We start from the raw sequence: 144,179 nt of genomic DNA, 5'->3' as shown, positions 1-144,179 counted from the left end.
GGCATGATCTCATGGTCCGTGAGTTCGAGCCCCGAATCCGGCTCTGTGCTGAGAGCTCAGTGCCTGGAGCCTGCTTTGGACTCTCTCTCTCTCTCTCTCTCTCTCTCTCTCTCTCTCTGCCCCTCCCCTGCTCACGCTCTGTCTCTCTGTCTCTGTCTCTGTGGCTGCTGGAGTCCACGCAGGAGCAAGCCGGGGTGCCTTCAGTGGCGGTGACAGCTGTGGGGCACCTGCAGCGCTCGCGGTGGCCGTCGGGTTCCTGGGCGGGACCCGCGGCGGCGAAAGGTGCAGGGAGCGTGACAAGGCTGTGAGGGCTGTCGGGCCTTCCGCAGGGGAGGCTGGCCCTGCAGAGAAGGCCACTGGCCGCCTGGCACCTGCTGCGGGGCCGGGGCCGACGCCCCCCTTCTTTGTCCACCCGCAGGCGTGTCAGCTAGGCCGGCGTCCCCAGCCGTCTGTGGTCGGGGGAAACCCAAGCGGATCCTTCCAGCAGCGTCCTGTGAGGCTGGGGAGGTGGTCCCTCACCCCGATCTCCAGTTCCCTGGAGAGAAGAACTTGCCCGGGGAGGAGCTCCGTCTGGGGGCCGAGCTGTGCTGCCTGAGGCAGGGGACGATGCAGGGGACACAAGAAAACTTCTTCGTGCCCTTTATCTGTGGTTATTCTCTTTTTGTTCTTTTTGGCTCCACTGTGTGCTGTAGCTTCCTAGGTGGACTCCAGAACTCTCCCTGCGTTGTTTGGTCCATGGAGAGCTGCCCAATTGGTATTTTTTCCAGCGGAAAATGCCATTTTGCTGACATCACTCCTGTGCCCCTGTCTTCCGGTGGTCTTAGTTCTTTCTCCACTTAAGGGACACCTACTTACGACCGTCGCACTGAATCTCATTTCTTTGTCTGCCATACTTAGGGTACATCTCTTTTTATTTCCGTTACTTGGTACTGTTCCCATAACATTTGGGAGAGGGTCCTCAAGCGTTATTTTGCCGGCATAGATTTTTTCTCCAGCTTGATCCTTCCCTTCTGGGGCTTCTGAAGGACGTTCGGATGGCACCGGAAAGAACTAAGCTTTTTCCAGTACCTAAGACTTCTAATAAGCTCATCCTTTAGAAAGTTTTGACATTTCTTCGAGTGGAAGAGGACAGGCTCCAAGCAAATAGATCTAGTAATTTCTGTGACACTATTATAGTTTCCCTAAAAATATATCCACTGGTAGTGAAGTGAATGTTTCTATTAACACTGAATGAAAATACCGTTTGCTTATGGAGGGGAGTGTTGTATAGCAAGATAATTTTACATATATGTTTATTCTATAATAGCCAAACATTCCTTTCAAATGCTTAAAAAAAAAAAAAAGCAATTTGCTACTCTTTCTCAAAATGTGGGCTCCACAACACGGATCAGATTACCATTTGTGCTTCTTAAAAATGCATATTCCTGGGTCCCACCCTGTGTCTACTTATTCTGGTTTTCTGAGAGTGACATCCAGGAATCGATCTGCATTCTATTATTTTATTTTCACTTTTTTTTGTAGTTTCAAATCTTTATTGAAATTCCAGTGAGTAACATTAGTGTGATCTATCTGCTTTTTACTTTTTGTAAGTTTATTTATTTTGAGACACAGAGAGAGAGCAAGCAAGTGAGGGAAGGGCAGGGAGAGAAGGAGAAAGACCATCACAGCAGGTTCTGCACCATCAGCACAGAGCCCCACTCGGGACTCGAACCCACGAACTGTGACATCATGACCTGAGCAGAAATCGAGAGTTGCACGCTTAACCAACTGAACCACCCAAGTGCTTCATCTGCATTTTAAATAAGCTTTGAAATTGATTTCAATGCACAATAAAACATTACAACCCCTCTAGAACCTCTAACTCTAGATCTCCGCTCCCATAGCCTCTTTCTCCGCACAACTCGAGACGTTTGATGCCCCATCTGCGTTTGGTTCTATCTCTGACCCTGGGACCAATCTGGTTCTTAGTTGTGGGGAATTGAAAGAGCTCTCGTTCCATATTCAGGTGACAAAGTATCAGGACACCTTGTTCTGACCTTGAATAATTATGTAAGCAACTCCATGAGAGAGGCTTTATTCTGTGGCTTGGTAGAAAGCTTGCTCACTACCGCCGCAGACCATAAAATCTCAGTGGTGTATTCATTTAAAATCAACCACCTTTTTGGGAGACGGAGGAAAACAAAATTGGGGGGATGTAATTATGCATTTGTTGCCAGGCACAAGGTAAAATCAGAAAGGCAAGAAGGAGTACGAGCAAGAGATTGACCTTTCCTCTTCCCGGGAGAAGACAAGGACATACAATCAGGATATTGGACTGAGATGCTCCTCACAAGTCAGCAGTGCTCTGGAAACCCAGGGAAACAGAGGCCTCAATTATGCCACCATCAGTTCGTGCATAGTCCCCAAAGTGCAATTTACCAATGAAGGAATGGAAGGAGAATGCCTATGATGATTCCTGATCTGTAGTGACATTATCACCCAGAAAACTCTAGCCTCACTACTCATCATAGGGTCTCCAAACCAGCAGGATGGACATCACTCGAAAGCTTGTTAGAAATGCAGAACCTGTTCCAGACTTCCTGAATTTAAATTTTAGCAAGATCCCCAAAGGATTTAAATGTTTTTTAAATTTGAGGAGCACAGTTCTAGAAAACTGCCTCTCTAGAAAAGCCAGGGTTTCCAAAATGTATTCCATAGTCTGGCATACGGTCTTTAAGGCAGAAGATTAAGGTTTTACAGCTTTACTACCCACCCAGAAGTCTCTCCACCTGGGCTGTGAGACAGATTATGAGGCGGTCTCACTGCAGGCCTGTATTGCAGTGTTGAAAAAGGAATTGGGATGGACTCAAGTCCAGGTTCTGCCATTTATTGGCTTTGTGATGTTCGGAGGGCCGTTTCAACTCTACGATTCTCAGTTGCTTCACCGACAGAATAGGACTTACCGAACGTCCAGTGAGAAAACATACATGTTAGTGCATTATAACTTCTTAGATAAAATTTTTGTATTATGTGGATGGTTCTCAAAGCTGTTTTCCTGATCTGAACTCTTTTCTCAAGATCAAATCCTAAATTTATACTACAATGGTAAACTTAATGGGAGTCAATTTAGAGGACGAAGGAAAACCCATCAAGCTGTCAAAACAAGGTGGGAATTGAGAACCAGGTTCAGATTAACATGCTGGAATCAGAACTGGAGAAAGGGGACAGGAACACGGGAGTTCAGAGTCATATTTCCATAGAAGAGTAAACAAAAGTTGTTCAATCGAAATTAAGAACAGCAAAGCGAATCACACTCAAAAGTGACCTGCACACCATCACAGTGTTCAGTAGTTGATGTATAAAAGAGTATCACTCCCACAGCTGATAGATTTCAACAAGATTGAATCAGAGATGCAAATCATTAAATATGTGTTTGGGAAGCCATAAATGTCTTACTACACTTAATGAGAGATCTCTTCCCTAAGCTTAGTTAACTATAAGCCTGGTTAACAGGTTAATCTAAGAGTTACAAATGTTGCCGAAGCATAAAAATCACCTGCCGAGCGTTGAAAACCACAGAGGCATTTATCATTTCAACAAAGAAAAATGGGCACGGGAGGGCAGGATCCACAAAAGAGCGATCGATAGAGAGACAGAGGCAGAGGAGAGGGAGAGAGGCTTTCTTGAGAACAGGTGCCAGACTGACCAATATTTGAGTGAAAAACATTAATATTTAAAGAGGAAATGCAAGGATGATGTTAGGTTCTGTAGATGGAAAGATAATTTCCAACAATCTGCATGCAAGCATAACTGAATAAGAAGTCAAAGTTGACTCAAGTAATTTCCCACTGGAACATAATGAATGTGATAGCAAGCAATTTTAAAAAGCTGTACTCGATACTCTTGGCATCTACAGGATGTACGGAAACTGACAATCACGACAGTGAATTTCAGGCACTAGGGCAAAGTATACAATTAACTAAATAAAAATGAGAAATGGCAAACTATAAAATGCGATGTTTCCCTCCACAGATATCAATTTATTTGAAATGTGACTACACACGTATTTAATTTTTTTTTGGCCAAATAGTCAAGCAATCAGTCCCATGCTATCGCATGATTTCAAGTATTGGCACCAGAAACTTCCATCATTTTTTTAACAATAAAAACCGAATTCATGTGAAGACCATGCGTTAACCTCCTGTCTCTCCTTTCTTTTGAATCAGCAGAAGTTCCAAGGAGCAGAAATTTGTGGAGAGGAGCCAAGATGGGCACATGTGGTCAGCTGGTTAAAGAGAATTTTAAAATGACATTTATATGTTTGTTGTCATGCACTTTCAGGAGTAGGGAATTGCGATTGTTTTATGACAGTGTAAACCATTTCTGACATATGTATGTGAGCGGGCTATCGGGAAGTAGAAAGTGTTGAAAATCTGAACTCATATTCTCCAATTGAATCTTGATAGTCACCTCAAGTCATTGCTGCTCTCAGGCTAACATCAGAACCCATAAAAGGTAGAATCAGCTCACTCAGCCTCTTCCTAGAGGAAACTGGAGAACCTTCAGAATAAATAAATGACTACAACTCTAGAATAATAATCTATCCACTGAATACAGAGTCATTCAGACCTGGGTTTCACAAAGCTAGCAAAGTAGCTAGCGTTATTCAGTTCCAGGGGGTCCTCTCCTCCATATAACTTATCCATAACAGCATGAACTAAAGTGTGATCTCAAGGGTATAACACGACACGACATAAACGGGTATAAAAGATTTCAGGATAAATAATAAAGCCAAGGATAAGAGGCACGAACACAGTGTACCAGACGCCATCTAAATCTTCTTATATAAGCCCACTCCAGGTCAGTTAAGTCACTCCTGGTTAGTTCCAGACCACATCAGACTCTCTTCTGAATCCTCACAACTAATTCATGATCACGGCCTCCCCAAATCCCAAGAACAAGTCCCGGTTTTGAGATTCGTGAAGATTGAACCCCTTTGGCTTAATCATGCAAAGACAGAATCCTCAGAGGTCACCATGATCCTGGATTCAGCAAGGCATCTGACAAAGCCCATCATGAGCTCTCTGAGGGCAAGATGAAAACGTATGAATTAAGAGCTAGAAGAATTCGGTAAATCAGTACCTGTATGAACAAGTGTCCTTAACATATGCCATTTAATCGCAGGTATCAATCTAGAGAAAGGTCTATGGTGCTATGATGCAAAGTTCTGTTGGGAAACTTTTCTTATTCAATTTTTTTTTCTTATTCAACGAAAATGTGGAAGACATAGTTAACAAATCTGGATGATTTGAAAATAGAAAAATATTGACTACTAGAATACTAAAAAAAAGAACGGAACGGAACAATGAGCTAAATTTCATATGATGAAATCTATGAGTCAAATGCCATGGGGCCTAGATATATTAGATGTGCTGAGCCTTGGTACTTGGAATCAAAAATCTCAACTTCATAACTGAAGAATGAAGGAGAAATTAAGTAGTAGCAACATCTATTGAAAACAATTCTATGAATGTAACAATAACCTATTTGAGAAAGAGACAGAAAGACAGAAAAACAGAGAGAGACTAATGGGGTGCATGGGTGGCTCAGTTAAGCATCTGACTTTGGCTCATGTCATGATGTCACAGTTCGTGGGTTCGAGCCCTGCATCAGGCTCTGTGCTGATAGCTCAGAGCCTGGAGCTAGCTTGCTTCAGATTCTGTGTCTCCCTCTTTCTCTGCCCCTCCCCCACTCATTCATTTTCTCTCTCTCTCTCTCTCTCTCAAATAAACAAACATTTAAAAAAAGAAAGACTACCACAGAATGTTATACAAAGCACGCAGGAATCCTGCCCTTTTGCAGCTTTCACTCATGGGAAAACTGTGCAGAGATCAGATTAGAGGATGTGGGGCATTATCAAGGTCGCTGTATGAGCAGGACAGGGCCCAGTACTATCCTGCTCCAAGTAACTAAAACGCTTACCCGTGGTACCCTCAGGGAAAACTTTAACCACTCAACCACCATGCACCTAACTCCAGAGCCTGCTTCCTGTCTGCCCCTAGTGCTTCAAATGCTTTTACTCGAGAAGCACACCTTCCTTTTGGTTTAGGTTGAATCCTTCATTAAGCCTGGGCGATAGCATTGGGCAGCTGGAGCGCACGACCCTCTGCAGAGCTCCAGCCTCGGGAGAGAGCACCGGCTGCTGGGGTGATAGCAGAGAAGTCGGCCCCCCTAAACATGCACTCAGCTCCGATGTGGAGCCCTGGATTCTCCTGCATCTTCTACCTCAATCTCCAGGACATATGTTCTGGGTCAAAAACCCGGGATTCTGCAACAGAGATAAAAATAGCTGGTGGCATTGAGGAGCTGACTCTGGACTAGACAACCTTCGAGAGGCCCTTTTAAAATGGAAATTCTGTCGCTTTTTCGCATTGATCGTCACGAAGCAAAAGATCACGTGAAAAGAATCATTGCTTTTGGGTGAGACAGATTTGTATTTGAGTCCTATTGCTACCTTTTACTAGCTGTGTGAGTGTGGACAGGTTATTTAACTTCTCTGAGCCTTAGTTTCCTCAAATTAAAAAAAAACGGGGAAAGGTGTTAGAAAGTAATAAAAATAAGTACCTCTATACTTTGCTACAACACATTACAGAGTGTCACAACTTCATGCTTACTACAAATTACACATGAACGTGCATAGATTTTTCCTTCAAACGAAACAAGTTCACACCAGAAATCAGATGATTAAACCCCTCTACCTGTATCTTTAACTATACTGCCTATGCTTCAGATTGTATGTCTCACTGTGCTACTGTCTCCCCAAGATCGTGTAGTTCCAAGGTGACTTTTCAGAAGCAGAATTGAAAGCCAGTATCCTGTTAAGTAACATTGTGCCTATCAAAAACTCTTCTGTTGCTAATCCCTATGGTGCTCTATCCTTCCCAGTTTCTCTGTGAAAATGCTGTTTTATGTTGTTGGTATGGCTTGATAACACCTGTATTTATCTGTTTGCATAGAACGTTATAATCCCGGGGTGCGTATGTACGTGCGTATGTGTGCAAATACACACATTTTCAGGTTACTTAATAAACCCTTCAGAGCGAGTTGAACCAGATAGCCCAGCACACTAATATAGCATATTGTATCTCCAAAAATAAGGTCTGAATCCCATTTAGTTTGACAGGAAAGCATTTTGTCTGTAAGTCTTCTGGCCAATCTTTCGTTTGCTCAGAGAGGTCAGGACGATGGAATGCGTCTATCTCTTCTCTATCTTATCACACTCGCCTTCTAACTCGGAGCTCACAAGTCAAACATTGTGTTAATGCCTCCCACCTTCTCCCCTATAGCGAGGTGCTTCCTGGAGCAAATTAAATCCAGGTGACATTAGCGTCCTTGCTGGTTCTTGAGGTAATATGTTTCAGAGTTCTTTGGCAACTTAGAAATAACCAGGATTAAAAACTTCGGCGGCCACCTTCTTTCAAGGAAGTGCTTTTAGGCATTAGACATTCCTCAAACACGACTGCAAAATTCCATCTACAGTTGACATTTAAGCAAAATTTGTTTCTTGATGGCTTTGCGATGATGTTTTATGCTTCAAAGATGAGGAGCTTGACATAAGTATTTTTTCCATCATTATCTATTCATCGAGAAAGCTGGCATTGCCTTGGATGAGCTATTGCACCTCATATTAGGATACACGGATAGCAGCACACCTGCATAAGACATCCAGAATAGCACCATCAACACAAATGGAAGGAGCGTCAGCAATGCAAATTTATGGAGATCTGTGAACCGAGGGCGGATTCATACAAAGCAATCCTAACGTGGTTCCGATGCAGGTAGGTTTCAAAGAAAACATTAGGGTCTCTGCTTCTACCACAGCCATCCAGGACACACGCTGATGCAGACAGCTGTATTTTATGACATATAATTGTTTCATACTCATCAGAGGTGGTTACAGTGTTTACCACAGCAGCCAAATGGGCAGAGAGGATACAAACTAGAGGCATCAAAGGAGAGGCAGTTCGGAAGTTGAGGGCTCTCCTGAAGGCAGAAAGAAGGTTCTGTCTGGTACGCTACAGTCCTGGTTACAAGACGTAGAATGAGTTACAGTAGCATAAAAACCCAATCAGGGGGCAGATGTACCCCAATTCACAGAAGATCGAGCGCATGAGGTGGCTTAGATGCTCGCCGATGAATGAGGAGCGTGAGGAGGTGAGAGTGGGCTGGTAATTCTGAGTCATTAACCCGCCTTTCTATGGCTGATTGTTGACAGCATTCAATTAAAATCATGTAAGCAATACGTTATAAACCTTCATAAATTATTACACGGATATGTTTAGCAGCTATTACTTTTGATCACTAGTGTTCTTTGTATTTTCTATACTGTTAATGGTTTTGTCTATTTCTGTCAATTACTGACAGACGGAGGTAAAAGTGCCCAGTTATAATTGTGATTATCTGTTGGCATGTATAGTTCTATCATTTCTTTAATGCTTATTTACTTATTTTGAGAGACCGAGAGAGCAGGGGAGGGGCAGAGAGAGAGGGAGAGAGAGGATCCCAAGCAGGCTCTGCACCGATAGTGGGGCTTGATCTCACCAACTGTGAGATCATGACCTGAGCCGAAATCAAGAGCCCCAGACGCTTAACTGACTGAGCCACCTGGGTGTCCCATATCAACTTTTGGTTTATGAAGTTGGGTGCTCTGGTATTAAGTGTATGCATATTCAGGGATTTTTTGACTTCTTGATAAACTTCCCATTTTATCATTATGGTCTGTGTCTCTTCACCTCTTATAATACTCAGTTTTGAAGTTTAATTTGTCTAATACTAATGTCAACTCTCCAGTTTTCTTACTCTTACCGTAAACATAGTGTGTCGTTTCCTTTCCTTTTACTTACAACCTATTTGTGTCTTGAAAGTCTCCTGTGTTTCCTATAAACAATTCCCATTTTGGTTTTGATTCTTTTTATCTAACCTGATGGTCTCTATCTAATTGATGTGTTTATTTCTATTTAATGCAATTATTGAAACGCCCGGGTTTCACTGTGATTATACTGTATGTTTCCACTCGCCTCTTATCTTTTTATGTTCTTTAATTGCTCCCTTCTTCTCATCTTTTGGTCAAATTGCTTATTTTTGAATCTTCCGTTTTGTTGTCTATACTGGCTTCTTCGATATACTTCCTTTAATGATTTTTTTAATGGGTGTATCGGGGCTAATGATATGGTACCTTATCAAAAGCTAATGAATACCGTAAAATCACACTTCTCACCTTACACACCGCCTTTCATATTTCCTACTTCTCATTTTTTTTTTGGTTTAATAACAGATATTTCATATTTCCCTCTTTCAAACTTTCCACTCAACGCTGCCAAGTACTCATAGAGCACTCGTGCGCAGACTTTAGGGGCCTCCCTTGGGATATCTCCCTCTTTTCTTGTTTCCTGACCTGCAGAATGAACTACAGTTGCCAAAGTCTGATCCTGTATCCTCAGCCGAGCGGGACTCTCACGCTTTCTTACACTCCAGTTCACTGTCCTGTGTTTCAACAACTGTCTCAGTCGAGGGGCTGAGATGTGGTTGTGGAGCTCAGTTATGTTTTTGTTTTTGAGAGGGGGGGTGGTTCAAGTGAGCAAGGGGCAGAGGGAGAGAGAGAGAGAGAGAGAGAGAGAGAGAGAGAGAGAGAGAGAGAGAGAGAGAGAGAGAGAGAGAAGCGGGGCTCGAGCTCAGGAATGGCGAGATCATGACCTGAGCCCAAGTAAGATGCTTGACGACTGAGCCACCCAGGCGCCCCTGTTTTTCATCGCCTACAGTTCTAGTTCTCTAGCTGTCAGTGTGTGGAAAACGTTTAACTTTTTTTATTTTTTATCAAAAAAAAATGTTAACGTTTATTTTTGACAGAGAATGACAGAGTGCGAGTGGGGGGAGGGGCAGAGAGAGGGAGACACAGAATCTGAAGCAGGCTCCAGGCTCTGAGCTGTCAGCACAGAGCCAGGCGGGGGACTCGACCTCACGAACCGGGAGATCATGACCTGAGCCGAAGTTTGATGCTTAACCGACTCAGCCACCCAGGTGCCCCGGAAAACATTTCTTCATATAATCTGTCCCGTTTTTGGGGGGGAGGGTTGGTTTTGATTTCGTTATTGTCGTTGTTTGCACCACAGCCAAAAACAGAAGTCTATTTCAGCCAAAGGGTTTTGGAGACCTTTTCTTTTAGAAACTTCCTTTGTCTACCCCTTTTCTGCCAGAGACGTGACAAAAATAGAAGACTCTGAAATTCAGTAGCAGGGGAAAAATAGAATTTTGCTTTTCAGCCAGTAGTATTTACTATTTGTTGGGGGGAAAAAAGTAAAATATACTTAGGTGACTTCATAGCTAAGAAATCTTGATGTTTTCCTCATGTCTGATGTTCAGATTTTCCTATACTTTTTCTGGCTAGGAGTTGTAAAAATTGAGATCTCTTCCAGGTAATCTCTAGAATCAAGCAAAAATAACTTCCATAATTGTCCTCAGAGAGATAATATAAAGAACACGTTTTATGTTGCTACTAAGCTCTCCTATTCATATTAGAGATGTATTCATTTCTGGGCTTAAAGACACTGTTAAAAATGAAACTGTTCTCACCTTCTATCAAACCATAAAGTTCCTTAGTGCACATCTCCACTAGGTAGTTATGCAAGTCGACCATATAATACTACCGTAGAAACCAACTAGAAATTCAGATGCTGATCAGTATAGCTTAACTTCTAAAAAGCACACAAAGAGTGAGAAAAGGCTTGTTAACTTCCTGTCTTCCTTTGCCAAATACTGAATTTCAATAACAACAGTTGAAGCTGATCTTACAATATGCAAAATTAGAAAGAATCAGAGCATCAACTTCAGATGTAGCATTAAGAATAGTATTCTGGGGGCGCCTGGGCGGCTCAGTGGGTTAAGCATCTGGCTCTTGATTTCAGCTCACGTTGCGATCTCGCAATCTGTGGGATCGAGCCCCGCATCAGGCTCCCCGCTGACAGCATGGAGCCTGCTTGGGATTCTCTTTCTCTCTGTCCCTTCCTTGCTCATGCTCTGTCTCACTCGCAAAATAAATAAACTTTAAAAAAAAAATAGTCTTTTGTGTCATAATTGAGTTTTACAAACACCGATTTGACCAGAAACGATCACCTCTTCATTATTACATTAGAAAAAGCTTTGCCTGTGTCCCACCATGCTGGTCTCAGCCCAGTGGTTATTTATGCTGGCATTTGACCATGTTTTCATAGCACATAGCATAGTCGTGTTCCCTGTATTGCAATACATTAAATTAGAAACATGCTGTGCGTTCTGAATGGTATTTCAGAGCATGATACAGCCAAATTATATGAAGAGAAGTGGCGATATAAAACTTGGACAATTTCCCCTGACAATTGGGAAATGATTGCATTTTGGTAACAGTTTCTATGCCGGTATATCTCTGCACGGACGTGATTTGGTGCTCTGCTTACTTTGCATTTGGTTATGTTATTTGCATTCATTTTATTCTTTAATCACAGCTACCATCTTGGAATGTATGTACCATTCCGTGCTCATATTATATGTGAGGAAGCTGAGGCTTCCACAAGTTCATATGACTTAACAAAATTCACACAAGTTAGAAGAGATATAAAACCAAAACCCCACACTGTCTGACTCCAAGTACCACACCTCTAATAATTTTATTATACCGTCTCACTTATTTTTGTAGTAGGATTTAGTCTTTTGTGTAAGATTTTCACACATTTTGCCTTCTATTCCCTTTTTAATTGTTTTAATGTTTATTTATTTTTGAGAGAGAGAGAGAGCACGTGTATGCTCACACGAGGGGGCAGGGGAGGGGCAGAAAGAAAGGGAGACAGAGGATCTGAAGCGGGCTCTGCACTGACAGCAGAGAGCCTGATGCGGGACGTGAACTCACAAACCAGGAGATCGTGACCCGAGCGGAAGGTGGGCACTTACCGAACGGAGCCGCCCAGGCACCCCTCTCCTTTTGATTTTTACATCCGATCTCTGAGGCTTGCAGCAGAGCCAAAAGATCAACCCACGTTTATCAAATGACAGGCCACATCCTCCTTCCAGTAATTCACATCATCTCCTTAACATAAACCAGTCCAGGCCTCTCACTCTTACCCGTAAACTTCCGTCACAGTTCATCCGAACCTATTTGCCCTAGAGCGAATCGAGTGAATTGAGCTCCCAGAGTTCAGGCTTAAGGGGGTGCACTCTCTTCACATTATGTTCAGACAGACTTTGAACTTAAATACAGAATTGTTGAAACCCACAATGAATTGTAGAGCCAATGCTAAGACATTTTGCCCTCATCCATCAAGTGTTTGATTCATTCCCGCATTCTTTCAGAGAGACTTTTATTCTGCGTATACCTTCTAATCACCCACTCTGTCCCTAATGTTCTGGTAAATACTAGAGCAAAGCTGGTCTAGTTGCAAAGACCAAGAAGAAAGCAGAAAGATGCAATCTGAGATCTAATAAAAGTATATACAACCAGCATCAGGAGTTTAAAGGAAGCGGTAATTAAATCTGCTGGCAGATAAGAATGTAAAGAATCAAAGACGGCTTCACAAAAGAGGTAATATTTGAAATCAACTTAACTTGAAGGGCATACTTTACAGGTAAAGAAAATAGATTTATCAAAGACTTAAAGATGTAAAAATCCGCAGTACATTGGAGGCAGGGAGAAAAATTAGCAGACTATTTCAGGTATCCAAATGGGAGACAATGAAAGCTGAAACGGTCAGCGTGTTAGTAAAAGAAATCAGCAGTAATCACGCTACCCTGAATGAGGGAAACAAGGAGGATTCCAGGGGGGTCGGCAGTTTTCTACTTTTGGTGAGTCGGCGGGTTTGATTCTATTCCATGAGGTGATAAATGCCAGCCCTGGCTTGTGACCCATTAGGGAAATTAAGGTACCCCTGCTAGAATTGGAGGAAGTACAACAAACGAGCCGTTTTTGTCTTCCTGGGTTGACCAGAGGATGTGAGTGCTGTTTCCATGAAAGGTACTGTTTCATCCCGGGTAGAAGGGTTAAGATGTTCTATGTAGCTAGATATGTGGGAATGAACGTCAAAGGGCAAAAATACTGAGTCAATCCCAGGCCTCTTTTACTTCATATCCGTCCCTTTCCATTTCCCTGCTCCATTCTGTATGGCAACGTGGAGGGGCATGACCTCTGCGGTTTGCTTCCGGGTCTCCGTTGATGGGTGACTTTCAGGTGGGCTCAGCCAGTTCGAGGCACTGACAGAAAATTGAAGGGCAAGAAGAGGGGGAAAACCAGAGTATTTGTTCCCCTTGCTTTGCTTCAAACAGCATCTTAAGTAGGAATTGCCTCCACTCTGTGGCTTTAGTGCCCTCTGTAATTCTCCTTTTAGCCAGGTAACTTCATCTCCTGGGCTTTGGGGACCCTGCCTCTTCCCTTTGTTCTCCGGCTGAGGGCTGTTGAGGTTTCTGATGTTGTTAACCTTGGGTGCCCTCACTGTCCCCTTTGACTTCTCATTTCTTCTGTGACCCACGTAAACAATTCCTCGCCTTCAAGTGTCTGTTTGGAATATTCATGTGTTTTCTGTTTTTCTGGGTTAGAAGCATACAAATGTGGCCAATGCTACAAAGCGATTAGAGAGAAAAATAATCGAGAAGAAATCAAGGAGTTTTACAATTAGGTCCTGGGTGACCTGTGGGAAAGCAGTTTGAGGGAAAAGCCAGATTTCTTTGAGATGAGAATTTGATAGGTGAGGAACTAAAGGTAGTAAATACAAGCAGCTCTTCCAAGAAGTTTCACGGGAAAGAAAGAGTTGTTGTAGGGGCGCCTGGGTGGCTCAGTCGTTTAAGGGTTTTGACTCTTGATTTCAGCTCAGATCATGATCTCGCAGCTCACGAGATGGAGCCCTGCGTCGGGCTCTGTGCTGACAGCTCAGAGCCTGCTTGGGATTCTCCCTCCCTCTCTGCCCCCCCACCCCCAGAATAAATAAATAAATAAACATTAAAAAAAAAAAAAAGAGTCTAGTAAACTGACTGGTGGGCAGACTCACAGGACTGTTTTACATTGTGTTATGTTTTACATTATTTAGAAAGTCAATTAAATATCTGGAACATTACATTGCTCATTCGGGATTGCTTGGCTGTTTCTGTTACTAATGTCCTTCATAATAAGGATGTAATACTCTGTAGCGATGGGATAATGTTTGTGTGTTCCATTTCCTAAGGAAAGTATTAATATATAAATTTTTAATTTTAATGTTTATTTATTTTTGAGAGAGGGACAGACAGAGCACAAGGAAGGGAGGAGTGGAGAGAGAGGGAGACAGAAGCCAAAGCAGGCTCCAGGCTCCGAGCTGTCAGCACAGAGCCTGACGCGGGGCTCGAACCCACAAACCTTGAGATCATGAGCTGAGCCCTAGTTGGACGCTTAACTAAGCCACCCAGGCACCCCTATATTTGAGAATATCTTAAGGGGCACAACCCAGATGCCTTACCACATGAAGAAGAGTTAAGGTCACCGAATGAAGTTTAGACTGAGAGAGGATATGAAATGATGTCATTTCATAAACGAAGGTTTGTTACGTGGCCAAAGTGAAGGGAATTAACATGGGATGAGTACCTACTAGACACTAGATACTTTGCTAAGCATTTTAATTCTCACAGAAACCCCCTTTTTAAAAAAATGTTTTATCACAGAAACTCCTTGAGGTAATTGCTATCTCCACTTTACAGATGGGAAAATTGAAAGCTCGGGGTGATTAAGAAATAGATCAACTATCTCACAGCCGTTAAGGGGACAGGATATAAACTCAGAAGAACACATATTCCTTCTATTGTAGCATACGACGGATTAATGAGATGAGTTACACTTACAGGGAATGAATTGAGCCGGTATCAGACAGAAACTCAGGACCCCTCTTATTCAGCTAAATCCTTTCTTTTTTTTTTTTTCTTTTTTTTTTTTAAGTTTATTTATTTTTGAGACAGAGAGAGACAGAGCATGAACAGGGGAGGGGCAGAGAGAGAGGGAGACACAGAATCGGAAGCAGGCTCCAGTCTCTGAGCCATCAGCCCAGAGCCTGACGCGGGGCTCGAACTCACGGACCGCGAGATCGTGACCTGAGCCGAAGTCGGACGCTTAACCGACTGAGCCACCCAGGCGCCCTGCTAAATCCTTTCTTAATCCAACTGCTGTCAAAAATTGTCTCAGAAAACAATTGTGCCAAACCTCATTGCACCCCCAAGAGGAAGAAACTCGCAGCAAGAGAAGTAAAGATCATGGTTAGAAATTAAAGTGGAGGGGTGCCTGGGTGGCTCAGTTGGTTAAGCATCTGCCTCTTGATTTTGGCTCAGGTCATGAGCTCACAGTTGGTCTTGGGATCGAGCTCTGTGCTGGGCGTGGAGTTTAAGATTCTCTCTCTCTTGCTCTCTGTCTCTCTCTGCCCATCCCTGGCTTGTGCTTTCTCTCTTTCAAAAAAATAAAAAAGAAATTAAACTGGACTAGGACTAGAGGTTTTTTGTATCCCTGTCTTTCTCAATTGCTTTGCATTTCTCCCCCATCACTGCTCCACTCTACTCCAATAAAGCCCGAGGCAAGAAGAATGGTCACACTGCTGTTTCCCCTGAGCAAAATGAGTCTTCATGACTCAATCTCATCCAGCCACCTCCCAAAGTCTACCTGTACCCCCTCTGTCAGGTCCACACGCCCACTCTGCACCGCTCCTTCCCCCTCCACTATATTACCAATGCCTGCATATCAAAGCTAACCGGTCTTATGTCATGCCACTTTAGGGTTAGGCTTTCTGATATCTGAATTTATAACTCACTAGTTATATCAGCCAAATTATACTCCTTTTCCTTCTAAGTCAATAAGTGAATTGCAATGAAGGTTTTCCGTAGAAAATATCTAAGCCTACGGTGCCTTGCATACAGTGAGCTCTCAGGAAATAAATATGGAATTGACATTAATGGATCAAATGCTTGGAATCCCAGGCACACCATCAGGATGCAGGGTCAGATGAGCCCTGGGCTGGCATCCTATTTCAATGTTTAACGATACTCCCTGTCAGAAAATTCTTCCTAGTATTTTGCCTAAATCCCTCATGATGCAATTTACACTCCATTCTCCTTGTTCTGTCCTAAGAGAAGATTGAGACCAGCTGGTGAGCATTCTCTGTGTAATAGCTCTTTATACACTTAAAGGCCATTATTAAATCCCTTCTTGGGCTTCTGTTTTCCAAGCTGAACAATCCTGTTCCATTAACCTTTTTTCGTAGCCCTTATTTTCCAATGATTAAATCATCTTGGTAACAGTCCTCTGAACCCTCTCCCTGTTCGACCAACCTTTTCATCCATGGAGCTCCACAGTGGATACATTTTTACAAAGGATCAAGAAAATTCTGAATGTCAGAACAAAATTGTCTCAAAGTCTTGGGTCATACAGATACTTGTCATTCGGGGATTTCCCCATAGTTAGCTATTCATGGGCAACCCTGAACAATTTGCTACTTTACTGAGTCAATAATTCAAAATCACTGGCCCTGCAAAGCTTCTTGTCTATAGGATCCCAGGCAGTGAATGACTCTATCTGGCCCCAAAGCATCCACAGCTCAGCTAGGCTAGACTGTTCTTCACCTATTTCTGTATATGCAGTCATTCTGGTGCACTGTCAAAAAAGAATGTTGGCAGAAAATTTCCATAAAAAATGTATGCTATACTAATAAGATTCATGTACAACAACAACAAAGGCAACAGTATCCTATCATTCTCCTATTACCTCTTTCGCCTCATATCTTATAATCTAAATTTCTTCTTCCCTTGCTTCACTGTGGCCACCCTGATCTTCTTGCAGTTATTAAAACCTGCTAGAGGGAGAGCCTGGTGGCTCAGACATTTGAGCCTCTGACTTCGGCTCAGGTCATGATCTCACGCTTTGTGAGTTCGAGCCCCACACGGGGTTCTCTGCTGTCAGCACAGATCTGGCTTTGGATCCTCTGTCCCCGTCTCTCTCTGCCCCTCCTCCGCTCATGCTCCTTCTCTCTCAAAAATAAACATTAAAAAAAATATGCTACACACACCTCGGCCATAGAGCTTTTGCCCCTTCTCCCTCTACCTGGAACACACTTTTCCCAGTTATCCACCATAGTTCACTCCCTCATCTCACTTAAGTGTTCATTCAAATGACACCTGTTCTGTCCACACTCCCTACCACCTTGTAACAATATTCCATAAACCATTTTTCATGTTTGTTGTCCTTTTCCCCTGGACTAGAATCGAAGCTCTGCTATTATGCCACCAGTGTCTGGAAAGGAATCTAGAACTTCTTACATTTTTTTTTGAATAAATGAACAAATATTTGCCAGCTGCTGACTCATGGCTACACACACGCACGCACACGCATTTTTTTTTAACCCAGGAGGTGATGTGAATTATCAGAGTATAAATTTAATTGTAAAATATGCATTTCATGTTTATGGCCTAAAACATTGTGCTAAGACCTGTCTTCTGGGAATCTGGGTCTACAGAAAACAAATCTACAATGGCAGGTGACAGGCTTGAGGATTGCTTAAGAGACACTCAATTTTCTGAAGTTGATGCTACAAAGGATAAATTTATCTATCAAACATTGGCCTTTGATATGCCTGGCAGAAAGATAATACTCAACTTGATGACCTATCCACAAGATTCTACACATGATGCTGTATTGTTTTCTCTATAAATAGGAACAATTTCCACCTCTAACAGTATATCAGCGTATTATTTTCAATGCAACTTAACTCTTCGTGGATCTTAGCTTTCTTTTTATTTGTTGTAGCTCATTTGATAAGTGAAAACAAAACTCTGTGGTCATTTTCATCTCCCTTTGTTCTTTGATTTGCAAGGATGGCGTTTCTCTATATTTGTTCATTATTTGTATTTTCTCCTATGTGCAATTCTAAGAGACTTACCATACTACTACACCTTGGGATCTCTTGCCTAGTGTAAACAAGGCCTGAGGACAAGTCTTTTAAATCCCTGTGTATCCTAAGAAACCTGGTCTAATAATCAGAGGTCAGCAGTACAGACGTGTCAACCTCAAAATCACCAAGTCACGGCTCTTTTCCTTTTTAATAATTCAACTCACATTAGTTCTTCGATCAAATTTACAATCCATGCTGCAAATCAAGCTTTCTCGATTCAGGGGGTGTCCAATAGCAAAGCAAGCAGCTGTTCTCCTTTAGGCAGGACTTCTACCCTCTGTAGGCATGGAAAGCAACACTCATGTCGGGATTCTGGAGGTGACTGCTTTTGGCCTTGCAGATCAACAATCAGCAGATAATTAAGGCTGAACAGTATATCAAATCACCTCTTCCAAAGGCTTGACCAGTGATCAAGTCATGCTAGGAGGAGCCAGACTGTTAGCACTTAATGGCCAACTATGTTTTGTTTAGATCAAAATTCAGGCTTTTTCAAAAATAAAGGACGTTTGTGAATAAAGTTGCTTCAAAGGAGACAGAACGAGAAAAGATGTTTACAATATCTGAAATGCACAAGGGGTTGATCTCGAGCCTTGCAGGTTTCACTAGAAAGATAGCCCCTTACGTAATTTTAATGTTCTACATAAAAGCATAAAAATAAATGAATTTGATACTCGATTTAACCTGATATATCTAGAATATCCTTTCAAAGTGTAATTAATATAAAAATTATGGGGAATTTCGCTTTGTCTTTGTCATGCTGTGTCGCCAAAACTCCAAGTGCATTTTCTACTAATGACCAACTATTTTTAAACCTACAGGGAAATCTTTAACAGTAACTGTGTTCCTAAAATAATTCAAATAAATAATATAATAATGTACTTAAGACTAAACCACTTAGATTGGTTTTTTTTAATTTTTTAATGTTTATTTTTGAGAGAGAGAGAGAGAGAGAGAGAGACAGACAGACAGACAGAGTGTGACTGGGGCAGGGGTAGAGAGACAAGGAGACACAGAATCCAAAGAAAACTCCAGGCTCTGAACTGTCAGCACACAGCACAACAAGGGGCTGGAACTCACGAAGCGTGAGATCATGACCTGAGCTGAAGTCGGACGCTTAACAAATTGAGTCACCCAGGTGCCCCCAGATGGTTTTTTTTTAAACATTTTTTAATGTTTATTTATTTTGAGAGAGAAAGAGAGAGTCGGGGTGGGGGGGAACAAAGGATCCAAAGTGGGCTCTGTGCTGACAGCAGAGAACCCGATGTGGGGCTCGAACTCATGAACTGTGAGATCATGACCTGAGCCGAAGTCAGATGCTCAACCGACTGAGCCACCCAGGTGCCCCATAGATTGTTTTTAATGTGGCAGAATTTCAAGACTAATCTCTACTGAAATACTTCTGCGTTTTAAAGAACTATTTTTCATTCTTCATGGTGTAATTAGAATTTAAATGATCCTCTTGTACAATTTAACTGTGGCTACACATAGGTCAAGACCTAGCTAGAGAGATGGGATTTGTCTTTCTAGCCACCGCAGCTTAACTAGTAGTAAGATCTCAGTCTGCTGAGACTGAGGCCATTTCGTTAGCCAACACTTTTTAATGAAAGGCTAAAAGTGGTGAGGGACGCAAGAGTGCTATACATATCCACCAACTTGCCGTAGCTAGCTTGTCTTAGCTCCTTGAGGGCCATGACTTTACGACTTTCACCTCGTCCCATCTGCTGTCAGTCGACAAAAATAGTGAATAAAAAACCACATGCTCACAAAACTAAATTCCATCTCACAGACTTAGAGTTTGCCTCCTCTTTCTCCCCTTTGAACAAAAGCTGCATTTAGTCAACAAAGAAAAAAAGAGAGAGAAGGAAAAACAAACCATGAGAAACTCTTAAGGATGGACAACAAACTGAGGGTTGACGGAGGGATGTGGGTGGGGGATGGGCTAGATGGGTGATGGGCACTAAGGAGGGCACTTGTTATGATGAGCACTGGGTGTTGTGTGTAAGGGATGAATCACTGAATTCTACTCCTGAAACCAATACTGCACTGCATGTTAAATAACTGGAATTTAGATAAACATTTGAAAAGAAAAAAACATAAAGTTATATTTACTCTTGTCCCTGCTTCCATCTTTGGAAGGCACTTGGGAACATACAACACATTTACCAATTCAATGCGTGACTCATTTTTCTGTCAGTCTGCCATAAGCCTATATAGTATTAGGAGGTTTGGTCTCACCCTCTCATCTCTTTTCCCGTGTGTAGGCTCCAGCTATTCCACCAACTGGGGCAAAGACCCCCTTCTCTTCGTGTCACCTCATGACACGGTTACTACCCAGACTTGCTTACACCATGTGGGGGGAGGGCATAAAAAAAAATGACCACCAGTCGACCTGTGAGCTGGACTCCAGCACTCGGAAGATCCTTCTCCCCTCCCCTGTCCTTGAAATGTGGGTCCCACTTGCCTTTCCTTCTTCCAGAGGCTGCTCCAAGGACATGGCCTCTGGAGTGACCTGCCTCTTTCTTTGGTCTCTCCCTGCCCTCGGCCTATGGGAGCCAACTTCAGATTACACTAGGGAAGCTCCTGAGAGGTTGTGGACCAACACACCATGCTTCTTCCTTCCCCTAAAACAACCTCTGATAAAAGAGTATCGCCCCCCCCCCGACTCTGTGTGCCTTCCAAGGTAGTAACATATAACCACAGTAACTGTGCTAATGAAGGATACATATTTTATATGTAGATGCATATTGTGCCAAGTACTTTTGAGAAGATGGCAATGATTCTCATACTTCACCCGCTCTCGTGTCACTCAAAGGCCTAAGTCTACCGATGACACTCCCAAGTCATGTAGGGCAGCGGGGGCCACCACAGGGAGGGAAGCCATCCGAGCGGAGTTAGAGAGGAGGGTCCCTGAAAAAATAACTGGGTGCAGCACAGGTACTGCCTCTACTGGAGAAAAATGTCCCGATTTCATTTTAGCCAGGATCAAACCAAGTACCTAATGCCCAGCTGAATGTATTTGTCTTTTAGTCATGAAATCATCTGGGACATCATCTACCTGATGGCTTCTTTCTGCAGAAATCAGGATCTCTGTGCAGCGCGCTAGGAAATAGGCTTGGCACCTCTCCAGGCTATTCGCTATTCAAAGCAGGGGCTGGGTGCTTGGCCGTGCTCACGAGGGAGGATTAGAATGCCAGCAGAGGCTTTCCCAGAGAATCGGCCTTCCGGTTCTGCTTGGGTGCAGGAGCCCTGCCAGGGACAACATGGCTCCGGAAAAGAGGGTCAACCAGCGGGAACACACAGGAATTTTACCAATATCCCCAACTCCCAAGGCAAAGAAATGTATGGTGTAGGGGGGTTGGGCTAGGAGAATAACAGGATGTCAACGAAATCAATCCCCATTCCAAATGATTCGGGGGGAGGCATTCAACAAATTATACTCTTTGCAATATACACTTTGCTGGGACTCGAGAACAGGAGTCAGGGCGCAGAAACACACAGTGTTTACTCCTTATGGCTAACATTTTGCTGTGGGAATGATGCCCTATAACGTGTAATTAGGGCCTGGATTCTTAATATACTACATGACACCCTTTCTTGAAAGTTCCTCCGTGGTGGGTAAGATTTTTGGGGGTTGTATGTACGTGGGAGAAAGAGACAGGGACGGGACACGAACACAGGAAACATGGGGCTGACTTCTTTTTTTTTTTCTTTTTACTTTATTTTCTGAACCCTCAGAAAGTTCTTTAAGAGTAGGATGGGGGGCGCCTGGGTGGCTCAGTCGGTTGAGGGTCCGACTTCGGCTCAGGTCACGATCTCACGGTCCGTGAGTTCGAGCCCCGCGTCGGGCTCTGGGCTGACGGCTCAGAGCCTGGAGCCTGCTTCCGATTCTGTGTCTCCCTCTCTCTCTCTGGCCCTCCCCTGTTCATGCTCTGTCTCTCTCTGTCTCAAAAATAAATTAAAAAAATTAAAAAAAAAAAAAGTAGGATGGGACTATGTATCTTTATTCTATATTGAATACTTACTCATTCTGAAGTTTTTATTTTTTTATTTATTTTGAGAGAGAGAGGTGGGGGGGGGGCGGGTCACAGAGAGGGAGACGGAATCCCAAGCAGGCTCCACACTGGCCGTGCAGAGTGTGGTGCGGGGCTCAAACTCATGAGCTGTGAGATCATGACCTGAGTCAAAAATCAAGAGTTGGACACTTAATCGGCTAAGCCACCCAGGGACCCCAAATACTTAATCTAAAAAGAAGTAGATATCTGTCTTGGATGACATCAAACACAGAGAATATTTATTGAGGACCGAGCAAACAGAGAGAGAGAAAACCATGGCCAAACATACCGTCAACTCGTCCTCCCATTAAATTTTTGCTCTAGGGTAATATGGACCAGAGCAAACTTTTAGAACTTTTGAATGGTTGGAATCTTGAGGGATGGGGGCAGTTAGGCTCATACAGACATATTAAATAGAAAAAAATAACAGGATGTAAAAGCATATGGTTATAATTCGAGATACATTACACCACACCTTTGACAAGAGGCTAGAGATGTAGGGGGAATACCAACAAATGTTAACAGAGTTGAAGGTAAAATCCTCAGGTGCATTTTTTTTTTCTTTTCTCAAATATACAAATTCTCTAACACACACTGGAGATGGAAAAATACCAAGCGTACAAGGAGAAAAAAAGGAAAGGTGAGCGAGCAGTGGGGCGGGGAGCATGAGGAAAAAAAGCGGGCGGCTTTCTAGTCTCTGTCCCCACAAAACCTACCCCAGGGATCCAGGGGCTCCACGAGCTTTGCCCCCTCAAGTCCCCCTCACTTCCTCCAGGCACGCCTAGGGCAGCCTGCCTCTGTACGTGCTGACCCCACAGCTCAAGGGGAAGACGGGCAGCACGTAGCGGAGGACCGAGTCCTACGTGTACAGGTAAACTTCTTCCCTAGCATCTAGCTTATTTGAAAACAGCCCTCCTACGCCTGGGTGGCTCAGTCCATTGAGGGACCGACTCTTGGCTTTGGCTGAGGTCACGGTCTTAAGGTCACGGGATTGAGCCCCGTGTCGGGCTCTGCGCTGAGTGTGGAGGCCCGCTTGGAATTCTCTGTCTCGCTCCCTCTGCCCCTCTCCCCGACTTGTGCTCTCTCTCTCTCTCGAAATAAAAAAAAAAAAAAGGAAGAAGAAAATAGCCCTTCTATATCATCTGAGAAAAGCTGGGTGCTTAGGTTTACAGTAGGAGCTGATAATTTGGCAACGCGTGTCAACAGCCCGACAGCGAGGTTTTCTGGTGCCCTGCTGTAACATATACAGCAAACGAACGTATCTCTGTTTGGAAAAAAGGTTAAGAGCCTTGTTTTTTAAAGTGGTGTTTACTCTAGGTCAATGATCCTTTTGATGAGTCTCGATATTCTTTTTTGGTATTGCCTGTGAACTCTGGCATGCATTAAACAAACGGCCCTATGTATTTTCCCCCCTAAACTGATGATGAGAAATTTCTTATGTATTGAAATGTCCTTAATTGTTAAATACTACATCCTTCTATTTGAAGGAGAAGGATGATTCCGCTTCCTGGAGTCAGGGCCGTGACTCAACTCCAAGGAGGGCAATGACCCTGGGCTTCATGTTTTCTTTCTCTCATCCTGGTTTAAGGGATAATGAAGGAGGAAGGTGTTACCCCCAGGGCAAGTAGCAACATGGCTGCCGCTGATCCAATAGATTCAAAGGATCTAGCTGGTTTGGAAAACTAAGAAAATGAGGGCTGCAAATTAAGTTTGAGCACTAAATCAATCTTTTGATTGCTGGATTCAAGTTAAAGGGCAGGAGGAAAGGCTTTATAATCTTCTCGGCATGGCTGGCTGTTTCTAGTCAGGCGTGCTGCCCACAGCATAATGCCACACTTCCTTTTATTAAAATGTCAAATTCTATTCAGCTGGAAATTTTCTTAAACGCCGGAGAACGTTTATACTGAGTACACCTGACCGACTCTGGGGTTTATATCAATTAAATGAAATTTGGGCAGGTTGGATCACACTTCCCCCGAAAGAAACATGGCTCCCCTTCATATTCTCCCACGTGGTACCTGCATATGACACGAAAAAACCCAGCAGTCATTCTGACTAGAACTCTGCTTAATGTTGAGACTTTGGATTCAAATAAGGTGAGTCGGGCCCAAGCAGCGAACACTGACTCAATGAAAGCAGCCGCAACGTGATGGTAGCCAAGTCTACCACAGGAGAGAGGCTAAGGGTTCAAAGTCGTTTTGCTTTGCAAGTATGCAAGTGACCACGATGGCCAACACCGTAGAACCAGTTGGTTTGTGCTTGCTTGTTTATTCTTGTGAGATAAAACAATTCTGGAGAAGAACCGGCCACGACCTGTCTCAGAACGTGAGTCCAGAGTTTAGCAAACGGGAGCCTTGGCTACTTCCACATCTACATCTTAATCAGACGCCAGCATATGAAATAAGAAGAGTCCTACATGCCCTCAAGAAGCAGCAAGATCATGGAGAGCCGGTTCCCATGATGCTTACCCATCAGTTTTTCAGAAAGGAAATTAAGAATAAGTGATCACTCTTTCAGGGGATCTCTTTTGCGCTGCTGGTGGGAATGCAGACTGGTGCAGCCACTCTGGAAAACAGGGTGGAGGTTCCTCAGAAAATTGAAAATAGAACTACCCTACCACCCAGCCATTGCACTACTAGGTATTTATCCAAGGGATACCGGTGTGCTGTTTCGAAGGGGCACATGCACCCCCATGTTCATAGCAGCACTGTCCACAAGAGCCAAAGTATGGAAAGAGCCCAAATGTCCATCAATGGATGAATGGATAAAGAAGATGTGGTATATATGTGTGTATACATATATATACATATACACATATATATACACACACACACACACACACACACACACACACACACACACAGTGGAGTATTACTCGGCAATCAAAAAGAATGAAATCTTGCCATTTGCAACTACGTGGATGGAATTAGAGGGTATTATGCTAAGTGAAATTAGAGAAAGACAAGTATCATATGACTTCACTCATATGAGGACTTTAAGAGATAAAACAGATGGACGCAAGGGAAGCAAAAATAATATAAAAACAGGGAGGGGAACAAAACATAAGAGACTTTTAAATATGGAGAACAAACAGAGGGTTACTGGAGGGGTTGTGGGAGGGGGCATGGGCTAAATGGGGAAGGGGCACTAAGGAATCCACTCCTGAAATCATTGTTGAGTGCACTATATGCTAACTAACTTGGATGCAAATTAAAAAAATAAAATAAAAATTAGAAAAAGAGCTGTAAACAATAAATAGCGTTGCTTGTAAAAAAAAAAAAAAAACAATAAGTGATTACCCTTTCAGAAGTTAATCTAAACCAGACCACCCCTCTGAATCTCTAATCGTTCTGTTTATTGACTACGGACAGTTATTGGGATTATCCAGGGATCAGCAACTATACTGCTCACACTTAGTTTCATTGAGAACCAAACATTGATGTTCTTATTCATCTCTTTTCTGGGGGGTCTACAGACTTACAACTGCATTCATAGTAATTTTTCATTCACTTTTACTTAATACTAGCTTTACTGAGCCACAATTCAGAAATCATAAAATTCACCTTTTTACAGTGTGTAACCTAGTGGGTGTGAGTATATTCACAGAGTTATGCAACCACCACCACTACGTAATTCCAAAACAGGCTCATCACCCCAAGAGAAACCCTATACCCATTAGCAGTCACACCCTATTTCCTTCTCCCGAAGTCCCCAACGACCACTAATCAACTTTCTGACTCAATGTATTTGCCTCTTCTGGATATTTCATATACATTACATCATAAAATATATGTGATTTGGGGCTGGTTTTTTTTTTTTGGTTTCTTTAAATTGGCGTAAGATTTTTAGTGTTATTCCACGTTATATTAGTACTTTGTTTTTATGAGCAAATAATGTTCCATTTTATGGGGATTTACAAACATATGGCTCTCCCTTAATCAACAGATGGTCACTTGAGTGGTTTCCACTTTTGGGCTACTATGAATAATGCTTCTGTGAATATTTGTGTATAATTTTTTCCTGGGGACATATGGTTTTAATTATCGTGGATATATATTTAAATACGAATTGCCTGGATCATTTGGAAATTCTCTAGTTAACTTTTTGGGAAATGTTTGCCATAGCATCTACCTCATTCTACTTTCGCACCACTGATGTAGGATTGTTCCAGTTTCCTCACCAATGCTTATTATTGTCACTCTTTTTTTTTTTTTTTTTTTTTAATTTTAGCCATCCTAATGGGTCTGACGTGGTATCTCATTGTGAGATACCACAATCCAACTTGGAATTGAATTTCAGTAATGGCTTATGATTTGAGTATCTCTTCGTGTACTTATTGATCATTTTTTGGTGATAAAAAGACTGCAAGACTTTTGTTTATGAAAAGCCTCCATCTTGGAAGCTCTCTCTCACTGTTTTATTACCTATCTTGAGGGAAGCCAGCTGCTATCCCTTGAGGCTGTCCTTTGAGGAGGCTTATATTCAAGGGACCAATGACTGCCAAAAACCACACGAGTGAGGTTGGAAGTGAATTCTCCCTCTCCCACCAAGCCTTGTCATGAGACTGTATCCCAGTATACAACTTGATTGCAATGTCATGACAGACCTTGAACCAGAGGCACTGAAATAAGCCACTTTCAGATTCCTAATTCATAGAAGGGATGATATAATAGCTTGTTGCTTTAAGCCACTAGATTTTGAACTAATTTGCTTTACAGATATATATAGCACACAACGACTGTTGCAGATAAGTCTCTCTCTGATTTTCTGTGACAACAAGAGAATTGTTTTTCATGAAAGCATTGAATAAAAAGCTAGCCAACAACTAATTTATAAAATCACGTTCTGTTCATTAAAAGTAAGAAAGGAAAATAAGTCATAATTTCTATATCCATTGTCTGCCCACGACCATATTTTAGTGATCTTTTGGACATAACTTCAGTTTAATCCATGAAATAAAATCAGGAAGGTAGAGAAGTCTAGTTTGGGTCCCTGGTGGATGAACACCACACACCACAAAATTGGATTTGTTCTCCCGGCCAGCAGATATTTTGCTTAGGAATTGCTTGGAGTGAATTGTGCCTCCCCCCGCCCCAGATTCATATGTTGAAGCCTTGGGAGATACTTAGGTTTAGACACAGTTATGAAGGTGCTATCATGATGGGATTAGCACTTTAGAAGAACAGGAAAGACATCAGAAGCAAGATGTGTCCATGTGCACACCAGGAACCTTCGGTACTCTGAGAAATAAATGTCTGATGTTTAAGACACGCAATTCATGGTATTTTGTTATAGCAGCTGAGCAGAAAGACAGAAACCTTTAGTAAATGGAATGGGGTAATCAATTTCAGCTAATTTTTGACTTGTCTCTGTTACAGCCATATATCGAGTAATCAATGGTTTCTCTCTACATAGGGGAGCCCAAGTTCTGCTATATGGAAAAGTCTAGGGAAAGATGCCTGACCCAATACCTTTCTCAGGAGATGGGGATATGAAATCCAAGAAGTGTTGAACAACAAAATAGACAAATGGGACTACATCAAATTAAAAAGTTTCTGCACCACAAAGGAAGCAATCAACAGAATGAAAATGCAACTTACAGACTGGGAGAAAATATTTGCAAACCAAAATATGTATGTAATAAGGGATTAATTTCCAAAATATATAAGGAATTCATACAACTCTCAATAGCAAAAAAACCCAAATAACCCAATTTAAAAATGGGCAAAGGAACTGAATAGACATTTCTCCAAGAAGACAGAAAGATGGCCATGAAGTACCTGAGAAGGTGCTCAAAGTCCCCAATCATCAGGAAAATGCAAATGAAAACCACAATAGGCCATTACCTCACACCTGATAACACGCGTTGGTGAGGCTGTGAATTGGGAACCTGTGTAACACTGTCGGTGGGTGTGTAAAATGGTGTGGTCGCTATGGAAAAACAATATGGAAGTTCCTTAAAAATTAAAAATAAAACTATCATGTGACCCAGCAATCCCACTCCTTGGTATATGTCCAAAAGAATTTAAATCAGTATCTCGTGGAGACATCTGCACTCCTATGTTCATTGCAGTGTTACTCACAATAGCCAAGATACAGAAACAGCCTGATTATCCACCTACAGATGAATGGATACAAAGAAGTGATATATACAGTGGGCTATTATTCAGCCTTAAAATAGAAGGCTGCCATGTGCACATGGGTGAAGCTGGAGGACATTAGGCTAAGAGAAATAAGTCACACAAGCACAAACACTGCCTGATTTCACTTATAAGAGGTATCTAAAATAGTCAAACTCATAGAAACAGAGAGTAGAATGGTCGTTGCCAGGGGCTGATGGGGAGGGAATGGGCATTCGTTGTTCTACGTGTATAAATTTTAGTTATGGGACACCTGGGTGGCTCAGTTGGTTAAGTGCCAACTCTTGATTTAAGCTCAGGTCAAGAAATCACAGTTTGTGGGTTTGAGCCCCACACCAGGCTCTATGCTGACTGTGCGGAGCCTGCCTGGGATTCTCTCTCCCTTTCCCTCTGCCCCACTTACTCACGCTCTCTCTCAAAATAAATAAACATTAAAAAAATTAGTTATGCAAGATGATGAGTTCTAGCGATCTGCTGGACAATGGAATGTCTATAATTAATAATACTATATTATACATTTTAAATTGTTAAGAGAATAGAACTTATGTTAACTGTTCTTAACTATAAATAAATAAATATATATATATTTGTGAGTAACTAGAAATCTATTCAATAAACATGGTTAAACATTTGAGGAAATGTAGTGCTATCAATACTCCTGCCAATAGACCTAAATAAATGGATTTATTTATTTAAAAATTTATTTAAATATTTAATTAAATTAAAATTAATTAATTAAATATTTAAATATTTAAATAAGCGATTTATTTAAATATTTAAATATTTAATTGATTTATTTAAATATAAAAATCAATAAGGCATATTGAATGCTTTTCTTATATTTTTATCTCTGTAGCAGGAAGGATTCAAAAAATTAGAAATCATTAGTCTGTGCTGAAAATTATATATGTTATTATGTTGCCTAAAATAAGATATGAGATGATTTTCTCTATCTAATTTACTGTCCAACATTATTGAACTGATGGTAAAAGCAAAGTACCATTTTAAAGAAAATTTACCATATCCTATAGAGAATACCCATCACATGCTCGTAATATCACTACTTGGCTAATCATGACTGCCTTTTCCATTCAGTTAAAAAGAAAACAGCAAGACACACAGTGTAATAACCCTTCTAAAAAACAAGATGTCCTTTTTAGTCCCCATATTGAATCACCCGGACTCTCACTAGAACAAGCCAGTCTGGCCCTGCTATGCGCCGTTAAGTTCCTCTGGAAAGATGTCTCGCAGAACCTTCCAGGTGCTTCTGCTTCCTGCGTCAGTATGCAGCTTTACAACTAAAGGCAGGGAGGGATCCAGGGAGAAAGGCCCACGTGAAGAAGGACATCAGCAGTCATTTGTCCCAGATCCCTCCTTCTGATTGCTACTCCTCCCTCCTGTTGGCATAAGCATGTTTTATTGTTGTTTTTCTTCTCTCTGGGCCCGACACCCAAGATTTCTATGTAAAGATCTCATGAGATGGAAACTGGACAAAATACCTGGTAAACTCTAAGATTCTATATAAAAGTACCATCTCCTCTCCTTTATATTTCTTCCATTCTAAGTATGTATCTTTTTTTTTTTTTTGACAATTTAATGTTTCTGAATTGAGATGTGCTATAAACTTAATGTGAACATGTAATGCGGCACTGTTTCTAGTTTTGCCCCCAAATCTTTGACTAAATTGGCGTTACTCCTCATGACTTACGGCATTTTGCAATCAAAGAAATAAATGTCATTCCTCACACTGCCCTTCAGGGAGGTATCACAAAGATCAGAAAAATGCTAACCAACCCTAGGATTATAGTTTCCAATATGCAGTGAATGATTAGAGTCAGACAGACGCCCTTTAAGAGAATGTATTGCCCCAGCAGTAGGACTAGTCTTAAATGATGAGAAGGGAAATGTATTAGAATACCTGAGCAATTTATATCTTACTACCATATTCCAATGTGTAGAGAGGGCATAAATCAGATAGGAGTGGATCTCAGCGGTGCACAGATCCAATTTCATTTTATAGATCAGTTCTCCTTTTTCACAGGCAGTGAGAGAAGGGGCAATGCGTGCTCTCTGTTGAAACAAAGAGGTCTTATAATAATTTTATTGGCTGGCAAATTCTTACCTACGGCCAAGACCTCCCCAAGCTCTGGTGGTTTCATCTGCTTCGTCGGTATCACCAAACCCACTTTAGTGGGAGATGTGAAGAGATGTAATAGCACTTCCAGTTCTCAGCCTTTCTGGGGAGTGAGAGCCAAATCTCTTGCAACCGGCGACTACATGACATTAATTTGCAAAAGATGCTTCGCCGCAGATCCTCGAGTCAACTTTGCCCGAGGTCAGCGACGAATGCACTCATTTCCGTTTGCTGGGTGGTGAAAAGACTGTGGATGCATCCATTTACCCCCCCCCCCAACTCAGGACCGTGGCACTGTGCCTAGTCGACCAGAAGCACCGTGGCACCCGCCCTGCTGAGCCCTCTGGCATTCTAATAAGGCTTCACGGCTCAGCTCTCCAAGCAGTCGCTGAGCTGAAACTCACTTCGAGTCCCTGGGTTCAACACAATGTTTTGTACCCATGACCAGACCCGATGGATCACCAGAAATCATCACTACACGTTCAAGCTCAACTCTCTTGCTACAGGCGTCTGCTGCTATGGCACCTACTTGGTATATATGCGATGATAAAATATATCTTGTATGTAAAATGCATGTGAGAGTATGTAAAATGCACATAAAGTTTGAAAAGTGCTCAGTGGAAGGAAATATTCTCAAGAGGCAATAGTTGTTTCTTTTTTTTTTTTTTTAAAGGTTATATATTTATTTTGAGAGAGAGACACACACACACAGAGAGAGAATGAGCAGGAGAGGGACAGAGAGAGAGGGAGGGAGGGGATCCCACACTGTCAGCACAGAGCCCCACGCTGTCAGCACAGAGCCCCACGCAGGGCTTGAACTCATGAACCAACCTGATGGCGACCTGAGCCAAAACCAACGGTCAGACGCTTAACCTACTGAGCCCCCCAGGCGCCCCAAGAAGTGATAATTGTAATCATTCTCAGTAAAAGACAAGTAGAGCCTTGCCATTGGTCCCACTGTCAATTCTATTGTACCACTGAGTTTTGACCTGGCTGCATATTTCGGTATTCTGGGGGAGCTTTCAAAAAATGCTGATATCCTGGCCCCACCCCAGGCCGACTGAAATCTAATCTTTGGCTCATGGGACTGAAGCATCTGCATTTTTAAAGGACTTCTGTGTTATTCTGCTGCATCACCTAAAGCAATAAAACAATCAAGGAACAGGTGGAATTATGAAAAAATGATCAAACCATGTTGGCTGACTTATCAAACATTAATTATCCTACGATTACTTTTTTAACAGTGGAGAAATAAACGTCTAAATGTATGGTCGTCATCAGGGCTGGAAGGAAATGTGTTAGAAATCTATCTTAACGAGCACAAAGTCACCAATTTGTTTATGTTCCATCTGGAAGGGGGAAGGGCAGAAATGAGAGTTTACCACCCTTTTTTTTTTTTTTTTTTTACTGTGAATCCAGCAGCATAGATAAAACACATTTCCTCACATTGGGACTAGTGGGGGAAAGAAAGACACATAAACAGATGAAGGGCACTACCATTAAGATCTGGTGAATGCAGTGAGCAGATTAATTAACACGGTCATGGGGGAAGGGATATGTACTCCGAGTCTTGCAGAATGCATTTTGCGTGGCGGAGGAGGAGATGGCCATCCTAGCACATTAAATAGCGAGTGAAAAAGAAAGGAATTAAGAGCCAGGCCCGACAGTTGACACTTGAGATGACAGACTAGGGGAGCAGGTGAGGGGGAGAGGAAGTCAGACTGGGAAAAATCTTGTTTGCCAAAAGGAAAACGCACCTAATCTTATAAGCGATTGAGTAGCAAGAAAGAGCAAACAGAGGTTTGTAAGCTGGAGGGTAAACTGATCAGATTTCATTAGGGTGATCACTTCAGTGGAACTCTATAAAATGTGACAAGAGAGGAAGCGTCAGCCTACATAGGTCTCTGCCGCAATGGTTATTTCCACCTTGGAGCAAAGTCAGAGGGTTTTTCTGCCCGGGGTGGGGAAAGAATGTGAATATAAATGTTAAGACCGATCACATCTCTACTTCATGCTTTGATCACAAAGGTGAAAAACTAATGATTGGAAAGGCAGGTGTACTGGCTTTCAGGGTTTTACCGAGAGTATATCTCCAGTCCCTGGGGTGCTTCCCAGCACTGGCCCATCTGCGCTACATAGCCTCAGCTCCCTCTCCTGGCTTCTTTCTCCCTCCATGGATTGGCAAGAAGCCTGTTGAACCAGGAGGTTCCGTTCCAGGACAGTGCGTGCAAGGGCCTAACTTCGCAGCGCTGTAGGAAACTGTTCCATCTGCCCCCTGGTCAGCCGGGTGGTAATGCTACATTGTTGATTTCCACGTCAAGGAGAAGCTTTTGCAAAGCTTTTCTACAAAAGGACGTGAGGGACAGCTGTGTGCAACATCAACAGGCCACATAATGGATTTCAGAACACACACACTTTGCTGCATTTCTGGGAAGGAATTTGGATAAACACGGCAATTACGTAACTAAGTATGTCATCTAAAAAGTACACTCATTTTATAATTGTCAAGCCAACCACTGAAGGCTTAGAGAATGCAACCATTTCCAATTACCTTTATACAATGGTGGCAGGAATGATGCTCTGAGAAAGAAAGTTCTCTCCTAATGCCAGTGTCCGCGGCGGATTCTGTGCCTAGCAGCGAGGGTATAAACAATTATACCTTATAATTAGGATCGATGTGAAGGCCTGAACTTGTGTGTTTTTTTTTCAATAACACAAATTCCTATTACAGACATTGTCTTTTTTTAATGTTCATTTATTTTTGAGAGAGAGCGAGCCCAAATGGGGGAGGGGCAGAGAGAGAGGGAGACACAGAATCCGAAGTAGGCTCCAGGCTCCGAGCTGTCAGCACAGAGCCCGACGTGCGGCTCAAACTCACGGGAGATCATGACCTGAGCCGAAGTCAGATGCTCAACAGATGGAACCACCCGGGCGCCCCCGGACATTGTCTTTTTATATCTGGAAATTCTCTGTAATATATACCTAAGCACTTATGAATAAAAAGTAGTGTCTCACTGCTTCACAGTGAAAGCACGACCTACTGTGTATATGCTTACGTAGTATTTTACTCGTCTGTCGTCTTCTGAGGAAAAAGACAAGACCGCCATGGATCGGTTAAGTGGAAAGAATAGCCGAAATCCTACAAATGAAGGGCAAAGTGTGGGACTTTTAGAAGTCTGCCCCCACCTCTCTGCTTAGGTGTATCCTCCTAAGGTGTAGAAGGTGCTGGAGCTGGAATAGGTAACTTACAAGGCAGCACCCACCTTACCCATTCTGCAAATGACAACGAGTAAAGTGATCTCATCGTGAGTTCGTGTGGCTCTAAGAACCCCTGGATACGTTACATGCAATCATGTGAGCAGACCCATTTTCACGTGCAGAAAGCTTTTCTGACACTCAGAGAGATCCTTAACCCCTAAGCGATTAGGAGCCACTGATCCAAGGTCCCTTCTGGCTCTAAATGTCTTTGGTCTAATATCTGGAAAATCCGAAAAAAATCTGCAGGTAGCTCCGTGTGGAAAGCTCATAAGTTGGTTCTATCATTACACATCCACTTATTCAAGAAACGTAGCCATCAAACACACACACACACACACACACACACACACACACACACACACAGGTGTCAACCATTTTCCAGGTCCACAACATGAAGAGTAGCCACCTCATAAAGAGTTCCTTCAGAGTAAACCCCCAATGAGCTCTCACACTAGCCCATTTTATGCTCAATTTGAAAAGACAAGTAGCTTTGGAAATGATAGCCTGAGTTCTAGCCTCAGTTCTGTTACCACCTAGCTGTGTGACCTTGAGCAATATACTTGCCGTCTCCCAGCCTTGGCTTCCCTTTCAGGAAAACGAGACCTGTATGATAGCGGCAAAAAGTTCCAGGTCTATTCTTGCCTCAAAGTTGTATGGTGCAGTTGTATTGTACAGAGTAGCAGCAAAGATTCTCCAGTAACCTGGAACTATAATGTTATAATATCTGGTAACCTAGACTCTGTTCTCCTACCTTTTTAAAAAATGTTTATTTATTTTTGAGAGAGAGAGAGAGAGAGCACGAGCGAGCACAAGTGGGGGAGGGGTGGAAAGAGAGGGAGACCCAGAATCTGAAGCAGGCTCAAAGCTGTCAGCACAGAGCCCAATGTGGGGCTCGAACCCACGAACCGTGAGATCATGACTTGTGCGGAAGTCGGATGCTTAACTGACTAAGCCACCCAGGTGCCCCTCTTCTACCTTTCTTTACAATCTTCATTGTACACCCAGGAGGGATTACAGCCAAAATATCAAATAAATATCATGGGTCAAGATTGAGACATTTTGACATATTGTGTAAGGAAGCGGGTTTAACGTGTTTCTGAACTCAAATGCTAACACCTTCAAAAACAGTTTCTAGGGCAATTGTTTGACTGCTGCCATCAGACATTTGAATAAAAGTAGTGCATCCGACTCATTTAAAAAATACACTAAAAACAGTGCGGTGTTTAATTAAATGTTGTGTCGATGAAGTTGTCTATGAATTGAAGCAATGATTAAGATGGCCGACATGCCAATAAGATATAGCAGGAAGAATGCATCCTGGGAGCCTATTTTCACCTAGGGAAAAACATACAGTGCTCGTGAATAGGTGTTTGCATTTGCAGGTAGTTGTGCTAATTCTGCTTGAGACAAGTCAGATGCAATGCAAACTTTGACAGGTGGTGATTAGTCATGCAAACTCTGTTGACCCTTAGTTGATAATGAATGTTTCACAGCCAATCTGGATGGTCTGGCTATCTGCAGACTGCTTTGGCACACTAAAAATGGACTGATTTCTACATGTGCTGTAACGTAGATATTCTCTACCCTGAAGCCTTTGGTATTGGTGTGCCGATCTCTGAGATGGCATTTTAGAACAGGTGTACCTTCCCTCTTCCCCGCACACACATAGCAATGTGATCTTCTGAAAAATTTATTTTTGGACACTCTTAGTACAGGTCTCCTTTCATGTGTGCTTCTCCAGTATGTCCTTCCCAACTACTCAGAACGTATTTTTTTTTTTTTTAATTTTTTTTTTTCAACATTTTTTTAATTTTTATTTTTGGGACAGAGAGAGACAGAGCATGAACGGGGGAGGGGCAGAGAGAGAGGGAGACACAGAATCAGAAACAGGCTCCAGGCTCTGAGCCATCAGCCCAGAGCCCGACGCGGGGCTCGAACTCCCGGACCGCGAGATCGTGACCTGGCTGAAGTCGGACGCTTAACCGACTGCGCCACCCAGGCGCCCCCAGAACGTATTTTTGACATCAAGCCATGGATGAAGAAATCATTTTCTGTAAGCTATTTTAATTACCTATTAGATTGTGTACTTCTTACGAGTGGGGCAGCGTTTTATTCATATCTTCACTATCCCACAAAGTAACATAATTTGGTAACAGTATAACACTTATGAGTTCATTCTCAGAAATTGTAGAGAAAGAGGAAAATCTTGGGCTTTGCCTGAGATTCATTTGCTAAGGAGAATAAGAATTGATCTTGAAGCAATTAGGCCAACAATAAAGCTGGGCTAGACAGTCCAAGAATCTGAGCCCTGGGTTAAAGTCAGTCCTTTCTCTTGGACCATCGCACCATAGCATTGGGTAATGGTGAGGGTGGGGGCATGTGAAGATACACTAGTACCCAGAGCAACGAAAGTATCAAGAGTCTACCTCTGGAGGCACCGATCCCACATTCAGGGAGGATTTATGCTCACTCGACTTTATCCCACCAAACTGGTAAGAAGGCTACTGTTACATATCAGTCACGTTGACACAGACACTGGTTTTAGACTAAGCTGACAAATGGGAGGGTCATTGTTATCCAACTATGAAGAGCTAATGAAGGCAAGTATGTGGTCCCTAGTACAGCACCTTGTGATGAAAGCTTTTGTATTTGCATATTGCCTTACACTTTATAAGGTGTCTTCATACTGACCTGAGTAGTGAGTAAAGAAAATGTTAAATAATTTTCTCTGGAATTGAACTGAATTGTATGTTTTGATAAATTAAAATGTCGCCTATTTTTATTATTTATTTATTTATTTATTTAATTTATTTATTTATTTATTTATTTTTTAATATATGAAATTTACTGTCAAATTGGTTTCCATACAACACCCAGTGCTCATCCCAAAAGGTGCCCTCCTCAATACCCATCACCCACCCTGCCCTCCCTCCCACCCCCCATCAACCCTCAGTTTGTTCTCAGTTTTTAACAGTCTCTTATGCTTTGGCTCTCTCCCACTCTAACCTCTTTTTTTTTTTTTTTCCCTTCCCCTCCCCCATGGGTTTCTGTTACGTTTCTCAGGATCCACATAAGAGTGAAACCATATGGTATCTGTCTTTCTCTGTATGGCTTATTTCACTTAGCATCACACTCTCCAGTTCCATCCACGTTGCTACAAAAGGCCATATTTCATTCTTTCTCATTGCCACGTAGTATTCCATTGTGTATATAAACCACAATTTCTTTATCCATTCATCAGTTGATGGACATTTAGGCTCTTTCCATAATTTGGCGATTGTTGAGAGTGCTGCTATAAACATTGGGGTACAAGTGCCCCTATGCATCAGTACTCCTGTATCCCTTGGATAAATTCCTAGCAGTGCTATTGCTGGGTCATAGGGTAGGTCTATTTTTAATTTTCTGAGGAACCTCCACACTGCTTTCCAGAGCGGCTGCACCAATTTGCATTCCCACCAACAGTGCAAGAGGGTTGCCGTCTCTCCACATCCTCTCCAGCATCTATAGTCTCCTGATTTCTTCATTTTGGCCACTCTGACTGGCGTGAGGTGGTATCTGAGTGTGGTTTTGATTTGTATTTCCCTGATGAGGAGCGACGTTGAACATCTTTTCATGTGCCTGTTGGCCATCCGGATGTCTTCTTTAGAGAAGTATCTATTCATGTTTTCTGCCCATTTCTTCACTGGGTTATTTGTTTTTCGGGTGTGGAGTTTGATGAGCTCTTTATAGATTTTGGATACTAGCCCTTTGTCCGATGTGTCATTTGCAAATATCTTTTCCCATTCCGTTGGTTGCCTTTTAGTTTTGTTGGTTGTTTCCTTTGCTGTGCAGAAGCTTTTTATCTTCATAAGGTCCCAGTAATTCACTTTTGCTTTTAATTCCCTTGCCTTTGGGGATGTGCCAAGTAAGAGATTGCTACGGCTGAGGTCAGAGAGGTCTTTTCCTGCTTTCTCCTCTAAGGTTTTGATGGTTTCCTGTCTCACATTCAGGTCCTTTATCCATTTTGAGTTTATTTTTGTGAATGGTGTGAGAAAGTGGTCTAGTTTCAACCTTCTGCATGTTGCTGTCCAGTTCTCCCAGCACCATTTGTTAAAGAGACTGTCTTTTTTCCATTGGATGTTCTTTCCTGCTTTGTCAAAAATGAGTTGGCCATACGTTTGTGGGTCTAGTTCTGGGGTTTCTATTCGATTCCATTGGTCTATGTGTCTGTTTTTATGCCAATACCATGCTGTCTTGATGATGACAGCTTTGTAGTAGAGGCTAAAGTCTGGGATTGTGATGCCTCCTGCTTTGGTCTTCTTCTTCAAAATTACTTTGGCTATTCGGGGCCTTTTGTGGTTCCATATGAATTTTAGGATTGCTTGTTCTAGTTTCGAGAAGAATGCTGGTGCAATTTTGATTGGGATTGCATTGAATGTGTAGATAGCTTTGGGTAGTATTGACATTTTGACAATATTTATTCTTCCAATCCATGAGCAGGGAATGTCTTTCCATTTCTTTATATCTTCTTCAATTACCTGCATAAGCTTTCTATAGTTTTCAGCATACAGATCTTTTACATCTTTGGTTAGATTTATTCCTAGGTATTTTATGCTTCTTGGTGCAATTGTGAATGGGATCAGTTTCTTTATTTGTCTTTCTGTTGCTTCATTGTTAGTGTATAAGAATGCAACTGATTTCTGTACATTGATTTTGCATCCTGCAACTTTGCTGAATTCATGTATCAGTTCTAGCAGACTTTTGGTGGAGTCTATCGGATTTTCCATGTATAATATCATGTCATCTGCAAAAAGCGAAAGCTTGACTTCATCTTTGCCAATTTGGATGCCTTTGATTTCCTTTTGTTGTCTGATTGCTGATGCTAGAACTTCCAGCACTATATTAAACAGCAGCGGTGAGAGTGGGCATCCCTGTCGTGTTCCTGATCTCAGGGAAAAAGCTCTCAGTTTTTCCCCATTGAGGATGATGTTAGCTGTGGGCTTTTCATAAATGGCTTTTATGATCTTGAAGTATGTTCCTTCTATCCCGACTTTCTCAAGGGTTTTTATTAAGAAAGGGTGCTGGATTTTGTCAAAGGCCTTTTCTGCATCGATTGACAGGATCATATGGTTCTTCTCTTTTTTTTTGTTAATGTGATGTATCACGTTGATCGATTTGCGAATGTTGAACCAGCCCTGCATCCCAGGAATGAATCCCACTTGATCATGGTGAATAATTCTTTTTATATGCTGTTGAATTCGATTTGCTAGTATCTTATTGAGAATTTTTGCATCCATATTCATCAGGGATATTGGCCTGTAGTTCTCTTTTTTTACTGGGTCTCTGTCTGGTTTAGGAATCAAAGTAATACTGGCTTCCTAGAATGAGTCTGGAAGTTTTCCTTCCCTTTCTATTTCTTGGAATAGCTTGAGAAGGATAGGTATTATCTCTGCTTTAAACGTCTGGTAGAACTCCCCTGGGAAGCCATCTGGTCCTGGACTCTTATTTGTTGGGAGATTTTTGATAACCGATTCAATTTCTTCGCTGGTTATGGGTCTGTTCAAGCTTTCTATTTCCTCCTGATTGAGTTTTGGAAGAGTGTGGGTGTTTAGGCATTTGTCCATTTCTTCAAGGTTGTCCAATTTGTTGGCATATAATTTTTCATAGTATTCCCTGATAATTGTTTGTATCTCTGAGGGATTGGTTGTAATCATTCCATTTTCATTCATGATTTTATCTATTTGGGTCATCTCCCTTTTCTTTTTGAGAAGCCTGGCTAGAGGTTTGTCAATTTTGTTTATTTTTTCAAAAAACCAACTCTTGGTTTCGTTGATCTGCTCTACAGTTTTTTTAGATTCTATATTGTTTATTTCTGCTCTGATCTTTATGATTTCTCTTCTTCTGCTGGGTTTAGGCTGCCTTTGCTGTTCTGCTTCTATTTCCTTTAGGTGTGCTGTTAGATTTTGTATTTGGGATTTTTCTTGTTTCTTGAGATAGGCCTGGATTGCAATGTATTTCCCTCTCAGGACTGCCTCCGCTGCGTCCCAAAGCGTTTGGATTGTTGTATTTTCATTTTCGTTTGTTTCCATATATTTTTTAATTTCTTCTCTAATTGCCTGGTTGACCCACTCATTCGTTAGTAGGGTGTTCTTTAACCTCCATGCTTTTGGAGGTTTTCCAGACTTTTTCCTGTGGTTGATTTCAAGCTTCATAGCATTGTGGTCTGAAAGTATGCATGGTATAATTTCAATTCTTGTAAACTTATGAAGGGCTGTTTTGTGACCCAGTATATGATCTATCTTGGAGAATGTTCCATGTGCACTCGAGAAGAAAGTATATTCTGTTGCTTTGGGATGCAGAGTTCTAAATATATCTGTCAAGTCCATCTGATCCAATGTATCATTCAGGGCCCTTGTTTCTTTATTGACTGTGTGTCTAGATGATCTATCCATTTCTGTAAGTGGGGTGTTAAAGTCCCCTGCAATGACCACATTCTTATCAATAAGGTTGCTCATGTTTATGAGTAACTGTTTTATATATCTGGGGGCTCCGGTATTTGGCGCATAGACATTTATAATTGTTAGCTCTTCCTGATGGATAGACCCTGTAATTATTATATAATGCCCTTCTTCATCTCTTGTTACAGCCTTTAATTTAAAGTCTAGTTTGTCTGATATAAGTATGGCTACTCCAGCTTTCTTTTGGCTTCCAGTAGCATGATAAATAGTTCTCCATCCCCTCACTCTCAATCTAAAGGTGTCCTCAGATCTCAAATGAGTCTCTTGTAGACAGCAAATAGATGGGTCTTGTTTTTTTATCCATTCTGATACCCTATGTCTTTTGGTTGGCGCATTTAATCCATTTACATTCAGTGTTATTATAGAAAGATACGGGTTTAGAGTCATTGTGATGTCTGTATGTTTTATGCTTGTAGTGATGTCTCTGGTACTTTGTCTCACAGGATCCCCCTTAGGATCTCTTGTAGGGCTGGTTTCGTGGTGACAAATTCCTTCAGTTTTTGTTTGTTTGGGAAGACCTTTATCTCTCCTTCTATTCTAAATGACAGACTTGCTGGATAGAGGATTCTCGGCTGCATATTTTTTCTGTTTAGCACACTGAAGATATCGTGCCAAGCCTTTCTGGCCTGCCAAGTTTCAAAGGAGAGATCAGTCACGAGTCTTATAGGTCTCCCTTTATATGTGAGGGCACGTTTATCCCTTGCTGCTTTCAGAATTTTCTCTTTATCCTTGTATTTTGCCAGTTTCACTATGATATGTCGTGCAGAAGATCGATTCAAGTTACGTCTGAAGGGAGTTCTCTGTGCCTCTTGGATTTCAATGCCTTTTTCCTTCCCCAGTTCAGGGAAGTTCTCAGCTATAATTTCTTCAAGTACCCCTTCAGCACCTTTCCCTCTCTCTTCCTCCTCTGGGATACCAATTATGCGTATATTATTTCTTTTTAGTGTATCACTTAGTTCTCTAATTTTCCCCTCATACTCCTGGATTTTTTTATCTCTCTTTCTTTCAGCTTCCTCTTTCTCCATAACTTTATCTTCTAGTTCACCTATTCTCTCCTCTGCCTCTTCAATCCGAGCCGTGGTGGTTTCCATTTTGTTTTGCATTTCGTTTAGAGCGTTTTTCAGCTCCTCGTGACTGTTCCTTAGTCCCTTGATCTCTGTAGCAAGAGATTCTCTGCTGTCCTGTATACTGTTTTCAAGCCCAGCGATTAATTTTATGACTATTATTCTAAATTCACTTTCTGTTATATTATTTAAATCCTTTTTGATCAGTTCATTAGCTGTTGTTATTTCCTGGAGATTCTTCTGAGGGGAATTCTTCCGTTTGGTCATTTTGGACAGTCCCTGGAGCGGTGAGGACCCGCAGGGCACTTCCCCCGTGCTGTGGTGTATAACTGGAGGTGGTGGGCGGGGCCGCAGTCCGACCTGATGTCTGCCCCCAGCCCACCGCTGGGGCCACAGTCAGACTGGTGTGTGCCTTCTCTTCCCCTCTCCTAGGGGCGGGATTCACTGTGGGGTGGCGTGGCCCGTCTGGGCTACTCGCACACTGCCAGGCTTGTGGTGCTGGGGATCTGGCGTATCAGCTGGGGTGGGTAGGCAAGGTGCACGGGGGCGGGAGGGGCAGGCTTAGCTCGCTTCTCCTTAGGTGATCCACTTCAGGAGGGGCCCCGTGGCAGCGGGAGGGAGTCAGATCCGCTGCCGGAGGTTTGGCTCCGCAGAAGCACAGAGTTGGGTGTTTGCACGGAGCGAGCAAGTTCCCTGGCAGGAACTGGTTCTCTTTGGGATTTTGGCTGGGGGATGGGCGGGGGAGATGGCGCTGGCGAGCGCCTTTGTTCCCCGCCAAGCTGAGCTCTGCCGTCCGTCTGGGGGCTCAGCAGCTCTCCCTCCCTTTGTCCTCCAGCCTTCCTGCTTTCTGAGCAGAGCTGTTAACTTCTGACCTCCCAGACGCTAAGTCGCGCTTGCTGTCGGAACACAGTCCGTCCGGCCCCTCCGCTTTTGCCAGCCCGACTCGGGGGCTCCGCTTGGCCGGCGAGCCGCCCCTCCGCCCCGGCTCCCTCCCGCCAGTCCGTGGAGCGCGCACCGCCTCGCCGCCCTTCCTCCCCTCTTCCGTGGGCCTCTCGTCGGCGCTGGGCTCCGGAGACTCCGTTCTGCTAATCCTCTGGCGGTTTTCTGGGTTCTTTAGGCAGGTGTAGGTGGAATCTAAGTGATCAGCAGGACGCGGGGTGAGCCCAGCGTCCTCCTACGCCGCCATCTTCCGGAACTCCTTTATTATTTATTTTTTAAATTTAATTTATCTTGTTAATTTACATCGACGTTAGTCAGTATATAGTACAATAATGATTTCAGGAATAGATTCCTTAATGCCCCTGACCCATTTAGCCCATCCCCCCTCCCACGACCCCTCCACTAATGCTCTGTTTGTTCTCCATATTTAAGAGTCTCTTCTGTGTTGTCCCCCTCCTTGTTTTTATATTATATTTGCTTCCCTTCCCTTGTGTTCATCTGTTTTGTATCTTAAAGTCCTCATATGAGTGAAGTCATATGATACTTGTCTTTCTCTGACTAATTTCGCTTAGCATCATACCCTCTAGTTCCATCCATGTAGTTGCAAGTGGCAAGATTTCATTCTTTTTGATTGCTGAGTAATACTCCACTGTATATGTGTGTATATATGTATGTATGTGTATGTATATACACACACACACACACACACACACACACACACACACACACACACACACATCTTCTTTATCCATTCATCCATCGATGGACATTTGGGCTCTTTCCAGACTTTGGCTATTGTGGATAGTGCTGCTATAAACATGGGGGTGCATGTGTCCCTTCGAAACAGCACACCTGTATCCCTTGGATAAATACCTAGTAGTGCAATTGTTGGGTCGTAGGGTTTGTTATTTTGGAGAGAGAGGAGAGAGAAGGAGAGGAGAGAAGGAGAGGAGAGAAGGAGAGAGAGAGAGAGCGAGAGAGCAAGGGAGCGTGCGAGCAAATGCTTGCGAGCAGGTGAGAGGAAGAGAGAGAGGGAGACAGAGGATCTGAAGTGGTCTCTGCACTGACAGCAGAGAGCCTGATGCGGGGCTCAAACTCACCAACGGTGAGATCGTGACCTGAGCTGAAGTCAGACGCTTAGCATACTAAGCCACCCAGGTGCCCCAGTATGTTGCATATTTTTTAAATGTTGCAATGCCAGTTGATTCAGAAGCTTATTATTTGATGGGGAACCATGTATGGACCACACTGGAGGCAGAGGGGAGGCAGTGTACAGACATCTTATAAACATCTTTCATTTCACGTAAACAAACTTTACTGAGCTAATGTTTGTAAGGGACTGTGATTGGGGATTCAGAAATGAAAACAGCCTGGGCCTTGCCCTCAGATAGCTTATAGACCAATGAGGGAAGCAATTTTTTTTTAAAACCGAACCATTATATAACATAATCAGCAAACTAAAAACAAGCTCGGTAAACACTGTTTCCGAAATCATTTAAGATCATAGAGTCATGGCCTGAAAGCTGTTGACCTTAGGATAGTACACTATCATCAATGCAAAGTTCATTCTACTTTTGTTCCATTTCCCCATAGTACCTACACACATGCTGAACACAGTGGACATTTGAAAAACCATGGTGACTACATTGCCTTTCCGAGAAAACTCTTTGTTAAAGGTAATGCCATGTGAAATGGCACGTATGCGATAGTGATGATATAGCATAATGATTAAGAATACAGGCTTTAGGGGCGCCTGGGTGGCTCAGTCGGTGAAGCGTCCGACTTCGGCTCAGGTCATGATCTCACGGTCCGTGAGTTCGAGCCCCGCGTCGGGCTCTGTGCTGACAGCTCAGAGCCTGGAGCCTGCTTCAGATTCTGTGTCTCCCTCTCTCTCTGGCCCTCCTCCGTTCATGTCTGTCTCTCTCTGTCTCAAAAATAAACTTAAAAAAAAAATTAAAAAAAAAAAAGAATACAGGCTTTGGAGTCAAATTCCCTGATTAAACTCTTACTCTGCCACTTCCTCCTGATATAACCTTGGGCAGGAAACTTCATGGCCTTGTGCCTCACTTACCCCATTTGTAAAACGGGATAATAGTATACCCCCTATACCACAGGGGTGTTATGAAGATTAAATGAGTCAAAACATGGAAAGTACACATGGTAAAGACCCAATAAATGTCAGCTATTATCATTAACTGGGTAACATTATATATGGATGCTTACAACAACTAAATGGGGATTAGGACCAGTGTCAAATTGGGGCTTACTGGGGAGAACCATGCATGAATTTATTCTTTGATTTCAACTCCATTAATAGTGCTATAATGTTTAAATTATTTTAAAATTATTTTTTAAAACGTTTAGAACAGTTTGGATTATGTATCTTACCTGCTCCACTGGAAATAACAAAACTCCATCAAACCCATATATACGTATACATCCATTAATTCCTGTTCTAAGCCTAACAGATAACTCTTCCAATGGCAACACTCACGGTCACTCAACCTCCAGTCCTCCACTCTTTCAACTCTCAAATGCATATATAAAATTGATGTAGCACATAGGAAGATGATCACAGGAATATATAAATTAAGTTGCTGCCTATATAGGATGCTTTTAAGAATGATGTATTTCGGAAATGTTCTGGGGGTGCTGATTAAAATTGATTGAAAATCACTTTAAACATACACACCTTCTCAACCTGCCTTTGATATGCTAACGTGCGGGCCTCAGTTATTTTCTCTGGATTACACAAAAGACTAATTTGAATTATGACACTGCAGGCTGGCAAATTATGTTTCTCCCATGGCAGATATGTTTCCTTAGAGCCCAGTTTTCTATCTACAGAGAATGACACCTGATATGGACCACAGTCCTTTGCAAATAAGCGCGTTCTTGGTATTGTGGCGAAGTTTCGTGAGCTCAAACTTTCAATTTTATAGAGTAATATTCTGTATAATACATAATACTTATGTAAGCTTAATAGCATTTAAGAAGTTTACCCCTTAAGGGGAAGAAAGAAACACGAGGAGAAAAAAAGGACCTACACAATAAAAACAAAAACAAGCTGTCTAACAAACTTCCGGTTATAAAATAAATAAGTCATGGGGATGTAATGTAGAGCATGGTAACTATAGTTAATAATACTGTATAGTATATTTGAAAGTTGCCAAGAGAATAAATCTTAAAAGTGCTCATAAGAAAAAAATTGCAACAAAGTATAGTGATGGATGTACTAGACTTACTGCGGTGATCATCTCACAAATATACACAAACGTCAAATCATTATGTTGTACACTTCAAACTAATATAATATATGCTAATTATATGTCAATTTAAAAACTGGCAAAATATTATTTTAAAGATTTATTTGGGGGAGCGCGCCAGCGAGGGAGGGGCAGAGAGAGAGGGGGACAGAGGATCCAAAGCGGGCTCTGTGCTGACAGCAGCGAGCCCGATGTGGGGCTCGAACTCATGAACCATGAGATCATGACCCGAACCGAAGTCAGCTGCTCAACCGACTGAGCCACTCAGGTGCCCCGGGCAAGAAAAAAAATTATTTAAAAAAACATTAGCTGTCTGTACATGATGCGAATACATATAAGGGTCAAAATGTGATCCATAAAATAATGTAATCCTTTGTTTGGAACTGTTAACACAATTTATTTATTTATAACCCATTGCCCTGTCATCTCTATTTCCAGCTTATTCTTCTACAAGAGACTGTGACTTTCTGCCCCCAAGCTTAGTAACTCCTGGCATGATCCCGAACTCTGATTCTGAGACCGTAAGTCCAGTTGGCTGTCACCAATCAGCAAACAAAAAATATGAAATCTTGGTGAGCCCTAGTCAATTAAGGTACCCGCGGAAAGTTCCAGTCGTCGCCACCTGATACCTGAGGAGTCCCGCACCACGCGTCTCAGGACAATGAGTTTCTATGAGAAGAGCCCATTTACCTCCATTTGTGCCTTCCTCTAGCAGCAGGAGAGCCTTTTGATGACTTAACCCCGGGTAGTCACAGATATTTCTGCTGCCAACGGCAAGAAAAGTAATTGCAGATACATCGGCTTCACTCATGAACTGGCAAGCACTGATGTTTATTCACGAGGGCTTGGAAGTGGACACTGCTCCCCGTTAGGCTCGGGGCTAGGAAAAGCAGCGCGCTGTGAAGAACCCACATCTGTCGCAGTCTTCTCAAAAGAGCTTAGGATGTTAATGAAATACATCATTTGTACTTAGGAGATTCTGCTGGCCACAATTTCCTCTTCAGATGAAACCAAGCGTAAGTACTGCCTTAGTATTCAAATTCAACTGCATCATTTGTGGCGTTTTATGAGCTTTCTTTACAAAATGCTCACATTCCCTGTAGCACACGCAGGGATGGAGACAGAGAGGAAAAGCCAGCAAACTAACTCCTTTTCTGAAAGACAAAACCGAAATTCCACAAGGATAACTTCTAATCTCTTGGCATAGGGGAATAAATGTCACATTTCATCTCTGAATTTTGTGTGTGCACAAGCATTAAATTTCAGCTGCGTAAGGCAATTGCTCGGGCTAGTTTTGTAACCCAGCTTTATGAGATGCCAATGTACTTCCTATAGGAGATATAGGAAAACGAAGAATAAAGAAAAATCAGACTGCATTATATATGCTATCTTTGGATGGTATCTTTAAGAGAAATAAATGAATCTTTAATAGGCAGTGGATAATGTCCTTAGAAAATCTGAATGCCATTAGATTTCATTGAAACTCAAACAGTCCACCACTGCAGAGGCCTGTGATGGTAGGAACTTGGCAAAGGGTATGGAAGAGCATTCCCGGTTTTCATTATTACCACCCTTCATTTTAATTATTAGAATGATTTGCTTTGAAAAGAAAATGCCTTCCTGGTGACTTGAACGCAGACTCTTAGGCAGCTAAATGACACATCGTGACTCTTTCCCATTTCCTCTTCTAAGCGCTCAACGACCACCTCCCCGTCCAAAAGAAAAATGTTACATTTGTTTCACGGTCACAATAAAACAAAAAGAAACCATCCTTACTCAGAAATGCTTCAAAGTTGAATAGTAGGGCCAAAATGACAACCTTCTCACCTGGGCTCTGTCTACAATCAAATCTCCCAGGCAACTGAGTTGAGTCTAACGGTGTTCAAATCATAAAAGCAGGAACCACTTACTGATCCACTGATTCCTTTTACTTGGATAAAAGTTAACTGGAAACGGTTGTCAGAATTTAACCATAAGAATGGTTATAATTTACTTAATGTGGGGCAAGCTATGGTCCTATAGCCAAATTTACTACTTCTGTGCTTCTAAATCATCTGGTTTGAAGCCCGACCGGTCTAATTTTCCATATACTTAATGCAGATTTACTGTTGTGAAAAGTGGAGGCTTGTCCATAGTTGAGTGTCCCAGATGTGTATGAGGATCATTTTCATCTCTACATTTCCACGCCGAGAAGGTCAAATTGCTTAAGGTTCTGCTGAAACCCAACAAGGGACAAATGTCATGTACCAAGCGTTTTTATTTTTTAAATGCCTTTTCTGTCATGGAAGTGAAACAAGTTTAACTCATTGGCAGCCAGGGTTATTTGTCACAAACTTCTAATTAGAGGCTAGCATATGACTCTATAATGTGACATTATGTTATCATGAATGCCTTCAATATGGGCTCAAATGTTATGTGGAAGCACTCTTCATCATGCCTTTAAGGGCTTTCCTAAAAGATTGTTCTAGAGGGTAAACAAATTGAATTAGACAGCTTTAGTTGGAAATTAATGGCTCAGAATTGACCCCATTGTAGGGTTCGTTGCAAGCCACGGGGAAATAAAATTTTCTAAAAGTTAATTTCAGTACTGTGTCTCTAGACATTCTACTTGAATCTGGAGGTTTCCAAGATCCTAACACTGGTCCCACATATTGTATTCAGTCTGTCATAGTTCAAGAGAGAGGGATTAAACTCCAGTGATAAGCCATATGAATGTATTTTGCATATTTCTTACTTTGCTGCATCCCTAAAACCTCATTTCAACAAACAGACCAAAGACAGATAATTTGAGGACGGGTCTATGTAAGAATGCGTGAGAGGGCAGGATGTGGTGCAAAAGATTCTGGGTTCAAAACAGAATTCTGGCTCTGACATTTACAGACTGCGAAACCATGAGTGATTAACTTCTGAGTCTTTCCCAACAGTCTTAATGGGGACAAAAATAATTACTTTGTAGGGATGCTTTTAACATCAAAACGATACAAAAGTCCTATAAAATCTGAGGCAGATAATACATTATCATTTTCATGTTACTTTCACACTTGTGACTTTATTTTGAGCTACATAATAAGCAAGTCTGGTGGAGAATTAGAATTACAACCATGTACAGAAGAAGGCACCGAGGCTCGGAAAGTGTAAGTGATTTATGGATACACGTAATGAATGCTGTTGAGACTTGAACCGAAATTCTGGCTCTGAACCCTGTGTTTTTTTCACTGTATCCGATCAATGATTTAATGAAATCTCAGGTATTCCTGATCCTATCACATGGCATCATTTTAATAAAACATTGCAATTAGTACCAGCCAAATATCATAGTTCAGTTTGATTCAGCCATACCTGGAAGGACAGAACCACAGATCTAAAACACTAACTTGAATCTTTGATAGCACCTTTTTCCAAACTTTAGTCAAGCATCTGTATCTTCCACATCTAGCAAGAGTTACCCATTTTATACTGTAATCCTTTCCAAAATTGAAAAGTTCTTTTCAACATTTACCCTAAGTCTCATTCATTGCAACTGAATCCTATTCGTTTTTGCTCAGGCAAAACTGGGGGGAAAAATCTACCTACAGTATTTTAGCTGCAGAAGAGAAATTTGAAAAATAAGACCAGAAGCTTACAGAGGCTTATAGATGAATCACCTGAGGGGTGCTCATCGATGAGGAAAGAGAAGATCCAGGAGAAGATGCATTCCTTCAGGTTCTTGGTCACAAACTTAGATTTTGAAATGTTGATTTACTGTTTGAATCACACTTTGCCCAACTAAATATTTTAGCTAACGCAATTATTACATTTGGACACAGGGCATTAGTAGGCAAACAGCAGTAGAATCCTGACCTTATTAATATCAAAAAGTAATCGATAATAAAAGTACACTCAAATGGCTATTATTAAAGTTTTCCTAGCATTTGAATGTTTAACTTTTATTTCCAGAGATTTATAAAATCTTTTTCTGAGTTGCATACCAAAATCTCAAGACAGCCTCATTCAAGAATGCTTCATTGGAGGAGCACCTTGGCGGCTCAGTGGGTTAAGCATCCGACTTCGGCCCCGGTCATGATCTCACGGTTTGTGAGTTCGAGCCCCGTTTTGGGCTCTGTGCTGACAGTGAGGAGCTTGCTTGGGATTCTCTCTCTCCCTCTCTCTCTGCCCTTCCCCTGGTTGCACTCTGTCTCTCTCTCTCTCTCAAAAATAAATATACTATTTTTAAAAATCTAAAAAAAACACAAAACAACTATATTCCCTGAATGTTTAAATAAATAAATATTAAAGAAATTTTAAAAAAAGAATGCTTCATTGGGGGGAAAAAAGAGACACTTTACTCTTTCCAGTCTATTCTCTTTTCCTCTTCCTTATCAAATTATGATTTGTGGCTGGTTCTCTTCTTGAAAGACTTCCACCTTTAACAACAAATTTTGGACATCAGTTTGCTAGCAGTGTTTTAATCCATTCAACAAATACTTCAGACAGGTGGCACAGATACAGTTTTTCCCTGGGTCTATCCATGGTCATAGGATCTACAGGTGGGTATGTGTGTGGTTGGGTTAGTTTTGTATTGCTGCCGTAATCAATCACCACAGTGGTTTATGAGTGCAAATTTAGCATCTTACGATTCTGCCGGTCAGAAGTTCAACATCGGTCTCAATGGACTAAAATAAAAATGTTGGCAGAATATCTAGAGACTGTCCACGTTCCTTAACTGTGGGGAATAAACGTAGGAATTCCCTGAGCTTGCACCGATGGGCTAACAAGGCATAAAGAATTAGAAAGCCACAGAATGCACACACCCAAGTTTGGGTAGACAAGATTGGGTAAACAGGGGAAAGGTCCCCAGTATAGAACAAAGATACAGGAATAGAAAAGCGTCAGGATGTAAACATCAAAAATGAGGTAAACAAGATTAGGTATTCAGGGTGGAAATGCCCCCCAACTTAGTACAATAGCAGAAAGCTGCTTTCACCGGAAGGACCAAAATAGGTAAACAGGACTTTAGACCACAGCCGGGGCCAAGTGGCCCAGAGCAGAGCTAATTAGCAAAAGAAAGGTGCCTTTTTAACCCTGAGGGAGCAGGCTCTGTCTTTCGTGCCCCTAGGCCAGTTTAGGTAAACTGAGGTGGTGCCTCATGTCTGCTGTGAACAACCTTCTGCCCAGTGCCAGGATTTTGTATTGTACTGACCCAAACCCTTAATACCAAATATCTTCAAAACCCCCTTTTCCCCACGCCCGCGAGTTAATGTTCACGGATTCAATGTCTCTTTGTGCAAGCCCATCATGCTTGTAAGCCTTCTGATCCTAACAAAAACGGAGCAAGGACACTTACTTCGGGGCTCTGGTCTCCTCTCAGACATTAGCCTCTCTTGCATTTTAATTCTGCATCCGCTCTCTTGCTGCACAAGAGAGAACTCCAGACCCAGAGCCTATGACACGTGACTCAAGGAGCCCTTCATCTATCATCAAAACCAGCAACACTGCCCTTCTCTGACCATTATTCGGTAGTCACATCTCCCTCTGACTGCAGATAGAAAAGTTTCTCTCCTTTTGAGGATTCATGTAACTAGACTAGGCCCACGTGGATAAACCAAGATACTCTCCCCATGTCAAGTTCCTAACTTAATCTCCTACGCAAAATCTTTTTTCCCCCATGTTAGGCAATATACTCACATGTTCTGGGGATTGGGATGTAGGTAAATCGGGAGCCCTTTTATTATTTCTATCACAGTGGTAAGGATGAAATTAGAAGTTAGAACCTTTGATGTTGATCAGAGTGCTTGTGTCATAGGAGACATTCAATAAATATGAGATAAATAAATGCAACCAGTGAATGAAAGAAAAGTAGTCCTAGGAATCCAAGTGACATGACAGGGTTAGGGTGGATGTAACACGGTGACTGGCTTCAAGGAGGGCATGATTTTTAATTATTTTATATTTAATCATCCTTCAGCTTTTTAATATGTTCACTTGATTCTTCTTACCTTGAGATCAAAGAAAAATATTTAATGTCTTACCTAAGAGTAGGCAATTAACAGAAATTAAGCCCAAAGCAATGTGTATTTTACCTGAAAGACAAACCACTTTATGGCCAGAGAATAATTTCTCTTTTTCAAGGAAAGGAGGTCAGAGAGGCAAAAACAGCAGCAGGAATTTTTTAAGCCTGATCAACAAAACCAGGGAGAATTTAGAAGAAGACTTCAAAAAGTTTAGGGCAAATTGCTACATTTTCTTAAGTTTCTGTTTATTCTTCTTCACCAACATACTGATTAGAATGATATTTTAAAAGGTTCCTGAGAATCATTCTGTGTAAGGGGCACTAATTACATTCCTTGTTGACTTTTCATAACAGCCTTATTGAAAATTCATTGACATACAATAAAGTGAACACACTTAAAACGCGCAATTGGATACGTTTTGCGACATGCACGCACCTGTGAAACCATCGCTACAATCAAGATACTGAACACATCCACCAGGACTAAATTCTCTCCTGCCCCTTTCTGACTCCTCCGTCCCACCTTTCCAAACCTCTGCTCTAGGCAACCACAGCTATTTTTAGACACCGTATATTAGTTTGCACTTCCTCGAACTCTATATACAAGGACTCACATCGCATTTACTCTTTATTATCTGGCTTCTTTCAATCATCATAATTATTTTGAGATTCATCCACGGTGTTGCTGCTATCAACAGAAACAGAAAACTAAGGGGGAGCTACACAGACATTGGGGAAAGGAAGTAGGATGAGAAAGTGACCAGGTGGTATTCACGAAGTGCAAGTCGCATAAGGGAATTTGTTGGAGGGAAGTCAGTCGAGTCATATCTTTCCTGCAACTTACATCTGACCATATTAGCTTGAAGGATACCTGAAATATTAGATAATGGTGGATGGTGAGAGAGAACAGAATGAACTGCCGTGTATACCACTAGAATTGAATCCGGGGAAATAAGAGGTGGCCAGTTAGTTAGGGAAAGGTCTTCAGGTGGCGCTGAGTAAAAGCCCCCTTTCTCCAATCACACAGTCTTGGCCTCCCAGCACCACCCCCTCCCCTCTGACGTTGTCAGAAGTGGTACTTTCCCATGTCTGAGTCACCTCAGGGCTATCATCGGCTGGGGAAGAACCATGTTGACCAAACAAAGCTGACGAGTACAGATCCTCGTTGTCCCAAGGAGGGGATGGATATACATTATATAGACCAAAACCTTGGTTTGCGAGCATAATTCATTCCAGAAACATGCTTGTCATCCAAAGCACTTGTGTATCAAAGCAAATTTCCCCATAAGAAATAATGGAAACTCAGATGATTCGTTCCATGACCCAAAAGTATTCATATCAAAATGATTACAATACTGTAATACAAAATGGTTAAGAAAATACAAAAGATAAGGAAAACTAAACCAATTAACCTGCACTTACCTTTGAAAACCTTGATGGATGGTGTGAGGGAGACAAGAGAGAGGAGGGTGATTGTGTAGGACAACTTTCACTATCACCAATGGAATCACTTATCTATTGGCTCAATGGAACCTTTTTCTGCATGGGGGCCGTTGTAATACACTCGCATGGATGTTGACTATAATACAGCACTAAACTCTTGTCATATCCTGTATTTCATGTAACTGGCAATAACACAGCAGAGGAAAGGGTCTCTATCTGCAGGCAGCCTGGCCTAGAAGGAAGCAAAGCATTCCTAAGCTTACTCTTGGATGGAAAAGCAAAGGACTGTCCACAGGTACTTTGAAGTGGCAAAAAATACATTAGTGTCAGTTGTGGACACCTTCTAACATTCTGGAAAAATCACTAATTTCTGCCAAACACCGTGGCCTATACACACACAGACACACACACACACACACGGAGAATAGGCCTGGGGTAAACCACTGTTGCCTTCAACAAAGCTAAGGTGATCGGGAAACCACCAGAGCCTACAATAATTAAGGAACAACCAATGCCAGGTACCACTGTGACCTCCAGTCTAGAGTTGGTGGCAGTGTGAGATGACTTCAGCCAGGCTCTTCCTCTTTTTTCATATAGAACCCACGCACAGCTCCTGCTTGTCCTTCCCTGGCACAAATCCTCTCCTCAGCTAGCACTCCTCATGGATCCCTCCCCTTCCCGCTCAGTCCCCACCCTCTTTCCCCACCCTTCTGGGCTTACCCTTTTTCCCTACCAGGTGTAGAAGATACTGATGCTAAGAAGACTTCAAGAAAAAAAAAACGAGACTCAAACAATTAGCACCCCTTCAAGAAAACCTGAGAGCAATAAGGCCAATCATATTTATCTGTTGGATGGCTGAATTAGACACGGAAAAGACGCGGCAATAAGAATTGGCAGGCCAGATACAAGGGACACTGGAGAATCAATTCTACCGTTCCAAGTAATATCCTGTGCACAGAAAGGCCCAGAAGCCTAGAACTATCTGCTGTGTCCACAGAGGCTGTGGAGAAATGGTCAAGTGCACAGAGCACAAACCTTGCACCAACAGGGGGCATTTGTGGTGATGATGACAATAAACTGTGAAAAGGAGAGGTGTGTGTATGTGTGCGTGCACATCTGCAAGTTCTCTGATGGTGGGGAGGGCGAGAAGGAAGGGAAAAGGCAGGTATGTGACAAGGGAGGGAGGTGAGGTAGTGCAGGGCTGGGGGTCAGACCTGTAGGTTTATGGATGAGCAGACGTTAAGGAGCAGGGTTGGGTGAGGGCTGAGAACTGAAGACAAGTTTGCCTGCTTAACACTTTAACCCACAGGAAAGGGGGGAAAGGGCTTGACATTTCTACGTGTGGGGAGGAGAGGACCCGGACACGGAGAGGTGTGATATGAATAGGCTGACGGTGCCATCTACAAAAAAATTCAGAAAAACGAATTGCCTCCAGGCCACATACCTCACAGTGGTATTTGTCGCGTTGTCATCCTTTGTCGGAAGCAAATGAATCCCTGGGAAGGACCAAAAATCTCTGCCCCTGCTCCACGTCCCGGACAGCGTGCCCAAGTGCTGAGATCATGGTGCTTGGAGACCACAAACCCAACACTAATCAGATCACTTTCTTAGCTTGTAACCGCTTGATTCGATCTAAGAACGCTGGGGGCGGAGCAGATGGGGCAGGGGGCGTGGTCTGCTCCAGGTGCGGGCCATAAAGGGGAACGCGGTTCACAGAGAAATGTAACCAAAGAATACACCTGAGTGGTTGCTGCCCTTCTTTCTACTCTCATTCCCACACGCCAGTGTTTCTAAATAATGCCACTGATAAAAATACTTTCCCCCACCCCCCAAAAAACCTTGAAGTTTTTTCATAGTTGTTTTTGTATCATCTGCATGAAATATCATTTGAAAAATAACTTTAAAAATATTCAGGTAAAATCGACATACAGTAAACTGCACAAAGTATAAAGTACGTTTAGTTTTGACATATGTATACACCCGTGAAGCCATCGCGATAATCAAAAAGTGAACATAATGGGGGACCCAGGTGGCTCAGTCAGTTGAGCGACCGATTCTTGATTTCGGCTCAGGTCGTAATCTCGTGGTTGTGGGATCGGGTCCTGCGTCAGGCTCCCCGATGATCATGGAACGTGCTTAAGATTCTCTCTCTCCCTCTACCCCTCCCCCATGTGTGAGTACTCTCTCTCAAAAAAAAAAAAAAAAAAAAAGAACATACTCATTACCCACAGAAATTTCTCCCTACTCCTTTATAAACTCTCCTTCATCCCTCTTGAAGCATCCCTATTGCCAAGCAGCTACCAATCTGCCTTCTGGCAACTTACATTAGCTTGCACTTTTGAAAGTCTTACATAAATGGAATCACAGAGTGTGTACTTTTTTGCATGATTTTTTTGCTCAATGTAATGATTTGATGATTAACTCAAGTCCTATGTGTATAAAAAGTTCCTTGTTTTTTTTTTTTAATCAAAGCTACGTATTTATCCACACACCTTTGGATGGGAATCTGAGTTGTTTCTAGTTTTTGGCATTTGTGTACAATTCTGTGTATGGATGTATGATTTATTTCCTTTTGGAAAAATACCTGGGTATAGGATGGCTGATTCACAACCAAGTTGTACGCCTAACTTTTTAAAAAGAAACTGCTAAATTGTTTTCCAAAATTGTTGTGAGATTTTGCACTCTCACCAGCAACGTGTGGCATTTCCAGTTGGAAATCCTCGACAGCACTTGGGATGATCGGTCATCAGTGGTAGGCATTTCAGGAGGTATGAAGTGATATCTCATTGTGGCTTTGATTTGCATTTCCTTAATGACTAGTAATGTTGAGATTATAGCCCATCTTTTGTGGGGTAGTGTCTGTCCAAACCTTTTGCCCATTTGTATTTGGTTGTTTGATTAGTGATTATTGGAAAGTTATTTATGTATAAAGATTTTTACACATAAAAGTGTAAATGCTTTGTCACATGTGTAATTTGGAAAGATTTTACCCTGGTCTGTAGCTTGTCTTTTCTCTCTCAAGTGTCTTTCTTTCTTTTCCTTTTGATTTTTTATTTATTGTTTTTTCTAAATGTTTCTTTATTTTGAGAGAGAGAGTGAGCAGGGGAGAGGCAGAAAGGGGGGGAGGGGAGAGAGAATCCCAAGTAGACTCTGCACTATCAGCACAGAGCCCGACCCAGGGCTTGATCCCATGAACCATGAGATCATGACCTGAGGCGAAATCAAGAGTCTGAGGCTTAGCAGACTGAGCCACCCAGACACCCCATGAGCCAACCAGATGCTCCTCAGGTGTCTTTGAAAGAGAAGATTTTAACTGAATGAAGTACAATTTAGCGTTTTTTTAAAATTAATGAATTGTACTTTTTGTCGTATCTAAGAATTTGCTGATTGATCCAGGTAGCAAAGATTTTTCTCCTATATTCTCTTCCAGAAATTTACAGTTTTGGGGTTTCCATTGAGGCCTATGATCCATTTTTAATTATTTCTTTGGGTATGGTATGAGCTATGTATCGGATTTCCCCGTTTGATTCCTTCTTTGACCCCTGCATTAATTAGAAGTATGTAGTTTGCAGGTATTTAAGGACTGTCCAGAGACCTTTTGGTCGATTTTGGATTTAATTCTACTGTGATCTAAATTCTAGCTGAATCACTTAAAATTTACTAAGATCTATTTTACAATTTGGGGAGGGACATGTTCTGTGTGCACTTGAAAAAGCTGTGCATTATGCTGTTGTTGACCGAAGTGTTCTACAAGTGTCCATCGGGTCAGTTAGATCCATTCTCTTTGTACTTGCCGCGATTCTAATAAGAAATCTGCTACCTTCCTTATGTGTGTTCCTTTGCGTGTAACACGTGTTTCCTTTTTTTCTGCCAGCTTCTAAAGTTTTGGTTTTATGACCAGGCTGGAGCAATTTCATTGTCATTTGCCATGTGATAGTTTTCTTCTTTGGAAAATCTTCAGCCATTATGTCTTCAGCTGTTTGGTTCTGCTGCCGCTCCCCTCCCCAGTCCTTTAGGGACTTCAATTATACATATATTAGGCTGCTTAGACACACTCCACTGTTCACTGCTTCTCTGGTCAGTTTCTTCATCTTTTTATCTCTTGTGTCATTTTAAATAGTTTCCCTTGCTATGAGTTCCAGTCCATTAATCTTTTCTTCTGCAACATCTAATCTTATATTAATCCTATCCAATATATTCTCATCTCACACATTGTAATTTTTATCTGGGTAAGTTTGATTTGAGTATAGTTTTATTCATCCCTGTCTCTGTTGAACTTTTGGAACATATGGAATACAGTTATAATAAATGTCTTAATGTCCTTATCTGTGAATTGTAACATCTGTATCCATCCGAGGTTGATTTTGATTTATAAACTTTCTCCTCATAACGGTTCCTATTATCCTGCTTTTTGCATGACTGGTAATTTTATATTGGGTGCCACATGTTGTGAATTTTATCTTCTTGGGTGATGATATTTTTATATTCCTATAAATATTGTTAAGCTTTGCTCTGGGATGCAGTAAAGTTCCTTGGAAACAGCTTAATCCTTTCATGTCTTGCTTTTAGGATTTGCTGGGTGGGACTAACGGTGTTTAGGTTATGACTGATTAGTCCCCGCTACTGAGGCAAAGTCCTCTTGTGTCACCAACAAAAAGTGCCATGCATTTTGAGGTTGTTCAGTTTGGCTGACTGGAAGAGGCACTACTTCTGGCCTCGTATTAGCATCAGGTAATGATACCTCTTATTTTTTCGCCTGGTTGTTTTTTGGTCCCCTGAGCCTAGGTTAGTTTCCTCACATGCATGCTCTAATAATCTCCTGAATACTCAGGGGAGATTGTCTGCAGATCTCTTGAGTGCTTTCTGTGCACAGCTCTTTCCTCTCTGGTACTTTGTTCCGCGAGCACTGGCTGCTTGATCCTGCCAGACTCTCAATTCAATCTACTCAACTTTGCGATTAAAATCTGGCTCTGCCTGAGCTTTCCCGCGCTGCACTGCAGGCGGGGAATTTCTACAAAGCAAGCAGGGGAGGTAACAGTAGGGCTCACCTTGTTTATTTCTCATCTCTCAGGGATCCTTACCTTTCATCACCTGATGTCCAGTGTCTTGAAAAACACTGTTTCGAAAAGGTTTCTTGTTTTTCAGTTGTTTCAGGAGAGGGGGTAAATCCAGTCCCTGATACTCATTCTTATTTGTAGGCAGAAATCCCAAGCCACAGTAATTACATTTCTCCGTGTGGTTAATGCTCACTTTCGTCTACACGGAATATAAATTTTTTTTTTTAATTTTTTTTCAACGTTTTTTATTTATTTTTGGGACAGAGAGAGACAGAGCATGAATGGGGGAGGGGCAGAGAGAGAGGGAGACACAGAATCGGAAACAGGCTCCAGGCTCCGAGCCATCAGCCCAGAGCCTGACGCGGGGCTCGAACTCACGGACCGCGAGATCGTGACCTGGCTGAAGTCGGACGCTTAACCGACTGCGCCACCCAGGCGCCCCTGGTCTACACGGAATATAAATTATAGAGGTTATAATATGTCCGGCACTCCACATGCCTGATCTCACCGAATCCTCACACCGAGTCCACACGGTAGGGCATTACTGTTATTCCCCCTGTTCGTATGAGGTTAATGTAGTTCAGTGAGGTCAAGTAGCTTGGTCAAAGTCACACATCCAGTCAGTAGAAGAAGTTGACCTAAGACAATGCAGACCTGCCTGAAAGCAAAGGCCCTGACCTTAACAACATTGCTATTCTTTCGGACTGTCAACCTACCCATAATTTCTGTGTTATTAGTGCGAAAACAACCACGATCATTTTGAAGGCATTGAGAAGTACTGTTCATTTTTCTCTAGTGCAGACTTTAAAAGTGCTTATTAAGCCAAGAATAATTATCATGCCAGAGATATTGTATGCCTTGGGTTTAGATAAATAAATCTAAATGTCATCTTGACAAGCCCAAATACCAACAGTTGTGTGTGCAGCTTCCAACAACACAACCTTTGAAAATTTGTTTTTCTTTCATTGTAAAAGATACAAGATCCGTGGGAGTAACAGAATGCTTAATGTTGAATGGTGCCACATGCAGGTAAAACAGCTCGGGAAGAAAAAGTACCATTTGCAAGCTGCGCCTAAGGCTTAGCAGGAATGTCATTTTTTTTTTTTTCCTTCACCACCGCAAGTTACCCAGAGTCACTAGAAAATTTTATTCCCCCAAATAAAGTGGTTTGGATGGCGCCTACAACTGTCACTGAACAGACGGGTTCCAACATTCCAGCAATGTGAATGGGACGGACGGCACCTGGGGCCAGGGAGTTGGAAAAGTAGGTTGCCCAAGGGCTCGGCACAGACTGGAGAGTTAGCATGGAAAGCAAGACCTAGCAGACAAGTCTGGAGGGTTTGGGCTCAATGCCCTGATCTGACTACCCTTTGTGTCCGAACAGCTCACTAACCACAGGAATGAAGACAAACCTCTCGGATGCACCTACTCTCATCCTTTCGTGGCTGAAAGGAAGATGACCAGGAAGAAGGGATTCAATCTTTCACCTTCTGGGTTATCCTCAACGCTGCTGCCAGCATGATCTTTCTAAAACGTGAGTCTGACCATGTAGTTCTCCTGACGAAAAACCATCACGGCTCCTTTGTCATGTCCTGCAAAGGCTTCTACGGTCTGGCATCTGTTCCTGTTTCATCTTGTGTCATAAACCCATGTCTCAGACACATTAACCTTCCTGCTGTTCTCTACATGTGCCATCCTATTCAGTGCTAACATGCTTTATTTCTCTGCTCTATCTCTGCTTGGAATGGCCTGTCCCCACTTACCTACTTAGAAGATTCTTCCTTATCCTTCAAATGACAGCTTAAAAGTCTCCTGATTGGTAAGGGCACCTGGGGAGCTCCACTCGGTTAAGCATCTGACTTCGGCTCAGACCATGTTCTCATGGTTCGTGGGTTGGAGCCCCGCGTCGAGCTCCGTACTGATGGCTCGGAGCCTGGAGCCTGCGTCCGATTCGATGTCTCCCTCTCTCTGTCTCTCTGCCCCTCCCCCACTCATGCTTGCTCTCTCTCTCTCTCTCTCTCAGAAATAAGTAAACATTAAACAATTAAAAAAAAAAAGTCTCCTAGTTGGCCAAAGTGTCTTTGACTTGCCCAGGTAGATGCCATAACTTATTAGCCCTTACTACAATCGTTGCATTTATCATACTACATCACGTATGTTTATGTACATGTCCATCTCAGCTACTGAACTCTTAGCTCCTGGAGGCATATTGGACAGGACTAGTCATAGATAAGTAGGTAAGCTGGTGAGAAGGAAAAATGGAAGGAAGATAGAAAGAATGGACACACTGGAAACGGGTATTCTTGAAAATTTTAAAAAACAAGTTTTGATAAATATTATAATAATATGTTTAAAAACAGAGGGGTATTAAGCTAGCCATCAAGCGAAAAAAATGCTAGAGTTCATCCAGAGACTTAAGGAGACACATCTGTACTATTAGGTTGATGGAAATACTGCATAAGTTATTTTAACTTATTCTTCATTGACTCCGATCGTTGTTTTACAACAAGAGGAAATCAAATTTAATAGCATACGTATGGGGAATCCACACAGACATGGAAATTCCAAACATGGTCAGGCAACATGATCCTTACATGAGCTAAGGAGACTGTGACCATTTCAACTTATTTATTCTTTGTTGGTCAACCACAATTTTACTTGAATTGGCAGTATGGAGAAAGAAATTATGGGGAAAATTTAACCAAGTAATAGCATATACAGAGTCAATCTTAAATAAAGCCCAAATATGTTTGTATTCTAATACAATATAGTCAATAAGAAATTTCTGACTTGACGTATCGTTTGGTAACGTTTTTATGAAGTTGGTATCACTGTTGTCTCGACTTCCAAGAAGACACAATAAACTGTTCTTATGAGTGTTAGTGAGTGTGTGTTTACTAACATTCAATACCAAGAAAAAACATGGCAGTACATGTGTTACGATTCTAGGGCAGTTGTAAAGTCAAGAAGTAAAAACAGATATGCGGAAGGGCCCTTAAAAAGCAACTAGTTGCCAGCCAGACTTTTCACTTAACAGATGGGAAAACTACTAACCTGCCCCAAATCACACAGTGAATTGGCAGGGAAACAGACACGGGAACTCAGGCCTCCTGACTCCCAGTCAAGGAAATCAAGGAAATCTCTTATCATACACAGGATGGTATCCTTGGCACACATAAAAATACTTTTTACATCGCACTGTTTCTATAATCCAATACCTGCAAGCATCTTGCAGTTAATGCAAATGAATGAATTGAGCCAGATGCAGAGAAATGAGGAGTGGTTGGCATGGGAGTAAAGTGCAGAGTAAATGCCCCATGTAAAAGGGGCGGCCGTCAACGGGTGGTTTCCAGATGCATTCCCATCCCCACGGGCCCCGTGTTTCCCGATCCTCGAATTATCCACAAAGAGCCAGAAATCCAGATACTTATGTGATATCACTTGATGGCAACTAATCATTTTTTTCTTCATTTGATTAACGAGCAGACCATGTTTTGCTCATGGGAAGCCTATACCATCAGTGAGCCTGTGTGTAAAATATAATACCAGAGAAATATGTTTGACGAGGAGTACCGTTAACATATAAGCATTCTTTTTTTTTTTTTTAATTTTTTTTAACGTTTATTTATTTTTGAGACAGAGAGAGACAGAGCATGAACGGGGGAGGGGCAGAGAGAGAGGGAGACACAGAATCGGAAGCAGGCTCCAGGCTCCGAGCCGTCAGCCCAGAGCCCGACGCGGGGCTCGAACTCACGGACCGCGAGATCGTGACCTGAGCTGAAGTCGGACGCTTAACCGACTGAGCCACCCAGGCGCCCCAACATATAAACATTCTAACCCCTTAGAAGTCCCCAAAGTGCAACAGTTATTAAAGTGACCGCTATATTTATTATGATACAGGAGTATATCTTATATATAATATTATTATATAAATTATTTCACTACACAAAATAGTTCACTTTGGTTTCCCTCTAGTGCATTCAAAATAGGATTCTATTTGGTGAAACAATCGATTTAAAAGCACACAGCTTTTAAATAGCACATCTACCATCTAAATAGACACATATGTGCAGTTTTCAATAACCATTTAGATTTGTCATTAGATTTACACAGCAAATCCTAAGTTTATTTTCCTTCTCTTCTTATCAATAATAAAAAGATCTGTATTTCAGCTTTTGTGCTTAATTATGAAACACCTGATATCTTTGAAATTTATATTATCCTAATATGCCTTTCTTCAAATGTTAGCTCGAAGTGTGAACTGCACACAAATATGTGGAAATTTAATATCAGTATAAACATCATTGAATTATGGAGATGAGTGGTTCTCCAAGTGGGAGTTCCCACGACCCTTCCAGGAGTCCATGAGGTAAAAGTGGTTTTCATACTTATACAAAGACGTTATTTTCCATTTTCACTCTATTGCTATTTTTTTGTAAGGATTCAAAAGCAATGCTGGGGAAAACTTTTAGATCTGGAGCACGAGCCGAGGCAGCGACATCAAACTGTACTGGGCTTCGCATTCTTCACTGCCACATTCGTGGAAGAAAAAGAAAACTGCCGGATTTTACTTACGAGTGCCCTGATGAAGCACTAAAGGTGATTACATGTATTAAGTCTCAACCCTTCAGCACAACCTTTTTAACATTCTATACCACAAAATGGGAAGTGTGTGTAAAGCACTTCTGTTGACTAATGAAGTCTGGCCGTTGGCTCAGGAAAGACACTTGTGGGACTATACCTGCATTTTTGCATGGAACACCATTTTTACTGGACCGCTGGGGGACGGACTATTGCTAGAATTCAGACATTTTTTTCAAAAGTGAAAAAAGAAGCCTATCACTTCAAGGAAAACAATTGACAGTATTTGTAACTAATGATAAAATTTGAACTTTCAAGCAATAAGGACTAGAATTTTGGATGCTTTGTAACTGCCCCTATAAGCTTGACAGTTTCCTAATTCTTAAAGACGCTTCTAATGAGATTGGTGGTGATATTAACAAATGTGATTTTTTTATTGTATCATGAAATTTATTAACATACGAATCTGTGTAACACGGTAAACCAGATTTCCCAGATGGTCAACTGCTGATGTTGTAAAAACATGCACGATTAAAAGATCCATTTAAATTGCAAGATAAAGCAATAGAGTTTAATATAACAGAATATAAAATGTTTATTGATAGGGTTTCAGACTTCACATTCACTAACCTATAGGAAACTACTCCTTGTAGAGTTTGGAAAATCCGGTATCACCGTCCACAATTTTATGAAAAGGCTATTAAAATACTCTTCGCTTTTCCAACTCCATATCTATATGATGCCAGATTATCTTCATACACTTCAATAAAAATAGCATATTGCAAATGATTGAACGCATTTGCTTCGGTGAGAATTTCACTTTTCTTAAGAAATACTTTTTATTTTGCAAAATAGTTATTTTTCATAAAATGTGTTTTTATGCTAAGTCCATGTCATGGACTTATTGTTATTTTTAAATGAACTATTAAGTAAATATTTATCAAACCTCACTTTTAACTTCAAATACGATAAATGTTGACTGAGATTAGCCACATAAACAAAAGATATGGTCACAACTTACTGGGGGAAAAATTACTCAGATTGCAACGATAAGATCACATTTTCTTTAAAAATATCGTATTACAACATACACAGAGAACAACATCCGAAATGATAGGCACTAAATTAATAAAAGGTGGTTATTTCAATGAAGGGGGATATTTATTTTCTTCCCTGCCCCTCTTATTTCTATTTCCTTCCTCATTGCTCAAAATATTCTCCTAGGCAATTGTTGAAATAATTCCATTAATCTCAGCTTCCTGATCATAACCCTAAAGGGTGGATGTATTACTTAATATTTAATGAACTTCATTGGAGGAGTCAGCATAGTAAAAAGAACATTTGCTTTGAGGCCATACAGACTCTAGTTCAAATTTTGCTCCCAGTATTTTCTCATCATGTGTTCATGTACTGTCTCTCAGGCTTACTTTCTGCATCTGTAAAGTTGGAAGGAGTCATGAAACTGCTATGTGGAATACATTACATAGTGTTTATGAAGCAGATAGCACAGAGCCTGGCACATTCAAAAGTAGTGAAACACGGTAGTGACAGGTATTAATGATATACAGTATTCAAAGAATACTGCACAGTGCCCTGGGAAGAGAATGCGATGCTACGGAAAACAATGCATCTCACAGAAAGGACATGCAACGTAGCATAGGAGAGCCGTCGTGTCAGAATTGGGTACAATAGAGAGACCATTTTAAATCATGTTTCCAACAAAATCATTCCTACAGTGAAGTAGAATGACAGTTTTGTCAGAGATTTTCTTCTTGGGAGTATATTCCCAGAAGATGTGTTGTGCAAACATTAATATCCATGTGTGTGTGTGTGTGTGTGTGTGCGCACGCGCGCACATATGCGTGCTTGAATTTAATTTGGCTTGTTGTGTCGCTCCATAATAAAATAACAGTTTGATTTGAAGAGAATGGTGACAATTTATGATATTGAATCACCGTGTGAAGTCAAATAACTTTGGGCTAGGTTTCAGGAAATAGGACACTAAAAAGGTCATGTTTTACAGCTAAAATTTACTCTGCTATAATTTTGAATAATAAATCATCGTGGAACTTACCAAAAGTTCAAAGCCAGATTTTTCTACGGTTACCACCGTGAATAGCAAAGATCTTGAAGATTAATTGTAATCCATTTTAAAATAAAGCTGTGTCATAAATTGTATAATTATTACTATACACAACATTTTGCATTTTTATCAATATCCAAGGAAAGCAGTGTGTTAATGCATATACATATGGACATAAATAAAAGATGACAACCAAATTCCCCTTGTGTGAGTATTAATATAAAGAGCCTTGCAAAGTTATAAAAACAACAACAACCCAGAAACAGAATTTACCTGGCTTTGAATTTTATGCAGGAAGCAGTGAGAAAAATGGATGCCTTTCAAAGCACTGAAAGCATTTCTTTAACAAGAAGTTGTGTTTCAACTCTAAGGAAATGGATCTAGCATTGCTCTTGTCTGTAGAAGACTTCAGTAGAATCTTGACCTGGTCACCCATACCCTCATTCTTTGGTTTACAATCACTCTACATCCTCAACTTCTTGTTTAGACATCCTCTCTTGTCTTTAGTAATACTGAATATTCATCACTTTTCTTAAAGTGAGCTCTCTCAAAATAGATGCTCATGTCTTCCATTTTCCTATGACTTCAAGGTCAAGAAGTGGTACCTCCATCCTACTTCTAGATCATTAGTCCACCATGGAAATTTCTTTGCTTTTTGGAGGCTTATGGCTTATACCATAAGGAGGCTTATACCACCTTCTAAATTCCCTTGTTCTTCCACCTACTAAATTATTGGTTAATCCCCTCATTCAGGGGTCAGCAAACTGTAGCTCATGGACCAAATTTATTCTGCTTAATTTGGAAATAAAGTTTTATTGGAACACAGTCATGCTTGTTAATTTAATGTAGTGTCTACAATTGCTCTTGCACTACAATGAGAGTTTAAGAATTGCAAAAGAGACCGTATGATCTGCAAAGCCTAGAATATTTACTATCTGTCCCCTTATAGAAGAAGTTTGCTGACATGGAAGTCCTTGGCACATTCTTACAATTCTCCCCTTCTCAAGCCCTGTTGTCTTCTTCCATGACTTTAGAATGACCCAAACAGCACTTCCCAGTGCATTGCCTTCTTCATCGTCAAAGTCCATCACTTCTACCCTCCTCCAGTGACCTTCTCCCATGATAATCCCCCACGGCTTTTCAACACCTGAAACTGCTTCATTTCTCTAATCTTTTTTTTTTTTTTTTTTTTAATTTTTTTTTTTCAACGTTTTTTATTTATTTTTGGGACAGAGAGAGACATAGCATGAACGGGGGAGGGGCAGAGAGAGAGGGAGACACAGAATCGGAAACAGGCTCCAGGCTCTGAGCCATCAGCCCAGAGCCTGACGCGGGGCTCGAACTCACGGACCGCGAGATCGTGACCTGGCTGAAGTCGGACGCTTAACCGACTGCGCCACCCAGGCGCCCCACATTTCTCTAATCTTAAATGACCACATCACGCTCTCTGTCCACAACTACACTCGTTCTTCTTTGTTATGGAAAATACTATAAAAGTGGGTGTGAGGGATAGCCACATAAAAGCCATACTTATCTGTATGGGAGAAAGGAGTACATGCCAATAGGGAATAAGGAGAATGCAAAGACAGAGCTTTGAGGAACGTTCTGGTTTTGAGAACTAGAGACGTCACGAATGGATCTTGAGAAGGAACTATCAGAGAGGGAAGGTAGGAGGAGCGCTAGAAAGCAGTATTGTGGAATCCATGGGAAGGTAGTTGACAAGGAAAAGATTGTCAATAATGTCAAATGCGGCAGAGAAGCCAAATGTATAAGGATTGAAGCAAAGTAGTGCATGTATCACATGACACTGGAAAGAATGCTGCCTGAATACAAGGATCTCGGCTCATGTCTTTCTTCTCAAAAGACCCTCACTGATCAAGGACATTCATTAAATCATGCATACCTATTTTTCAGGGGATATATAGTCCTAAAAATGATAACATTACAACTTAAAATTTAGCAGTAGTTCTGAAGCCACACATTAATTTTTTTTAATGTTTATTTTTGAGAGAGAGAGAGAGAGAGAGAGAGAGAGCATGAGGAGGGGAGGGACAGAGAGAGAGGGAGACACAGAAAACAAAGCAGGCTCCAGGCTCTGAGCTGTCAGCACAGAACCCGACGTGGGGCTTGAACCCACAAACAGTGAGATCGTGACCTGAGCTGAAGTCGGACACTTAACTGACTGCGCCACTCAGGCACTCCTGAAGCCACACATTTAAATAAATCCATTTTTTGATAAAATATTAATAGCATTGAAACAAAGGCACAGATGTCAATGCTAAGCACTAAGGGTTATCTTTATATTTGGCATCCTTGTTACCAAAACTAAATGCAAAATGGTGATGGTGAAATAGAACAGAACTGGTTGGACTGAAACATCCTATGTGACCCCTCCCCTCTATCCCTCCCCCAATGCAAGCTTTTTCTCCAAGGGTCTACAAAAATACAACTGTGCAGGGTCCTTTGGAATAAAGAAAGAGAGGAAGAGATATAGAGACATTGTAGAAGCAGCATTCATTCCTTCAGGAGGCACTTGCTGAGGGACTACAGTCGTGCTAGGCGCTAGGCTTTGGGAGAATAGGAGGTAACCATCTCAATGCAAAGAACAAGTGAGAGAAAAACAGAATATGCAAGTTTTGGAAAACGCCAGGTGAACCTGAATTGTGCCTGCACTCACACAGTTGCTTTAAGGACAATTTGCTGTCAAAGTTTAACATGAGCTGAGAAATATTCATGAAAATAATACTAGAAGAAAGTATTCATAAGACCATTGGATTATGAAATATTCAGCCCCTTGTGAGTAATTAAATTTCACCTCGGAACGTCCTGGCCTTTCCAAACTAGAAGGATAGAGAGAGTTGCAGGGAGTGCCTAAAAGAGGTTAGACCGAAAGCAAGATGTCTTAAATCCATATCAAATCTGTTCTGAACTTAATGCTATGATTGAGGGTAGACAAAGAACTACAGCTCTATCATGAAATGGATCACAAGGAAACGGCTGTGCTTTGGTAGAGAGACAGCACCTTTGGAAGGTCCAAAAAGAGAGATCTTGCTTTCAATAAAGGATCAAGTAGAGGAAATCTAAAAAGAGGCAGGGCCAAGATGGGGTCAGAGGAAGGTGCTAATACTTGGGAAAATGTTTTTCACCTCTTTATCTACACAAGCAATACAATAAAACTGGCTTAAGGGAGAGCTGGCCAGAATAAGTAAATGTTTGTGTAAAGATTGGGGGTGCCCGTACAAAGCAGAGACAAACAGTTGTCACTAGGGTCAAACTCTGAATCTTCTCAAGAGCATGTCAAGGAATCAAATAAACCTCAATGTACTGATGACACTCAGTCATCATTTATTGACTGACACCCAGTTTGGCAGAATGGACCAAGGGGTTGACCATTTCATATTAGCCATCACGGAGGTAAGGCTGATTTTAGTTAATTCTATGTTTCTTTCCTCTCTTGTTAATTGGCTTTCCTCTTTCAATGTTTCATTGAAATATAATTTATATACAGAAAAGTTCACATACAGTAAATGGAAACCTCAATTATTTTCCACAAAATAAATCTACCCATACAACCAACGAACAGATCAGAACACAGAATATTACCAGCTCCCCAGCAGCCCTCTCATGGCCCATCCCAAGTGTATAATTAAATTGCTTTAGCTGTGTTTGAGAACCTGTCTTCGATCTCAGAAGTTCATCAGAACTCTGCGGAGAAGGAAAGAACACGTCAACACACCAACATTGCAGGAGCAGAATCACCTGGGGGAAACCTCTGTGCCATTCATTTGTAAGTGCTAAAATAGAAACCAAATGTACTTGGGGGGTTGGCGGTAAAGTGGGCTCAGATGCTTGTATCTTTCCACAATGTCTTCACATGTGTCGTACAAAGCAACGCCTAACACAAAGTCACCCAAAGCCACACAACAGACAAGATACAACTAGGGGTAAGAAGTTAATGAACCAAACGGGAAGTCGGTCCGTGAGTGTGCAGTTGAGATGAGGCCTCAGTCCTCTCAGCATGTGTCGCTTATTAAGTTCAAGCAGTGGCGGATCTTTGTTTGTTCAGAGATCAATTGGGCAGAGGCTTTGGCTGCAGTTGACTTTCTGGTACAGTCAGAGGTGAAAGGTTAGCATCCGGAGAGTCTGACAGCTTTCCGCAAAAGTCCTTCCTTTTGAAAGAAGTTTAAGCAGTGCTGGGCCTCTGCAGGCCTTTTCTGGCTCTGCTGGTTATTAATTCTGGGTGTTGTCAGCCAGTGCTGCTCTCGACGATATCTGGTCTTAGCCGCGATGCCCTTGGATACTTATGTCACTGCTTGACATGAGTCACTCCATCTTGTTCTCTACAGCCTACTCAGTATTTCTAGAGAAACCTAGGAGGGAGTTAAAGGGCAATTTCCAACATCAACTTGTTAGAAAAAATGACTCCAAAGAGAAAGAAGTTTGTTGAGAGCACCTGAGACTGCTGGACCTTGCTAAACAGATGGACCTTGCGAGACAGACATAAAATGTTGCTTAACAGCAAGTACAATGCCTCCCTTTCATAAAGGTTTTCCTCTGTTCTTGTGGGTAATGTTGTGCTCTTTTCTGTTCGGACCACACACTGTCCCCTATACGTTCATCCTGACATGCAACCATATTCTGTCACTTGTAGTATTGTCATTTCGATATTTGTCTCACCTTCTGCACAAGAGGGTAAAGGACTTGAAGGCAGGCACGGTACCTCAATTACACTTGTTCCTGCTCCCTTTGGTGGCTAGCTCGGTGGCCCTGCTCCACTACCCCACATATATGTACAAAAAGTGTGTACACATGGGTGCATACTACGAGTAGCTTGGTATCTCAGTAGTAATTATTAGCTTCATTAAACTCATACCATCTCAGTTTGGCAAATGCACTTCATGACACCTCTTCTGTCAGTCAGCATCCATATTTATTATTTGTTTCCCCATCCCCAACCAATATCTTAGAATGTAAACGATTTGTGTAAACTTCAGCAAGGACACAGATTCCAGAGCCACATACGCTATGAATTGACGCAAGGAATACAATAAAGTTGGGCTTAAGGAAGAATTTCCTGACCAAAAAAAAAAAAAAGACTAGCTTTTTATCTGTTGTTTTAGAGTCCGAAATTCCCATTTAAAGTTTCAGAATGAATTAAGTGCAAAAGACGTTTTAAAACTGCACACCATTCAATATGACACAGCTAAGAGAGATCGAATATGTTTCCTGTACTCAGGATGTCTTAATATGATTTCCTATTCATCATCTTTTCCAGATTTTTAAGACACTTCATCGATAGGTAAACCATAGAAATTTTAACTAATTCTGACACTTAAGATTTAACTGTTAATAAAGAATGTTTGAAAGATATCAACAAATTTAAAATTATGAATAATTCAATAGCTATTAAAATTAAAGTACAGGGGTTATAGCAATTTTGGCTCTCCTCCCATTTCCATTACCCCTAAATTTTTCTTTCTCTTTTTCTCTTTCTCTCTCTCTCTCTTTCTTATTCATCAACATAAAAAACTGTTTTTGTTTCAAATTAGACTATCAGTTATGTTTTTTTATGTGTTTTATTTATTTCCACTGCCTTTGCAGGGGCCAAGGGCAGGCTGCACCTGGGCAACTTTGACCTGAAGATTATTTTGAGTTAAAAGCAATCCAAACTCAGCAGGTGTAGGACAAACTCTTTACCTCCCACTCAACTGTCTGCCAATATCAGGAAAAGAGCTATTAACAGAGATTTCTCTTTACCTAAGAAACTTATCTGCATAACAGGGCAACCTTTATTTCCCAAACATCGCCTCTGTTTTCCCGCTAATGGTCTTCTTCCCCTTTGTATCCCCAGAAACCCTCTCTCTAGTAGCTCAAGATGCCTCATAAGCCTCTTGTTGCCTGACTGTCTTTGGAATTCCATGTCTAAAACTAAATTTGATTTTCTATTAATCTATCTCACATCAATTTGATTCTGATTCCAGCTAAAAGGATCTTGAAGGGTAGAGAAAATTTCTTCCTTCTCAACACTGTGCATCAAATTACAACACTCTGAGTTTTGCAATTTTTAAAATAATGGCAAGAAGGAACAGAAATTGCCAATCAGATATATATATTTTAATTGGCTTTCATTTCTAAAAGCCAGATGAGGCATATTGTGTCAATAGCATGCCAAAGTCCTAGTCATATCTTTCATAAATCCATTCTTTAGGTTGGTCCGTTAATGAGGGAGCAACTCAACAGTCATTTACTGACTTCACACTATATGCCAAACATTGCCATTGGCAAATATGAACAAATACAACCACAGCCCTAGAGAATTTTACAATGTAGTAAGGAATGCTGGAAAGTAAACAGATAATTTAAAAATGGTAGCAAGAGGTAGACTATAACCAGGTACAATGCAAGTATGGCTTAGAAAGGTGACAGTGAGCGAAATCTGGCGGTATTAGGAGAGTTTCTCAGACAAAGTAACCACAGCTTGTTCAAACTCTAGGAACACATCTGCCCCCAACCCCTTAACACAAACAAAAGCCCAGAAGCAACAAAAGGAAGTAAGAATATTTTGAATCTGTCATGGGCTTAGTCTTAGATCTCACAGAACAAAGACCTTCAAATTGAGGAGAAAAAGTTCTTAGAGCTGTGAAAGGTGGTTAATCTGCTAATTACCATTTCAAAGGACAGTGATAGAAAGAAGAACACACTCGCATCTGTGAATGCCAGGGCTTCAAATACTGCTTAGCTGGGTCTTCTCTATTCTTTTTGTGGCTGCTCAGAGGTCCAACTTTCCTCCTCTATCTTACTTTGCATCTATTCCTTAATTTTTGTCTTTGCTGCTTTTCTTTTTATATAGGTCTTAAGAGATAATTTACATTTGTTTTTGGTTATTGGTTGAATTTTCTGACTCTAATTGTCAGCTATGCTTAAAAACCAATTGAGTTGATGAGAACTTTCCTTGAGAGGAAACTTATCACAAGAGAAGGAGATTCTGGGATAGGGATTGAAATTGAATGTTGTTAAGGAAAATAATACTCATGACACTTGTTAAAATAGTAAAGCAAACTTTATTCAGGACTATCACAGTACGAGTAGGAACTACTCCGGTGGGGTTTTGTAGTATAAGAGAGAGATTCGACTCAACTCCAAACACAACAAATAAAAGAAGGAATTGTAGACAAGGAATAGGTGAGGGGGTGTGGAGAGATATCATTAGATGGAAAACTATTAAGAGGAAACATTAGGGGTAAGGGCAGGGGGTTCTGGCTTACTGACCGAACAGAGTTCTTGTTGAAGGTGGACCAGGGTGATCAGATATCACCGGGGGGATGGTGGATAAACTGATTTAGGCAGGATTCTTGTTAAAATTGGGCTCTTGATGACATGCCTAAACATGGGGCCTAGTTGAAAAATAGCTCAGAGGAACTTGACTGGAGTTTGGTCAAGAACAGAATCTTTGTCAATCTATCCTCTGGTTCATAAAACGAAGAGACATTCTTCTTTTCTTTGAACAATGTAAGTCCATTTCTCATTTGGGTGAGTTTTGTTAAGTACTAGATGAACCATCTGCTGGGATTTGGTAGTAGAAGATATTTGCTGGATGGTGTTAGCAGTCAGACATTTATAGGATGGAATCTTTATGAAAATAAAGAAAAACAAAGATTAATAGTTGGAAACCCAGTTTCTGAGTCCAGAGGACAGCTTAGTTTCTTTATTTTTTTTATTAAAAATTTTTTTTCCATGTTTATTTATTTTTGAGAGACGGAGCATGAGTGGGGGAGGGGCAGAGAGAGAAGGAGACACAGAATCTGAAGCAGGCTCCATGCTCTGAGCTGTCAGCTCAGAGCTTGATGCAGGGTTCAAACCCACGAACTGGGAGATGACCTGAGCCAAAGTCGGACGCTCAACCAACTGAGCCACCCAGGCGCCCCACCCAAGTTGAGGTTTCTAAATGTTGGGTTGAAAGACAGCAGTGGCAATCTGATGAATTTTCTGGTTTGCGATTTGAATGTCTTGGTGATGAGGGCCTCTGGCGTCCGAGTGAACTTTCTGAGCGGCCCACACGGCAGAAGGCTTGAAGGATGTTCATACTTGATCTGTTATGGTTATTTCTTTGAAGTTTATATTCAGTTCAGTTCTAGCTTGCAGTGCTTTGGGGCATAAGGGCAGTATTAATTCTCAGTGATGACCAGACAAGACTGGGAGAAAAATGGAAAATGTCCATTTGGAGAGTTGTAGCCAGATATTGGAGGAAATTAGAATTGAGACTCCACAGGATATGCTATAGTTTTTCACCATAACATAAATTTCCAAAATCATCCTCACGTTGATTCCTGTTTATAAAACAAGTCTCCTCTCATTAGATTTGGCCTTATTATTTACATAAGTGAAGCAAGAATAGTGATTGACCATGTAGGCCTTTTTGAGTTTGATTCGCTGGAAACTGACATAAGGAATCTCAGATGAGACTTTCAAAAGCCTCTTGAGGCTAGGAAAGCAAACCAAGAACTTGTCATCAGACCTCACTAGTGGCCCCTATAGATTTGGATGAATTCTTCTCTTCTTCAGATACCCAAGATATCCCGAGTTTCCTGGGCCTACCAGCAAGTGACCTTCCTTACCTATAAGGCTGGGAACTTTGTAATCCAGGTCCTGGTTTTCCCAGAAAGGCTTTGTAGACATTGGCTTCATAAAGTCAACCTTAGTTCCTTAAACCAGACTTTACGTACGTCATTTTCAAATATGCCATATAAATATGACATTACATAACCAAGTATAAGCAGTTTCCGACCAGTATGAGCTGTTACAAGAATAGATTCTTTTTGAACTTATGCAAATAATTATATTGCCATGAAAATAAGAATATTCAATAAGACTTTTTGAATTCAAGCTATCAAGCAGGGAGAAAAAAATGTTTCATATCTGGTTACAAAATATAGTCTGTTACATAGTTGTGAGTTATAGACAGCTAAAGAAAAAAGAAAAGGGGTTCCTTATATCTGGAAAATGAAGCATCAAAGAACTAGCAATGTTCCGAACAAAAACCATAGCCATCCTTTTCAGGTCATTTAGTCTTGTTCCGATTGATCTTGGGTTAGCAGCTTCATGAACCTAGAAGCTTCTTCATTAGAATTTTGTAAATCCACTCCAAGTCCAGTGGTATAGTCTTAAAGCGATGCCATCATAGGGCATTCTGGTCTGTAGCTGATTGCAAATATTTTCAGAGAAAACACCGGGTAAAACACTGTGAATGACAAAAGACTTAAACTGGTCATGGTTAAAGCTCTGATGCGAGTTCATTTAACAAGGGAATTTGGTTATTTCTGTGGCATACAACCTTTAAAAAGGTAACGAGAATTAGGACTGACAATGTTGCACCAAGACCTATCGTGAACAGCAAGAAAACTGACAAATATCTATGAACTTCATACAATTTCTGAAACATTGATGTTAATCACATTTACCCATACAAATACAACCTGGGGAAGATTACACATCGCTTTTTATCCGACGGCAACTTTTTTTGCAATTCAGCATATCAAGTAAAAAGAAATTCTTTTTCAAACAAAGGTTCTCACATATTTATTAACTAACCAACCAACGGATGCAGAAACACTTATTTTTCCAATAAAATGTGTCTGTCGCTCAGGTAATAGGGATGTTTACCGAGTGATGTGGCCTGGATACAGCATAAATATGCGTGCCATCTCATGTGACCCCCCCATAGAACCAGCTTGGCTGTTGTCTAATGCTCCTCTAGGAATTGTACCTGACTTTGTTACCGGTTTTCACCTGAATCCACTAAGGAATGGGATGATTCTGCTTTAGTTTCTTCTGTAACAATTGCTTGATCCTGAGAGTCTTGTGAGAAGACGAGGCGAGGTACGGTCAACTGCATGTACCACAATGATGGAGGAAAGGGGAGAGCTAAAATTATGTTTAACACTTTTCTTTTTAAGGTGAGAGAACCAATCCTTTGAGGTTTTTCAGGACCCTCTGAGAAATCTCAAGGTCTGTTACAGAACAGAAAGATTTCATTTGAGATTTCATTTTGGGGAGGTAAAATTGCCACAAATGTAAGAAAACATTGGCCCATTTAAAAGTGAGACGTCTTGGAGCACCTGGGTGGCTCAGTCAGTTAAGCGTCCGACTTGGGCTCAGGTCATGATCTCACAGCTTGTGAGTTTGAGCCCTGCATCGGGTGTTGTACTAACAGCTCGGAGCCTGGAGCCTGCTTCGGATTCTGTGTCTCCTTCTCTCTGCCCCTCCCCAGGTCACTCTCACTCTCTCTCTCTCTCTCTCCCTCTCTCTCAAAAATAAATAAACATTAAAAAAATGTTTTTAAGTGAGTAAGATTAACTTAAATAATCAAGAATATGATAAAGGTCTACATAAGCCACAAGACATTATTCAAATAAGATAGAAAAGCTTTATTTCATAGGCAGGTTACTTAAAAGATAAAAACCTTTTAGAATGTCGTATTAAGAACAGATGAATAATCCAAGAAATTATTGTGGTTTTAACAAATAGATAGCTGAGTTCTAGATCTGTACTAGAATACTTTTGATATTAAGATTTAGTTCTTAAATCCTTATAAATAAATCCATTCAATCTTACCAACTTGACCACACATAAAATTCTTTTTATACAAAACTTCTATAATTTTTTTTTTTTTTTTAGAGAGAGAGAGAGACAGCATGCACGAGTGGGGGAGAGGGTCGGAGGGAGAGAGAATCTTTAAAAAAAAATTTGTTTTTAAATCTTTATTTATTTTTGAGAGAAAGAGAAAAAGTGTGAGCAGGGGAGCAGCAGAGAGAGAGGGAGACACAGAATCCGAAACAGGCTCCAGGCTCTGAGCTGTCAGCACAGAGCCCCACGTGGGGCCAAACTCACGAACCATCAGATTGACCTGAGCTGAAGTCAGACACTCAACCCACGGAGCCACCCAGGCGCCAAGAGACAGAGACAGAGAGAGAGAGAGAGAGAGAGAGAGAGAGAGAGAGAGAGAGAATCTTAAGCAAGCTCTGTGCTCAGCGTGGAGCCTGATGTGGGGCTCGATCCAACAACCCTGGGATCATGATTTGAGCTGAAATCAAGAGTTGGACACCCAACCAACTAAGCCACCCACGCTCCACTACAACTTTGTATATCCATTTGGATTTGTCCTATATTTTTCATCTTTCTCCATCTGAAACAACCAAACCATTTAGGCTAAAACTGCTCTCTTTTTTCCCTTAATAAAAATACATCCTTCACACCCTGGGTACTTTTCCTTGTTAAAAATACATCTTACTTTCCTTGCAAAGTTTTTTTCATCATCCTTATTATTTTTAGCAGTTTTAATGACATATATCCTTATGGATTTAACCATTAGCAACCTCTCTTCTATAGAGAAAACTAGAAAGGTAACAATTGTGAACTGTCTCACATGCAAGCATTCTGTAGCAACCTAGCAAATTTTGTGAATATAATATCTCACAGTTTTTATAGGTACAGTTGACCTATGAACACCATGGGTTTGAACTGTGTGAGTCCACTTATATGCAGATTTTTTTTTCAATAAATACAGCACGGTACTGTAAATGTGTTTTCTCTTTTGACTCCTTAACATTTTCTTTTCTTTTGATTACTTTAGTGTAAGACTACAGCATATAATATACATAACATACCAGATATGTGTTAATTTGACTGTTATTGGAAAGGCTGCCATTCAAGAGCAGGCTATTAGTCAAGTTTTGAGGGAAAGGTCAAAAGCTACCCACAGATTTTTGACTGTATCGGGGTAGGAACCACTTAGCCCCTGTATTGTTCAAGGGTCAACTGTATACTCTTCCTCATGATACAAATGCTCAGTGTGGCAAAGAGAACATATTTATTAATAGACCCAAATATATTTGGCTTCTATATGCCATATAAAAAGAAATGCCAAAAGTATATACGCTTTTGTTTCCATACTTTGTCTTACTTACTTTGTTTCCATACTTTGTCTTACTTACTTTTGTTTCCATACTTTGTCTTACTTTCTTTGTCATACTTACTTAATAATCTAGATATTTGATGACTATCTGTTACTTGTCTTAGCATAGTTCTAAGATTTCAAGTTACCAAAAAGATTTTGGGAACAATATTCAGGCAGACATACTATAACAAACACCAAACAAGGCTAACTATCATTTCAAGTTATTTCCCCGTTGACTACTTTTATAGTACCTGTGTGTTAGGTGAGTATCACGAAAAGCAAAAACCTATAAAGTTAAATGAATTTTTTTGTTTTTGTTTTACTGGTGTTTTTGTTATACATGAAGTAATGGATATCAAATAATTCATTGTTTTTAAGCAATTGATTTTTATTGCATTTTACATGTACATTGTTTCCTTGGGTTGAATTTACTATTTCATAATCTTAAATATACAGTAAACAAGATATTAGCTTATTTGGCTAGTAAGCCCAAATAGAATAAAAATGTTGATGATTCATAAGACATAGCTTTTAAAAAAATTAAATCAGCAACATTAAACAAGTCTTCGTTGCCAAAGATTTATCTAAATTACATGAACTTGAAAAGTATTTGAGTTAGTTTCTGTATTCCTGGAAGTGTTAGGAACACGTAACTTATTTAAGTGCTCATTTATCTCTAAATCAATTTGGATAGAACTCCTTTAAGGGGTTTTATGTATTAATTCATTAATACTGTGCAGAGGTAAGAAAATATCACATATGCATAACACATATTTATGGAGATGCAGTCATATGAACACACAGAGAGTACAACTTTCTATACTAAAATTTTAGTACACTTTTGCTTTATATTTTTAATTTAAGGGAATATTGAAAGTGGTAAAAGAGAGACTTTAGAAGAGCCAGATTGGAGAGATCTTCTTTTTCCCAAAGAGTTCATTGACGTTCCATATATTTTCCTGGGTAAAATCATACCAACAAGAAGTAGGTGAACAAAATTTGTGGGTTGCATACTCAGTAGGAGTTCAACAAAGGGGTTTCAGTCAAGTGAAAAGTTCTCATGGGAGTAGCAGGACCAGAGAGGATGATGAGGTCTCACAAAGAGCCAGGGCCAATTTTCCAGTCCAGAAATTGCAAAGTGAAACCACACTCAAGACGAAGAACCAGGAAAAATCACTAAGTCCAGGAAGTTAAGGAGTAATCCCCACTCAAGACAGAAAGTCAGGAAGAGAAGGATTCCAAACCGGCAGATACCTTTCAAGAAAGAAGCCTGAGCCTCCAACCCAGGTTCTGCTTGCCTGGAAATGTATTCAATAATGTTAACCATAAAATATTTTTTTTAAAAATGAAATTCATCATTATCATTATTTTTAACGTTTATTTATTTTTGCGACAGAGAGAGACAGAGCATGAACGGGGGAGGGTCAGAGAGAGAGGGAGACACAGAATCGGAAGCAGCCTCCAGGCTCCGAGCGGTCAGCCCAGAGCCCGACTGCGGGGCTCGGACTCACGGACCGCGAGATCGTGACCTGAGCCGAAGTCGGACCCTCAACCGACTGGGCCACCCAGGCGCCCCAAGAAATTCATTCTTAAAGGACAAATATTTTATCTTAATAGAAATACTATTGTGAATGGGGTGCAAAATTTGAAGGGAATCCCAAATGCAGAATTCAAAATAGAGTTCTAAATCCCACCTTTGTAACACAAAATCTTTTCATAACATAAATGTCTCTAGTTCACTTTCCTTTTCAAGGGTCTCTGGGGGCTTCCTATCCCAACTGCAGTATGATGCAAAGTCGTCCCATGTTCTGCAAATGCCTGTGCTTGCCTCCTGAATCCTCTCTTCCCACTCCCTCCCTATTGCTTGCTTTTCTAGTGGTACAAGAATGTTTATAGCTCCTTGAACTTGTCCAGCTTGTTCTTGCCTCAGGGCTTTTATCCTTGTTTTCTCTGCCTAAAGTGCTCTTTCCCCCAGACTTTCCATGGCACTTTGCCCCATTATTCAAGTCTCTGCTCAGTGTTACCCTCAGGCCCCACCTTCACCCTCTGTTTACTTTACCTACCTTGGCTTTCTTCATAATATTTACAACTCTGAAATTACCCGGCTAGCGAATTAATTGTATCACTTTCCATTATAATGTATAGTCCAAAAGTGTTGGGGTGTTTTCACTTCTGTGTCCTGAGCACTTAGAACAGAATCTGGCACACAGCATGTGCTTAGTATATGTATTTTGAAAAGAAATGAATGGTTAATGAATGATTTTGCACTTAGTGACTCCTGCATTAATTTAGAAGAATTAATTCTAGTAAGAGTATTAATTTTCCATTTTGAGTTATAGTTACATGTCATGCATTCATATATTTAAGTTTTCTCAAGGAAACTTATATTATAGCCTGGATATTTTCTGGTAATATTATTTAATAGAAAAAAAAGAACAATAGCATTGAAGTCCATTGTCATCAGGAAATATCAAAATGTATGAAGCTTTTTTCCTGTAAGATTAAGGAATTCATATTTACAATTCAGATGGATTATTTAATGTTCCTTAAGTAAAGGAAGGCTCAAGTTTGTCTTAGGTCGAAAAATATTAGTTAATATCAGTCCAGAGAACAACTGTTTGCTCAAATTCACACAGGATTATAATTAAAGGTCACAGGAAACCTCATTTACTTTTACTCGTACTTGAAATGAAGGAAATGTCTTAAATTAGGTGGTCTTCTCATATAATTAACAATCTCTAAAACCCCATTTCTTGCAATCAACCTATTATATATATTTTTTATATTTTATATTGTTATTGTATTTATATATATAAATGCATGTTTACATAAATGCATTATCTGAGGTCATACTCACATGTACTGTATACGGTCATTTTCTTCTTTATATTATTTTGCTTGTCTTTCCCCCTGTTCAAACAGTTCCTGCTTTGTAACTGATGTTAATAAATGTGGCTGTGTGTGTATTTATGTTACACCCATTCACACGCACACACACATGCACACACATACACACATCCCTGTGCATATCATATTCAAATAGGAGAAAAACAAAGACAAAGTGAGAAAGAAGTGGCCTGCAAAAAAAAAAAAATTACCTATAAATAAACAGGGATAACATTTACAGTGAATATTTTGTCAGCAGCCATGAAAGTAAAAAAAGAGTAGGATGAAATATGTAAAGTGTTGAAAGGAAAAAAAAAAAAAAGCACCATCCTAGAATCCAGCAAAGTTCTCTTTCGAACGTGAAGTAGAAATAAACATTTTCTCAAACAAAATTCCTGGAAGAAATAAGCCACCATGGCTTGGCCCCAGGATGCAAGGTCAATCTACAAAAAAGTCAATTATTTTCTTACATATCAGCAATAAACATTTGGATTTAAACTGACAACACACACACACACACATACACACACACACACACACTCCAGACCTTGGAAACAGCATTAAAACTGAAACAATTCTCCTGGAGCGGTATGTGTGAAACTACAAAACTTCTTTGTTGAAGAATTTTAGAGATGATTTATTTTTTTTATTTAAAAAAAAATTTTTTTTAGCATTTATTTATTTTTGAGACAGAGAGAGACAGAGCATGAACGGGGGAGGGGCAGAGAGGGAGACACAGAATCGGAAGCAGGCTCCAGGCTCCGAGCCGTCGGCCCAGAGCCCGACGCGGGGCTCGAACTCACGGACCGCGAGATCGTGACCTGAGTTGAAGTCGGACGCTTAACCGACTGAGCCACCCAGGCGCCCCTAGAGATGATTTAAATAAATAAATGGAGAGATATTCCATGTTCATGGACTGGAAGACCCAATATTGCTAGTATGTCATTTCTTCCAAATCTATCAATAAATTCAACACAATTCCCATAAAGATCCTGGCAAGCTATTTCCTAGATATTGACAAACTGATTCTGGAGTTTACATGGAAAGACAAACAATTAGAATAGCCAACACAGTATTGAAGGAAAAAAAAAAACAGAGCTAGAAGGTTATATTACCCAATTTTAAGACTTACAACAAAGCTGCCATAATAAAGGTAACTTGGTATTGGTGAAAGAAAAGACACACAGATCTATGGAACAAAATAGAAGTCATGAAATTTACCACAAAAATATGACCAACTGCTTTTCAACAAATGTGCAATGGAGAAAGTATGGTCTTTTCAACAAAAGGTAACTGAGCAATTAGACATCCGTAAGCAAAAGGATGAACTTACACAGAACCTTACACTATTTGCAAAAATTAACTCAAAATAAATTATATAAATTATATAAATTATAAATAATGTAAATTGCAAGACTACAAAATTTCTAGAAGAAAACATAGGAAGAAGAAATCTACATTACCTTGTGTCTGGTGTTGAATTTTAGATACAATATGAAACCCACAAGCCATGAGAAAAATACTGATGTTGGGCTTTATTAAAGAGAGAAACTGCTTCTCCGGAAAAGATAATGTTAAGAAAAGGAGAAGACAAGCCACTAATTTGGAGAAAATACTGATAAAACACAGCTGATCAAGGATGCTTATCTAAAATATACGCAGAATTCCTAAATTCAACAAACAAGAAAACAACCTCATTAAAAATGGGTAAAAGTTCTGAATGGACACCACCACAAAGACAAACAAGCATGTGAAAAGATGGTTCATATCATTATCATTAGGGAATTTTAAAATAATATAATGAAAAGATACCACTACATACCTACTAGAGTGGCTAATATTCGAAACACTGACAAAACCAATTGCTTGCAAGGACTCAGAGTAACTAGAACAGCCATTTTGGAAGATAGTCTGTTTCTCACAAAGCTGAACATAGTCTTATCCCACAATCAAGCCTTCATGTTCCTAGGTATTTACCCAATTGAGTTGAAAATGTATTGTCCCCAGAAAAACCTGCGCATGGATTTTTAAATTTTTTTTTTTTTCAACGTTTTTTTTTTTATTTTTATTTTTGGGACAGAGAGAGAGCATGAACGGGGGAGGGGCAGAGAGAGAGGGAGACGCAGAATCGGAAACGGGCTCCGGGCTCCGAGCCGTCGGCCCAGAGCCCGACGCGGGGCTCGAACTCACGGACCGCGAGATCGTGACCTGGCTGAAGTCGGACGCTTAACCGACGGCGCCACCCAGGCGCCCCCTGCACATGGATTTTTATAGCAGCTCTATTCGTAGTCACCCCAAACTGGATGCAACCAAGATGTCCTTCAATAGGTGAATGGTTAAACAAACTGTCCTATATTCACACAATGGAGTACTATTAATCAATAAAAAGGAATGAGATATCAATTTAGGCAAAGACATGCATAAATCCTAAGTGCCTAGTACAGAGTAAGGAAGCCAGTCTGAAAAGGTTAGACAAGGTACGATTCCATTTATATAATATTTTTGAAAAGACAACACTATAGAGACAGTAAAATAATAGATGATTGCTAGATGCTTGAGGAGGGAGGTTGAATAGGTTAAATAAAATGCATTTATTGGGCTGGTACAACTATTCTGTACGATGTTATAATGGTGGATACGTGACACCTTTCATTATTTTCAGAAGCCATAGACTTTCCAGCATAAAGATAATGCTTACCAATAAAAAAATAAATGGGCGGTTGGGGGATGTCAGGACAGAAGGAAAATTATGAAAACAACAACTCATACGTATTACAAAGTATGAAACAACTTCACTCAAGGGTAGGGGGTTGAAAGGTGTTAACCTAAGTAAATTTGAACACGAGTAGAGTTTGTAAGACCCAAACCAAAGGACCTGCACAAAAGCACTGCACTCTAGTTGTTAATAAAGTTGTTTCCCACATGAATTTATTTACATGTATTTATTAACAATTTATTTATTATATGTATTTATTGACAATTCTGAAACCATTATACATGTATGCCATAATTTAAAAAATTAATTAAATGTATGGTGAATGTTGAGAGTCAGATTTCTCACTGTTGGAATAGAATGTTACTGACAAAAAAGGTTGAGAGACTAGAACTCATCTTTACAGCCATGGATTCAAGCTGCAGAAATCAACATGAACTCATGTTTAGCTTAATATATATGTATATAAATATTTATAGATATGTATATATACACAGGTTGACATACACACATATGTTTTTTGCCCTATCAGCTGAGAGGGCCTGGAAGCAATGGTAGTGACAAGTATACCTAATGCCCAGATTTAGGTTTCTGATATCAAACTCCCAAAAAAAAGGAACCTGTGCTCTGTGAAGAAATTGGTGACTCAAAGACCGAGTCAAGAAATATACAAGGTGAGCCTGGAGTATCTTGTAGTGACAGAAAGTAATGGGGTTCACAAACAAACACCTGAGGAATGCATGTCAAAGGGACACGGGGACCAACTGAAAGAGCTCCCAGTGGCCAAAGCCGAAACGATTTGAGCAATTAAACATTAGATTATAACCCAATGCATAAAATACATATCCGTGAATCCGTCCTGAGATAAACAAACAATTTTATAGATACATAATGGGAGAGAATAGGCACATCTGGGCAGAAGAATTCCAAATTACTTTACATATATCCTTCCTCAAGGAGGTGGAACATAATTCTCTACTCAAGCACAGGCTGCGCATAGATAGTTTCTTCCAAAGAATACAGTATTCAAGTGGGAAAGAAGAGTAACCTTACAACAGAAAAACTTAACAAATGTTGTCTCTGTCAGGACATCGTCATCAACATCAACAAGGATGAGTTACGTTGATAGAGCTATTAAAAAAATCACTTGCAAAAATAGCAAAAATACAATCTACAAATTGAGAGAAAATATTTGTAAATCCCCTACATAGAAAAGGATTCATATCTCACTATACTTACATATAGTATTTATTTACTAGAGTAAAATTTAGAGTATGCGTTTGCTTATACTCTTAAAATAAAACATATCAGACAGAAAGACAATAAAATATGCAAACAGAACACACACTATATCAAACAGGATATACAGGTCACAAAAATGCATGTGAAGGATGCTCAACACCACCGGTTATCAGGGAAATGCAAATTAAAACCTCAAAAAAATGCCATAACACATTTTACAGAATGGCTAAAATCCAAAACTGTGAAAATGCCCAGTGTAGGAGAGGGTGTGGAGCGACAGGAACTTTCATTCATTGTTGATTGTAATGAAAGAAAGGTACAGCCACTCCAGAGGACAGTGCTGGATGGCTTTGTTTGTGTGCCATTCTGGAAAAGGTACGACTACAGGCACAGCAAAGAAAGACCATAGTTGGTAGGGAGTTGTAAAGGTGTTGCAGTTGACTACAAAGGAGACACACAGGAATATTTTAGGCTGATAGAACTGTTTTGTATGATCCTTGGTTGGGAGATATATGACTATATTTATTTGTTAAAATATATATAACTTTCTGTGATCGTAATCAACCAGGGAGATCACTGGCTGCCGAGAAAGAGACAGGACTTTACGGGGAAGGGTGGAGGCAGAGGCAGCAGACGGGCAGCCTTCCTGGCCCGGAGGTGCCAGATGACGCTAGCTCCACCCACAGCAGCAGCCATGGAGACCGGCCACAGGGAAGGGCTTTGGAGTGGATTTCGGAGTTTGATGGGACAGAAACCGGCAGGGGGTTGCGCGGGGCTTAAGGGCAAGAGAGGCATCAGTCGTGCCGGTAAAAAGTTTGCAACCTCTGGTATTGACGAAAACGCGGAGCCCTGATTTAGTTTAGTTTAGTTTAGTTTTAGTTGTTACCAGAATGTCAACTCTTGAACCGCTGAGTGGGTCCTGGGGAGAGTGGTTCTGGAGATGACTCAACTGTCAGTGGAATCAATGGCCAAGCCAGAACATCTCTCTGGAATCTCGGGGTTCTGGAATTTTGCTGAGGGTCCCGTCAAGAGTGAGAGCAGCTGGAGGGAAGTATGTGGAGCAGAATTGGGGAAGTTCTTGTACAAGCAAGTACCCATGTGGTGGTGACATGCCCAAGGTGACGCTTCCTCTTGTGCGACACCTCAGTTTGACCATATGTGACCCCATTTATGAGTGAGCGACATCCATTCTCATTCAAGAACCAACGGCCAGATTCACACCTTTCCAAGTATGAGTCCTAAATTCCATTTTGATGCTTGAGCGACTTCATTAAGGCAATTCTGGGACAGATACGTGGCGGTTCATGCGCTGGAAGAGACATTCCCACTATAATCGCTGGAAGCTCCTTACCTGTTGTGGAATTAGCTCAGGACTATGTCCAGCTTTCTGTCCTCTTTCTACTCAGAGCACCCCTGACCTCAGCAAGGAAAGAGTCATATCTCTTGCTCCATTAAATGTCCCAAGCCTAGTACACGGGGGTCTCAGGAGGGTCTTTCTGATAAATAATAGGATCTGACAGACACCATCACTCGAGCAATTAGGGGGAGAGGTCAAGATACCCAACGTCTTCCCTCCAGCAGAAGCTCGCATCCGTGTGGGGAGAGGGAGGCCTTTGCTCCCATCACATGTGGACAACGTGGCACTGGCCCTAAGTCAGTAAAGGACTCCTGGGTTGGTTCATGGTGTCTGTAGTCAACCCAACACCACCTGGTCCTGATTTTCTGGAATAGTTCTGTCTAGATTCTATTTCTTGGATATGCAGTGCTCCAGAAGTTAGCAGGGAGTCTGATCACAGTAGGAGGTGGAATGAAGAAATGATTGGCCCCAGTAGTATCCTCCCAAGCCACTACTAAGTTCTGGATCTTGCTCTTCAAAAGTGAAGGCCCATGAAAGTAGCAAGGCCATCTATGGCTGATACAAGGGGACAGAAGGAGCAGCCATTTCCCTTTCTTTGTTACTGACTTCACCTCATCTCCAGCCTCCTCCAATCCTTACCCTTAAGCCTTACCTTTGCTCTAACTGACCCATACTGCTATCTCTAAATGACAGACTATACAAAGGTTCAATTTGTTCTCCTGTATACTCTTACATATGTTTAAAAATGTTCATAAGAAGCTTCAAAGTAGGCCTTTAATCTTTGTGTCACTGCTTTTTGTGTCTAGTGTGAAGGGGGGGTCCAGTTGTATTTGATTTTCTCTATCTACACTCAGTTGTTTCAATGCAATTTATTAAAATTAAGTCTTTATTAAGAGAGTGTCCTCCAGCTCTACACTTGCAACTTTTTCATAAATGAAGGGGACGTGTGTGTGTGTGTGTGTGTGTGTGTGTGTTTCCAGGACTCATGATTCAATGACACTAGTCTCCTTGTCAGTCCCTGCACCCAAAGTACAAACTTGGTTACTGGAGCTGTCTTGTACTTCTTTCCATCTGGCAGAGTAATAGCTCTTGTCTTCTCGTTTTCTCGAGAATATCTTGACTCTGTTTGACTCTTTGTATGCCTTTATATTTCAGAATCATCCATGGTATCATGTACACAAATATTCACACACGAAGCCCTTTCCTATTTTTAAATATGGGGTTGCAGTGAACCTGCATTTTCTTCTTTGTGAGAACCAAAATGTTCACAGTATTGAATCTTTACATCCACGAATGTATTTTATTCAATATGTACAGAGGGATTTGTGAATTTATCTAAATAACATTCGTATATTTTTAAATGTTTTTTTCTGTCAAAGTCAATTTTTCTTGTTAAATGTATTCTAAGATACTCAACGATTTAGTATTATAGGTTACAAGTTATATTTTGTTCACTTTCATTTTCACACATTTGTTGCTGGCAGAAAGCAAAGTTCATTTTTTTTGTGTATTGATCTTATAATTAGCAAACTTATATACATGTTCATGGGTTGAATAGCTTAGCTTTCTTTTTTTTTTTTTTCCTTTTTGGATTTCCTCGTACACAGTCCAATCATCTGTTTATCGTGAAAGTATTATTTCTTACTTTCCGATCCCTTTCCTTTTTGTGACTTCTGGTTTGTGTTACTGCACTGGCTGCTACTTCTACTACAGCATTGAATGGAAATGGCGACGGGGGCGCCTGGGTGGCTCAGTCCGGTGAGCGTCTGACTTTGGCTCAGGTCATGATCTCACGCTTTGTGAATTCGAGCCCCACATGGGGCCCTCTGCTGCTGTCAGTACGGCGCCCGCTTTGGATCCTCTGTCTCCCCTCTCTCTGCCCTTCTCCCGCTCGTGGTCTCTCTCTCTTACAAAAATAAATAAAACATTAAAAAAAAAAAAAAAGAAATGGTGATAGCAGGAACCCTAGCTTAGTTCCCAAGTTCAAAGTAAAAGCTTTTCATTTTGCCTCGAAAGTTTGATATTTGCTATAGGTTTTTTGTACATATACTTTACCTAGTTTGTTAACATATTTTTAGGTTTGTAGGAGTTCATTTTACAACAGTTTTAGATTTACAGGAAAATTGCAGAAGTAGTGAAGAAATTTCAATGTGTCCCAATCTCGGTCCCTCATATTACTGACATCTCGCATTAGTAAGGTACCTGTGTCATATCTGATGAACAACTGTTGATACAGAATTATTTACAAAAGTCCACACTTTATTCGGATTTCCTTGTGTTTCACCACATGTCTTTGTTCCTGTTCAGTGTCCCCTCCAGGACAACTTAACTCCTTTTAATGACCGCATCTCTTTAGACTCCTCTTGGCTGTGCCAGTGTCCGAATGTCCTTGTTTTGATAACCTCAACAGTTTTTAGGAATATGGGTCAAGGATTTTGTAGAATGTCTCAGTTAGGATTTGTCTGATAGTTTCCTCAATATTAGACATGGATTAGGTGTTTTGGGGAGGAAGACCAGAGAGGTGAAGCTCCATTCTTGTCACACCATATCCATGGTGCACGCTGTCAACATGATTTATCAGTAACGATGTTAGCTTGATGACAGAGTGTCGGATTTCTCCATAGTAAACTTATCCCTTTTCCCCTGTGCCACACTGTAATCTTTGTACAAAGTGTGGAGCCCCATGATGTGCCAGTCATCAAGATTAGGACTCTGAAGGGTGACTGTGGAAAACCCCACCCCACAGAGAGGAGGCCTCACAGAATCCAGCTCCCCACACACTGGCAGCAATGGGCAGCCTTCAGCCATGGTGGTGAACGTTGGGCCTTCTTTTACTTGGGGTGAGGGATTTGTTCAGAGGGGCCTGGCTTGAGGTCAGCAAGGTGAGGGACCCAAGCCCTGCCAGAAGTCACTGGGAAGACTCTGTGCAAGGACTGAGTGGACTTCCCACCTCAGACAGAGGAGGGCCCCCAAACACCTGCTCATGCTTTCAGCCCTGGGAGGCCCTGGGCAGGGCTGATGGGCAGAAACTCTTGACTCCTACTCTTATTCTTTGGGAGTCTCAGAAAAATGGAGACTTTGGCCTGAGGGAGACATCTTCAGGCCAGCAGAGAAAGAAGGTTCAGGCCCTGTCTGGAGTAAACAGAAAAACCTTGAGGATGACTCAGGGTATTTACCAACCTAGAACACAGAGGGGTCCACAAAATCCACACCTGTCTGTACTGTCAGCTCTAGGATGTTTGGGTAGAGGTAACTAGCTGTGGTGCATCCTGGCTTCCATCTTGGTTCCTGACCTTCATCTCAGGAGTCTAAGAGAAGAATATCCTCAAGGGGGAGAGGGATGGTGCAGAGTCAGGTCAGCAAAGGTAAGGATTCTGAGGAATAGGTGAAGGGACCTCTCACCACATAGAGTGTAACACAGTCCTGTCTCCCTCCTACAGTCAGTCTTGGAGGCCCCAGGGAGGGTCCCTGAATACATTTTCTGTCTTCCACTTTGGGAGTCGGAGAGATGTGAGACACTCTTTGAATGGGGCCTCACTGGATTAAGCAGACTAAGGGGTTGCAGCTGCACATAGATGAAGACCTAAGTGAAGGACAAAGGAGACATTTCACCTCACAGAAAGTCGCTCTGAGGTCATCTCTGAGAAGACTTGTGCATGGATTCCAGGCAGAAGACACCTCTGTCATAATTCTGACCCTGATTTCTTGTGAAAGCAGGAGCAGAGAAGTCCTGGATCTCCCTCATACAGGGTAGGAGATCCCCTAATTCCTCCCTTGTAGTCCTCACCTTGACAAAGGAGATGAGTGCCTTGGCCTGAGAGACACATCCTTACCTCAGCAGAGGGAGGAGTGCAGCCCTTGCCAGGAGGAAATACGGTGACCTTGAAGATGCATAATGGGACTTCCCACTATGAATAGATGGGGTCCCACAGAAACTTTGCCCTGAACCTACTGTCTGCAATGTTTGGACCTGTGGTGGCCAGATGTACTGTTCTCTCACTTCTGTCAGTGATGAGTAGTATTTTAGAAAGGTGAGGCCTTGGCTGAGATGGCCACATTAAAGTTAGTAGAGAGGAGTGTGGCTGAGGCCTTGCCAGGTTTGAATATTAGTATTTTGAGGGAGAGTAGAGGGTACTCTACCACAGAACAAAGGAGGGCCTCACACAATTCAGTACTCCCTCCCAATGTTGGCTCCAATAGGCCCTGGGACATGGTGGCTATAAGCAGCAGCATCCGATTTGTCCAAGAGTATCCAGGAGAGGTGAGAACCTTGGTCAGAGGGGGCAAAATCAGGTCAGTAGAGGGAGGAAGCTCAAGCTCCACCAGGAGTCAAGGTATGGGCTTTGAGTGAGGACTGGTGGAACCCACCACCCAGGAGTGATGAGCTTCAGTCTCACCTTGCCCAGGCTGACAGCTCTCAGAGGCCCTGAGACAAGGTGTATGCATGTGATGGACCCTCACTGCTGCCTGACACTCAAGCAAGCAGGGAAAGGGGGCCCAAGCAGTGCCCAGATTCAAGGTGAGGACTCTTGAGAGAGGACTCAGGGGAACTTTCAACATAGGGGGCTGCCAGGCACTGCCATGCCCCTACTCTTAGCCCTGGCACGCTCCAGGCAGGAGTATCAAGCAGACTCATTCCTTACCTCTTCATGCATTATATGGACATGGAAATCTTGGCCTGAGGGACTCATCATTGGTTCTGTGAAAGAGAGTTCAGGCCCAGACAGGGCAAAAATATACATCTTGAAGGGGACTAAGGGCACCTGCTGTCCTAGAACACAATGGGCCCCACAGAACTCAGTCCTAACATGCTCTCAGCCTGGGAAGTTGAGCCAGGCTTAGCCATGCGTGATGGAGGTGAGTTTTCCAGTTGTCCATCTGAGTGGGTGGGGGAGGGGGCTTGTCAGGGAAGTGTGAATCTTACTGTGCAGAGGTCTGGCTCAGTACACAAGAGAAAAGAGTCCCAGGCCCTGCAAAGCATCAGGCTGATGACTAAGAGGGAAGATTTAGGGGACCTTCCACTCCACGTAGAGGGAGATCCAAGACTGCTTTGTCCCTTTTAGCCTTGTGAGGCCCCAAGCAGAGAAGCTGGATGTGCTGTATCTGTACCTCCATCTTGGGAGGCTGAAAGTGGTGAGGTTCTCTCTGAGGGGTGTAGCCTCAGATTAGCAGAGGGAGAAGTAACAGGCCCGACCAAGCATCAGGAAGAGGACTCTGAGGGAAGGCAGAGGGGATCTCCCACTCCAGAGAAGATTCTCAGAAACCCATTCTTACTTTCAGTCCTAAGAAGTCCCAGGCAGGGCCTTCAGGTAGATAATCCCACTTCTTTATATCCTCTTTGGGGTCTCAGGAAATGGGGATCTTGGCTTGAAGGTGCCTCCCATCCTAGAACACAGGAGGCTCTGGTTGCCATCTGTATCCAGAGGTGCCCCTCAATTCCTTTTACAGGGGCCCTATGAACTGGGTGGTGAAGGCCTTGTTCTAAAGCATGTGTCCTCCAGTCAGCAGAACAGAGGGCTCTCAGGCAGTGCCAGGATTCAAGGTGTAGACACTGAATGTCTACTAAGGGATCTACTCATGCCAGAACAGAGGGGAGCCCACAGTTTCCGATCCCATCTGCCTACCATCAACCCGTAAATCCCTAGGCTTTCTTGGTTGCTTATAACCTGGGGAGATTTTTCACTTCCTATGATAAGTCCAGAAGTCCTTTGGGGCCCTAGAGCACCCCCTAAAGAGGAGACTTGTAAGTCATCCTTTGTCCAGAGCTGACAAATTATCTTTTTCTGCTGAGGCCGCTGCCCCTCTCTCTCTCTCTCCAGGCTTGTGGTACCTGATCTCCCACCATCACACTCACACTTCTACCTTCTACTTGCTGTTGCCAAGTAGAGTCATCATGCTTCACTCTCCAAAATGTCTGCACCTCACATTTGAGCCAGACTTTCAGGCCCAAACTGAGATACAGGGCCTGGCGGTGGCCCGTGTTCTCACAGCTGAGGAGGAGGAGGAGGAGATTTCCTCCTCTTGCTCTTTCAATTTCTCCTACCCCTCCACCTCCTCCTCCCTGCCTTCCTCTCCTGTGATCCCGGTTTCCAAAGAGGAGAAGGAGGTGGAGGAGAAGGAGCCTGAGAAGGAGCCCGCCACAACACTGAGTCCTCCCCAGAACCCTCAGAGCCCCTGCTTCTTCTCTGTAACACGGAGCACATCAGAAGGAGGCTCCAATAGCCAAGAAGAAGAAGATACATGTTTCCCGCAGACCTCAACAGACACCGAATCTTTGCCCACAGACCCACTAGATGAGAGGGTAGCTGATTTAGTGAATTTCATGATCCTTAAGTACTGATTGCAGGAGCCCATCACACAGGCAGAAATGCTGATGGTTATCATGAAAAGGTACAGGAAACATTTCTCTATGATCTTTAAGAAAGCTTCTAAGTATTTAGAGGTGATCTTTGGCATTTATGTGAAGGAAATGGACCCCACCATCCACTCCTATGTCCCTGTCAACTCACTGGACCTCCTTACCCATCATAAGATGCTTAGTGACAACCAGAACATGCCTGAATACAATCTCCTGATAATCATCCTGGGCGTGATCTTCATGGGGGGAACAGTGTCCCTGAGGAAGACACCTGGGATTTCCTGAATATGATAGGAATGTATGCTGAGAGGGAGCATTTCATTTATGGGGAGCCCGGGAAGCTCATCACCAAATATTGGGTTCAGGAGAATTACCTGGAGTATCAGCAGATGCCTAATCATGATCCTCCATGTTATTAATTCCTGTGGGGTCCCAGGGCCCATGCTGAAACCAGCAAGATGAAAGTTCTGGAATTTTTGGCCAAGGTCAAAGAGACTAACCCCACTTCCTTTTCATGCTGGTATTAGCATTTGAGAGATGAGGAAGAGAGGGCCCAGGCCAGAATTGGCTCTATGGATAATACTACTGCCATGTTCGTTGCATAGCATTGGTCAGCAGCTTCTCTTACTCCAACTGAAGAGTGAGCCTGAATCATCACTTTGTATTTGGAGAGGGCAGTCTTGGTTTTGAGTAAATGAGTCAGGATCAGGCTGGGGAGAACACAGTGTACAATAACTTTGTGTTCCTGTTTTGTATGGGTGACTTAGAAGTTCATCTTTTTTTCTTTTGATATTTTTCAAGTGTCCCTTTAAAATTTTTTAATGTTTATTTATTTTTGAGAGAGAGAGAGAGAGAGAGAGAGAGAGAGAGAGAGAGAGAGAATGAATGGGGCAGAGGTACAGAGAGAGAGAGAGTGAGACACAGAATCCAAAGCAGGCTCCAAGCTCTGAGCTATCAGCACAAAGCCTGGTGCAGGGCTCAAACCCATGAACTGCGAGATCATGACTTGAGCTGAAGTCGCATGCCCAACCAACTGAGCCACCAAGGCACCCCCAAATGTCCCTTTTAATGGACAGTTTAATTCCCTAAAGACTCTAAGTTTTGAATGATATCAGTAACACATTTATTGGTTTTTCAGGTTTAAGAATAAGAGTTTTAATATTTTGCAAAAATTTGGGAAACTTCCCATCTTTTAGGGAATCTGGTACAAGGTAATATTGGAATAGAAATTTCCTTGGAAATGTGAAAGAGCCAAGTAGTAAAGTATAAGGGTTCAATAAACAGAGGGAAAAATACAAAGGATGGTTTATCCTTGAGTTTGCTTATACCTTTCAGTCCACCATTCTGGAAAATTAAAAAGATACACTTGGATTTGCTTGGCCTATTCAAGAAAGTAGATGAAATCTTAATAGATGAAAGTCCCTGCTCACTGACTTTTTTTATTCACCAAACATCAATTTTTTACTTGCTCCTTGGAAGGTCCTATGTTAGTAGTGGGGATCCTAGGATTAGCAGGATACACTCCCTAACCAAAGAACGGTAGAGGCTAGGAGCAGCAATCATATCAGGAACATGGTGGGATGTCCTCTAAGAGCTACAGAGCAAGAAAAAAGAGTGAGGAGGTGAGACTCCAAGGAAGCAGTTGAGTAAAAAGGCACTGAGCCAAGGCACTTTGGAGCTCTGAGAAATGGCAATTCCTTCTGTCAGAGTTGGTTAGGAATCTGGGTGTTGAGTGGGGAGTGAAGGTTGTATGGGACATCTTACATGAATAGGTTTGGGAGATCTCAGAATCATCATCACTGGCTGGACGTCTCAATGAGGTCTAAGTAAATAGGTCAACTGGAGGAGTGGCCCCGGAGCATGCCAGACACCAGCCCCTACCTTAGGGCCACCCTAAGTCCTGTCAGGAAGAGCACAGCTGCTCCCTGTGTCATTTGGGTGAGCAGCACTCTTGGGTACTCTAGTGGTCCAGGGCACCCTTGCTGGTGTCCCAGGGCTGAGAGCTGCCTTGGTGCCGGCTGGACACCAGAATGTGTTTCCCCTGTGCACGGTGGACCCCTCTGTGGAGGCTGGGGCTATGTGGGTGCACAGGGGTGGTGACCGACGTTTGACGGTTGAGACAGACCAGAAATACTAATGAGCAGGGGAAGGGAGTGTGCGGCTGCAAGGAGGTGGGAAGTGGAGAGACAGTGCCCTGGGACTAATCACCTTGGTGACTCTGCAGGTAAAGGGCTGGGTGTGGACATGCCTTGAAACGGGTCCCCATGTTGTCCATGGCTCAGGCTGCCTCCCACAGATTCTGAGCTCTTGGCACACTAGAGGATAGGTGTCCCATGGCTAGGACTTTGGTCTACATTGCCACCAGATAGAGGATTGGCCCAAGGGTGCAGACAGTTGCAGGGTGGATGGAAATCCACGGAGATGGTACTCTTCCTTGTTAAACTGATGGATGGATGTGGAATCCAAAGCAAGAAGTATCATGTGTCATGACATTGAGAGCATCCTCAAGTTCAAGTGCTTGGACCTGGGTGCAAGAAGTCCACAATGACAAACTCCGTAATAGTTTCCTAGGGGAATTCTGAAGCCATTTGTACCATTTTCAATTTCTTCCATGGAGTTCAAAGGCCCAGGTAGGTCTCACATTCCACGTTTGGAATCAAAACATGTGATCATTCATTCACTTATTAATTCACCCCATCCATCATTCTCTCATTTGTCCTTTCAGTCAGGAAGCTTTTACCGAACATATGCTAGGGAGAAACACCAAGGAAATAAACCAAAAAGAAATGAACACACGTAACTCAAGCTGTGATGTGAGAAAATGAACAGGAGGCAGATTGTAGAAAATATTAGGAAATTAGCAACTGTGAAATGATAGAATAATATATAATGATTCTGAGGTCGTATAATTACTGACTAGGCAGAAGTCTTCCGGATGAGACTGAGGAGAAGAGAAGAGTTGGTTGCAATTTGAGTTATGGTAGTCATGAAGAAAGTTGTGGCAGAAGATACCAGCGTGAGCCATGTAGATGGTGAAGCTGAGAGGGATGTCTGGGTCAGTAGGTCTGGTAGGAACCATGGGTCTGACTCCCAGGAGAGGGTACTGGGCTAGAGACTAGACTAAGCTGCATCAATAGACAGAGATCTACATGCTGTGGAATGTCCTCTCTTTCCTGTGAATACACTTGGCAGCGACAATGAAAAAGAAAAGCATAATACCATAACACATCCAGGTAATACTTTAAAGGGGGAAAATACTCATATAGTAATAAGTGAGAAGAAAAAGTTTTCCTAAATTTATATATACACATACATATATGTACACACACACACACACACACACACACACGCAAACATCCATGACTGTGTATTTGTGGCTCGTATTATATATACAGTGATCATGGCCTTTCAATCTCACATCTAATATCTTAGATCACTTTTAAAGTTTGGCTATTGACACCCTTTGTTCAGGTCTGAGCTTATACCTATCAATACCCAGACATTTACTCTTCTAATCCAGTGTGGCTGTTTTACAAAGCTGACAGCTGTGCGGGAACTAAAGATTTTCATAGCAAACAGAGCAAGACTAAGCCAGCTTGGGCCAGAGTACCTAGAGGCCGGGTCTCTATGATGCTTACTGTATCTGACTGGTAGACATTGTCGAAATTAGACATTCCTTTCCTCATTCCAGAGGAAGCCTTCAAACGAAATCTGATCCATGAACATGAGGAAGGCAAAACTGATCAAAGCAAGGACTGTTAAGCTCAAAGTCCCTACCGACTCGTTATGTTTCCTGTCCTCCACCCCCAAGGTGGTGGGTGCTCGCACCCAAGCACAGAACTCTAGGCTTTCCCTAAACACAGGTGATGGAGGGCCCTTCCTCAGACACGGATTTCATCATGCGCCTGCACAGGCATCTATCTGTGTGGACCCTAATAGGCCCAGTTCCACCAAATCCCGGTTTTTCCTCCTGGTTTTCCGGCACTCCCAAGAGTTTGATTGTATGACAGGTTCCTGTCATTTTTGCACTTTCTGAAAGCTCTCCTGTGATGTGGCCCTTTCTCTCTATATAGTTCCCTATACTTTTAGCTATGTCCCACACCATCGCCTCTCAACGATCTCCTTTTATTTTAATTTCTCAGGCCAACAGCGGATGTTTTAGCTCCTCTGATCTTTGCAACGAGCCAGTTTTGTTTCTATTGATAGTTAATGGTTTTCTAAATTCGATTTCATTGATTTCTGCTCTTATCTATGTTATTTTCATTCCTTTGCATTACTTGGGTTGAATTTTTCTTTTTATAATTTAGGTGGAGTATTAAGATATTGATTTGGGTCATTTTTATGCCAAATAAAAACATTTAATGAAATAAATTTACCTCTACGTACAGCGTTAGCCGAATCCCTTGAACTCTGATGTGTCTGTCCGGTTTTCATTTTCATTTAGTTGGAAATATTTTCTAACTTCCTTTAATAATTTCTTTGAAGTAGGGTTGGTAAAAATATGTTGTCTATTTTCCAAAAATTAGTGACTTTTTACATCTCTTTAGTTCTTTTCTTTGGTTTAATTTCATGATGGGGAGAGAAATATGTAATTCAATATTTTAAAATTTGTCAAGTGCTGTTTTATCATCTGTGTGAATGTTCTGAGTGCACTTGAAAAAATGTACATTTTGCTGTTGGAGTGTTTTCTAAATGCCAAGTAAATCAGTTTGGCTGATATTCTTTTTCAGGTTTTATTTTTGAATCATTTGATTATTTATGTAGAGAGGGATGTTGATGTCTCTCAATGTAATTGTAGCTTCAACTATTTCTCTTTTCCCATTCTCTTGGTTTTTGTTTTGATTTTTGTTTTTGTTTTTAGTTAATGTGTTTTGAAGATCTGCTTTTAGATTTATACACATTAAGGATTGTTATGTCATCTTGGTAATTTGATTCTTTTATCGTTATGTAATATCCTCTATTTATTCTTGGTAACCTCCCTTCCTATGAAGTTATTTTTTTTCCTGATATTGTTATAATAATCTAGCTACCTTCTTTTTCCATGTTTATTTTATTTTTAAAAATAGCAACCAATAACACTTTTTTTGGTGTACAAAGCCAATGATTTTTACCCCTGTCTGGATCTGTGTACCCACCACCATAATCAGGATGCTGTATGGTTCCATAACTGCTCCTTACAAAAAAAAAAAAAAAAAAAAGCCCTTCCCATGTGTTATGTAGTTTATATACTCTTCCCACACCTAACCTGGACAACCACTCATCTGTTTTCCACATCCATAGTTATATATTTCAAAGACAGTCAATATAATTAAGTAATAGAAGATATAACTTATTGATACTTGGTTTACTCAGTAAACAGTCTTTAAGATTCTTCCAAATCGCTGTGTGTGTCAATAGTCTATCCCTTTTGTTGTTTAGGAGTGTCCCATTATAAGTTTGTTAACCTAGTTTGTTAATCCATTCACCCAATGTGAGGACATCGGATTGTTTTCCGCTTTTGTCACATATGAATAGAGCTATCATAGAAAATCATGCACAGATCTTTGTGTGAACATAAGTTTTTATTTCTCCCAGGCATGGGATTGTTGAGTCAAATGGTGAGTGTATATGCATATAAGAAATCACCAAGTCATTCCCCACAATGACTGTTCAACTTTAAATTCACTGGGGCAATGCATGAGAGTTCAAGTTGTTCTATATCCTTGCTGGCACTTACTAATGTTAGTGTTATTTTTTTAATCTGTTCTCAAAAGTAAGTTGCATCGGGGCGCCTGGGTGGCTCAGTCGGTTAAGCGGCCAACTTCGGCTCAGGTCATGATCTCACGGTCTGTGAGTTCGAGCCCCGCATCGGGCTCTGTGCTGACAGCTCAGAGCCCGGAGCCCGTTTCAGTTTCTGTGTCTCCCTCTCTCTCTGACCCTCCCCTGTTCATGCTCTGTCTCTCTCTGTCTCAAAATTAAATAAGCGTTAAAAAAAAAAATTAAAAAAAAAAAAAAAAAGTAAGTTGCATCTTCCTGTGCTTTTAATTTGCTTTTCTCTAATGGCTAATAATGTTGAAAAGTTTTTCATGGGTTTATTTAACATGCATACATGTTATTTAACATGCATACATGTTTCAGTGACGTATAGTCTGCCCACTAAAAATTTTTTTCCCTATTTTTTTTTTTTTTCAATTTTGAGGGTCCTTTATGTATTCCGGATAGAGATCCTAATTTGATTTGCAAATTTTTTTTTTTTTTCCTAGTCTGTTGCTTGGCTTTGCCTGCTCTTAAGCATTCCTTTCTCAGAGAAATACAATTTTTAAATATGTTCAATTTATTATCTTTCTTTTTGAATCATTTTTTGGTGTCATTTTTTAGAGCTCTTTGCCTAATTCCAGTTCATTAGATTTTCCTGTATCTTTTGGTATTTGAGATTTATACTTTTCAATTTGCCATTTTTTCTCTGATCCTGGCAAGTCATCCAAGGGGGGAGGACATTGAGGAGGGACTGAGGGGACCTCCAACTTGAGATGAAGGAGCCCCAGTCCCACCTGACCCAGAGAAACTTCGGGCAGGGTCCCCATTTGTAGTGTTTCTTGACCTCATCAAGGGAATCTGAGGGAAGCCTGGGATCATCCGAGGGGGCCTGACTCAGAACAGGAGAGGGAAGAGTCCCAGGTCCTCCTGGGTTTCTAGGTGGCTCTTCTGAGGAAGACCAGAAGGGATCTCCCGCCACGGATACAGGGAACCTCAGTCCCACCTTGCCCCTGATGTCAACTTCCAAAAGCTCAAGGCAAGGCCTTGGGAGCTGAAGGGACTGGGTGTGAGGCTCCCTCTGCAGGGTGGTGCTTCAGGCCAGCCGCTAAGAGTTATCACCAGTTCAGGCTTCAGGTTTATGCCTCTGAGGAAGGACTTAGGGAGATATTTCACTGCTGATACAGGGGGCCCCAGCCTTGCTGTCTGCCCTCAGAAGCTCCAAGCAATTTCCCTGGTGTGGAGTAGCTGGACTTCCATCTTGGGAAGCTGAGGGAGATGAAGCTTTTTCTGAGGGGTACGATCTTGGTTCAGCAGAGGGAGGAACTCTAGACTTTGCCATGAATCAAGGTGAGGACCCAGAGGGAGAATAGAGGGGACCTCTCATCACAGAGATGGAATCTTGCAGAAATCCACCCTCATTGTCGGCCCTGAGAGGCCTCATGCATGAACATCAGATAAAGACAGCTCTGCATCTCCTTGACTTCTTTTTCTGGCATCTCAGGAGATGGTGACCTTGACCTGAGGGACCATCCTCAAGTCAGTAGGTGGAGAGGGCATGCAGGCCCTGTCAAGAGTAAATATGATGATCTTGAGGAGGAATGAGGAGATATCACACCATAGTACACATAAGACCTCACAGAATCCAGCCTTACTCTATTGTCAGGCCTGGGAAACAAAGATTTTTTAATATGGAAGAAGTCCAATATATCATTTTTTCCAATTTGAATCATGAATTTAATTTCCACTTCTGTAATGGTTAATGATGTAGAGAAATTTTTCATGTGCTTATTTGACATCCATATGTCAACTTTACTGAAGTATGGATTGATGTATGTTGCCCATTTAAAAATTAGGGTGTTTGTTTTCTAGTCTTTCAATTTTGAGGATTCTTTTTGCATTCTGGATACAGGTCTTTTGTTGGATATTTGAATTGCAAATATTTTCTTCCATTATGTGGCTTTGGTACATATTTGTGAACATGCTGAACATGCCATTAGGGAATTGCAAATTAAAACAGCATTGAGGTACCACTACTCGCCTATTCAAATGGCTAAAGTCCAAAACACTGAAAACACCAAATACTGATGAAGATGTAAAGCAAAGGGAACTCTCAGTAATTGCTGGTGGGAAGGCAAATTAGTAGAGCTATTTTGGAAGTTAGTTCAGCAATTTTTTACAAAACTAAGCATAATCAAAAATTGGTTTGTGAGAGTTCCGGAAGATGGCGGCGTAGGAGGACGCTGGGCTCACCGCGCGTCCTGCTAATCACTTAGATTCCACCTACACCTGCCTAAAGAACCCAGAAAACCGCCAGAGGATTAGCAGAACGAGTCTCCGGAGCCAAGCGCAGACGAGAGGCCCACGGAAGAGGGGAGGAAGGGCGGCGAGGCGGTGCGTGCTCCACGGACTGGCGGGAGGGAGCCGGGGCGGAGGGGCGGCTCGCCGGCCAAGCGGAGCCCCCGAGTCGGGCTGGCAAAAGCGGAGGGGCCGGACGGACTGTGTTCCGACAGCAAGCGCGACTTAGCGTCTGGGAGGTCAGAAGTGAACAGCTCTGCTCAGAAAGCGGGAAGGCTGGAGGACAAAGGGAGGGAGAGCTGCTGAGCCCCCAGACGGACGGCAGAGCTCAGCTTGGCGGGGAACAAAGGCGCTCGCCAGCGCCATCTCCCCCGCCCATCCCCCAGCCAAAATCCCAAAGAGAACCAGTTCCCGCCAGGGAACTTGCTCGCTCCGCGCAAACACCCAACTCTGTGCTTCTGCGGAGCCAAACCTCCGGCAGCGGATCTGACTCCCTCCCGCTGCCACGGGGCCCCTCCTGAAGTGGATCACCTAAGGAGAAGCGAGCTAAGCCTGCCCCTCCCGCCCCCGTGCACCTTGCCTACCCACCCCAGCTGATACGCCAGATCCCCAGCACCACAAGCCTGGCAGTGTGCGAGTAGCCCAGACGGGCCACGCCACCCCACAGTGAATCCCGCCCCTAGGAGAGGGGAAGAGAAGGCACTCACCAGTCTGACTGTGGCCCCAGCGGTGGGCTGGGGGCGGACATCAGGCCGGACTGCGGCCCCGCCCACCACCTCCAGTTATACACCACAGCACGGGGGAAGTGCCCTGCGGGTCCTCACCGCTCCAGGGACTATCCAAAATGACCAAACGGAAGAATTCCCCTCAGAAGAATCTCCAGGAAATAACAACAGCTAATGAACTGATCAAAAAGGATTTAAATAATATAACAGAAAGTGAATTTAGAATAATAGTCATAAAATTAATCGCTGGGCTTGAAAACAGTATACAGGACAGCAGAGAATCTCTTGCTTCAGAGATCAAGGGACTAAGGAACAGTCACGAGGAGCTGAAAAACGCTCTAAACGAAATGCAAAACAAAATGGAAACCACCACGGCTCGGATTGAAGAGGCAGAGGAGAGAATAGGTGAACTAGAAGATAAAGTTATGGAGAAAGAGGAAGCTGAAAGAAAGAGAGATAAAAAAATCCAGGAGTATGAGGGGAAAATTAGAGAACTAAGTGATACACTAAAAAGAAATAATATACGCATAATTGGTATCCCAGAGGAGGAAGAGAGAGGGAAAGGTGCTGAAGGGGTACTTGAAGAAATTATAGCTGAGAACTTCCCTGAACTGGGGAAGGAAAAAGGCATTGAAATCCAAGAGGCACAGAGAACTCCCTTCAGACGTAACTTGAATCGATCTTCTGCACGACATATCATAGTGAAACTGGCAAAATACAAGGATAAAGAGAAAATTCTGAAAGCAGCAAGGGATAAACGTGCCCTCACATATAAAGGGAGACCTATAAGACTCGTGACTGATCTCTCCTTTGAAACTTGGCAGGCCAGAAAGGCTTGGCACGATATCTTCAGTGTGCTAAACAGAAAAAATATGCAGCCGAGAATGCTTTATCCAGCAAGTCTGTCATTTAGAATAGAAGGAGAGATAAAGGTCTTCCCAAACAAACAAAAACTGAAGGAATTTGTCACCACGAAACCAGCCCTACAAGAGATCCTAAGGGGGATCCTGTGAGACAAAGTACCAGAGACATCACTACAAGCATAAAACATACAGACATCACAATGACTCTAAACCCGTATCTTTCTATAATAACACTGAATGTAAATGGATTAAATGCGCCAACCAAAAGACATAGGGTATCAGAATGGATAAAAAAACAAGACCCATCTATTTGCTGTCTACAAGAGACTCATTTGAGATCTGAGGACACCTTTAGATTGAGAGTGAGGGGATGGAGAACTATTTATCATGCTACTGGAAGCCAAAAGAAAGCTGGAGTAGCCATACTTATATCAGACAAACTAGACTTTAAATTAAAGGCTTTAACAAGAGATGAAGAAGGGCATTATATAATAATTACGGGGTCTATCCATCAGGAAGAGCTAACAATTATAAATGTCTATGCGCCAAATACCGGAGCCCCCAGATATATAAAACAGTTACTCATAAACATGAGCAACCTTATTGATAAGAATGTGGTCATTGCAGGGGACTTTAACACCCCACTTACAGAAATGGATAGATCATCTAGACACACAGTCAATAAAGAAACAAGGGCCCTGAATGATACATTGGATCAGATGGACTTGACAGATATATTTAGAACTCTGCATCCCAAAGCAACAGAATATACTTTCTTCTCGAGTGCACATGGAACATTCTCCAAGATAGATCATATACTGGGTCACAAAACAGCCCTTCATAAGTTTACAAGAATTGAAATTATACCATGCATACTTTCAGACCACAATGCTATGAAGCTTGAAATCAACCACAGGAAAAAGTCTGGAAAACCTCCGAAAGCATGGAGGTTAAAGAACACCCTACTAACGAATGAGTGGGTCAACCAGGCAATTAGAGAAGAAATTAAAAAATATATGGAAACAAACGAAAATGAAAATACAACAATCCAAACGCTTTGGGATGCAGCGAAGGCAGTCCTGAGAGGGAAATACATTGCAATCCAGGCCTATCTCAAGAAACAAGAAAAATCCCAAATACAAAATCTAACAGCACACCTAAAGGAAATAGAAGCAGAACAGCAAAGGCAGCCTAAACCCAGCAGAAGAAGAGAAATCATAAAGATCAGAGCAGAAATAAACAATATAGAATCTAAAAAAACTGTAGAGCAGATCAACGAAACCAAGAGTTGGTTTTTTGAAAAAATAAACAAAATTGACAAACCTCTAGCCAGGCTTCTCAAAAAGAAAAGGGAGATGACCCAAATAGATAAAATCATGAATGAAAATGGAATGATTACAACCAATCCCTCAGAGATACAAACAATTATCAGGGAATACTATGAAAAATTATATGCCAACAAATTGGACAACCTTGAAGAAATGGACAAATGCCTAAACACCCACACTCTTCCAAAACTCAATCAGGAGGAAATAGAAAGCTTGAACAGACCCATAACCAGCGAAGAAATTGAATCGGTTATCAAAAATCTCCCAACAAATAAGAGTCCAGGACCAGATGGCTTCCCAGGGGAGTTCTACCAGACGTTTAAAGCAGAGATAATACCTATCCTTCTCAAGCTATTCCAAGAAATAGAAAGGGAAGGAAAACTTCCAGACTCATTCTATGAAGCCAGTATTACTTTGATTCCTAAACCAGACAGAGACCCAGTAAAAAAAGAGAACTACAGGCCAATATCCCTGATGAATATGGATGCAAAAATTCTCAATAAGATACCAGCAAATCGAATTCAACAGCATATAAAAAGAATTATTCACCATGATCAAGTGGGATTCATTCCTGGGATGCAGGGCTGGTTCAACATTCGCAAATCGATCAACGTGATACATCACATTAACAAAAAAAAAGAGAAGAACCATATGATCCTGTCAATCGATGCAGAAAAGGCCTTTGACAAAATCCAGCACCCTTTCTTAATAAAAACCCTTGAGAAAGTCGGGATAGAAGGAACATACTTAAAGATCATAAAAGCCATTTATGAAAAGCCCACAGCTAACATCATCCTCAATGGGGAAAAACTGAGAGCTTTTTCCCTGAGATCAGGAACACGACAGGGATGCCCACTCTCACCGCTGCTGTTTAATATAGTGCTGGAAGTTCTAGCATCAGCAATCAGACAACAAAAGGAAATCAAAGGCATCCAAATTGGCAAAGATGAAGTCAAGCTTTCGCTTTTTGCAGATGACATGATATTATACATGAAAAATCCGATAGACTCCACCAAAAGTCTGCTAGAACTGATACATGAATTCAGCAAAGTTGCCGGATACAAAATCAATGTACAGAAATCAGTTGCATTCTTATACACTAACAATGAAGCAACAGAAAGACAAATAAAGAAACTGATCCCATTCACAATTGCACCAAGAAGCATAAAATACCTAGGAATAAATCTAACCAAAGATGTAAAAGATCTGTATGCTGAAAACTATAGAAAGCTTATGCAGGTAATTGAAGAAGATATAAAGAAATGGAAAGACATTCCCTGCTCATGGATTGGAAGAATAAATATTGTCAAAATGTCAATACTACCCAAAGCTATCTACACATTCAATGCAATCCCAATCAAAATTGCACCAGCATTCTTCTCGAAACTAGAACAAGCAATCCTAAAATTCATATGGAACCACAAAAGGCCCCGAATAGCCAAAGTAATTTTGAAGAAGAAGACCAAAGCAGGAGGCATCACAATCCCAGACTTTAGCCTCTACTACAAAGCTGTCATCATCAAGACAGCATGGTATTGGCATAAAAACAGACACATAGACCAATGGAATCGAATAGAAACCCCAGAACTAGACCCACAAACGTATGGCCAACTCATTTTTGACAAAGCAGGAAAGAACATCCAATGGAAAAAAGACAGTCTCTTTAACAAATGGTGCTGGGAGAACTGGACAGCAACATGCAGAAGGTTGAAACTAGACCACTTTCTCACACCATTCACAAAAATAAACTCAAAATGGATAAAGGACCTGAATGTGAGACAGGAAACCATCAAAACCTTAGAGGAGAAAGCAGGAAAAGACCTCTCTGACCTCAGCCGTAGCAATCTCTTACTTGGCACATCCCCAAAGGCAAGGGAATTAAAAGCAAAAGTGAATTACTGGGACCTTATGAAGATAAAAAGCTTCTGCACAGCAAAGGAAACAACCAACAAAACTAAAAGGCAACCAACGGAATGGGAAAAGATATTTGCAAATGACACATCGGACAAAGGGCTAGTATCCAAAATCTATAAAGAGCTCATCAAACTCCACACCCGAAAAACAAATAACCCAGTGAAGAAATGGGCAGAAAACATGAATAGACACTTCTCTAAAGAAGACATCCGGATGGCCAACAGGCACATGAAAAGATGTTCAACGTCGCTCCTCATCAGGGAAATACAAATCAAAACCACACTCAGATACCACCTCACGCCAGTCAGAGTGGCCAAAATGAAGAAATCAGGAGACTATAGATGCTGGAGAGGATGTGGAGAGACGGGAACCCTCTTGCACTGTTGGTGGGAATGCAAATTGGTGCAGCCGCTCTGGAAAGCAGTGTGGAGGTTCCTCAGAAAATTAAAAATAGACCTACCCTATGACCCAGCAATAGCACTGCTAGGAATTTATCCAAGGGATACAGGAGTACTGATGCCTAGGGGCACTTGTACCCCAATGTTTATAGCAGCACTCTCAACAATAGCCAAATTATGGAAAGAGCCTAAATGTCCATCAACTGATGAATGGATAAAGAAATTGTGGTTTATATACACAATGGAATACTACGTGGCAATGAGAAAAAATGAAATATGGCCTTTTGTAGCAACGTGGATGGAACTGGAGAGTGTGATGCTAAGTGAAATAAGCCATACAGAGAAAGACAGATACCATATGGTTTCACTCTTATGTGGATCCTGAGAAACGTAACAGAAACCCATGGGGGAGGGGAAGGGGAAAAAAAAAAAAAGAGGTTAGAGTGGGAGAGAGCCAAAGCATAAGAGACTGTTAAAAACTGAGAACAAACTGAGGGTTGATGGGGGGTGGGAGGGAGGGCAGGGTGGGTGATGGGTATTGAGGAGGGCACCTTTTGGGATGAGCACTGGGTGTTGTATGGAAACCAATTTGACAGTAAATTTCATATATTAAAAAATAAATAAATTAAAAAAAATAAAAAAAAATAAACACCCTTTAGCATCCATCAAAAAAAAAAAATTGGTTTGTGATGTTCTTAATAATTATGAAAAACAGAATAAGTGTGACTTTACCAATGAGATGAGAATCTTTAAACAATAGCTTGAATACATAAATGTCCATTATCTGCACATTGTATGTTAATTTGAAGGCAAAAAAAAAAAAAAAAAAGGAGTGGAAGGCTTATTTTAAAGGTTGTGTGGAAATAAGATTTTGCATAAGTTTTATGGCTCCCAAATCACTTCTCAAAATATTAAGAATGCTGTAGCTTATGTGACTTTCATATGATATAGGAAAAACAGCTGGTGATTTACATGGGTTTCTTTAAACCAATAAAGTCATAACAAGAACCTCAAAGCCCTTGGCAGCCATTCTTATGAGCAACATCTCTCTGAATAAACAAAACATACATCACACTAGGCCTACAGGTACATTTTGGGCGAATTCAACGTTTGAAAACAGTAAAGAACTTCCTGACTTTCGGCATTGAGGATTCAAGAAAGGCAAGAAGTAAGATTTTCAATAAAGTGCAGGTTCAGCAAAAATAAACTTGATAAAATGAGGCATGGTCATGTCTGCAGCAAAAACAACTAATAGAGTTGAGACTGCACATTAAACATATTTCAAATGAAAATACATGCAAATCAGTTTTGTGCAGTTTAGAACTACGATTAAATGTATAATTTTAGACAATTGAGCTTTTCATTGCACTTTTCACAATCATTCTGTCCAACATATATGTGTAATTAACTTATTGAAGCCATCTCTCCAAAATAAATGTATATATTTTATAAAGATTGTTCATGTTTCTAACAGTGTACTACTGCACGTAGTGATAATCAAATGGCATTTAGTTAGGCTTTTCAAATGGAAGTTTCACGAGAGCGGAGTCTTCTAGTATTTTCATTTAAAATGTGTATGTTTAGTTCTGGTTCTGATAATGGCAGAGTAGTGTCTTTCAGAATAATCCTCCCACCGCTACTTATAAACTTGGCATAAATTTTTAAAAATATAACTATCTAAAGGCACTAGAATAAGACTGAAATCAGACAGAAACTGGAGGGGATTCAATCTTTGGAAAAAAGGAGAGTGCACTGGGTGAGATTAGTTATTCTAGGACTTTTCCCCTCCGTTACTCCTCAGTTTTCATGAAAGAGGGATGTAAGCCCTGCAGCAGAAAATCACCATCCTGTTGGCTTAAAGTGTCAAAAAAGCAAGCCTGTAATTGCCAGAGTTATTAGAAATTGAAGAGGCATATCCCAGGAAGGAGGAAGGCAAAGTGAGAGTTGCCCCAAAATATGCCTTTCAACTTTCTTCATAGTTTGAATCATGAACTGTGTTTGTGTAAGGAAAAGTCCAATGGAAAACTAGAGTCAGAAGGCTAAAAAACAAGGGCAGAGATTTCAGTGGTTGCTTGGTGACAGAGTTTGGAGTTCAAGTTGAAAAAGCTTAAGAGTGGCTTGGTAAGACCTTTGATTTTCACAGACCAACCCTAAGAAAGTATAAACATGAAGTTTCGACAAGGTGAACATGATCAGTCGGGAATTTAACTGTCTGAAAGAACGAATTTCAACAATCTTCAAAAGAAGACAAAAGAATTCATAGTGTCTATATTGTGTACAGTAACAATTAATAGGCGTGCAGAGAAGCATAAATATGTGACCCATGGTGATGCTGCAGATTGTGGAATTAGTGCATACATTGTTTTGAGGTGTAGGTAAAATGCTTACACAGTCCATATAAGACTCCATAAAATATTAAAAATTGCAAAAGACAGAATTCTTATGGAGTATGCTCTCTAACCAAAATATAATTATATTTAAAAAAATAATAAAAAGAAATCCTGAAAAAAATTAGAGAAAATATTTGAACTGCAAGAAAACAATATACCATGTCAATGGGGAGGGTGGGGGCATCTACAGGTAAAGTAATTTGCAAATTTAAATTATAAACTTAAATTCTTGTATTACAGAAGAAGAAAGTTCACAAATCAGTAATTTACATTTTAACCTCAAGAAACTAGAAAAACAAACACAAATTAAATGGAAGGAAGGAAATAATAAAGGTAAGAGAACACAAACAGTGGAGGAAATTAACAAAACTAAACAGTTGGTTCTTTGAAAATATTAACACACTTGATGTAACGAGGAAGACAATAAGAGAGAGAGAGAGGTAGAGACAGAGAGAGATGAGAGAGAGAGAGAGAGAGAGAGAGAGAGAGACAGAGAGAGAGAGAGAATGCATATAAGTGAGCAAACAAATGCCAATATCAGAAATGAAAGCAGGATATCATTATGGATACCGCAGATGTTGAAAATACAGTCAAGAAACATTATGAAAATTTTATCAATAAATTTGACGCTTTACATAACATTGAAAATTACTGGGAAAAGATAACTTACAATTGCCTCCAAAAGTAGAAAAAATAAAGTAATCTGTATCTATTAAGGAAATGAAGTTTATCATCAAAACCCTTCACCTCACCATCACACAAAAAAACCTGGGGCCAGATGATTTAACTGGTGATTTTTATCAAATATTTAATGAAGAAGAGATAATATTATATCACACAATCTTCCAGAAAATTGAAGAGAGAACAATTCCCAATTAATTTTGTAAAGCAAGTATAAACTTATGCCAAAAGTTGACAAATACTTTACAAGAAAAAAAACTACTGACCAATATCTCTGATAAATGTAGAGACATAAAGCCTTAATAAAATATTAGCAAATCAAAACCAGCAATCTGTAAAAAGGATAAAACATCATAAGCAAGTGGGAATGCAAGAATGCCAAACTGATTTAAAATTCAAAAATCTTTTAATATAATTAATATAATCCACCACATTAATTGAAAAAATGGGTAAAATCATCTTAATAAATTAGGTAAAATATTTGACACATGCCATTATACATTTAGAGCTTAAAAAATACTCTCAGATAGTAAATGGAATAAATGAATGCTTCAATCAAAAGACAGGTTGTCAGAATGGATAAAAAAGTAAGACCTATCTATATGATGCTACAAGAGACTCATTTTAGACCTAAAGACACCTACTGATTGAAAGTGAGGGGATGGAGAAACATTTATCATGCAAATGGATGTCAAAAGAAAGCTGGGAGTAGCAATACTTCTACTGGGCAAACTAGACTTTAAAACAAAGACTGTAACAAGAGATGAAGAAGGGCAGGTGTGCCTGGGTGGCTCGGTTGGTTGAGGGTCTGGCTCTTGATTTCAGCTCAGGTCATGATCCCAAGTTCGTGGGATCGAGCCCTGAGTCAGGCTCCATGACTGCTTAAGATTCTCTCTCTGTCTGCCTCTGCCCCTCTCCCCAACTTGCTCTCTCTCTAAAGTAATAAAAAAAAAAGGGCATTATATCATAATAAAGGGGACAATCCAACAAGAAGATCTAATAATTATAAATATTTATGCACCCAATATGAAAGCACCCAAACATATAAACAAATAAACATGAAGGAACACACGGATAATAATACAATAATAGTAGGAGACTTTACCACCCCACTTACATCAATGGACAGATGATCTAAGCAGAAAATCAACAAAGAAACAATGGCTTTGAATGATTCACTGGACCGGATGGACTTGACATATATTCAGAACATTTTCATCTTAAAGCAGCAGAATACACATTTTTTTCAAGTGCACATGGGACAGTCTCCAGAATAAATCACATATTAAGTCACAAATCAGGCCTCGACAAATACAAAAAGATTGAAAACATACCATGAACCCTTTGTGACCACAATGCTATGAAACTAGAAGTCAACCACAAGAAAAAATTGGGAAAGGCCACAAAGGTTAAACAACATTCTATGAAACAATGAATGGTCAACCAGGAAATCAAAGAAGAAATAAAAAAAAAATACATGGAAACAAATGAAAATGAAAACAGCAGTCCAAAACCTTTAGAATGCAGCAAAAGTGGTCCTAAGAGGGAAGTATATAGCTATAGAGGCCTACCTCAAGAAGCAAAGAACTCACAAACGAACAGCTTAACCTTACACCTAAAGGAGCTAAGAAAAGAACAACAAATGAAGCCTAAAGCCAGCAGGAGGAAGGAATTAATAAGATTAGAGCAGAAAGGAATGATAGAGAAAAGTAAAAAAAACAATAGAACAGATCAATGGAAGGAGGAGCTGGTTCTTTCAAAAAATTAGTAAAGTTGATAAACCTCCAGCCAGACTTCTAAAAGAGAAAAGATAAAGGCCCCAAATAAATAAAATGACAAATGAGAGAGGAGAAATAACAACCGACACCACAGACATACAAACAATTATAAGAGACTATTATGAAAAACTGCATGCTAACAAATTGGACAACCTGGAAGAAATGGATAAATTCCTGGAAACATATAAACTATTCAAACTGAAACAGGAAGAAAAAGAAAACTTGAACAGACAAATAACCAGGAAAGAAATGGATTCACTAATTTAAAAACTCCCAACAAACAAAAGTCCAGGGCCAGATGTCCTCACCGGTAAATTCTACCAAACATTTAAAGAAGAGTTCGGATGCCTGGGTGGCTCAGTCAGTTAAGCATCCAAATTCAGCTCAGGTCATGATCTTGTGGTTTGTGAGTTCAGGCCCTGTGTTGGGTTCTGTGCTGACAGCTCAGAGCCTGGAGCCTACTTCAGATTCTGTATCTCCCTCTTTCTCTGCCCCTCTCCCATTTGTGCTCTGTCTTTCTCTCTCTGTCTCTTAAAAATAAATAAACATTAAAATTTTTTAAAAAATAAAGAAGAGTTAATACCTCTTCTCAAACTATTCCAAAAAATAGAAAAGGAAGGAGAACTTCCAAAGACGTTCTATGAGGCCAACATTACCTTGATACCAAAACCAGACAAAGACTCAAGTGAAAAAGAGAACTACAGGCCAATATCCCTGATGGACATGCATATAGAAATTCTCAGTAAAATACTAGCACACTGGATCCAACGATACATCAAAAGAATCATTCACTATGATCAAGTGGGATTTATTCCCGGGTTTCAAGTGTGGTTCAGTATTTGTAAATTGGTCAACATGGCACAACCACATTAATAAAAGAAAAGATCATCTCAATAGATCTAGCAAAAGCACTTGACAAAGTATAACATCCATTCATGATAAAAAAACCCTCAACAAAGTGCGTTTAGAGGGAAAATACCTGAACATAATAAAGGCCATCTATGAAAAACCCACAGCTAATATCATCATAAATGAGGAACGACAGAGAGCTTTTTCTCTACAGTCAGGAACAAGACAAGGATGTTCACTCTCACCGCTGTTTTTAACATAGTACCGGAAGTCCGAGCCAAAAAAATCAGACAACAGGAACAATAAAAAGTATCGAAGATGGCAAGGAAGAGGTCAAACTTTCCCTATTTGCAGATGACATGATACTGTATATAGAAAACCCAAAAGACTCCACCAAAAAAACTGTTAGAACTAGTAAATGAATCCAGTAAAGTTGCAGAATACAAAATCAGTGTATAGAAATCGGTTCCATCTCTATATACCAATAAAAAATATATACCAAAATATATACCAAAGAAAAATTAAGGAATCAATCCTGTTTAAAATTGCACCAAAAACAAAAAAATACCTAGGAATACACCTAACCAGAGAGGTGAAAGATCTGTAGTCTGAAAACTGTGATACACTGTGCTCGCTTCGGCAGCACATATACTAAAATCGGAACGATACAGTGAAAACTGTGATACACTGATGAAAGAAACTGAAGCTAACACAAAGAGATGGAAAGACATTCCATGCTCATGGATTAGAAGAAAAATATTTTTATTTTGTAATTTTTATTAATTTCTGAGAGAGAGAGAGAGAGAGAGAGTGGGGGAGGGGCAGAGAGAGAGGGAGACAGAATCTGAAGCAGGCTCCAGGCTCTGAGCTGTCAGCACAGAGCCCGATGCGGGGCCCAAACCCACAAACCATGAGGTCATGACCTGAGCTGGAGCTGGATGCTTAACCGACTGAGCCACCCAGGTGCCCCAAAGAACAAATATTTTTATTTTTTTATTATTTTTTATTTTTTATTTTTTTTCTTTTAGAATGAACCAGATGTTCTTTTATTTTATTTTATTTTTTTAATATGAAATTTATTGTCCAATTGGTTTCCATACAACACCCAGTGCTCATCCCAACAGGTGCCCTCCTCCATGCCCATCACCCACTTTCCCCTCCCTCCAACCCCCCCCCCCCATCAACCCTCAGTTTATTCTCAGTCTTTAAGAGTCTCTTATGGTTTGCCTCCCTCCCTCTCTAACTTTTTTTCCCCCTTCCCCTCCCCCATGGTCTTCTGTTAAGTTTCTCAGGATCCACCTAAGAGTGAAAACACAGGGTATCTGTCTTTCTCTCTATGACTTATTTCACTTAGCATAACACCTTCCAGTTCTAACCACGCTGCTACAAAAGGCCATATTTCATTCTTTCTCATTGCCACGTAGTGTTCCATTGTGTATATAAACCACAATTTCTTTATCCATTCATCAGTTGATGGACATTTCGGCTCTTTCCATAATTTGGCTATTGTTGAAAGTGCTGCTATAAACATGGGGGTACAAGTGCCCCTCTGCATCAGCACTCCTGTATCCCTTGGGTACATTCCTAGCAGTGCTATTGCTGGGTCATAGGGTAGATCTATTTTTAATTTTTTGAGGAACCTCCACTCTGTTTTCTAGAGCGGCTGCACCAGTCTGCATTCCCACCAACAGGGCAAGAGGGTTCCCGTTTCTCCACATCCTCGCCAGCATCTAGAGTCTCCTGATGTGTTCATTTTAGCCACTCTGACTGGCGTGAGGTGGTATCTCAGTGTGGTTTTGATTTGTATTTCCCTGATGAGGAGCGACGTAGAGCATCTTTTCATGTGCCTGTTGGCCATCGGGATGTCTTCTTTAGAGAAGTGGCTATTTATGTCTTCTGCCCATTTCTTCACCGGATTATTTGTTTTTTGGGTGTGGGGTTTGGTGAGCTCTTTATAGATTTTGGATACTAGCCCTTTGTCCGATATGTCATTTGCAAATATCTTTCTCCATTCAGTCGGTTGCCTTTTAGTTTTAAGAACAATTATTTTTAAAATGTCTATATTACCAAAGGTGATCTATACATTTATTGCAATACCTATCAGAATACCAACAGCATTTTTCACAGAGCTAGAACAAACAATCCTAAAATTTGTATGGAACTACAAAGACCCTGAATACCCAAAGCAACGTTGAAAAAGAAAAGCAACACTGAAGGCATCAAAATTCAGGACTTCAAGTTGTACTGCAAAGTTGTGGCAATCAAAACAGTATGGTACTGTGACAAAAATAGACACATAGACCAACAGAACAGAAAAGAAAACCCAGAAATGAATCATAGCATATGGTCAATTAATCTTCAACAAAGCAGAAAAGACTATCCGATGGGAAAAAGGCAATTTTTTCAACAAATGGTGTGGGGAAAACTGGACAGCAACATGCAAAAAATGAAACTGGACCACTTTCTTACATCATACACACAAATAAATTCAAAATGGATTAAAGACCTAAATGTGAGACTAGAAACCATAAAAATCATACAGGAGAACATAGGCAGTAACCTCTTTGATATCAGCTGTAGCAACTTCTTTCTAGATATGTCTTATGAGGGAAGGGAAACAAAAGCAAAAGCGAAAATAGACTATTGGAACTACATCAAAATAAAAAGCTTCTGCACAGTGAAGGAAACAATCAACAAAATGAAAAGGCAACCTATGGAATGGGAGAAGACATTTGCAAATGACCTATCTGATAAAGCGTTAGTATCCAAAATCTATAAAGTACTTATAAAACTCAACACCCAAAAGCAAATAATCCAATTTAAAAATGGGCAGAGACATGAGTAGACTTTTTCCAAAGAAGACACCCAGATGGCCAACAGATGCATGAAAAGATGCTCAACATCACTATTTATCAAGGAATTGCAAATCAAAACTGCAATGAGATATCAACTCACACCTGTCAGAAGGCTAAAACCAACAACACAAGAAACAACTGGTGTTGGCAAGGGTGTGGAGATGAAGGAACCCTCCTGCACTGTTGGCAAGAATGCAAACTGGTGCAGCCACTGTGGAAAACACTACGGAGATTCCTCAAAAAGTTAAAAATGGAACTACTCTATGATCCAACATTCACATTACCAGGTATTTACCCAAAGAATACAAAAATACTAGTTCAAAAAGATACATGCACTCTGATGTTTGTAACAGCATTATCTACAATAGCCCAATTATTATTGTTATTATTTATTTAAGAGAGATGGGGCGCCTGGGTGGCGCAGTCGGTTAAGCGTCCGACTTCAGCCAGGTCACGATCTCGCGGTCCGTGAGTTCGAGCCCCGCATCGGGCTCTGGGCTGATGGCTCGGAGCCTGGAGCCTGTTTCCGATTCTGTGTCTCCCTCTCTCTCTGCCCCTCCCCCGTTCATGCTCTGTCTCTCTCTGTCCCAAAAATAAATAAAAAACGTTGAAAAAAAAAATTTAAAAAAAAAAAAAAAAGAGAGAGAGAGAGTGTGAGCAGGGAAGAGGGGCAGAGGGAGAGAGAGATAGAGAATTGTAAGCAGCCTGCATGCTCAGTACCAAGCTGACATGGGCTTTGATCTCAGGATGCTGGGATCATGACCTAAGCTGATATCAAGAGTCAGCCGCTCAACTGACTGAGCCACCCAGGTGCTCCTACAATAGCCAAATTATTGAAACAGCCCAAGTGTCCATTGATAGTTGAATGGATAAGTAAGAGGTGGTATATACATACAATGGAATATTACTCAGCCATATAAAAGAACAAAATCTTGCCACTGGCAACAACATGGATAGAGCTAGAAAGTATTATGTTAAATAAGTCAGTCAGAAAAAGACAAATACCATATGATTTCACTCATATATGGAATTTAAGAAACAAAACAAACGAACATAAGGGGGAAAAAGAGAGTAAAACTAAGAAACAGACTTGGAAGTATACAGAACAAACTGACAGTTACCAGAAGGGAGGGGGTGTGAGTTAGATATGTTATGGGGATTAAGGAGTGCACTCGTGATAAGCATTGGGTATTGTATGGAAGTGTTGAATCACGATGTTGTACACCTGAAACTAATATTACACTGTATGTTAACTAACTAGAATTTGCTTAAAAAATGCTCTCAGATAAATAGGAACAAAGGGATATTTCCTCAGTTTGCAAAATGGGCATCTATTTAAAAACCTGCATCTAACATAGTCAACTATGTCAACTTTGCCCCTAAGTCCAGAAACAAGGAAATATGCCTTCTCTCACTTTTATTCAATAGCCAATGGATCAGAAAAGAAATCTTAAGAACAACTAGAAAATAATTTGAGATGAAAGAAAATAAAGCAGCATACAAAAAACTTATCAGATACAGCAAAAACCATGATCAAAGAAAAATGTATGTCTACAAATACCTATATTAAGAAAGAAGACAGGGGCGCCTGGGTGGTGCAGTCGGTTAGGCGTCCGACTTCAGCCAGGTCACGATCTCGCGGTCCGTGAGTTCGAGCCCCGCGTCGGGCTCTGGGCCGAGGCTCGGAGCCTGGAGCCTGTTTCCGATTCTGTGTCTCCCTCTCTCTCTGCCCCTCCCCCGTTCATGCTCTGTCTCTCTCTGTCCCAAAAATAAAATAAAAAAAAAACGTTAAAAAAAAAAATTAAAAAAAAAAGAAAGAAGACAGATCTAAGAAGAAACCAACCTGACCATTTTATGGATAAGAAAAGAAAAGTGAGCTAATCGCAAAACTAGTAAAAGGAAGGAAATAACAATAGTAAAAGGAAGGAAATAACAAAGATTAGACTGGAGATAAGTGAAATAGGGAATAGAAAAAGAGAGAATCAACAAAACCAAAAATTGGTTATTTGAAAAGAAAAGCAAGATCTATGAACCTTTTGACTGACCAGGAAAAAATAAATATAGCAGACTCAATAAAATCAAAGTTAGAAACAAAGAACTCCCTACGGATCTTACAGAATTAAAAAGGACTGTAAGAGCATACTATGCATAGTTGTACATCAACGTATTAGATAATTTAGATGAGATGGAAAAATTCCTAGAAACACACGGATTGTTAAAACTTTCCAAAGAACAAAAAGGAAAATGTGACTAACCTTAAAACAGTGTAAAGAGTTGAAATCAGGAATCTAAAGTCTCTCGAAAAAATAAGCCCAAGACCAGGCAGTTTCAATGATGATTTCCATCAAATATGTAAGAAAGAATTAACACAAATCCTCAAACTGTTACAAAACGCAGAAGAAAACTGAACTATCATGCTAGCATGCCCTGACACCAAAGACAGATGAAGACTTCACAATAAAACAAAGTTACATACCTATGATCTCTTATGAATATAAATGCAAAATACCTTCAACAAAATCCTAGAAGACAATATCTGGAGGCATATTAAAAGGGATTATACGCCGTGGCCCAATGGGATTTATCCCAGATGTGAAAGTAGATCAACATAAAAATAATGAGTGAATATAGTACCTAACATTCATAAAAAGGAACAATCCACATAACCATCTTGATTGATTCCTGGCTAAAACTAAAGAAGAAAAAATACTTAACAAAACAAAACTCTCAGAATAAATGAGGACTTTTTTTTAAGTTTATTTATTTATTTGGAGAGAGAGAGAGCACGCACAAAAGTGCAAGTGGGGGAGAGGCAGAGAGAGAATCCCAAACAGGCTCAGTGCTGTCAGCACAGAGCCTGATGTGGGGCTCGAACCCACAAACTGTGAGATCATGACCTGAGCTGAAATCAAGAGTCAGATGCTTAACCCACTGAGCCACCCAGGCACCCCAGAGAGGACTTCTTAAACATGATAAAAGGTAGACTTAGTCACTTTGACTGCTGTAACAAAAAGCACCATAGACTAGGTGGCTTCAGCAACAAACATTTATTTCTCACAGTTCTGGAGGCTAAGAAGTTCAAGATCAAGGTGCTGGCGATACAGTGTCTGTGAGAGTCAGTTTCCTTGTCCATAGACAGCCAGAGACAGTCTTCTTACTGTGTCTTCGTGTAATGAAAAGAAGGCTAGCGGGCTCTCTAGGGGCTTTTTTATAACGGCCCTTGATCCCATGCATGAGGGCTCACCATCATGACCTAATTACCTCACAAAGGCCTCACTTCCTAACACTATAACACTGGAGGTTAGGATTTCAACATGTGAATTTGGGAGGGCAGAAAACATTTAGTCCATAACAAGGTATTTATGAAAAAATACATAGGTAATATCATAGTCAACTGTGAAAGACTAAAAATTTTCCTGCTAAAATCAGGCACTAGACAAGAATGCCTGCTGTTGCCATTTCTATTCCATACCTTACTGGAAGTTCTGGCCAGAGCATTCAGGAAAGAAAAATAAATAGGCATCCAAACTAGAAAGTAAGAAGTAAAAGTATGGCTACTCACAGAAGACAATGTCTTATGTACATTATAATATAAGTATATACATGTAGGTATGTATATGTATGTATACATTTATGTATATATATGCATCAAAATACAGCTAATAAACAAGTCTAGCAAATTTGAAGTATACAAGGTCAACTTGTGTATACACTAAAAAGGAGCAATCTCAAAAGGAAATTTGAAACACAATTTTTTATTTACAATAACATCAAAAAGAATAAAACATTTAGGAATAAATTTACTGAGGGGTAAAGACTTGTACACTAAAAACTACAAACATTACTTAAAGAAATTAAAGAAGATATAAATAAGTGGAAAGACACCCCCCGTTTGTGGGTTATTCTACTTAATGTTGTTAGTATTGAAATACTCCCCAAAGTGGTCTACAGCATCAATACAATCTTTATCAAAATTGCAACTGCCAAAGTTCACAGAACTAGAAAAATTCACGTGCAATTGCAAGGAATCCCATGTAGCCAAAATACTCTTGAGAAAGAAGAACAAAAGTGGAGGACACACAATTTTCTGACTACAATGCTGTAATAATCAAAGCAGTGTGGTACTGGCATAAGGTGAGGCATATAAATCAATGGAATAGAGTTAAAAGTCCAAAAATAAATTCATAGAGCTTTGGCCATATAATTTTTATCAAGGAGGAAATAACAGTCTGTTCAAGAAATGGTGCTGAGACAACTGTATATATCTAAATGCAAAAGAATAAAATTAGACCCTTACGTCACACCATGTAAAAATTCATCTGAAATGGAGCAAAGACCCAAATATAAGAAGAAAGCTCTAAGACCCTTAGAAGAAAACAGGAGTAGATCTTCATGACTTTGGATTTGGCAATGGACTTTTAGGTACATGACAACAAAAGCATGAGCAGCAACAACAACAAAACAGATTATTTGGACTTCAGTGACATTAAAAACTGGGGCATCAAGTGAAAAAAGAACCATGACGTGGGCAAAAATATTTGCAAGTTGCATATAAGGCAAAGTTCTAGTGTTCAGAATATATAATGAGCTCTTACAACGCAACAACAAAAGACAAACAAACCCAAATAAAAAGTGGGCAGATGATTTAAATAGACATTTTGCCAAGAATGTATACAAATAGCCAATAAGCACATGAAAAGATGCTCAACACCATCAGTCATTAGGGAAATGCAAATCAAAACCACAATGAGACACCACTTCACAATAGACGATAACAAGTGTTAACAACGACGTGGAGTAATTAGAAGTTCCATATAATGTTGGTGTGAATATAAAATGCTGCACCTGCTTTGGAAAATAGTCTAGCTGGTGCCCAAAAGATTGAACATGACCTAGCAATATTTCTAGGTATATATCCAAGAGGAATAGAACATGTCCACACTAAAACTTGGACACAAATGTTCAAACATCATGATTCTTAATAGTCATACAGCGGAAACTGATGAATAGATAAAATGTGGTATATACACATGATGGAATATTTTTCAGCCATAAAAAGAAATAAAGCACTAATACATTCTACAACATGGATGAACTTTGAAAATACTGCACGAAGCAAGCAAAGCCACACAAAGGACATATATCGTGTGATTCAGTTTATATGCATTATCCAGAATAGGCAAAGCCATAGAGACTGAAAATAGATTACTGTTTACCAAGGTGGGATGGAGGGCAGGGGCCATGGAAACGGTGAATGACAGATAATGTTTGAACATTTCTTTTTAGGGTCTTGAGAATGTTAAAAAATGAGTTGCAGTAACGGTTGCATAATTCAATGAATATACTAGACACTCCTGAACTGTATTCTTTAACTGGGTGGGTGAATGTAATGGCCTGTAAAATATATCTCAATAAAGCCATAAAACATTCAGAATCTCTTAAAATTAATACAGTATTATATTACGATTAAGAAAAAAAAGGAGAAATAAGAAAGCGTGTTAGCCATCTATGTAAACAAATGTAATTAAAAATCTTTCCACAATGAACTTCCCAGAATTTGTTGGTGAATTGTATGAAACATTTAAGGAACAATTGACATCATTCATAAAAAACTTATTCAGAAAGCAGAAGAGGAGGGAATACTTCCCAAATTATTCTGTGATGATAATCCCAATAAAAAAGGCAGAAAAGAGATCATAAGAACAACAAATACAACAACAAACTACAGACCAAGAGTTCATTAATATAGGTGTAATATCTTTAACAATATATTACTGAATCATTTATTAACATATAAAAACATCATGATTAATTAAGGTTTATCCAATAAATACAAGTTGGGTTTAACTTTTGAAAATCGATCAGTGTGATTCTTTTCATTAGCAAAATAAAGGAGGAAAATCACATAATCATCTCCCTACTTTCAGAAAACGTATTCAAAAAACCTCAATACCCACATATGATTTTTAAAAACACACATGACATTGAACTAACTGGAAACAGATGAGAGCTACCTCAATTAGTAAAAGAGCATATATGAGCAACTTACAGCTAGTATAATCAATGGCAATTCATACATTCGTCCTAAAATCAAGAACAAGGTTGATATGGCCACTGTTAGCACTTCTATTTCTTTTTAAATTAAGTTTAAAATTTTAATTCCAAAGCAGTTAACATACAGTGTTATATTAATTTCAGTTTTACAATACAGTGAGTCAACAATTCTATACATTACTCAGGGCTCATCAGGATATGTGTACTCTAATTTCTGTCACCTCTTCCACTCATCCCCTCACTGACCTCCCCTCTGGTAACTTCTCTTTCTTTTTAATTTTTCTTAAATTGAAAATCTCATTCTAAAATTCATATTGAAATTCAGGGGACTTAAAGTATTTAGAATATATTTTCAAAAAAAAAAATACCAAAATGGAAGGCTTACACTAATGAAATATGTTTTACTTTAAATCTACAGTAATCAAAACAATGTGAAATGGCATAAATGCAACACAACTGGAGGAAGGGCCTAGAAATAGACTCAATACTTATGTAGCCAATTGATTTTTGGCAGAGGCACCAAAGCAATTGGATATAGAAAGGAAAGGATTTTTAGCAAATGGCTCTGAAATAACAGTATATCCATATTTTAAAAAATGGACATTGACCCTTATATCTTACCACACACAAAAATTAATTTTAGATGGCTCATATATCTAAATGCAAAAGCTAAAATTATAAAGATTTTAGAGCAGAGATAGAAAAACGTATTTATGACCTAGGGTTGACAAAGACTTATTAGACAAGATAAGAAAATCAATAAGCATGGGAAACAAAAAGATCAATTAGTCTTTTTCAAACTCAAAATCTTCTTTTCATCAAAAAATACCATTAAAAAATGAAAGGGCAGGCCATCGACTGGAATAAAATATTCACAAATCGTGTTTGACCAAGGATTTGTATTCAGGATATATTAAAAGAAGTGTTACCTCTCAAAAAAAATTAAAAACAGGCAAAATCCTTCACAAAAGATAATATTACGCAGATAAAAGCAGATGTGTCAATAAAATTGAAAACAAAAACACAAAAGATTTTATGAAACCAAAGGCTGGTTATATGAAAACATCAATCAAATTCAGAACTCTCTAGAAAAACCGACAAGGGAAAAAAAGACATGAATTACCAATATGAAGAATAAAAGCCTAAGTACAAATATAGACCCTGCAGACATTAATAAGACTAGAAGGGAATACTAGAAACAACTCCACACATATAAATTCTACACATTTGATGAAATAAATGGATGAAATCCTTGAAAACCACGAACTACCGAAACTCACTCAATTTGAAATAGATAAACTGAATAGTTCTACAACTATTAAATACATTCAGCTTTAAAACCTTTTCAAAAAAGAAATCTCACAGAACCAACTGTCTCACTCCCTAGTGAGTGGAAAACACTTAAGAAATGTGTAACACCAATTCTGCAGTATCTATGTCCAAAAATAGAAGAGAATACTTCCCAGCTTATATGAAGCCAGCATTACTTTGATACCAAAACCAGACGGATACAGTACAAGAAAAGAAAACGGAAGCTCATTACTGCACACCAGCTAAGATGCAACAGAGTCAAAAATAGTAACAAATCAAGACAGCGATTTATATAAAGAATGAAAACACCACAACAAGGTATTTTATTCCAACAAAGCAAAACTGGCACAACATGTGAATATCAACCAATGCATTCCATGAGAACTAGAGTTTAAAAAAGAAGAGATATATGATAAAATTGATATAGCAAACTTATTTGACAAATCCAGATTTCATTCATGATAAAAACATTCAACAAATGAGGAATACAGGGAAACCTTTTCCACTTGATAAAAAATATATAAAAATTCTATAGAAAACATAAAGACTGAATTTTTTTCTTCTAAAATTGAAAACAAGGCTGGGGCGCCTGGGTGGCGCAGTCGGTTAAGCGTCCGACTTCAGCCAGGTCACGATCTCGCGGTCCGTGAGTTCGAGCCCCGCGTCAGGCTCTGGGCTGACGGCTCGGAGCCTGGAGCCTGTTTCCGATTCTGTGTCTCCCTCTCTCTCTGCCCCTCCCCCGTTCATGCTCTGTCTCTCTCTGTCCCAAAAATAAATAAAAAAAAAAAAAAAAAATCTTGAAAACAAGGCAAAGATGCCCATTTTCATACCTCTTATTCAGTATCATAGTGGAAATCCTATCCAGTGCAATGGAGTCAGACAACAAATAAAAGAAATACGTATCGCAGGGAAAAAAAGAAATAAAACTGTCCCTCTTTGCGGATTGCATATTTGCCTATGTAAAATTCCCAAGGGACCCACAAAAATAACATCTTAAAACTAATAAGTATGTTTACCAATGCCATAGAACATAAAATAAAAACACAAACACAAAATCATTCTTAAACATATATATATACTGACCATGAACATTGGAAACCAAGTATTAAAAACAAAACCACATCAATTCATAATAGCTTTAGAAGAATAAAGTACTTACAGACTAACAAAATATCTACAGTATTTCAGTGCATAAGACTACCAAAAGCTGTTTGTAAGATAGTAAAGAAAATCTAAATAAATGGAAATATAGACCATGGTCCATGGATTAGAAGACTCAATGTAGTAAAAATATCAATTCTAAGACTCAATAGTAAAAATATATATATTTTGTGTAAAAATGTGTAAATATGTAAAAATGTGTAAAAATATATATATATTTTTACATATATATATATGTAGTAAAAATATAAATCCTAAAAAAAATGATCTATAAAGTTATAATTCAAATATCTTTGCCCAATGCTTTTTGTATATAGGGACAAGATGATTCTAAAATTTATATCGAAATGTAAAAAAACACCTAAATAATTTTGGAAGAGAAGAATAAAGTTGGAGATATCACTAACTGATTTTAAGACTTACTATAAAGCTGCAGTAATCACATTATAGTATTGGTGGGGATCACATAGATCAAGTTTTGAAAGAGAGTAGAGAGTTCAGAAACAGAGCCATACGAGCACGAATAAATGATTTTTAACAAAGATGCAAAGATAATTTGGTGGAAAAGAACAGTCCTTTTAGTAAATACTGTTGCACCAATTAGACAACTCTAGGCTAAATAAATAAATAAGTAAATAAATGCAGCAACAATAAATAATCTAAGCCTTATGGCTAATGCAACAATTACCTCCAAGTGGATAATAAATCTAAAGGCTAAATATAAAACTATAAAAATTTTTAAAGAAAAACAGGTTTTCACGACCTGGGTTTAGGAAAAACCTATTAAATATGACACCAAAAGACAATACATAAAAGAAAATTATGGTAAAATGGATTTAACCCTATTTTAAAATTTGTTATTTGAAAGACACTGTGAGGTGAAAGAAAAGTGAGATACAGCCTGGGAGAAAATATTTGCAAATCACATAGCCAACGCAAAACTTGTATCCAGAATTATAAAGAAGACTTTTCAATTGTAAGAACACGAAAAGGAATAAAAACTAAAGAATTCTGCCACAAGAAAGAACAAGAAATGTGGAGCCAGTATATTCACACGAGGTTGAATAAAGCCCCAGATATAACAGGACCAATGAACAGCGTACCCCATCCGAAAGCAACTAGTAAAAAGTTGAGAAGGTGTCTGATACTCCAAACATGAGAGCAGCAATGCAAAACTAAAAGGAAGATGAAGAATCAAGGAAACATACTATCACCAAAAGATTAACAATAATTTTTCAAGTACTGAATTCAAAAGCATGGAATTTTGCCATCTAGTTAATAAATAATTTAAATTAGCTGTGTGTGCTAGTGTTTAAGCATCTAGCCTAAAATTCAGAAAGCCAAATCAGGAAAGCAATAGATGAACAAAATGAGAAATTTAACAAAAAAGCAGTAATCATAAAAGAGAACCAAACAAAATCTGGGGCTGAGGAATTCAATGAATGAAATGAAAAATGCAATGGAGATCATTTATGGCAGAGTAGAATAAATAGAAGATAGAATAAGTGAGCTAAGGGATAGGAACTTTGAAATAAGCAAACCCAGGAGAATAAAGTAAAAAGAATGAAAGAAGTGAAGAAAACCTATGTGATCTGTGGGGCTCCATCAAATGTGTAAATATTAGAATAATTTGGGTTTCCAAAGGAGAAGAGAGGAAGAAGGGGAAAGAAGGTTTAAAGAAATAATAATTTCAAAAAATTTTTTTAAATGTTTATTTTTGAGACAGAGAGAGAGAGAGGGAGGGAGGGGCAGAGAGGGAGACACAGAATCTGAAGCAGGCTCCAGGCTCTGAGCTGTCAGCACAGAGCCCGACACAGGGCTCAAACTCACGAACTACAAGATCACGACCTAAGCCAAAGTGGAACACTTAACCAACTGAGCCACCCAGGTGCCCCAGAAATAATAACTTTTAAAAAAGGAATAATTGCTGAGAAATTCCAAAATTTGGGGAGATGTTTGGATATACAAGATCATGAAGCTAATAGATCATTCTATTATCTCAGTGCAAAAAGATCTTCTCCAAGACACATTATAATGAAACTGTCAAAAGTGAAAGATAAAGAGAAAATCCTAAAAGAAACTGGAGGAAAAAAGTTAGTAACCGACAAAGGAACCCCCATTAACTTATCAGTGGATTTCTCAGTAGAAACCATACAGGCCAGGAGAGAGTGAAATGACATATTCAAAGTGTTGAAAAAAACCTGCCAGCCAAGAATACTCTATCTGGAAAAGTTATCCTTCTGTTACAAAAGAGAAATAAAGACTCTCTCAGGCAAACAAAAGCTGAGGGAGTGATGGACTCCCTCTACACCTGCCTTGCAAGAAATGCTGAAAGAAGTTCTTCAAGCTGAAATGAAAAGAGGCTAATTATAACATGAAACACACAAAAGCATAGAGCACACTGATAAAGGTAAATACATAGTCAGATTTAGAAGACTCTAACTCTGTAATAGGATGGTGTGTTAACCATTTAACTATAATATAAATATTAAAGGAAAAAACTATAGGCAATATAATTTGTTAATGAGTATGCAGCATACAAAGAGGTAAATTTGACCTAAAAATATAAAATAGGGGGGCGCCTGGGTGGCTCAGTCGGTTAAGCGTCTGACTTCAGCTCAGGTCACGATCTCACAGTCCGTGAGTTCGAGCCCCGCGTCGGGCTCTGGGCTGATGGCTCAGAGCCTGGAGCCTGCTTCCGATTCTGTGTCTCCCTCTCTCTCTGCCCCTCCCCCGTTCATGCTCTGTCTCTCTCTGTCTCAAAAATAAATAAACGTTAAAAAAATTAAAAAAAAAAGTATAAAATAGGGAGGGGTGCTTGGGTAGCTCAGTTGGTTAAGCGTCGGGACTCTTGATGTCAGTTCAGGTATCGATCTTGCAGTTGTAAGATCGAGCCCTGGGCTGGGCTCTCTGCTAAGCGTGAAGCCTGCTTGGGATTCTCTCTCTCCTTCTGCTCCTTTCCTGCTCATTCTCTCTCTCTCTCTGTCTCTCAAGATAAATAGACATTTAAAAAAATAAAAATCCAATGCTATTCAAACAATATATATTATATGTATGTTATATATAATATATAGAGAGTTATATATAATATGTACATATATATATATATATATATATATATAGAGAGAGAGAGAGAGAGAGAGAGAGGGAGAGAGAGAAGAGAGTAAAAGGGTGGGGTTTTTGCATATGATCAAAGTTAAGTTGCTATCAACGTAAAATGGACTATCTTATTTGTAAGATGTTGTATGTAAGCCTCGTGGTAACCAGAAAGCAAAAATCTAGAGTAGATTCACAAAATGATAAAGAAAGGAGAAACAGAGCATACCACCATATAAAATCATCAAATTTACAAAGGTAAGCAGAAACAGAGGGGGAAAACAAAGAATGGAACTACAAAACAGGCAGAAAGCAAATAATAAGATGACACTGGTAAGTCCGTACATATCAATAATTATTCTAAATGTAAATGTATTTTATTTACCAATCAAAAGGCTCAGAGTGGCTGCATGCATAAAGAAACAAGACCTAACTATACGCTGCTTATGGGAGACTCACTTCAGATTTAAGGATATACATAGGATCAAAGTGAAGGGATGGAAAAAGTTATTTCATGTGAGCAGACACTAAAAGATAGTGCCAGTAGCTATATTTAAATCAGATAAAATAGACTTTTAGCTGAAAACAGCAACAAGAGACAAAGAAGGTCATTGTATAATGATGAAGGGGTCAATTCATCAGGAAGATACAATCATATATACATACACACACCCAACATCAGAGCACCTACATATATTTAAAAACACAGATCTGAAGGGAGAAACAGACAATTCACTAATAATAATGGTTCAAGCCCAAGGTTTCCCGGTTGATTTTTTGTCTAGGTGATCTATGCATTGTTAAAAGTGGAGTAGCGAAGTTTCCTACTATTATTGTGCTGTGGTCTTCTAATAATTGAAAATTTGCACCCTTGACCTAGATCTCCCCATTTCCCCTACCCCCAGCATCTGGAAACCACAATTATATAAAAATAAAGAACTCTCAAAACTTACCAGTAAAAAAGCAAACAGCCAATTTTTTTTTTCTTTTTTTTTTTTGCGAGACAGAGCGAGAGCGCATGCAAGTTGGGAAGGGGCAGTGGGAGAGGGAGAGAGAGAATCTTAAGCAGGTTTTATGCCCAGCATGGAGCCCGATGCAGGGCTCAATCCCACAACTGTCAGATCATGACCTGAACCAAAATCAAGAGTTGGACACTTAACTGACTGAGCCACCCGGGCACCTCTAAACAATTTTTTAAATGGACATAATAGTTAATAGATACTTTACAAAAGAAGATATATGAATGAGTGATAAGCACATGAAAATATTTCAACATAATTATTCATTAGATAAATGGAAATTAACACCATGACGGAATATCCTTACACTCATCAGCTAAAACTCATACATTGCTGTTGATATGTGGTAATGCAATATGGCACACACCCTGTGGAAAATGTATCTGGAAGTTTTCCATAATGGTAATCATACACTTACAATTATGACACTGTAATCTCACTCCCGGATATTTATCCTGAAGAAATAAAAACGTATGTGCACACACACAAACTACACAAATGTTTATAGCAGGGGTATTCATAATTGCCAAAAACTAGAAACAACATAAATGTCCTTCAACACATGCATGAATAAACAAACTATTGAACATCCATTCCATGGTTTACTTCCAAGCAATTAAAAGGAGAGAACAATTGACAGAAGCAACTTGGATTAATCTCAAAGGCATTACTGTGAGTGAAGCAAGTTAGTTCACAAATGTTATGTAATATATGATCACATTTATATCACATTTTTAGAAAGAAAAACTATGGTGACAGAGAAAAGGTCAGTGGTTGCCAATGTCTATGGTTGTGAGGAGAGAGTGACTATTAAGGGATAACATGAGGGGCTTTGTGGGGGTGATGGAACTGTTCTGTATCCAGATTGTTGTCATGGTTACACTAATCTACACATGTATTAAAATTCATAGAACTGTACAGAAAAAGTAAATTTCAGTGTATACCAGTTAAAAAATACACATACACACATGCACATACATACATATACACACCCAAATATTGCACCCTGGAGGCAGAGGATACAGCAGTGCCTGTCCCAATCATAATTTCTTAATTCGCCATTTGGGCCCTGAAAAACCCAGATGATAATGGCCTATGACAGCGGACTAACGCAAACTTAAGCAAACAGTAGGCCCAATTACAACTGTGGTGCCCCGGATGGTATTTTCACTATATCAGATTAACAGGATTGTATATATAGGTATTGACATGGAGAAGTCATTATTTTCCAAATCCATTAGGAAGCAGAATCTGAAACCCCAGAGATGTGTTCAATTCCCTTGCTCTTTCACATAATATGGTCCACAGAAATCTGGAGGCATCTTGGCAATTCCACAGTACATCACATTGGTTCATTATATTAGAGTACTTGAGCATGGCAAGTCAAGTCACCCTATGGCTAAGACTATTAGTCATAGGCTGGCTTCTATATCATAAGGTTTAGCATGTCCAGCAACAATGCTTTATAAGAGGAAGTGGGATTGTGCATAAGCAGAGCACGGAATACAAATAAACTGAACAAACATCTGGCTAACTAATACAGCCCCTACCGCTGAAATATTGTTACCTTTCACTCAGATCATGACTGTTGTCTCATGGGAGTTTCTTTACGTCCAGGTGAAAGAAAAGATCACAGATAGAGAGCCTAATACACTGGTGCAAACTACAAATGGACTACTACTGAATTGCAGTACCACTCAGGTTTGCCTTGAAATGCATCGGCGATGGGAAATCCTCCCAGCGAGCAGAGCTCTGTTCATTCACTTTATGTGGAGAGAGAAGTGGCCAAATATAGGAATGGGTGCCCATGGACCTACTGGATCCATCAAGTGGCTTGTCCATAGTCCAGAAGGAGCAAGGTGGAAGACCAAAGATGTGGAAGGACTTATGGGAGTGGATACAGTGGATACAAGTGTAAAAATCTCTTTTATTCACATGTTAAGATAACTTCGGTGAGCATCTGTTCCATTAGAGGAACTAAACATTCGAGTAGACAGATGACTTAGCAAATTGGTAACAGTCAGCTTCTGTCTTCAGCTACCATAGTGCTGGCAGAGATGGAAACTATATATAGTCCCAACAACATGGACCCCTTTTACCAATCCCCATTTAGCTGCTACCAATGCTGAATGTCTGAATTGTCAACGGTAGAGAGATATTGAGCCCCTGATATGACAACAAGCCTTGAGGACATGTACAGTCACTTGGAGGCAGGTTGATCACATTGAAGCACTTTCAACTTGAAACATACAGCAATTCTTCCTAAGATTAATATATATTCTGGGTATGAGTTTAAATTTTATGTCCACAAAGTCTCGACCCAAACCATTATCTGAGAGCTCACAGTGTGTCTAATTTCCCAGCATGGGAAACTTCATAGTATTGCCTTGGATCAAGGGGCCCTAATTAAGGCAAAGGACGTGTGGTAGTAGGCACATGAGTCACTTGTTCTTTTCCATAATGCACCACCTAAAAAAGGACAGAATAAAAAGATGGAACATGTTTAAAGATGTTGCTGAGGGGTGTTACATCCTCAAGTTGGCAGAATTGGAGCTCTTAGGCCTCCTCTCCCCAACAGGAACATGAATTTAGACAACCATCCAAATACAGGGAAATTAAACAACACACTCCCGAACAATGATTGGATCAAAGAATACATCAAAAGAGAAATTAGAAAATATCCCCAGATAAACGAAGAGGAAAACACAACATGCCAAAACTTATGGGATACAGTGAAGACAGTTTTAAGAGTGAAATTTATAGATATAAATGCCTAAATTAGAAAGAAGAAAGCTCTCAGTAAAACTAAATTTCTGGGCGCCTGGGTGGCTCAGTTGGTTAAGTGTCCAACTTCGGCCCAGGTCATGATCTCACGGTTCGTGAGTTCAAGTCCCACACTGGGCTTTGTGTTGACAGCTCAGAGCCTGGAGCCTCCTTCGGATTCTGTCTCTCTCTCTCTCTCTCTCTCTCTCTCTCTCTCTGCCCCTCCCCCACTCACACTCCGTGTCTCTCTCAAAAATAAATAAACATTAAAAAAATTATAAAATAAAAAAACGATATTTCCACTTCAAAGAACTAGAAAAAAAAACAATAGGCCCAAACTCAGAACAAGGAAGGAAATAATGACTAGAGCAAGAATAAATGAAATAGAGAATAAGAAAATATTAGGAAAAATAGACAAAAATTGAGTTGATATTTTTGTAAAGATAAACAAAATAAACAAACTCTTAGACGAACCAAGAAAGCAAGGAGAAGACACAAATACATAGCGTCAGAAATGAAAGAGGAGACGTTACAATTGATGCCAAAGGAATAAAAAAGTTTAGAAGGGACTATTGTGAATAATTACACACCAACATACTAGAGAAACTAGAAGAGACAGATAAATTCCTAGGAACAACTTACCAAGACTGAATCAAGAAGAAATAGAAAGCCTGAGCAGACGAATAACAAAGAGATTAAATTCGCAAACTCGGTTAAGTGTGTGACTCTTGATTTTGGACCCGGTCATGATATGGTTCCTGAGATCGAACATCACATCAGGCTCTGTGCTGAGAGCGTGGAGCCTGCTTGGGATTCTCCCTCACTCTCTCTCTCTCTCTGCCCCTCCCCTGCTGCCTTGCATGTGTGGTCTCTCTCTCACAAAATAAAGAAATAAACATGAAAAAGATAATAAATAAATTAGCAAACAAAAACCTTCAACAAAGTAAAGCTCAGGACCAAATGGCTTTATAGGTGAATTCTACCAAACATTTACAGAAGATTTAATATCAAACTCTTAAACTCTTGCAAAAAATAGAAAAAGTGGGAACAGTTCCAAAAACATTTTATGGGCCAGTATCACCTTGATGCCAAAGTCAGACAAAGACACCACAAGAAAAGAAAACCAGAGACGAACATCCTTGATGAATATGATGCAAAATTCCTCAACCACATATTGATAAATTGAATTCAACACTACACTGAAAGGTTCGCGCACTTGATCAAGTGGGATTTATACCTGTATGCAACAATGTTTCAACGTACGCAAATCAATCAATATAACGCACCACATTAAGAGAAAGAATAAAAATTACATGATCATCAAATGCAGAAAAAGCATTTGACACAGTTCAATCACCTTTTATGATGGAAACTCTCAATAAATTAGGTATCTAAGGAATTTACCTCAATGCAATAAAGGCTATACGAGAAGCCCACAGCTAACATCATACTCAGTTTGGGAAAAGTGAAAGCTTTTCCTCTAAGATCAGGAACAAGGCAAGGATTTCCACTTTTACCAATTCCATTCAGCATACTACTGGAAATGGCAGGCAGAGCAATAGGTACAATAATTTATGTTGGCATGCAGATGACGTGATCCTTTATGTAGAAAACCTGATCGATTTCACCAAAAAACTTTTGAACTAGAAAAAGAATTCAGGCGAGTTGCAGGATGCAAAATCAGTATACAAAACTCAGTGGCATCTCTCTGTACAACAATAAACTATCTTAAAAGGATATTAAGAAAAAATCTCACAATAGCGTCAAAAAGAATAAAATACTTAAGGAATAAACTTGACCAAGGGGGTGAAAGACTTGTACATTGAAAACTATAAAACACTGATGGAAGAAATTAAAGCAGACACAAATAAATGGAAAAATATTCCATGTTCATGGATTGGAAGACTTAGTATTGTTAAGATGTCCATACTCTCTCAGTCTACAGAGTCCATGTAATCTCTGTCAAAAGTTCAATGGCATTTTTTGTAGAAATAGAAAAAAAAATCCTACAATTCATATGGAACCACAAAGGATCCCAAATAGTGAAAACAATTTGATCAAGAAGAACAAAGCTGGAAGCATCACATTTCCTGTTCAAAACTTATTACAAAACTACAATAATCAAAATAGTATGGCACTGACACAAAAAACAGATATATAAACCAATGGAACAGCATAGAGAGCCCCCAAATGAACCCATGCCTATCCAGTCAACTGTTCTCTGAGAAGGGAGCAAAGAATTCAGAATGGGAATGGATACGTCATCTCTCCAATGAATAGTGTTGGGTAAACAAGACATCCACATGCAGAAAAATGAAATTGCACCCTTACCTCACCCTTACCTTACCGTATATCAAAATCCACTCAAAATAAATGAAAGACTTCAATATAAGATCTTAAACTGTAAAACTCCTAGGAGAAAATATAGGGGGAATACTTGACATTGGCAGTGATTTTTTGGATATGGCACCAAAAGCACTGGCAACAAGAGCAAAAGTAGAGAAGTTGGGAGTACAGGAAACTAAAAAGCTTCTGTCCGAGAAAAGAAACAAAATGAAAAGGCATCCTAGGGAATGGGAGAAAATATTTGCAAACCATATATAAGATAAGGGGCTAATATGCAGAGTATATAAGGAACTCCTACAACTCAAGAGGAAAACAAACAAACAAACAAAAACCCCAAAGAGCCTGACTAAAAAAATTGACAAATTAGGTGAAGATTTCTTTCTCCAAAGGAGACATGCAAATGGCCAATAGGTGTATGAAAAAGTTCTCTACATGACCAGTCATCAGGGAAATGCAAATCAAAACCACAATGAGAGATCGCCTCATACCTGTTAGGATGACTACTATCAAAAAAGAAAAGATAGCAAGTGGTGGTAAAGACGTGGATGAAAGGAAAGTCTGTACAGTGGTCCTCCCTTATGAGCAGTGGATATTTTCCAAGACCCCCAGAGAATGCCTGAAACCACAAATAGTACCGGACCCTATAGATATTATGTTTCTTTCCTATACATACATACCTCGGATAAAGTTTAATTTATAAATTAGGCACAGTAAGACATTAACAGCAATAGCTAATCATGAAATGGAACAATTATAACAGTATACTGTAATAAATGTTCTGTGAATAAGGTCTCTTTCTAATTCTCTTGTCATGTTGTACCGTATTTACCCTGGTGATGTGAGATGACAAATCCCGGCACGATGACGTGAAGGGAAGGGGATGGCGTACGCATGTGATGTAGTGTTAGTCCACTCCTGACCCTCTGATAATTCGTCAGAAGGAGGATCGTCTGCTCCCAGGCCGTGGTGGACCCCAGGTAACTGAAACCACGGAAAGTGAACCCACGGGGAAGGGGAGACTTCTGTATACTTCTGGAGGGAATGTGAATTAGTGCAGTCACTATGGAAAACAGTGTGGAGGGGACCATACATGGATGAATGGATGAAGAAGAGGCCGTACATGCATGCAACGGAATATTTATTTAGGCTCAAAAAAGAATGAAATCCTGCCAGTTGCCAAAACATGGATGAGCCTGGAGGACATTATACAAAGTGAAATAAGCCAGACACAGAAGGAAAAATACTACATGATACCACTTGCATGAGGAAACTAAAATAGTCAAGTTCATACAAGCAGAGAGCAAAATGGTGGTTTCCAGAGGCTAGGGGAAAGGAATATGGGGAGGTTTTAGGCAAAGGGCATAAAATTTCAGCTGTGCAAGATGAATAAGTCCCAGAGATCTATTGTACAACACGGTGCCTATAGTTAACGACACTCTATTGTACACTTTAAAGTTTACTGGGTGTAGATCTTATGTGAAGCGTTCTCATCACAAAATAACAATAACAATAACAATAACAACAATAATAAGAGGGCAGGAGGAAACTTTTGGAGTTGACATATATGTTTATAGCATCCATCACAGTGATCGTTCCACAGATGTATACTTAACTTACAGGTCATCAAATTGTATACATTAAAACGTTATAGCTTTCTGTATGTAAATCGTGCCTCTATAAATCGTTTTTCTAAGAGACATACTGGTGAGGCAGACAAGATACTGTAATGTGTTCTCAGTAGGTGGTCTACATGGGTCCAGGAACGGAGGGGTGGAAATTAGGAGTTGACCACATGCTCCATGACTCCCATGCGCCATCACTCCCAATCAGGAATTTGGGGAAGTTGTGCTTTCCATTGCCTCAACTTCAGGCTCCGTGGATGTGGAGGTCCTGTTGACCGGCGTGGGAACATCACCACCAGGAGAAACAGCAAGATTCCTGCTACGTTTAAAGCTTACGGCTACTGCCTGGTCACTTTGGATTCCTTCTCCTAGTGGACCAGCAGGCACAGAAAAGAGTTACCATGTCGGCACTAATAACTGATCCTCATCGTCATGAGGAAGTAGGCTTGCTGCCACATAATGGGAGCAGCGTGCGGTCCGGCATTCAGGTGCCCTACTGGGGCATCTCTTGGCACTCTCGTGCCACGTCTTAGCTGTAAATGGGAAGTGCAGCAACCACAGGCCTCATAAGTGCAGGGGCACTGCAGCTCAGACCCCTCCGAGATGAGGGTCTAGGCGAGCCACCTAGACCAGCAAAAGCGACGGCTTAAGGAAGCTACAGAATGTGTGGTAGACCAGGAGAGGATCCATATCAGTCGCCCGCTCAAAATTTGTCTCAGTCTTCTTTGAAACCGCCCTGGGAATTTTGCTGGAGAAGCTGTGTCCACATACAGTGAATGCAGTGTGAGAAGCACGGAGATCTCAGTGACACAAGGACTGGATTGTGGTAGCTACTGTGCAAATCGCCTCTTCAGCTGGCTGCCGTAAGTGCGGGGAGCCCTCTTGCCTAGAGAGTTACATCTTCTGAGTATGGCCTACAACTAATGACTGAAAGACAGAAGGTACCAAAGGCTGGCTCATGTATTTCAAGAGAAAATAACCACGAGGCAATGTTTTCTACTCCAGTTTCCGCCCCCCCCCCCCCTCCCCGGGGGGTGCTGGACTACCCTTTTTATTAGAACACAACCCTGCGGTTCTCTTTCTGCTTCTTGATCCTGTCTCATGCCCTCCCTTACAGGACTTTACAAAGGAGCATCCCTCTAATAAATCACTTTTACAAACATCTGTCTTTTAGTATATGCTTGTAGAAACCACAGGTAAGTAATTTTAAAATGTGGGTTAAGATCCAGCGGAAAAGGAAAAGTGAATATATTCATGCTGACTGAGGGGAAGAAGGCCCAGAAAGCAGAAAGGCAGAGAGGGGATCTCCAACACAGAATGACACCCCAATTACCATACCATAAAGGGAAAATGCATGCCACTAAGTTCTGAATGTGGAGAGCCACAGAAACCGATGGAGTGCAGAAAACTCCACAAGGAACAGTTGTTGGGACTGAGTCAAGAGAAGCCTTGTTTGCGGCGCTCCGTTCACGGGGCCCACTCTCTGTGCATGACTAGTGAAATGATCACAAGCCACCGACGGAAAAGTGGCATCCCAGGGTCCAGGGGCATCTGCAGGACGGCAATGTTAAGCTGATCTGTTATTTGTCTCAAAAGGCAAAGTGCTCATTTACGCATACCAGTGTTATATAGCACACCCCATGCTAGAATCGAAGAAAAGCTCTATTCCATTTACACTGTGGTTTAGCAAGCACTTGTAATTAGAATTTGCCCCTGATGCTTGCTAGTGAAATTCCTTCATTGTGAATCTTCTATCTTTAAACTTAGGGGGAGAAAAAGAGTTGCTAATAACATTGAATGAAGTGTGTGTGTGTGTGTGTGTGTGTGTGTGTGTGTGTGTGTGTATTTATAACGTAAATTTATATATATGATAAATTGTACCATATTCAAAGCTCAGAATTCCACATTCACTTGCTGCCTAAAGACATGAATAACAAACACTGCCCCCTTGTATATCCAACTTATTGATCTAAGAAGCAAGAAACCCAGGTATGAGTTCAGGATCTGGCAACATCTAGCACCGTGAACCTTTGAGACAGAGTTTACACATTGGCAAAATGATGAGTCCGGTTAGTTTCATTGGTTTCCCACCTATTCTTTTTTTTATTCTTTCCTATTTATCAGGCACTGCAATAAGTGCTGACCACTGAAACCTCTCTGAGACCAGCGTTGCTCTCAGTGTAACTGACTATCCACACTCACATCCTGTAAGCGTCATCCTGAGCTTGTAAAGTGACTTTCACTATCCTCTTACCGATGTGGGTAAAAGGTGTTAAGTGACGTTTGCGTAGCAGCCGGGATTCAAAGCCAGGCTGGAACTATAGCCATATTGTCTTCACGTCCAACTTGAGGCATGCTTCTCCATCTTAAACGTTATGAAAGGTTTTTTAAATGTTTATTTATTTATTTTTGAGAGAGAGAGAGAGAGAGAGAGAGAGAGAGAGCAAGCAGGGTAGGGGCACAGAGAGAGAAAGAATCTCAAGCAGGCCCTGCGCTGTCAGCGTGGAGCCCTTGCAGGGCTCGAACCCACGAACTGTGAGATCATGACCTGAGCTGAAATCGAGAGTCAGACGCATAACTGACTGAGACACACAGGGGCCCCACATTATGAAGGTTTACCATGGCTTTGTTTTTATGTCATATTTTAGCTTTACTACCATGCCTTACTTTTTTCAGTGTCATCTGTGAGGCATTACTCTCTCCTGTGGTCTCTAGGAATACACGGTATTAAAATGGCTGCATATATTCAAATATTACAACTTATTAAAAATTCAGAAACAAAACAAAACTTATCAAATTCCAATCCACCACAGGATTCCACAGTACCTTGGGGACAGGAAACAAACAAACTCCCAAACTATGATTTGTCAAGTGCTGTGTGTATCTTTCCCTAATTGTGTTCTTTTCAGCTACATGCTGAGCATTGTGAACACAAGATCTGTGACTCTTTTTAAGAGTTAGAGTCGTAGGTTAAAAAAATAAGTGGTTTTAGTAAAACAATGTTTTGGGGAAATTTTGAGGGAGATTATATTTCATAATATCCCTGATAATGCTGTATCAACTAGTCCGTCAGTTTCACGAAAAACAAGAGGAAACAAGATGTTTCCCAATTCCCACAAGTATCCATGATATTATAAAATGGCTCAATACAATATTGTTTGGTAACACACTTTCCAACTATATGAAAATGAAAATTGAACCACAATTACATTACATTCTCGAAACATGATGTGTTATGTGTAAATTTTCTGCGTCGATCTCCTTAAAGTTGCACTTGTCTCCTATTTTCCCTATAGGGACCACTACTTTTAAAAAAATAACTGTGCTTAATTAATAATGATATAGATTGAACCTGATTTTACATATTAATGCTACCGTGTGGTTAATTGCCCACAACTGTATAAAATAATCACAAATCTATATTTAATAACCTATTACACAAATGCAAATCATGTGCTAGAAAATTGCAAGCTTTCTGACATATATAGCAGCCAATAAAATAAGGGAAAAATTAGTGGCAGAGACATGAAGTATTCATTATACACGTTTTTTTTTTGTCTTCCTAATTTCTGCCTTCTGTAAACAACACACTTGAAAGTGAAGACATGACTTTCCTGAAATCATGGGATCCAGAAGGTTTTCTTTACAATAGTTTTTGACAGATATTTTTGAGGCAGTTTCAGAAGAAAAGTGAGCACCAGCAATGACTTTTTGAAAACCAGGTCAGAAATATCTACATTAGGGGTCCCTTTCTCTCCTTACAATGTTTTGTCTAGAAGCAGTTGGAGGCATTTATGTTAAAAGTGGCAGCAATTCTTTCACTCTTAAGTGATCCTTCTTTGCCGGGAATTCTTCCTTCAGAATTCTTTGAACAAAAATTAGTTTGGTAAAACGGATTCCAAATAAGGTGTGAAGAGTTGGCAAGGTTTAGATTATGAAGGTGTTAGAATTTATTCCTTAGGTAGTCAGGGACTATTGAAGGCTTAAACCAGAAAAATCGTGGCTTAAACCAGAAAAATCAATGGTCGCTATGAAGACTCATATTTCATGGTTCATGGGATATTTAGGAAGTAAAATCAGTGGCAGCTCGTTTTTGGGGTAAAACAAAAGTTGAACTGAAACCCGGACAAAAATAATAAGGAGGGCAGGGGAATAAAATTCAGTGAATGGTTAAAGCGTGTTACTTGTCTTATTCTTTATTGTGCGTCTTATATAATCACAACAGACTTTACAGGAAAAGATATAATCAAATACGTATCTTTATAAATAGATGATAAATAGATAATACTTATCTAGTAAAAGTATTTACAAAGGATCTTCATGGCTATGTTTGCTTTTGGAAAGTGAGAGAAAGAAATTATAATACTGAAGGGAGCATTTAGTTTTATCTATAATATCTCACTTCTCTAAGAACAAAGAAAGATTTGAAGCTGATATAAAAACAAAGAAACAAAAGAAAACACAAGGGAAAAGACAGGAATGGAAAAGAAAATTAAAGCAAAGACCCAGAAACATCACAAGAAGTTACCAATCACCAAAATGCCAACAAAATTCCTCTAGACAATCACAAGTGCATGTGAAACACAGAACCCACCATTTTGTTCCATTACAACAGCAGCCTTACCATATGGCACGACGGTAATGCAATGTGATCACTTCTGAGTAAGAGTGGTGAACTCTGGGCGATACAGTCATGACCCAACCAACCTAAGCCATGGGGAAGATAATAGATCACAAACCAATGTCTGGAGCAAGGCATCAAGAGACTCCTGCAATGAGCTAAAAGTAAGGGATATCTGAGAGGGGCTTTGAACATTTAAGGACAGCATTATATTTGACAGTGTGCAGTTTTGGAAATATCTTTTAATTACCCACAGCAAAGAGACAGTGGCAGACCAAGGGTATTGAGCATTTAGAGCAGATCACTTTTTAACACTTCTCCCATCTATATGACAAAGTCATTTTTAAAGAAAAAATTTTTTTTAACGTTTATTTATTTTTGAGACAGAGAGAGAGAGACAGAGCATGAACGGGGGAGGAGCAGAGAGAGAGGGAGACACAGAATCGGAAGCAGGCTCCAGGCTCTGAGCCATCAGCCCAGAGCCCGATGCGGGGCTCGAACTCAAGGACCGCGAGATCGCGAGATCGTGACCTGAGCTGAAGTCGGACGCTTAACTGACTGAGCCACCCAGGCGCCCCATGACAAAATCATTTTTAATAATAATTATGCACAAATCAGTAATACTCATTATTTTCTTGGTTTGTCCTTTAGTATTAAAACATAGGAAAAACTTCTAAAAGAAGAAATTTGAATCTTAAAGATGCTATTCAAATCCAGTAAAATATTTCATATATAACCTAAAATTCAAACTATCCAACAACAAAAATTACACCTCTCAGTTCACTCTGTGCTTTACTACTTGAAAACTTCAATACAAATAAAAACTCCAAGTAGTCAAATAAAATAACTGTACTGAAATATCTCCAGGTCATTTCTGGTCTCCACAATCACTGTGCTGTCATTACTTACGATCTGTTCTTTAAACCTAAGAATATGCAGTACCATAGAAGTTGGAAACAGAAACTGTACCTCAAAGTGCTTGAACCATCCTAAATTATTATTCACAAACTCTTGGATATAAGGAAGGCAGAAAATCCACTTAAAAATCCCCAGGCAAAAAAAAAAAAAAAAAAAAAAAAAAAAAGTGATTTCGTGATTGCTAGAACTCAAATGTGCAGGAGTGCTTCTGGGTGAATATGCAGACATGGCTAAATCTTGGGTCTCAGTAATGTCATCGGGACCAGTTCATTCCTCTCAATTCTTTCTCTCTCTATCTTTCTCTCTCACTCTTTCTCTCTCTCCCTTACCTTCCTTCCCTCCCCAAGCTGCTAGCTTGACTTTCCTCTGCACTGCCCGTATCTCATGCAGATCTCGCTCATCTGCGGGTTGTCCAGTAGATCCATTCTTGCAAATGTATAGCTCTATGTGTGTTTGAAAAGTGGAAAGCTTACCTAGTTTCCTTCATCAAATGTCCTGATATTAGCACTTATTAGTTAACAAGACCACACTTGAATTAGTCATTATAGTTGAGTTATATAATGATCTGATTGTCTAGGTTTAGTAGCCACCCCATCCCTTGGGATTCCTCATCCAAGCCACATGGACTACGCATAGAAGATTAGTTCTAAAAGAGAAATTGGAGACATTTGTGAGAAGAAGGGTAGCAGATAATGGATTGATAACCATGGCCCAGTGTGCTAATATTAATGTAGATTGGCTGTGACACATACTTTTGAATAACTACATAATTTAGCAGAGGATGGTTTGAAGCCCATGATGGACACTATTCCATACTTTTCACGATATGAGGAATAGAAGGTTAAATAATTTAGAAAGACTGTGTAGTCAAAGTCATGAAAATAAGTTAAAATTAATGAGAATCCACTTTTGTTTTCAGTTTCCATGGGCTCCATGTAATGTAGTTTAAAAATACTTGGCTAAGGGGCACCTGGGTGGCTCAGTCGGTTGAACGCCCGACTTCAGCTCAGGGCATGATCTCATAGTTCGCAAGTTCGAGCCCCACACAGGGCTCGCTGCTGTCAGTACAGAGCCTGCTTTGGATTCTTTGTCTCCCTCTCTCTGCCCTTGCTCCGCTTGCCCTCTCTCTCTCTCAAAAATAAATAAACATTAAAAAAAAGTACTTGGCTAAAAGCATTTGGCACAAAGAAAGATATTTAACATCACAATTAGATAAAAACATCGATTTGATCAGAATTAGGGTTCCTAGATGCTACCATTAGATTATTATAAATCTTAGTAAACAGCAGAGTGTTTCTGTAAATTTCTGTGAATACAACAGTTTTGTCTGGCTTTGAGAATTTTAGATTGTTTAAATGCTTATTTTTAAAACTCTAATCCATATTCATTCAATTATCCCTGTTTGTTTTAGTCGTGACATTGCAAAGCGAAACTACCTAAATATCTAATGGGAGGGCATTAGTTGGAACTAATTAAATTCTCCTCACCAAAATGCATACATAGATAAATATCTTTCAAAATATATGCCAAAGCCAGTGGGATTGTAGAAATTTTTAATGATATTTTGCTTTTCATATTTTTTATATTGGACATGGATTTTTTGGTCATGAAAAATAAATACAACATGAAAACATGTAATAGGTATAAATCTAAAAAATATGTACAAGGTCTGTATGAGAACGACAAAACTGATGAAAGAAATCAGAGATCTAAATAAATGGGGAAATATATCATGTACACAGACAGGAAGATTTAGTATTGTCAAGATGTCCTTTCTTCCCAACTTGATCTATAGATTCAAAGCAATCCAATCAAAATCAAAAAATTATTTAGTGTATAAAGACAAACTGATTTTAAAATTTATACGGAAGGGTATAAGCTCCAGAATAGCCAACACAATATTGAAATTAGAATAAAGTCAAAGGACTGACATTACCTAACTTTGAGATTTAACTATAAAGCTACAGATTAACGGACTAGGTTAATGAGCCCAGAGATAGACCCACACACAATCGGTCAACTGATCTTTGACAAAGGAGCAAGGGCAATTCAGCAGAGAAAGCAGACCTTGTACTTATCACAAAAGTTAACTCAAAATAGCTCATAGACCTAAGTGTAAAACAACAACAACAAAACCCTACAACACTCCCAGAAGATAACGTAGGAGAAAACCTAGGTGACATTGGGTCTGGTGATGACTATTTAGATATAACACCAAAATCACCACCCAAAAGGAAAAATTTGATAAATTGGACTTACTTAAAATTAAAACTTTTGCTCTGTGGAAGACACTATTAAGAGAAAGAAAAGACAAGTCATAGACTGGGACTTTGCAAAACAAATATCTGATAAAGAACTAGTGTCCAAAATGTACCAAGGACTTATAAAATTCAACAATGAGAAAACATCCTGACTAAAAAATGGGCAAAACATTTGAACAGACACCTTACCACAGATATACAGGTGGCAAAAAGTTATGTAAAAATATTCAACATTATATGCCATTAGGGAAATGCAAATTAAAACAACAATGAGACCATAACACATCTACTAGAATGGCAAAAACCCAACACTCTGACCACACCAAATGTTGGTGAGGCTGTAGAACAAGAAGAACTCTCATTCTTTGCTGATGCAATGCAAAATGGTACGGTCACTTTGGAAGACAGTTTGGCAATTTCTTACAAAAGCAAATACACTCCTACCATATGCTCCAGTAATCACTCTCTTAAGTATTTACTCAAATGAGTTGAAAATTTAGGTCCACACAAAAATCTGCAAATGACTGTTTTAGCATCTTTAGTCATAATTGTTCAAACTTGGAAGCAACCGAGTTGTCCTTCAGTAGGTGAATAGATAAACAAACTGTGAGATATCCATGCAATTGCATGTTATTCAGCAGTAAGAGAAATGAAAGTTCAAAATACAAAAGGTACGGAAGAGCTTTAAAGCCTATTACTCAGTGAAAGAAACCAATCTGAAAAGGCTATGGATTGTATGATTCCAACTATATGACATTCTGGAAACGGTAAGACTTTGGAGACAGTTAAAAGATGAACAGTTTTCAGGGGTTCAGGTGGGAGGGGTGGGGGAAAAGGGATGAATAGGTGTAGCACTATTTTTAAGGTGGTGAAACTCCTGCGTATGATACTGTAATTGTGGATTCATGTAATTATGCCTTTGTCAAAACCCACTGAATGTAGTATACAAAGAGTGAACTCCAATGTAAACTATGGGCTTTCATTACAAACAATGTATCAATATTGGTTAGTCAATCCTAACATATGTAGCACAACATTAATGATAGGGGAAACTGTGGGACAGCAATGGGGGATATAGAGGAACTCTCTGTACTTTTCACTCAATTATTCTGTAAACCTAAAACTGCTCAAAAAATATGGCCTATTAATTTAAATAAATCAAATAATTCCAACACTAACTTACCCACACATTAATTCATTGAATAAATATTTTTGAGCAAATACTATATCCCAGACACTATACCTAGCTTTGGGGGATGCCCAAGAAAACAAAACATGGTACCTGGCTTCAAGCAGCTTATATTGTAGTGTCAGATACTGTCAAGGAGTAAGTACTATATAGGGGTGAGTAAAGAGTGCTGTTGGACCACAGAGAAGAGGCAGCTATTTTACTGTTGGAGAATAAGGGAAGGTTTCCTGGCAGGAGTAGCTTCAGAAACCTATTATATCTAAATTAAATCAAGAAATCTCCCTATCCCGAAATAGCTACCATGTTTCTTTTGGGTTCCTGGATTTGGTCTAATTCAATGTACTAGGTACATGTGAATGCCTCTCATCTGCAAGTGAATAGGTCTAGAGGTTTTCTATATTGTATCGAACAACAATGCTAGGAACCAAAGCTTGTTCAGATGGAGTCTCAAAACAGGTACAGGGAGAATGACTGGAAGTCAGGTACAAGACAGAGATCAGAGATCGAAGGAAGACAAAAGTGAAGGAGAATGAATCATAACAGGACAGCGGACAAATGGAGCCAATACCACTAACATAATGTTACAACTGCCTGTGGCTGATCTTTGTGGAATTCCTAAATGAAGGACTTGGTGCTGGGGGTCCGAAGCATTTAAAGGGTCTGGTAGAGAACAGACAGTGTTACAAAATATCAGAACTAGCCCTAAAGATCTTTCAGTTCATCCACAATACATGCCATTTTTATGGCAGTGATATCTTACTGTGCAGGACTCAGTGCAAAATGAAAATGTGGGGAAAATGTTAAAATTATGAATTAAAAAATGGCCACAACAGAGCATTAAGCCAAGTGCAGGGCCCTTCTGACCACGGAGCTAGGTGCAACTGTACCAGTCACGCACCCATGAAAGCCAGCCCCGACCCCACCTCTTCTTGCACAATCATCTTACAAATGCTCGATCTATGCTAATGAACACGTTGAAATTTATAATGTCTCTGGGACTTTAACAAAACCAGAGGGGACTCAAAATTCATTCAACTCAGATTGCAAATATTCACCCCCATATTCTCCTCATTGAGGTGGGACATGACCACCGGGGCCAACTGTTATTGCTGGTCCTTGACATTGTTATCACCTGTATCCTGAAGCCCCGTCTAGTCTGGCTACCCAGGTGTATTCATGGGAAGCCAAATTTCTTCTTTAGCTTAGAAATAAATAATGACAACTGGTATCAATTAAAGCTTTGTTGAATGAATGAACAGATTCTTCTTTTCTAAAAAAATAAACTCCATACCTTACAGTCTAGTACTTCCACTTCTATGAATGTTTCTCAAAGAAAGTATCTGACTTCAGCTCAGGTCATGATCTCACAGTCTGTGGGGTCAAGTCCCGCGTTGGGCTCTGTGCTGACAGCTCAGAGCCTGGAGCCTGCTTCGGATTCTGTGTCTCCCTCTCTCTGTGTTCCTCTCTCCATTCATGCTCGCTCTCTCTCTCTCTCTCTCTCTCAAAAATAAAATAAACATTAAAAAATTTTTAAAAAAAGAAAATAGGTGAAAATGCAGAAGAATGATTTTGTATGACTATACCTGTCGCAACACTGGTCACTATACAAATTTGGATATAATTTAAACTTTTACTAGTTGTAAGCTACATGGGAAGTAATTTTTATATAATGCTAACTGAAAACAAAGAAAATCAATGTAAGAATAGAGTATAAATTGGATCAGGAAGATATAGAAATTTTGAATAAACTAATTGCCAGCAATGAAATTGAATCAGTAATCCAAAAAAATCTCCCAACGAACAAAAGTCCAGGGCCAGACAGCATTGCAGGTAAATTCTACCATACATTTAAAGAAGAGCTACTACTTATTCCTCTCAAACTATTAAAAAAAACAAAACAAAAAAACTACAGTCCAATATCTCTGATGAACACAGATGCAAAAATCCTCAATGAAATATTGGAAAACCAAATCCAACAACACATTAAAAAAAGTCCTTCAACATGATCAGATAGGATTTATTCCTGGGATGCAAGGGTGGTTCGATATTTGCAAATCAATCAACATGATACATCACATTAACAAGAGAAACAATAAAAACCCATATGATCACTTCAATAGATGCAGAAAAAGCATTTGACAAAGTACAAATGCATTCATGAAAAGGCATCAACAAAGTAGGTTTAGAGGGAACACACCTCAACATAATAAAGACCATATATGAAAAAACCCCAGCTAATATCATACTCAATGGTGAAAAACTGAGAATTTTTTCCCCTAAGATCAGGAACAACACAAGGATATCCACTCTCTCCACTTTTATTCACTACAGTACTGGAAGTTCTAGCCATAGCAATCAGACAACAAAAAGAAATAAAAGGCATCCAAACTGGTAAGGAAGAAGTAAAACTTTCACTATTTGCAGATGCCATGATACTCCCTACAGAAAACCCTAAAGACTCCACCAAAAACTACTAAAACTGATACAAGAATTTAGTAGGGACTCAGCATACAAAATGAATGTACAGAACTATGTTGCATTTCTATACACTAATAATGAAGCAGCAGAAAGATAAATTAAGAAAAAAAAATCCCATTTACAATTGCACCAAAAAGAATGAAACACCTAGGAATAAACTTAACCAGTGAGGTAAAAGACCTGTATTCTGAAAACTATAAAACATTGATGAAAGAAATTGAAGATGACACAAACAAATGGAAAGATATTCCATGCATGTGGATTGCAAGAACAAATATTGCTAAAATGTCCATACTACCCAAGGCCATCTACAGATTTAATGCAACCTCTATCAAAATACCACAGCATTTTTCACATAACTAGAACAAATAATCCTAAAATTTGTATGGAACCACAAAAGACCCTGAATATGCAAAGCAATGTTAAAAAAGAAGAACAAAACTAGAGGCATCACAATCCCAGTTTTCAAGATACACTACACAATAATTAAAATGGTATGATACAGGCAGAAAAGTAGACACATAAATGAATCAAACAGAATACAGAGCCAAGAAATAAACTCATG

General features: G+C 40.3%; 1 pseudogene; it reads left to right on the top strand.

Moving 5' to 3' along the window:
• The first annotated feature begins 90,498 nt into the window (after positions 1 to 90,498).
• On the top strand, positions 90,499 to 91,568 carry LOC131502404 (melanoma-associated antigen 10-like; annotated as a pseudogene).
• Positions 91,569 to 144,179: the final 52,611 nt, after the last annotated feature.

Source organism: Neofelis nebulosa, chromosome X (genome assembly GCF_028018385.1).
Source record: "Neofelis nebulosa isolate mNeoNeb1 chromosome X, mNeoNeb1.pri, whole genome shotgun sequence".
NCBI classification, from domain to species: domain Eukaryota; kingdom Metazoa; phylum Chordata; class Mammalia; order Carnivora; family Felidae; genus Neofelis; species Neofelis nebulosa.
Note: the sequence above shows the minus strand (reverse complement) of the source record. Positions and strands in the feature narration are given on the sequence as shown.